This window comes from Natrix helvetica, assembly GCF_964273705.1.
Source record: "Natrix helvetica genome assembly, chromosome: 5".
In the NCBI taxonomy this organism is placed as follows: Eukaryota; Metazoa; Chordata; class Lepidosauria; order Squamata; family Natricidae; genus Natrix; species Natrix helvetica.
Window position 1 is genome coordinate 98,751,798 of NC_138551.1, and position 121,274 is coordinate 98,873,071.

General features: G+C 40.5%; 1 protein-coding gene across 1 annotated transcript; it reads left to right on the forward strand.

The window, feature by feature from the left end:
* Positions 1-2,249: 2,249 nt before the first annotated feature.
* LRRTM3 (leucine rich repeat transmembrane neuronal 3) lies at positions 2,250-119,063 on the forward strand. Its single transcript, XM_081956210.1, is given in 4 exon segments — positions 2,250-2,756; positions 3,128-4,659; positions 118,112-118,291; positions 118,293-119,063. Coding segments are annotated over 4 exon segments (1,785 nt in total). The 5' UTR covers positions 2,250-2,752; the 3' UTR covers positions 118,362-119,063.
* The last annotated feature ends 2,211 nt before the right edge of the window (positions 119,064-121,274 follow it).

A 121,274-nucleotide genomic window follows, 5' to 3' on the forward strand; every position in this document is an offset into this window, starting at 1 on the left:
CAGAAACTGAGCAGCTACAATTTCAGCTTTACCTCATGCCCTCCAGCCACAGTCAGATAATAGTGGAACAGGGCTCTGCAGCAAAATTTCAGAAGAAGATTAGATTAGATTAAATTAATTTCTAGGTTGAACCTCTTCTTGATCACTTTCTATCCATTATTCCTTGTCTGGCCTTCAGGTGCCTTGGAAAAGAGCTTCACCCCCTCCTCTCTGTGGCAGCCCCTCAAATATTGGAATACTGCTATCATGTCTCCCCTGGTCCTTCTCTTCACTAGACTAGCCATGCCCAGTTCCTGCAACCATTCTTCATATGTTTTAGTCTCCAGTCCCATCATCATCCTGGTTGCTCTTCTCTGAACTTTTTTCTAGAGTCTCAACATCTTTTTATAGTGTGGTGACCAAAACAGGATGCAGTATTCTAGGTGTGGTCTTACAAAGGCTTTATAGAGTGATATTAGTACCTCCCTTAATCTTAATTGTATCCCTCTGTTAATGCAATTTAGGATTGCATTGGCTTTTTTGGCTGCCACTGCACACTGTTGCCTCATATTTAATTGGTTGTCTACTAAGACTCCAAGATCCATCTTTATGCCTGGTTTCACCCAGTCTATATGTGTATTTTTGGTTTTTCTTGCCTAGGTGTAAGACTTTACTTTTCTCTACGGTCAATTTCATTTTGTTTGATAAGACCCAGTGTTCAGAATAGAATAGAATATATCTTTATTACGGTCATAGACCAGCAATAGACATCACTTTTTACAATATATTAAAAAAAACAGTACTGACATTAATAGTGGATAATAACATCTCTGTTAAGAAAATACATGTACTCTTCGCTTCTCAGCCTTTTGGCTAAAATCAAGTGTAAAGGACCCAGTGTTCAAGTCTGTCAAGATCCATCTGGATCTTGAGCCTGTCTTCTAGGGTGTTAGCTATTCCTGCCAGCTTAGTATCATCGGCAAATTTGGTAAGTTCCCCTTTTATTCCCTCATCTAAGTAGGCCTCAGATATTAGGGCAGATTTGTATGGGGCTGTTCTGACCTAGGCTTCCCAAGAGCATGAAGCAAACTCCTTGTCCTGACAAAAAACCATTTTATTAATTTACTGTAAATTCTGTTCATTCACATCCAGCAAAGTCTTTCAAGGGAGGATTTACAGTCACAGACCTTATCTGGATTGGAGAGCTGCCAGGCCAATATCTGCAAAAGTTGGCAAGGAGTCTCGGAGAGTCACAAACCAATTAAGTGAACTAATTGTCTCCTGCAAACTCCATTCCCCTTTCGCTCCTCTTTTGTTTCCTCTGGGAGTGGGCATTCATCATCCACCTGTGGCCTTACTCCCAAGTCGACCCCTGTTCTTTAGCTGTTCCCTTCGTCTGGCAACTCTGTGCATGCGCACACTGGGAACAGGCTCCAGTTGTTCGTCCGCCTCACGGATGTCTGACTCCAAAGGCAGCTGATAACTGGCATACGGCCCTTGCCCCATCTTTGCCTCTGACACAGGGGCCTCATCAGAGCCTTCCCCAGACTTCACAACTGCCCCATGTTCCTTCCCAACCTCCTCACTGTCCGAATCTGCTGCCAACCCTGCTGGCTGCTGGGGGCCCACAACAGGGGGTCCTGTAGCTTTCAGAGACATAGGTAAAACATTCAGAATGGCCCCTTCAGCACAGAGAGGTGTGTCTACAAACAAGCAAAAGTTATTACCCTGCTGCTCATCAAGCCTTAGTTTTTCATAATCCTCACCGATTTTACCAAATAACAAAGTAAATAATCTGTATGAGCGTGTTTCAAAATCACATTACACAGAGAGGTGCTCAATTGCATTCCTGGTTGAGGCACAGGATATGTATGTGTTACTTGTGCGCTGCTTTCAATGCCTAAATGAAAAGTGACAATTGTGCTTCATGCTCGCTAAAAGTCCCAGCAGCAGATGCTGAACACAAAAAGGAACGGCTAAATTATCTAAGATGTGGGGGGGAGGGTGCAGCCAAAACTACTGTTTCACTAGAGCACGGTGAGGTTGTCCAGTATGCTGCTATTTAGTGACCCCGAACAATCACTCATTTCCCAGCACGGAGCTAATTCATTTGCAAGATTGAAAAAAAGACCAGGGGGGGAGAAGGGGGAGGGAGAGAGAAAAGAAAGGAGGCATTTCTGCACATGCCCATAATATTCTTCACCACTGGGGGCAGCTTTACATAAGAACTGCATTTACCAAAACCAAAGCAACAGTCAGAGAAGCTTTCAGAGTGACAGGATGCAGAAGTGAACAGTGCTTGTTCATTGTACCGGGTCATCCTGGCTTCCCTGCTTCAACGCAGCAGCTTCCTCAGCCGGATTGAGGGTGCAAGGCTCTGAGAGCTGCTGCCCAGTGGAATACAGATGGGTGAATCCAGACAGCCGGGCGTCACTTGGAGGAACCTCTCAAGCTTTGCACGGGGTGGTTTTTAAAGAAGCCGAGTCTACCATGTAAAGCTTCCAGACCACATCACCCATGAAGACCCCGTCGGCTAGGAAGAGCTTGACTTTCTGCTGCAAATGCTGGATTGGGATTTATTTGCTCCTGGGATCTTCTGCATGCCTGGCAAAGGATAATGATCCAAAATCGGTCCATTTCCCAGGAGGTCCCATTTTGCTTCCTGGGTCTCCGCAACCCTTGACTCACCAAAGAACAGCTGGCAGGGGCTGTCATGTTTGTGGCCCCTAGGAAAAAGCAAAAGCGCTAAGGACGACCTTTGAAAAGACAAAGGATGGGTATGTTTCCATTTTATTCCTTTCTAGTAAGCCTACAGCAGTCCCTGCAATGCTTCTGTATTAATCACTCCGTAGATTGGCCTCTGTGCAAGCTACGACTGGAGATAACATTTCAGTGTGTGATTCGGTTTGGCCAGTCTGCCTGGCTTACGCCGGTCCTTTCCTTCTCTTTTATTAGATTTGTTGCCTTAAAATAGGATAGGGATGGGTGGGTTATGGGGGGGAGGGCGTAAAATAAAACTGCTTGCAAAGTACTTCTTCTGCAGGGGGGTTGTTCCTTTTTATTGTAGTAGCATTTCTGAGCATGACTGACAAATATTTGGACTGTTTTTTTTGGGGGGATAACTTTTCTAAGTTATTTCTATTTCCAGGTTTCCATGTATTCAGGCTACTGAGCGGATCAGCAGTAGCCCTGGTAATAGCTCCCACTGTGTTACTGACAATGCTTTCGTCTGCTGAGCGAGGATGCCCTAAGGGCTGTAGGTGTGAAGGCAAAATGGTATATTGTGAGTCCCAGAAATTGCAAGAGATACCCTCCAGTATATCAGCTGGTTGTTTAGGTTTGTCCTTGCGATATAACAGCCTTCAGAAACTAAAATACAACCAATTCAAAGGTCTTAATCAACTCACCTGGCTCTACTTAGACCACAATCATATCGGCAGCATCGATGAAAATGCTTTCAATGGAATACGCAGACTGAAAGAGTTGATTCTGAGTTCCAACAGAATTGCCTTTTTTCTTAACAACACCTTCAGACCGGTAACAAACCTCCGAAATTTGGATCTCTCCTATAATCAGCTGCATTCCCTGGGAGCAGAACAATTCAGAGGCTTAAGGAAGCTGCTGAGTTTACACCTGAGGTCCAATTCCTTGAGAACGATCCCCGTCCGGATTTTCCAGGACTGTAGGAACCTGGAACTCTTAGATCTGGGTTACAACAGGATCCGAAGCCTTGCAAGGAATGTCTTTGCTGGCATGATCAGACTGAAAGAGCTGCACCTGGAGCACAATCAATTTTCTAAGCTTAACTTGGCACTTTTTCCAAGGCTGGTCAGCCTACAGAACCTTTATTTACAGTGGAATAAAATCAGTGTTATAGGACAAACCATGTCTTGGACTTGGAGCTCGTTACAAAGGCTTGATTTATCGGGAAATGAAATAGAAGCTTTCAGTGGACCGAGCGTTTTCCAGTGTGTGCCCAATTTGCAACGCCTCAACCTGGATTCCAACAAGCTTACATTTATTGGCCAAGAGATTTTGGATTCCTGGATATCTCTGAACGACATCAGCCTCGCTGGGAATATATGGGAATGCAGCAGAAACATTTGTTCCCTGGTAAACTGGCTTAAAAGTTTCAAAGGGCTGAGGGAAAATACAATTATTTGCGCCAGCCCCAAAGAGCTGCAAGGGGTGAATGTTATAGATGCCGTGAAAAATTATAGCATCTGTGGCAAAAGTACTACAGAGAGGTTTGACATGCCACAGGCTCCCCCCAAGCCCACCTTTAAACCAAAGGTCATTCGGCCTAAGCATGACAGCCAGCCCCCCCTGCCTCCCACCACAGAAATCCCCGAGGCCAGCGCAGGGCCCGAGAACAGCACCGAGCAGATCTCCTTCCATAAAATTATTGCTGGGAGCGTGGCCCTCTTCTTGTCCGTGCTTGTGATTCTGCTGGTCATCTACGTGTCCTGGAAGCGCTACCCTGCCAGCATGAAGCAACTGCAGCAACGCTCGCTAATGCGACGGCACAGGAAAAAGAAACGACAGTCGCTGAAGCAGATGACTCCAACGACCCAGGAATTTTATGTTGATTATAAGCCCACCAACAGTGAGACCAGCGAGATGTTGCTGAATGGGACGGGACCTTGTACGTACAGCAAGGGAGGCTCCAGAGAATGCGAGGTAAGAACCACTCTTGTATTTTCAAATACTGTTTGGGTTGAACTTCTTTCACTTTTCAGCTACATACCTGTCATATCAGGTGTCCTCCAGTCAGTGCAGGCCAGTCTTCCCTTTATGCCTTAAAAAAAAAAGCTTTCCTCCTTTCACAAGGAACCATATGAAGTCTGAGTTCAGGTTTACCCAGCCTCTATTGTGCAGCCACTTTACTTTTTTTATCTGTTTGATTATTTTACCCACAGACAGAAAACTTTTCTTGCACATCCAAAACAGCTGCAGTGCTGGGTTTTTCCCATTCAAACATGGAAGGGTCTCTTCCCTAGGCAACATGTTTGCATGCAAAGAAGGAATGGGGAAGAACGGTGCAGAAGTAAACAGAATGCTGAAATTCACCACATGTTTCAAGGGCAATCTAAAATGCCAGGTGTGTTGTTAGCGTCATATACATTCCAGGACTTGCTTAGGCTTAGGATGGTGCAGGCAGAACCCTGGGAGAATGCTTGATTTCTATCTAGTGCATCTAAAGCATCTAAAAGCCTGGTGTTAAAGCAGCCTCCAGAGCTATCCAGGGTGGAGGAAAGCAAGGGGGGCTAAGTGAAGGGGTGGGTGGGAATCACACCTTCATAAGGAATCAAAGAAGGGGTGGAACAGGGTAAGATTCACTGTGCAGCTCTTATCACAGTACAGTTTGCAGAACTGATAACTTCTAATTGAAAACTATCTGTGTGGTTTTAAATCAAAAATGCTAGCTAGTGTGTCTCTCCTTTCAGAAAATAGTCAAAAGGCATTCATTAAACAAGGGCTCCAAAAATTCCTAAACTGATGCATTTAGAGGAGCTGAAAATGTACAGTTGCAAAGGCTAGAGCCACTTCCGGCATAGACTTGCTCAGTAGCTCATTAGATATTCTGCTTTCATCTGTGTCAAAGACATTAAGGTGATTGACGATGGAGTCCTTAAACCCGTCATTTTTCTTCCTTCAAAAAATGCAACATTGTCTTCAGTGGTTTCAATTATGCCATGTGCCGTTTTGGGCATTTTAGAAAGCTGAATGGGGCTACATTTTAAATACAGCACAGCAACAGGGAGAAGCTAGCAGGGAAACTGGGACGTTTGCCAATCTAAGGGAAAACACATCCGAAGGATTCTCTTTAGGAAAAGTCAATGGATCGATAGGCAAATCATGGGAGGAAAGGATAAATCAGTGCTGAATTGCGTTTTATAGACATGTTTTATTTATCTTTTAATGTATTGGTGATGGGAATCATGATGGGCACTGATAATTCAGGGCATCCACCTCAAATTGTTCTGAGAATTTTAAAATGGGCCCTGATGTCTCCTCTTGGTATTTACTTACAAATTACTGCCAATGAGTCCCTTGCAGAGATAGTTTTATTTGTTTATAATAGGTGGTGAAGAACTTTGCTACCTCTATTGCATAACTTGATTTAGCTTTGTACGCTGCCCATTTCTGACCACTTGGGAGAGAGAGGGGGGTGGGTTCTATAAAGCAGATGTACTGCAGCAATCTAGAAAAAAAGCATCCATATTCTCTCTCCATCCCTGATTTTCGGGGGGGGGGGGGAATAAATAAAATCACCCCAAAATGTTCCAGCAATGTGAGCACGTCTATCTTAATGTGACTTTCAGGTAATAAAATGGTTTTTTTTTAAATGAGAAAGAAGTGGAAAGGAAGCAAATCTGCTTCATAATATGAAACATACATTTGTTGAAAGCTGAGAATCAAATAATTCAGCCAAATTGACCAAATATGCATAGATTACTTTATACAATACATGTGATTTTCTAATACTTTATAGCCTTTCTGAAATAGATACTACATGACCATAAAGATGTATACCGTGTGCCATCAAAGAACTAACATGTAACTAAATGTATATATATACACCTTGGCTTGCTGAAAAAATCTTGAACACTAAAGATATCTATATACCCTGTATATGGTTATTGGTTATACCACTAGTTGTTTATATTCAAAATGTAAAATAATAATAATAATATTATCAAGAATGATGCACTAAAAATATTCGTCTAGCTTCTGACTCTTAATTTTAATTAATTGCATACTTCAGCATGCTTGGCAGAGACCATTTTGATATGAAAACATGGCAATATTTTTTCCAAGTCTTCAAGTTTTCCATTATGCTGAAAAGCAAATGCGGGGAGGGAATTTGAATATAGTATATTTTTGAAGGAAACGCCTTCAAAATAGGCCTGTAGTCTCCTATGCAGAAAACTCAAGAGTAGAATAATGTGCTATTTGAGAAGTTGTCGGAGGTGGGAGGGATTTTTTAAAAGAAAACTGATGAGAATATTGATGTTTGACAAATGTCAAAGAGTGGCATATTAATGTTAATGGCTCCTCATCCTAACAAGGCAGAATTAATATGGGAAAAATAATATCCGGGCATATAGAAAGTCAATTAACTGTATTTTCACTGGAAGGACCTCTTGTGTTTAGATATGCAGATGAGTGTATTATTATGGCTACAGTTTTCTGCTGGCTGATTGTGCAGCTTGCACCAAACTGTGCCAATAACCTCGATCTACAGAATTCTTAAAACAAGCAACATTTAATACAATTGGATCCAGGTGCTGAAAACTGAAAATAATGTTTTAATTCATTATTTTGTATAAAAAGGCAAAAGGTAGCCAATGGTTTTCCATACTGTGTCTTACCAAGATGAACACAGGTCCCTTTCACATAGCTTTCATGGTGGGCAGCAGAAGGGATTCTGGCAGGTAACAGCTTGACACAGGGAGAGGGAGAACTGCAGCTCCAATCCTCTTATGTCGAGCTAAGTAATACCTGGGAATCTTGAACTGTTTTGCACAATATCACCAGCGGTGGGTTTTACATTTTGGTACCACTGGTTCGCCCCATGTGCGCACCTTCTGTGCATACTCCTGGCCTTCCATGCATGCGCTTTGTTTGCACGTGTGCCTTCTGCGCATGCACCTGGCCTCAAAAACATCCCTAAATAGGGCAGGGGGGCAGGCCTACTGGCTATTTCCACTACCGGTTCAGGTGAACCAGTCTGAACCGGCTGAATACCACCTCTGAACATCAACCTATGTTTATTAAAATGGAATTAACGTTCTCCTGCCTCATTAATGGGGATGATGGACACACAGCTCTGCTATATCTTGGGGGATACAAACATTACTCCAAAGCCATTATTTCCTCATGGGAAAAACTGGCCCAGTAAAAGATTGCAAAATTACAAATACGGCAGCAAAGGTAAATGCATTTTTCTTGACATGCTAATGCAGTGATTTCTGCACATCTATGTATATTTATGAGGAAACACCTACACAAGGTATGTTATTATATATATTGTTAATGGGAGGAGAAAAGATTAAGATACAGCAATTTCCCAACCTTGTTGATTTTAATACTAGTAGAGTTCAACTCCCAGAATTCCCCAGCCAGGTTTTCTGGCTGAGGAATTCTGGGATTGAAGTCCACACATTTTAAAGTCACCAAGGTTGAGAAACACTAAAATAATTTTCATAACAAACTCTAGCTACTACATTCATTAAGATGAAGCAAATAAATGGAAAGTTTTTTAAGGAGAATAGAACTAATAAGATCAGAAGAAAAAGGAAATTATAACCAGATATAAATCTATTTCAAAGTCTTCAAGGTATATCAATTCCCAGGTAAAGACAAAACTTACACACAATTCATTATCAATCTAAAATTAATGCAGACCTGCCATTCATCCATCACCTTTGAAAATTAAAGGGTAATTGATTAGAGCCAATACTACTTGGACTAACAAAGTCTATTATGGGCTATACCGAGGGGTATTCCTCATCCAACTTACTGTATAAATTCAAAAATCCTTCATGAAGATAATTGGCCATTGCCCCAATCATTTATTTTCTCCTTTGTAATATAATAAAGCTAAAATGGGTAGGGAAATCACTTCCAAGTGGGCAAATCTACATAAATTGGAGTAAATAGTATTAGCAAGGAGAATTCATGGAAACACATCATATATGTTTGCCAAGAAGAAGAGAACTGGGAATGTGCTTGAGGAAAGACTATGAAAGCAGAGATATGGCATGAAAGACAGAAGTAGGAGACAGGACGCAAAGACCAAGTACTTAATAGAAAGCAAGAACATCATATTTTTAAAAATTACCTGTGTTAATACACATAAACATGGAATGCAACCTTAATCACATACAGTAGTTGCAGTTCCCATGTTGACTTTTTTATCCCCTCCCCTCTTCCCATATCCTTGACTTATCTATTTTAAACTAGAGCAGCTCGTAACTAATTCAAGGACAACATAATATAGAAAGTAAGGAAGATGGCCTTGGCAGAAATATGGAAGAATCATTCTTGTTTAGGTAAAAAGGGCTTATTTTTTTAAGTCCTGACAAACAAGTTAAAATTCAGAAGTGACATAGACAGACGTTTCTTTCACTAGGGTATAAGAAGGAGGAGGAGACATGGTACAATTAGATTTTCAAGATTCTGTTATTAATCTCAAGAAAAGTAGTTATAACCTTCCTGTGGAGTTGGTTTCTAGTCCAATGTACTGTGTCTGATTCTTAATTAGTAAGGACAAATATTTGAACAATTGATTAGCCAAACCTCCCAACTCTCTCAACACAAGTAAAATGTCAAGGAAGGTAGGTTCCAAAATATACCAAGAATATGATTTACAAACAGAGGAATCACAAAATATGGTTTTAAAAAAACCCAAGAAAGCAATTGTGATGATGCAACTGACACTATGTCCATTTTACCACCACCACCCCTTCAGCAATGGGAACTGAGGAAAAGGAGAGCAATTAAGTGCTGAACTTTGAAATGCCAAAGTTAGTCATTCCCCTTTTCCAACTTCTGATGCACCCTTTTTCTCACACACATTCTCTCTATCTCTCATCAGCAGGAAAGAGGGGCTAAGTCATACAAAGGATCTAAATTGCTTGGAGAGACCTCTTGAGCTAGGACAAAACACATACGTTGCATGGATTCAGGTTGCCCATCTTTTACTCCAAGAACCAAAACATCCTTCTTATTTGTAAATTAGGAAATCGATGGAGTCTCAATTGACTTCATGGAATGGTATAGAAATGCCTTCTTTTTCATGTGATTCTACATAGTTCTATTTTTAAGAGGAAGAATTGGCTCAAGTCTTATTCAACTAGAAGTCAAAGTTACTCCAGTGCTACTACATGTGAAATATGAACAAAGCTTCAGTCTTAAATGCCTCAGGATGTAAACTAGCTAGAAATCCCATTCCTTTAACTCTTTCATGAGCTCCCAACTTGTCTTTCAGCCCCTCAGCATTTTGTTCCTACTTGGAAAGGTGTTCATTGCCTCCCCATCCCCACCCCAATAGATTGGATCTGCAACCCCACAAGTGGTCTGCTCATGGAGGAGAAAATCTGATCTTGGAGATCCTGTGTCCAATTCTATAAAAAATTATCTTAGAATCTTGAACTCTCCAATATTATAATTTAACATTGAAGTAAAGGTTCCCCTCGCACAGATGGGCTAGTCATTCCTGACTCTAGGGGGGCGGTACTCATCTCTGTTTCAAAGCCAAAGAGCCACAGCTGTCCGAAGATGTCTCCATGGTCATGTGGCCCGCATGACTAAACTAAATTGCCTTCCCATCAAAGGTGGTTCCTATTTTTCTACTTGCATTTTTACATGCTTTCGAATTGCTAGGTTGGCAGAAGCTGGGACAAGTAACGGGAGCTTACTCTGTTACGTGGTGCTAGGGATTCGAACCGCTGAACTGCCGACCTTTCTGATCGATCTCAGCATCTTAGCCACTCAGCCATTGCATCCCTTAATTTAACATTACTAGTGAATTAATAAAAGGAAGGATTGGGAGGGACGTTATTGCCAGATTGTGACAGATTTTCAATTCGCAAATTGCAAATTGCCCCAGGCCAGGAAACAGAAATGAAAAATGAACAACGTTGCTCTTTCATTCCCTGTCCTGCTGAAACTAGATTGCCACAACATCTGCAAGCTGTTGTATGCCAATAGTAGAAGTCACTAGGATTTTAACAACTACCAAATCATTGAAAGATTGACTTAACTCATGGAGCACCAAAAGCACACATGTTTTTCTATTGCATACATATTCCTAAATGTCTTCCTTGAAGACATCAATTCAGTTTTCAGTGAAAAGGAAATGCTCCCTGGAAATTATTTCCACTTCTATACAAGTTTAGAGAGCCAGTGGATGACGTAATTAAAGAACCCATGTTAGAAACTGAGAGGAAATGAGTTCTAGTCCCATTTTATGCATGGTCAATTGAGTGACCTTGGCCAGTCACTTTCTCTCAGCCCTAAGAAGGAAGCAATGGCAAAACCACTTGGCAAAATATTGCCAATAAAACTGTGTGGATTAATCCATGCAATCTCCAGGCATCAACATTGATCCAATGGAAGAGAAGAAAAAGTTTAGAAAGTGTGAACTAAGTAGTACACGCTATACTGTAAATTAAAATAATTTCAGATATACCCCAGTACACAGCAGTCATATGAGTGAAACTATCAATGTGAGCATTGCTATTCCCAATTAGTTATTACAGACAGTTTTAATGAATTATTTTCACTTAGTAAACTAAACTAAAAACGAAAGGCAAATGTATATTCATAGAGACTCCAAAATGAGTGCTGGGGATAATTACTTTATACTAACCCTAATATAATTCACTAGTGATCTTTATGATAGGTACACATATTTAGATAAATATTCTAACAACCAAATTTTCACAGAAAAGTAGTGACATCCAGTGGCAATATTAAATAAAGCAGATGACACTGATAGCTCCTTATACTTTGGTTGCTGCTTTGCTCTCCTTCAGAAATTATAAATTTGAGTCATCTCATTTTCCTCCACCCCCTGCTTCAATCACACTAAAAGCACATGCTCTCCTGCATTAGAGATGTAAACTAAACTAGGGCACCAAAGAGGTAAAATCTTACTTAAAAACTGTAGACACAGAAGTGGTATTAACCTGTTTTTATTGGAGGCTTGATATTTTACAGAAACTGAAAATTACAACCCTCATTTGTTCAGATTTGTTTATCTTGTCTTCATATTTTTATAAATAACTTAAAATGATGAGAGTTGGGCTGAGAGAGAGGGACTGGCCCAGGGTCACCCAACCAGCTTCATGCCCATTGCTTAAGGAAGGACTAGAACTCACCATCTCCCAAGTTCTAGCCAGGTGCCTCCCAAGTTCTAGCCAGGTGCCTTAACCTTAGCTTATAATATATGAAGACTTGACATGCACTCCTATAAACAGATGGGAAAACTGGTGCATCTGAAAAAAACTTACCAATGTATAAAAAATGTAGTGCACATATACACATTAGGCCAAGATTTATTTACTGCTTTAACATGCCTTTACTTTTATATTGGACCAACAAAATAATAATCAGAAAAAGCATAGCATAGCATAGAATGACATAGCATTCAGAAACAAAATCAGAAATCAAAAAGCTGGACTCTTGTCAGCCAAATGTATGATATCTGAAATTCTCATATTTGTCTTTCAGATATAGTAAACATACACTAAACATTCTCCTTTTTTTCTGCAGTCATGGATCACTCAATATACCATAGGTACATTATAACTATAGACCAGTGAGCTTAACATGTGTAGTAGAGACTTCATTTCCTTAGTGTCCTGCAAAAAAATCAGGTGGAACAATGGCTGATGACCTCTTTCTATCGGTCCACCATAGAAAGTGTCCTCACATACTACATTACAGTATGGTATGCTGGTTTAACAGCTTGGACAGGAAGGTACTACAGAGAGTGATCAATTCAGCACTAGAAGCCATTGGTTGCCCTTTGACACCACTGGATGACATCCTCAGGTCTCGCTGCTTTAGCAGAGTAAGGAAGATACTCAGAGATGATTCACACCCTGGTCAGTGTCTCTTTGCACTTCTACCATCAGGCAGAAGACATCAAAGTATAGCCCGATGAACAAACAGGTTTAAAGATAGTATCTATCCTTGGGCTGTGAGACTTTTAAATACAACCACAATCACTCCATGCACATGCTATTTTTTTTCTTTTTCTTTCTTTTTTTTATTTGTTATGATTTTGCACCAGTGAGGTTAAAACCAATTTCGTTGTATTTAAGTACAATGACAATAAAGATTATACTTATACTTATACTTAGTGAAGTTAATAGAATTACTCCAGAAAAAAAGATTAACAAACATTTAAAAGCACACAACCTGATGGACCCAAAACAGCATGGCTTTACTGAGGGCAGATCAGGTCAAATTAATCTGATTGACTTTTTAAACTATATCACAATTTTTTGGGACAAAGGTTATGTTGTGGACAAAGCCTATCTTGATTTTAGCAAGCCATCTGATACAATTCCACATAATATACTCCTAAAAAAAGTTGTACTATACAGCCTAGGACTTAACCATTGGGCGTTTCAACATAGGCTCAGGGATAGGTCCCAGTGTGTGATTACTGATGGGGCACCATCTGAACACAAACTACTCACAAGCAGGGTATGATAAGGCTCAGTCCTAAGTCCTATTCTATTCCGTATGTTTGTAAGTGATATTACAGAAGGATTGCTTGGTGAGAGTTGTCTTTTTGTGGATGACACAAAGGTGTGTAATCAAGTCTGGACCGGTCTGATCTGGTTTGAACCGGTCTGAACCGGTCTGATCTGGTTTGAACCGGTCTGAACAGGTCTGAACCGGTCTGGGCCGGTTTGAAGCGGTCTGGGCCGGTCTGAAGCGGTCTGAACCGGTCTGATCCGGTCTGAACCGGTTAGAACCGGTTTGAACCGGTCTGATCCAGTTTGAACTGGTCTGATCTGGTCTGAACCGGTTTGAACCGGTCTGATCCGGTCTGAACCGGTCTGAACTGGTTTGAACCGGTCTGATCTGGTTTGAACCGGTTTGAAGCGGTCTGGGCCGGTTTGATCCGGTCTGAACCGGTTTGAACCGGTCTGGACCGGTTTGAACCGGTCTGGACCAGTCTGAACCGGTCTGATCCGGTTTGATCCGGTCTGAACCGGTTTGAACTGGTTTGAACCGGTCTGAACCAGTTAGAACCGGTCTGAACCGGTTTGAACTGGTCTGAACCGGTTTGAACCGGTTTGAACCGGTCTGATCCGATCTGAACCGGTTTGAACCGGTCTGATCCGGCTTGAACCGGTCTGATCCGGTCTGAACTGGTTTGAACCGGTCTGAACCGATTTGAACCGGTCTGAACCGGTTTGAACCGGTCATAACCGGTTTGAACCGGTCATAGCCGGTTTGAACCGGTTTGAACTGGTTGGGGCCGGTTTGATCCGGTCTGAACCGGTTTGAACCAGTTTGAACCGGTTTCAGCCGGTTTGATCCGGTCTGAACCGGTTTGAACCGGTCTAGGCCGGTTTGAACCGGTCTGGGCCGGTCTGAACCGGTCTGATCCGGTTTCAAGCGGTTTGAACCAGTATGAACCGGTTTGAACCGGTCTGATCCGTTTTGATCCAGTTTGAATCGGTCTGGACCGGTTTGAACCGGTCTGGACCAGTCTGGACCGGTCTGATCTCGTTTGATCCAGTCTGAACCGGTTTGAACCGGTCTGAACCGGTTTGAACCGGTCTGAACCAGTTTGAACCGGTCTGATCCGGTCTGAACTGGTTTGAACCGGTCTGAACCGGTTTGAACCGGTTTGAACTGGTCTGGGCCGGTTTGATCCGGTCTGATCCGGTCTGAACCGGTTTGAACCGGTCTGAACCGGTCTGATCCGGTCTGATCCGGTCTGAACCGGTTTGAACCGGTCTGATCCGGTCTGAACCGGTTTGAACCGGTCTGATCCAGTCTGAACCGGTTTGAACCGGTGTGAACCGGTTTGAACTGGTCTGGGCCGGTTTGAACAGGTCTGAACCGGTTTCAACTGGTCTGATCCGGTCTGAACCGGTTTGAACCGGTCTGAACCGGTCTGATCCGGTCTGAACCGGTTTGAACCGGTCTGATCCGGTCTGAACCGGTTTGAACCGGTCTGATCCGGTCTGAACCGGTTGGAACCGGTGTGAACCGGTTTGAACTGGTCTGGGCCGGTTTGAACAGGTCTGAACCGGTTTCAACTGGTCTGATCCGATCTGAACCGGTTTGAACCGGTCTGATCTGGTCTGAACCGGTTTGAACTGGTTTGAACCGGTCTGAACCAGTTTGAACCGGTCATAGCCGGTTTGAACCGGTTTGAACTGGTCTGGGCCGGATTGATCCGGCCTGAACCGGTTTGAACCGGTCTCGGCCGGTTTGATCCGGTCTGAACCGGTTTGAACCGGTCTGATCCGGTTTCAAGCGGTTTGAACCAGTCTGAACCGGTATGAACCGGTCTGATCCGGTTTGAACCGGTTTGAAGCGGTCTGGGCTGGTTTGATCCGGTCTCAACCGGTTTGATCCAGTTTGAACCGGTCTGATCCGGTCTGAACCGGTTTGAACTTGTCTGATCCGGTGTGAACCGGTTTGAACCGGTCTGGTCCGGTTTGAACCGGTCTGAACCGGTTTGAACTGGTCTGGGCCGGTTTGAACAGGTCTGAACCGGTATGAACCGGTCTGATCCGGTTTGAACCGGTTTGAAGCGGTCTGGGCCGGTTTGATCCGGTCTGAACCGGTTTGAACCGGTCTGACCGGTTTGAACCGGTCATAACCGGTTTGAACCGGTCATAACCGGTTTGAACCGGTCATAGCCGGTTTGAACCGGTTTGAACTGGTCTGGGCCGGATTGATCCGGCCTGAACCGGTTTGAACCGGTCTCGGCCGGTTTGATCCGGTCTGAACCGGTTTGAACCGGTCTGATCCGGTTTCAAGCGGTTTGAACCAGTCTGAACCGGTATGAACCGGTCTGATCCGGTTTGAACCGGTTTGAAGCGGTCTGGGCTGGTTTGATCCGGTCTCAACCGGTTTGATCCAGTTTGAACCGGTCTGATCCGGTCTGAACCGGTTTGAACTTGTCTGATCCGGTGTGAACCGGTTTGAACCGGTCTGGTCCGGTTTGAACCGGTCTGAACCGGTTTGAACTGGTCTGGGCCGGTTTGAACAGGTCTGAACCGGTTTGAACTGGTCTGATCTGGTCTGAACTGGTTTGAACAGGTCTGAACCGGTTTGAACCGGTCTGTGCCGGTTTGAACCGGTTTGAACCGGTCTGATCCGGTTTGAACCGGTCTGAACCGGTTTGAACCGGTCTGAACCGGTTTGAACCGGTCTGATCCGGTCTGAACCGGTCTGATCTGGTCTGAACCGGTTTGAACTGGTTTGAACCGGTCTGAACCGGTCTGATCCGGTCTGAACCGGTTTGAACCGGTCTGATGCGGTCTGAACCGGTTTGAACCGGATGGAACCGGTTTGAACCGGATTGAACTGGTCTGGGCTGGTTTGAACAGGTCTGATCCGGTTTGAACCGGTCTGATCCGGTCTGAACTGGTTTGAAGCGGTCTGATCCGGTTTGAACTGGTTTGAACCGGTCTGATCCGGTCTGAACCAGTTTGAACCGGTCTGAACTGGTTTGAACTGGTGTGATCTGGTCTGAACCGGTTTGAACTGGTTTGAACCGGTCTGATCTGGTTTGAACCGGTTTGAACCGGTTTGAACCGGTTTGAACCGGTGTGGGCCGGTTTGATCCGGTCTGAACCGGTTTGAACCAGTCTGGGCCGGTCTGAACTGGTCTGATCCGGTTTGAACCGGTCTGAACCGGTCTGAACCGGTCTGATACGGTTTGAACCGGTTTGAACCGGTTTGAACCAGTCTGGGCCGGTGTGATCCGGTCTGAACCGGTTTGAACCGGTCTGATCCGGTCTGAACCGGTTTGAACTGGTCTGAACCGGTTTGATCCGGTCTGAACCGGTTTGAACCGGTTTGAACCGGTCTCGGCCGGTTTGAACTGGTCTGGGCCGGTTTGAACAGGTCTGAACCGGTTTGAACTGGTCTGATCTGGTCTGAACTGGTTTGAACCGGTCTGATCCGGTTTGAACTGGTTTGAACCGGTCTGAACCGGTTTGAACCGGTCTGATCTGGTCTGAACCGGTTTGAACTAGTTTGAACCGGTCTGAACCGGTCTGATCCGGTCTGAACCGGTTTGAACCGGTCTGATGCGGTCTGAACCGGTTTGAACCGGATGGAACCGGTTTGAACCGGATTGAACTGGTCTGGGCTGGTTTGAACAGGTCTGATCCGGTTTGAACCGGTCTGATCCGGTCTGAACTGGTTTGAAGCGGTCTGATCCGGTTTGAACCGGTTTGAACCGGTCTGATCCGGTCTGAACCAGTTTGAACCGGTCTGAACTGGTTTGAACTGGTGTGATCTGGTCTGAACCGGTTTGAACTGGTTTGAACCGGTCTGATCTGGTTTGAACCGGTTTGAACCGGTTTGAACCGGTTTGAACCGGTGTGGGCCGGTTTGATCCGGTCTGAACCGGTTTGAACCAGTCTGGGCCGGTCTGAACTGGTCTGATCCGGTTTGAACCGGTCTGAACCGGTCTGAACCGGTCTGATACGGTTTGAACCGGTTTGAACCGGTTTGAACCAGTCTGGGCCGGTGTGATCCGGTCTGAACCGGTTTGAACCGGTTTGAACCGGTCTGGACCAGTCTGGACCGGTCTGATCCAGTTTGAACCGGTCTGATCCGGTTTGAACCGGTCTGAACCACACAATGACCTACGGTATTAAGAATTTTTGTCAATTGTTTACCTCTTTCTCATATGTGCATACAGTCTCTCCACCCAACTACATGTCACCACTTCTAGCTTCTAAAGTTCTTTACACCGCAGGTCCTCTATTCTATCATTTGAGAACCTCTTCAAGTCATAGAGAAGGATCCCTCGAGGTCAGGATTAGGTTTTTTTTTTTCAGGATTTAACTCTTCCTTTAATGAATAAACAAAGCTTTATTTAGCTACGTACAAATATGTCATTCAAACAGAGTGGAAAATAGATTTGTAAAGCAAGTAACATAGGAAATATTCTTTGAATATATTAATTTTAATAAATGTGATGTAAATGTTCTCGTTCTTTCTGATGTTATTCTAATGTAGCAACAACAAATCATCTACTATTGTGAGGATGTATGGCACTGAGTCTCAGCTAGTATGTTTCCCCTACTCACCTGATGATTTGCAACAAAATCTAGTTTTCTGTGTTCTCCAATAAAGAAAGTATAATTTACTGTACCTTGGCTATATCCCAGTTCGTTAAATCAAGGTGGTTAAGGTTATTTTTGCTATATCTAAAAAAAAAGTAAACTTTTTCTAAATGATTCTAGCTCTAGATGTGTGTGAATTTCAAATCCCAGAACTGGAATTGCTGGCTATTGGGATTGCTGGCTGGGGGATTTTGGGAGTTGAAATGCATACATTTTAACATTGCTAAAGTGGAGAATCTCTGCTGTAAATGGAGATCTGTTGCCAAAGTTAAGAATGTACTCAGACATTTTTCGTTTTGTTTTGCTGTTCATGTTTTACTCATTTATTTGAATTGTCTTTTTTATTAATCAATTATGTTTAAGTTTCCTCTCAGTGTTTTGGGAGAGTACTTTTATTGTACATTGTAATTAAGATTCTGTGAATTTTCATATGACTTGTGAACCTGATTAGCTCAAGGACGAATGGTTCAAAAAGGAAGAATTCCTTCCTCCTTGAGACTTTTCTTTTGATGTAAACATTACAGGTGTTTAGGTTGTGACTTCCAAAGATGAAGCAAACTAATCAACAATGTTCTGTGGCCTACCAGACGCTTCACACAGAGAGTTTTGCAACCTACAGACTTGGCTTTAAAATAAATAATATATAAAATTTGCCAACTCTCTCTTGTCAATGGGGTAGATCTGGCTGGCTGGCTGGCTGTATTAAATTTGTTGGATAGAGATGATCATGATATGTTTAAAGAATAAATTGACTAGTGTTCTTAATAATGCACTAAAATGAACATTTGAGAAGAGATAAAGTGACTTCTGTTCTCAACTCGTCAATTGCTAGACATACAGCCTTGATCTATATGTGCATAACAGAGCTTACTTAGTAACTGTGAGCCCAGATTGATCCTTATAATTAAAACAATCTTACAAAGGACAAGTTCATTTGATGTCCTCAGTTTTCTCTAAATATGCACCCTCACTCTTAAAAGTACAGTAGACATTTTGGGCAGGTCTTTTTATAATGTTCTTACTGAATGGGCAGATTCAACTTCGGCAAGGCAATACCTAATGTATCCTAGTGTTATGCCATATTGGACTTTGTAGGTCATCACCAGCACTATAGTGATAGCAATAGCACTTAAGATTTACAGTATATACCATCTCATAGAGCTTTACAGTACTCTCTGGGTGGTTTACAATGTCAGCATATTGCCCCCAATCATCACCAACCTTGGAAGGATGGAAGGCTGAATCAACCTTGAGCTGGTCAGCACTGAACTCCTGGCTAGGATCAGAGTTAGCCTGTAATACTAACTATTACATCACTGCCGCTCCTATGAATTGAGTCTAGAAGTCCTCTGGTAACCAATGCAGTAGTGATGTTATAAGATTGTCCCTCAACACTTTTGGGCCTACTACAGTTTGTAGGCTATGTCAAAAGCTGCCCCATGTAAAGCATAGAGTTTTTTTTTTAAATTTGCATAGTTTTAAAATTGTAACTGCTTTTCCATATATCTTTTTATGATCTGTAAGCCACCTAGAGTTGCCTTATTGAGGAGATGTGCAGCTTATAAATTTAATAAAATTAAAAAAAAATAATGCAATTCAACCAAATGGTGATTAAAGCATGAGTCAAGGGATTATCTAATTTCACAATGAGAACAGGAAGCAAAAAATGTTTTTATAGAAATGATTATATGCATTTTTACATTAATCTTTCAGTTAATGTTGCTTTATTTATTAATCTCTAGTCTAAGGAAGTTTACTCAAACACGAAATGAGACATAGCAGTCATTGGAGGTGGGCAGGATACAGGTCTTATTAATAGATGCGAATGAATAAGTAACTCTTGAGGGGGAGGTTTATTTTCCCCAAGGAGGAGAATATAAATTGATAAATGATTCATATTTTCACCTCTTAGAATGAATGAAATGGATATTACCAGGCCTATCAATAGAGTTTTAAAAATAAATGTGACACATTTGACAGTAATACAGAAGTTATTTTGCCACATACATTATTTGTCCTTGTGAAAGAATTTATCTGTGGTAAGGTAAGCCGTTTGTATTCCTAAGTAAATTGATTTTGGTTAATACTTCTATGAACTGTATTTCCAACTGTCATGGCTTTACTGTACAGGTTTGTATACTGCTACTTCTGCTTTTATTTTTTTAACTAAACCACAAATAATCCCATTCAATTACAATATTAGGCCCAATATTATGACAAATTACAACTATGTTCAGCAGGTTCTGACCAGTTCTGAAGAACTGGTTGCAGAAATTTTGAGTAGTTCGAAGAACCAGTAAATACCACCTCTGGCTGGCCCCGCCCCCATCTGGTTTCAATTGGGACTCAGGAGGGAATGGGGATTTTGCAGTAACCTTCCCCTGGAGTGGGGAGGGAATGGAGATTTTGCAGTATCCTTCCCCTGCCATGCCCACCAAGCCACGCCTGCCCACCAAGCCACGCCCACAGAACCAGTAGTAAAAAAAAATTGAATCCCACCACTGGTCCTGATGTAGCCCTATGGTACTAGTAGATTAAATTTAACATTCAGTTAAACCTAATTTTTTTTATTGTTGATGCTGGGAAGAAAAGGGTACCTTGATTTTGTTTAGTTGAGATTTGATTTCATCTGTGGTTCACTCATAATTTCATCTCCTTTTCTTTGAGGCATTAGCATTAAATATAGTTCACTATCGCGAGACATTGTTGTGTAGTGATTAAGGCTCCAATAACCCTAACCCTAACCCAAAACCAGGACATTGTGAGTTCTAGTGCCACCTTAGACACAAGGCCAGCAGGGTGGGTTGACATTGTCCCCTAAGGAGGGGACAATGTCAACCACTTCTGAAATCTTGCCAAGAAAACTACAGGGATTTGTCCAGGCAGTTGCCACTGTTTGAAGAAATGTCCTTTTGGGTTCCGTTCCAAGTGTGGAAAAAGACACTGGGTTCATGGAAGTTGCTTAGAAAGAAGATTTATTGATGATGGACAGGACCACATGGTTGAGGTCTGGGGAGGGGGAGGGAAGAGATGCTGAGAGTGCCTGAGTTGTATACCCTCTCTGGGCTTTTGAATTTGAGCTTGTATTCTGATTGGTTGTCAGACTCCCATGGGGCCATGCAGGGGCAACTCTGTAGACTGTCCTGAGTCTCAGGCTTGGTTAAGCCTTGCTGGATGATGATGTAATGAAAGGGCTTTGAGTGTCCTTTTATAGCTCTGCCTGAGGGAGGTAAATCTCGGTCATGTAGAATAGACTGACTCAGGCCTTAATGGCCCATTGACAAAGGTGGGGGGGCTGAGGTTCTGGCTCTCTTTTAGGGGAAATATTCTGTCCTTTTAATATTTCCTAGAATATTTCATTGTTCTAGGAGAGGGATGGGTGCTAACTTCCTACACCACATTACCAACTTGCAGCCACACACTTCAAGTTGATTTCACTCCTAACGGTATCACATACATGGAAATACCCACACAGGGTTTTCTTAGCAGCAGTGCGGAAATTGCTTGTCATTGTCTTGTTTTGGGGATGTCCATTCCACTTTACAATCAAGCTTGTGAACCTGGGAATTCCTCATGATCACCTTTGCCAAGCTAGGTGTGGCCATTACTAGACAAAGCCCTACAGATTCTCATTTTTAAGAGTCAAGATAATTGTGTTGCCTTAATAGATGTGAAAGCTTTGAAGGTGTATAATCAAATTCAAAAAAAAGTTCCCAATTTAGAGAAACTGACTTTTCCTTACTAAATCTTCAAGTTATCTACATGACTGAGACAAGGTGGGAATGATACATGATTCCTACAAACTCCAGGTCTTCATTAGTTTCAGATGCATGCCAAAGATTTGGAAGGGAGAGTTGGGGCAGGGACACTATTTGCAATTGCAACCAGTGAATAGGTCTCCATTATTATTGTGGTTGTTATTGTTATTGTCATTGTTATTATTATTTCATTTATAACAATTCTGGCTGTATATGCAGTTTTTGCAGTCCGGTGACAATAGCAAAATTTTGGTTGCTAATGTCATTCGCTTCTCTTCCTGGCAATACTTTAGAACAAAAGTGGAACTCTACAGCTGCTGTTATACTGACAAATTTAAGGAGGGAGAGAGACCACATCATTGACTTGATTACTACTGTAATATCCATGTTTGCTTATTTGTTTTTTTTGATTTTCCTCTCTGCATCTAGTTCCACCTCTATCCAAATTCTTTTAGACAGCAGCCTTGGTGATAAAACAAGAAGGCAACCCATTCTGGCCCAACTTTTTTTTTAAAACAAAGTTTTATTGGTTTTTTTAAAATTTACAAGGGAAAAGGTAGTGGAAAAAGTATACAAATTTTGGCAGTTGCAAAGTGTGGTAGGCGCCCCCTCCCTCCAAACTCATAGTATACATCTGGGTAAAAATCATTAATACATAGTCATATATAGTCAGCATATTAGTTCTGTTGGTACTTTCAATCAGTTTAATACATAGTAGTATATAGTCCACATGTTAATTCCATTGGTACTTTCGGTCAGTTTATGTCAAAAAGATTTTCTTATTCATTTTTGTGATCTGAGCTTTCTTGGTATTGCCCCATCTCCCCCCGCCGGCAGAGCTCCGGCCCCTCCCGTGTCCTGCATATCTGTTGTAGGATCTTCTGTTTTTTCTAGGTGTGTTTTGTTTTTTTCCATAAAGGCCTGTGCCTCTATGGGTGTGTTGATTCTAATTCTTGTCTCCTCCCAGCCATTCTGGCCCAACTTGTTGGGCTGAATAAAATTGGTTTTCTAAAAAGCAGTGGATTCTTTGAGGTCGATCTGGCTACTCCCAACAGTTAAAACAAACAATGAACATTCCAATAGTATTTAGCATCTTATGCGAAACAGTGGGGGAGGAAAAGGATGGAATAAGGACTCCTGCCTTGGACAGGGAGTTGGACTAGAAGATCTCCAAGATCTTTTCCAATGTTTTGATTCTATAATTCTAAGGGTTTAAAAACAAAGAATAAAATCAGTACCTACAATTAGATTTCCTCCTTCCATAAATGTTTTAATACCATTATTACTAGAATAGAATAGAATAGAATTCTTTATTGGCCAAGTGTGATTGGACACACAAGGAATTTGTCTTTGGTGCTCTCAGTGTACATAAGGAGAAAAAAATACATTCATCAAGAATAAAAGATAAAATACTTAGTGATAGTCAAGGTTACTAATAAGCTATCAAATCATACTAGGAAATAAATAAAAACAATATAAATTGAAAGATACAAGCAACATGGTTATAGTCATAAGTGGGGAGAGAGATACTAGAAAGGAAGAGAATAATAATAGTAATATAGTCTTAGTAAATTATTTGACAGTGTTGTGGGAATTAGTTATTAAGCAGAGCGATGGCATTCGGGGAAAAACTGTCCTTGTGTCTAGTTGTTCTGGTGTGCAGTGCCCTATAGTGTTGTTTTGAGGGTAGAAGTTAAAACAATTTATTTAATATATTGGTAATACTTTCAGAAAAACATGGATAGAAAGCAGATTTTTCAGGGGAAAATGCTATTTCAGAAGGCAGACGCGGTAGTAGAAATTCACATTTTACTGTATATTTCATATTACTTACCACCAATCTCCCTCAAAGAGAGGGGCTCTGGGTGGTATACAATATAATCAAAAAAATTAACATTAAAATCCAAATAATTTAAGATTAAAAATTTCAAAATTTTGCATTACAAAATTTCAAAAGATGAAAAAATTCCAAGACGGGATGGTTAGCAGTTGTTAATGTAGGTGTGTGTGTGGGGTGTTATCATGGGGACAGCCAGCCCATGGTTGTGTGGGCCTCTGTGTCCCCGTCCCCCGTCCCCCAATGCAAGGTTATACACCCAAGTTGGGACATCTTTGTGAAATACAATAATATAATAATACAATAGTAGAGTTGGAAGGGACCTTGGAGGCCTTCTAGTCCAACCCCCTGCCTAGGCAGGAAACCCTATACCGAGTGGAGGGTTTCCTGCCTAGGCAGGGGGTTGGACTAGAAGGCCTCCAAGGTTCCTTCCAACTCTATACCGTTTCAGACAGATGGCTATCCAACATCTTCTTAAAGATTTCCAGTGTTGGGGCATTCACAACGTCTGGAGGCAAGCTGTTCCATTGATTAATTGTTCTAATTGTCAGGAAATTTCTCCTCAGTTCTAAGTTGCTTCTCTCCTTGATTAGTTTCCACCCATTGCTTCTTGTTCTACCCTCAGGTGCCTTGGAGAATAGTTTGACTCCCTTTTCTTTGTGGCAACCCCTGAGATATGGGGCACAATATGGGGCACTGAGAAAGGGGCACAATATTCCACAATGCGAGGGAATGGCAGAGAATGTAGTTAAATAAGTTGTTAACATAATGCTATTTACCTATTTATTTGTATCCTGCCTTTATTACTTTTACAAATTACTCAAGGCTAAAAACATGCCCAACACACTTTCCCCCTCCTATTTTCCCCACAACAACAACCATGTGAGGTGGGTGGGCTGAGAGAGAGTGACTGGCCCAAAGCTGTATATATACACATACAGCTCTCACCAGAACTACCAGATATGGGTTACAAAGATATGGGTGATGGCAGCAAAAAAATTGGAGGCGTTGATATGGTCAAATGAGCAATATTTAGCAACAGTAACAATCATTGCGGGAACAGAAATGAACCTAGAATTTCCTATAGGCGCCAGACAAAGAGCCATGTTTTGTACAAACAATGGCTTTTATTTTTTAAACCTAAAATTAAATACTGCCTGTCAGTAACTGCATACCTTAATTTTCAAAAAATCCTTCCAATTTGTTTCCGTAAAGGTAATGATTTCCATGCATTGATTTTTATATAGAAACTCTTGACTACTTAAATATTTAAGAAACCTAGTTTCTTTGGGAAAAATACTTGCAATAATTATATCCGGGTGCAAAATATGTAAAAGAAAAGATGACCAGTTAAATGTTTATCCTATTTCAGCACTCTGAACTCTAAATTACTTCAACCTATTTTTGAGCTAGTAAACAGAATGCTCCTAAATGAATACATTGTGGAAGAAAAGAATTGTAAACATTCATTATTTTCCTGTATTCTAATGCATTTCATGCAATAACTCATTCCTCACCTATACATAGGGAAACAGAATCTTTTCAAAACAGCTTAAATTATATGTAATGATAACACAGACCTGACTAAGTACAGAAGTCTCTGGGAAAGGAAACAGTCAGTGGTCAAGATGGCGGCTGTGAGCAGAGAACCAATCATGTTGAGGCATATTAAAATAAAAAGGTGGAATTTGATGCACAGTTGAGAATGTCACCTTCATTTTTTCAGCACCCCAAATGACTACACCTAGCTTCTTTAAAATCCTAGATCTTTTTCTTCAAAATATAGATCATTACACACTTGGCCAATAAAGAATTCTATTCTAATTCTATTCTAGTTCTATTCTAGTTCTATTCTAATTCTATTCTATAATGTTGCTTTTGATGTTGATTAAAATGCTTACATGTTTGACGCATAAAAGCTCATTAAAGCATCCATCCAACATTATATATCCAGCAACTAATTTTTGAAATGCATTCAGCTCCCTTCTCAAGAAAGAAAGAAACAGAGAAACAATATATAGTAGGTAGTCCTTGTCTTATAACCACAAAGTAAACCCTGAATTTTGGTTATAAGTCATTGCAATTGTAACTCAAGACACCAGTATGACTGGCCTTGTTTTTACAACCATTTTTACAATGATCATTAAACAAGTCAGTGCAGTTGTTAAGCAAATCAGGTGGTCATAAGTCCAAATCCATCTTATCTAATGGGCATTTTTTTTGCCAGAAAATGGCAAAAAAAATCACAAAACATGCTTATGTAATTAGGGACACTGCAACCGGTTGTAAATGTGAGCTGGTTGCCAAGCACTTGATAGGTGGTCACAGAATTGTGGCGGGGGTGCAGTACTCGTAATTTTGTGGATACATTATAAGTAAAAAAAAATTTTTTAGTCTATTGTAACTTCAATCATTAAGTCATCGGCCATAAGCCAAGATCTATCTGTAATAGAGTAACATTCTCAGCCCCCAATACATGATTTATAATTACAACACTAAATATGAGCTGACAGGTAGCTTAATCACACCACTGGGAAATGTCAGATTCCTTACATCTTTAAACTTCCTTCCTTGTTTTTTTTTTAATGTTCTGGATCTCAGGTAGAACAAATGATAATATCCACTTAATCTTACAGAATGCTAAGAAAGATTCTGTTCATTAACTTAGCTACATTGAGTGATGTAGGATTACATGTAATCATGTAATGATTGTAACACATATGTAACACACAAGTGGGAATTCTATAAAATTATCCTATAATTCCTCCTTTAAAAAACTAAAAGGAAACAAAACTATTGTTGTCAATATATTCTGAATTTCAAACAGCACATACTTCTAGTTTTATTTGGTGGGGGGGTGGGAGGTTGAAGGGAAGGGAGGGGGAATTATTAAATGCCACTTGCTTTAATGCAGAACAGTAGTGGGTTCCTACCAGTTCGGCTGAACTGGTAGTAGTTTGGGGGGCTGGGTCACTGGAACCGGCAGCGACCCAGGCCTGCCACGCCCCCAAACTGGTTCTCCTGGCAGTACCAAAGGAGCCACCATCTTGTTTTTTGCTTCTGCGCATGCGCAGAGTGCATCAAGTGTGCACATGGGGCACACCCACGAGCGAACCTTCAGTAGTGACTGCCGGACTGCCTGATGCAGAGGAAGACAGTAACTAATCACTCTTGAGACAATCATGGGCAATCATATTTAGAGTGGAATAACATAAAGTGATAGAAAGGAGTGGAATTTCAAAAAAAAAAAAGAAGAAATATTTGTCTTCCCAAATTCTTTGTCTAATTATGCATATAGTAAGCTAAACACCTTCTCATTTAATGATCACACTCCATTGCAGTGGCTTTATCACTAAACAAACTGATCGCTAGGCGAACATGTGAGGCACAGAGAGAAACAGATGCTGCAGTCTCTTTCAGATAAATGTACAATGTCCTTTGATTGACACATTTCCTCCCCTCTTTTTCCCCCCCGTCTCAGGGCAGAGAGCATGCTTAAACAAGCAATCTCTTTCTGAACTGCTTTTCTTCACAGTGCAGCACTTCTTCACTGTATAGTGCTAACTGATAGTTAATAAGCTAAGCTCTGGGATCCTAATGAGTTTATTATAACTCTGCCTGGCTCTCCTTGCTGTCTAAAACTGACCAGATATTAGTTTCACACTGAAGGCTTTTCTTGTCAGGCACATGAAATTGGTCCTGAATGCCCACATTGGTTAGAAAATGAATTATTATTATCACAATTGTACTTGCGAATGATCGCTAACCAAGAGAGTTGCTAAACAAAGAATGGCTGTATAGCAGGCATTGGAGTAACTGCGCTACTCGGAACATCTTATATTTTAAGAAGGTACTTGATTGATACCTAGGACGCTTTCAGCAAACCGTATCAACCATTAGCACCAGTCACTGGCATTTGTAATGCATTTTTGAATGTTCAGTTGGCTGAGTTTCATGTTTAATGAATAAAGTATAATAATAATAATGATGATGATGATGATGATGATGATGATGATGATGATGATGGAACAATACCTGAAAACTACAGACCAATAACATGCTTGCCAACAACCTTCAAATTACTCACAGGCATTATTGCAGATAATATTATGGAATATTTGGAAATAAACAACATCTTGCCAGTAGAGCAAAAAGGCATTAAAAGAAGGAGCAGGGGCACAAAAGATCAGCTCCTGATTGATAAAATGATATTAGAAAATTGTAAGAAAAGAAAAACAAACTTGAATATGGTCTGGATTGATTATAAAAAGGCATTCGACTCATTGCCACATAGTTGGATCATAAAATGCTTAGAAACAACTGGCATTAGCAAAAATATTACATCCTTCACTGAAAAGGCGATGAAACAATGGAGAACTGAGTTGGCAGTAGGTAATGAGAACTACAGAATGGTTAATATCAAGCAAGGAATTTTCCAGGGTGATTCACTTTCACCTCTTCTCTTAATCATCGCGATGATCCCGCTATCAGTAATCTTAAAAACAAATGAAATTAGGCTACCAAACACCCAAAGAAGCTGAAAAAAATTCGCATTTATTATATATGGATGATTTGAAACTCTATGGTAAGTCAGAAATAGAAATCCAATCACTGACAAACACAGTCCGAGTATTCAGCACTGATATTTCAATGCAGTTTGGCATGGAAAAATGTGCCACTGCCATAAAAAGGGGCAAAATCACTGCGTGTGAGGGAATTGAAATGCCCAAAGGCCAACTAATTAAATGCAACGAAAATGAAGCCTACAAATACTTAGGCATTCTGCAGTTGGATAACATCAAACATGGAGAAGTAAAAACTATTGTCAGGAGAGAGTACACACTGGGTGCTATTCCAAAAGCACTGGAATTACATTTAAAACAGTTAAAACTTGGCAAAATCACCATCAGTCAAATCAGTCAAATGCAAAAAGCTGCACTGCTTGGATCTGCACCCCTAGGACATTGGTAGCAACCTGTATCAACCATTAGCACCTGTCAATGGTATTTGTGATGCATTTTTTGAATGTTCAGTCACTGAGTTTCATGTTTGGTGAATAAAAGATAACAACAACAACAACAACAATAACAACAACAACAACAACAACAACAACATGCACTATCCTATGATTTATTACATTTTATGTTTTGCCCAGAGATGAATGTGGATGCTAGGTTTTCTGTTATAGGCCTGCAAAATTCCTTCTTCCCCCAATTCTCTTTGGTAATAAAAAATATTCCAAGCATTATAATAGGAGATGCCTGTGATCTACAGCACGTAGGTGCAAGTCCTTTTGTTCCTTTACCCATTGCTATTCACATCCTTTCAGAACTGTACAAGCTTGTGCTAAAAGGTTACTTTCATTAAAGAAAACGAGTTTCTTTTCAGCTGAAATCTTTTGTTTCCAAGATTTAGCAAGTCCTCTATTGTCTGAGGAAGAAAAACTATATCTCTTAATCAAGCAACGCACTGTAAGCAAACGCTAATCAGCCCTACTAAAATCTACAGGCACATCAAGGCATGTGGATCACCAGGGTAAATTTGGTATAACGTATGTATGTGATTTTTCAAATAAATGGACAAGCTTGGTGATTAATGCCTGCGTTATTGAAGAGCCAGAAGACTCATGTACTAGTGTGCTGATTAGTTCTGAAGGCAGGATTAGATTTCTTAAACCATTTATATTTGGTCATAGTGCCAAAACTATAGTATAAGGTTCCATTAAATTGATTTGGGGGGGAAAAAAAGTAAGGTAATAATTTATTGTGACATTTCAGTCATGGACTTGACATACTTTCTTAAGTTGCTGCAGTCTTGCCTAGGGCTAATTTCACACTAGTTCAATTATTAAGAAACATCATCATTTCAAGTGTGGTTTTCCACGTTTATTCAAACGGGGCAGACTGAAATGGAAGCTTAGGATCCCTGTTAACCAACGGAGGAGTTTGTAGGCACACAATGTTACGGTGGAAGCACGTAGAACACAGGTCTTTGCTGAGTTTGTTCCTTAAAATGCAAGCTTACAGCAGACTCTGTCTAAGCTGCAGCTGAATCATAGGTGCCCCCACTCCTTGAAAACCACAGTGCACTTTGGGTAATTAGGACAGTTCTAGAACAGTTTAATCAGAGAGTTACAATCTGTAGAATGATACTCTCGTTCTCTCATTCACTCATTTGTTGGCAGGAGTTGGGGCACCACGCTAAGGCTTAATTTCTGAAATGACAGGCAAGATGCCAAGTTTTGAACTTCCCTGTAAAACCATCTTTATGGATATGCTAGATTATTAATTCTAAAGTACCTTTGCACTTAAACAATTGTAGTAGTCCCAAAGAAAGTCAAACTTGTGAAGTTTATTAGTGAGAACCAATAGTGGGATTCAGCCAGTTCGCACCTATTCGGGAGAACCAGTTGTTAACTTTCTAAGCAGTTCAGAGAACTGATTGTTGGAAGAAATCTCATTTTGTTTTTTCCCACTTTACAGGGCTAATCCTGTAAGGAAGGCAGGAAGGAAACATTCTGGTATTTTTTCTAGCCTAATCTTTATTGCCCTGCTTACAGAAACTGCCTCTCAGGTTAACCCTTATTACATTGTAACAGCTAAGGCGAAGTGCCCATCGACCTGAGTGATGTTGAGTTGGCCACGCCCACATGGTCACATGACCACCAAGCCACGCCTATCCAGCTGGTCATTAGGGCAGAGAACCGTTTGTTAAATTATTTGAATCCCACCACTATTTTATTTCTTATTCAATGTATATAGTAACTGTTATTTTTTTATTTTTATGAATTCAGATCATTTTAGATTGTTACTAATTTGTGATTTATTTCTTGGTTCAATATTATAATATATTTTGTTATAAGCCACCTTGATTCTAGATAACATAGGGCATACAAAAATTGATGACAGTAATCATCATCATCATATGTTATTTTCCTTAATTTCCTTTCTTTAAAGGCAAAATTGATGTTCCTTAGAGGAAGGAAGGAAGTTATATACTTAGTAGCACTGACATTTCTGATTTTCCTGATTTAAATCACTGAAGCAAAAATAGAGGTGAATAATCCATCTATGAGCCAGAAATGGTATAGAGTAGAGGTGTTAAACTCAAGGCTAGATTTGGCTCACAGGATGCTTAAACCTGGCCCGCAGGGCCGGCCTGGAAATATCAAAGGAGCGCCCCCAGTGTCTCTGCCGGTGAAAACAGGCAGCAGGGGGGCCTCCGCCCAATCCTTTTTTAGCCAGGAGAGTGCTGCAGGAGGCTATGAAGGCCAAAAATGAGGTAGGGGTGCACATGCTCCCCGTGCTCCATTTTGGTTGGCAAAGTGCTGCAGGAGGCCGTCTAGGCTGAAAACGGGGCATGTGGGGGCTGTGTCCCGTTTTGGCTGGGAGGGTGCTGCAGGAGGTATCTGCCCTGTCTCCTCCCCGCCCTACCCCCATCCCCAGTGGCCCATAGAGGAAAACTACAATGCTGATTCCGCCCTCAAAGAAATCCAGTTTGACGCCTCTGGTATAGAGTCTCCTGTTTGAGCAGTGGGTTGGACTAGAAGAGTGCCGAGGTCCCTTCCAACTCTGTTATTTTATGTTCTGTGTTCTAAGTTGCTCAAAGTCTGATGCAGCCTGAAGTATCTCCCTTCTGATATGCCAAAGAATTTCAGCCCAACTCACCCCACAGCATTGTTGTTGTGGGGAAAATAGGAGGATGAAGTTGTGTTGGATACGTTTGCTGCCTTGGGTTATTTGTAAAAATAATAAAGGTGGGATACAGATAAATAAATATAAATATCTCATGTATTCTTTGCTCACTCTGAGGAAAAAAATCAGCAAATAGCACAATTCTAGTTCAGAGCTAGAACAATCAGGCACAGAGGGAAGTTTTGTAGGTGAGCCCAAATACTTCTCATCAGTGCCACATTTTCTGAAACATTTATAGAAGCTTCACACATCTTTACATCTGGTACCAGAAGAACACTATTCATGCAGACATGCATTTCATTGTGCTCCTGGCTGTTAATTAGAAGGAACATTTCTGTCAGGGGAAAAACAGTGAAGAACCTAAACTACTGCAACCAGATTCAGTATAATCTTAATAGAAAGGATATTACGCTCTGTATTTTTCAGCTGTACCTTGCTATTGATGAGCACAGACGCATGTTCTTCATGAGATTGCAGTAATAAGGCCAGTCCAGGGGTGGGTTTCATTTAATTTTACCACTGGTTCATCGCACATCCAAAATGTGAGCTCGCATTTGGAGGACCTAAGATAGGGATATTTGTGACCCTACATAGGTAATTCGCTTTGCTCGCATGTGTGCCTTCTGCACATGCATACGGCCTCCTGTGCATGTGCTTTGCTTGCGTGTGTAGCTTGCACACATGCGTGTGGCTTAGAAAATGTGCTAAAGAGCACATACAGCATAGCACTGGGTTGCCACTACCGGTTCGCCTGAACTGGTTCAAACTGGTTGAATACCACCCCTGGGCTAGTCCCTCTCTCTCAGCCCAACTCACATGGTTTTTGTTGTGGGGAAAATAGGAAGAGAAATGTGTATTAGATATGTTCACCACCTTGAGTTATTTGTAAAAATAATAAAGGCAAGGTTCAAATAAATGAATAAAATAAGGAAAGGAAGAACAATAGTTTAGTTATTGCAATACAATAGGCTCTCCTGCCTGCTGACCATCCAAGGAACCAAATCTTATACACTGTAGGAACAGGGACAGTTAGAGTGTCTTTTGTGATGTTTCCTTCTACTTCAGTTCTAATGGTCTGTATGGTTTTAATATCTGAATTGTGCAGCTATGATTTGAAGAAAGCAAGAAGGTGCCACATGTGGTTGATCACATTGAAATAACAGTATCCATTTCATAGGTCCAAGTAAAGAGCTGGATGCTATCACATAATCAACTCTAACATGGTTGAAGCTATAGATTTTCTCTTACCCATTAATAGAAGATTTCTAAACACATAATTGTAAAGTTTAAAGGATTGGACTACATCCCATCAAATAACACAATCCTACTGAGCAAACAATGAGAAGCTTATCTGTAATCCTTTCTTTACCATTTCCACCCCCAAATGTAATTTAATAAAACATAAACACATCATATTTAGCATGCTTTCTAAACAGCAATGCATGGTTCATGAATATGTTAGTTAGCATCACAATTAAACTATGTCCTTTTTATTAAATTGAAAGTACTTTTTCACTTACACTATGATTGCATTGACAGAGTAACTCAGACTTAAATTGTTGGAATTAATTTATCCTGGGATGAAAGGGAAGTAAGGTATCTTTCATATATTAAAAAACAGTTGCAAACAGAGGATTATGCTGCAAGCTTCAGTCTACTACAATCTTTTTAAGTGATTACCTTTATATATAGTTTTCTTTTAAATCTGTCCCGGATAAGCTATTGTAGATTCAGTGATAGAAAAATCACTGATAGAAGCAAAGTAATATTAGCAAAGTTAAAAATGGGCCATTTGGTTAAGGGAGGAATATTAAAGATAAATATTGTATTTTCATTTGGACAGCAAAGGAGTCCGATATTTAAGGGAGATTAAATAAAAGTTAAAGGGAAATATCCTTTTCTTATAGTTATTGAAGTCTAGGGCTGGAAATAGTATGATGATAAACAGAGAAACCAAGATTAAAACATAGGACCTGACTTCTCACAGAGTGCCAAAATATGGACTTAATATTCTGCAAACCAACACTATAATTTGTAAAACATTGGCATAGGCCTTGTTATGTATTGAATGTATATAGTTGTGTTAACTCTGCTAAAGTGAAACTAACCTTTAGATGACCCAAACTGTTAACTGTGCTAAAGTGAAACTAACCTTTAGATGACCCCAACTCTTTTGGAGGGAAATGAGGAACCTTTATATTTGGGCGGGCTTTTTCTACTTCTATGATTGGTTAAGGTCCTGTGGGCCTAGAATATAAATCACAGGCATTTGCCTGCAGTTCCTCAGTTCCATTTTTGACTCAATAAACACTGTTGCAGCTCTGCTGGTCTGGTTCTTGCCTACTGAAGCACACTACACAATACTTAGTATTTTGTGTGACGCAAACCAGGAATATATTAACCATTGTTAAGCAAGACCTTAGTTTGCTAACCCAAACAGCATGAAGAAAGTATTTGTTACGTACTGGAGCCTATATGCAAATTTCTTTTGTGTGTGCAAAAATCAAATTGTGAACTGGAATAATTTCAAACAACATGTGAATTACAGGATGTGGATAAATATGCTCAAACAAGTGAAGACTTAAAATAAACCTGGTGTAAATTGGATTGTGATTATGGTTTGCTTTAATCAAAGTTAATCATAATTTCAGGATGATATATTTTATCCTTATCACTTTCCTGGGTTTCTTATTGTCTTGTATGAAAAAAGCTATAAAAACAATTTAAACATTAGTTACAGAATACTCCTACCAGAAGTCAACTTATAATTCCTTGATTACTGGTACCTGGCCTGTATATTATTATGGATTATTTCCTGTTTGTTTACAAATAAAACATTTAAAACATTGAAAAAGATATTTCAAATACTATTGAAGGATTTAGTGAAATACATAGAAATTGCTTGTAATTATAATTCATCACATACTAGAAATAAATATATTATCGGAATGATTTAAAACAGAATGAAAAACAGGTAGGATTCTCATTTTCCTAATAGTTTGTTAATTATGGTAGAAACAATGGCAATTTGTAAGCCACTTAGATTCTAAACAACAAACAATTTTGCCCACATTCAGTATGGATATGTTCTCTCTGCTAGTCAGCAAAGAAACCAGTGTCTCTCTCAAAGCAAAGTAACTGGATTAACACTCCCATGATCCCAAAAGAACCATTAAGGTCAGCAACATAAAACAGTAGTCAAAAGATCTAATTATAGGATTATCACCTTCCTCAACTGTGCATACACACATCCATTCTTCTGTGACAGATGATCTCTTGTCTAAATTCTCATTAGCAGGCTAAAGCCCTGACAAGAAAAAATAATACCTTAATTATATGATTAAGTTCAGGGTGGTCCAGAAAGCACATCCATTGCCTTCCTGCAGTGAATAATATACTTTTGTCTTCAACATGCCTCTTTACAAAAATAAAAGTTAGAGTAGCCTCGGCTGAGCAGGTGGGAATGATTCAGGTAACTCAAAGTATCTTTACTACCTTGCGTTCAATTTGAGTTGTGAGTTATTGTATTTTTGTTAATAAAATGAACTGAGTTGCATGACCAAAACCATGTCGCCTGGCACGTGAAGCGTCGCCTGTTCCTCTTCCAGGTTTTTGGCACGCATGCACGTGTGACGATCAGCTGGCCTTCATGCGTACGGCAGTGCCAGAAACTGGAAGAGCTGGTTTTCTGTTTTCCGGTGTGAGCATGTGCGCAAACCAGGTGATCATTGCTCACGCATGCGCACCAGTATGGAAGACTACCTGGCCATTGTGCATATGTGTGCCGGAAACCGGAAATTCATGACCGCCGTGCAGCTCCTCTTCCAGGTTGTGGGCCAGACGAGCACACGCACACTCCCTTTTTGGTACTCAGTGCCAAAAAGGTTCGCCATCACTGCCCTAGTTGAACCTAAAGTTTCAAATGCTCATGTGAAATCTTGCCTGACTACTTCTCAGAGATGTCACCACTCCTTTCTGCAGTTCTCAACTCACCTATCTTAATGACCATACTAGCTTGACTAATTTTTCTTATTTTGGTTATAAACAAGAGGGGCAGGGAGGTAATTTTCAATATGCAGCAGGGCTGTGCTGACTTTGAACATGATATGGAAGGAAGTCTTGGACAAGCACCTGGGTAACACCTCTCTGCAATTTGTTGCTGCCACATTTTTTTCAAGTATCCAGGTTTTAACACAGATACCTGAAAAAGTTGGACTATAAATAACAGAGAGGTGCTATCGTCCTATAAAAATTAACTATTTATTTATTAAATGTATATGATGTCCATCTCAACTGACAAGCAACTCTGGCTAGCTTACAACTTAATAAAAGAACAATATAAAACTTTGAAACCCGCACAGCTGTAATATACAATAGTGGTGTAATGTTCTATGTGCTAAACCTCCTTATTGCAGATACTGGAATGTTCTGAAAAGAGAATAAAAGTAACAAAGGAATTGGATCAGAATCAACAGCAGGTTTCCTTCCTATTAAGCTAAAATTGTGAACCCCAAAAGATTAAATTCTGGGAGCCCTGAAGTGTTCCATTCAGGAGTGAAATCTACTTACCTTCACTACTGGTTCACAAATGTGAGCACCCACACATGCACACACACTCTCTCCCTCATATGCACTACCTCCATGCATGTGCAAGATCTTTTGTACATGTGCAGAACATCAAAAATGGACATGGTGACATCAGAGCAGGTGTGGGCGGAGCCTGCTACCAAGTGCGCCTGCAAAGTTAAATAGAACAGCGAGAGGGGGAATCTGCTGTGCCACAGGATTTAGGTTAGCTAAAAAGCAGGAAATCCTGCTTTCCAGCTAATATAAATTGCGCGTCACAGCAGGTAGTCGGAAATACCAGGTCACCAGAACTGGTAGCATTTTTTAACTATTGGTTCAGGAGAACTGGTAACATTTTTTTACTACTGGTTCAAGCGAACCGGTCCAAACCGGTAGCATTTCACCCCTGGTTCCATTTAACAGGCATTGTCACTTGGCAATGCACAAAGGCACAATTATCACTTAATTCTACTGCATGAAAGTTAGCTAAAGATATATATTATTAAAATATAATTCTGAAGGTTGGCAGGGGGGAGAGGAGATGAAAATGTCAGCACGTCTTTAGCTTCCATTCTTCAGATCAATGAAATTGAGGCAATGAAGAGCTATTCTTTTAAAGGGGCAAAGACTGAGGTTATGATTCCATTCCAGTACTGAAAGATTCAAATTCTTTTAAACAACACAACAAAAAGTAAACTTCTGTTCCTCTGTGCTGTGCAAACAAAAGGATGAAAGAGACAAGCTAGCACATGTGTTGATAAGGCATAGCCAATGCAGAAATCGAAGCACATTTCTTTCTAGAAATGTCTATTATTTCAGCAATTCATGCATCAGGGAATCAATATTGAAGCTTTAAAATAAGAGAAGCAACCCTTTTTTTATCTTCAAACTGTAATATAGGACTACTATGCAGAGTGCAGATGAAAGATCCCATACCTCCGCCTTGTCTTTATTGGAAATATCTTCACAGAAAATTGCAATTTTCTACATTTTACTAGACAACAATGCAGATAAAATGTACGTGGCAAAAGGATAAGTAATAGCTGCTAATAGTTTGAATAAGCAGAATGTATTTTTTTAAAAACACACAGAATTCCTTGATTGGATGGAATATGCATGCTATAACTAGTGAATATTTTTAAAGACAAAAAATAGTTTCCTTAACACACTTACTATATTAAAATACTTAATCATTTTCCCTATCCATTATTATTTGGCAGGTAAGTATTAATGTCAAGAATCTCCCGCTCATGAATTTGAAGGCTAACTACAAAACGATGCTTAACTTGTCCAATTAATTTTATTTGCAGGAAGAAATAACAACCAGGGAGAGGAAAGATTTTTTTTTTACTTGCAACCTGTATAGCGTCTTACCATCATAGTAATTGTGGGGAATTTAATGGGGAAAGTTGAGAGAACAATTGCAAATTATTAAAAACTAGCCGATAACCCGGCATTGCCCAGGTATTTATTTATCCTCATTCTGTATTAGGTTGGAGTCCCCTTGTGGAGTACTGTGAAGCCATTACCATGGCAACTCCATTATGCTGTATAGAAGATGCCATCTTAAGGCACAACAGGCTGTATCTTAACACAACTTGAATCCAAAATGCACACTATCACTGTCAAAGGTATTGTGACTTGACACTACAGATATAATTCAATCCTTTCCATTTCAGCAGCCCAGGCGTTCCAGAGTTATGCTGGAACACACAGACACACACATTATATATATATATATATATATATATATATATATATATATATATATATATGTGTGTGTGTGTGTGTGTGTGTGTGTGTGTGTGTGTGTGTGTGTGTGTGTTACAACCCCTGGTATGCCCAAATATGGGAGGGAGCTTCTGTACTTTCGGCTCATCACACAAAACCATCCAGGCAGAAACCCATATTTTTATTTTTAATGTTGCCTTTTTTATATTTGTGTTGTATTTGTGCTGATAAAATAAAGGGAGACTAGTATAGATCCATTTCGAGCTATTTAGCTCTCATCAGCTAGCCATACCCTTACTGGGATTCGAATACAGCCCAGGTTCGAATCCCAGTAAGGGTATGGCTAGCTGATGAGAGCTAAATAGCTCGAAATGGATCTATACTAGTCTCCCTTTATTTTATCAGCACAAATACAACATATATATATATATATATATATATATATATATATATATATATATATATATATATATATATATATATATATATATATATATATATACACATACATACATACATACATACATACATACATACATACATACATATATATATATATATATATATATATATATATATATATATATATATATATATATATGCTGGTTTTGTTGTATTCGGGTGTAAAGTTGAGATTGTCTTTGCAACGTTTCGGCAGGATCTCACCTGCCATCTTCAAGCTGTGGGCTTAAAATTTGATCGGAGCTGCCATCTAAAGACGTGAAAATCTACGAAAACATATATATATATATATATATATATATATATATATATATATATATATATATATATATATATATATATATATATATATATATATATATATATATATATAATGAAAAGTTAGATAATTAGATTAATTTGTATACTTTGATAGAATGATTTCTTGAAGATGAGAAAATGGATGATGGTTTTATGAGAAAGCCAGTTTGGTGTAGTGGTTGAGACATTGAGCTAGAAATGAGGAGACCATGAGTTCTAGTCCTCCTTGGGCACAAAGGTCACAGCTGGGTGACCTCAGGCCAATCACTGCCTCACAGTCTTCAGAAGCAAGCAATGGTAAACCACTTCTGAAATCTTGCCCCCCAAAAACCTGCAGGGACTAGCCTAGGCAATTGCCAGGAGTTAACACTGCCTTGAAAGCACTAAAATAATAACAAAGTTTTAAGACACTCAAATGTTGGAAAAAGAGTTACCTAACCCTAGCCCTAACCCAGAAGAAGCCCAATGGTAAACTGAATTCAGTTGGAAATGGGGTGGTTAACTATCATAAAATAAGACTGAATATCAGGGATGGGATTCTAGCGGTTCGGATCGGTTGGGGCAAACCGATAGCTCTGAAGATCAGCTGGGAGCTACGCTTGCGCTCAGCGAATTGGTTGTTAAACTGGTACAATCACACCCCTGCTGAATATGGTGGTGATGGAAGCAGGGGTGAAATCCAGCAGGTTCTGACAGGTTCTGAAGAACTGGTAGCGGAAATTTTGAGTAGTTCGGAGAACCGGCAAATGCCACCTCTGGCTGGCTCCAGAATGGGATAGGAATGGAGATTTTGCAGTATCCTTCCCCTGGAGTGGGGTGGGGATGGAGATTTTGCAGTATCCTTCCCCTGTCACGCCCACCAAGCCACACCCACAGAACCAGTAGTTTAAAAAAATGAATTTCAGCATTGGATCAGTGGTGGGTTATGGCCGGTACACCCCAGTATGGGCATACCAGTGCCTGCTGGGAGCATCAGGTACCGTTCCGGTACGGTGCTCCGGAGGGCCCACCTGCCCGTCTACCCTCCTTACCTGTATTTGACCCAACTAGTGTAAGTAGTGTATGGTGGCTGTGCAATGCTCCGCTGAGCAGCTGGAGCATCACAGGTGGTGGATGTGCAGGCGTGAGCAGCGCACGTGCACGTGGTGGATGCCCAGCCCCATCGCAGCATACCGGTTGCGACAGGATCTGGAACCCACTACTGCACTGGATGGAAGAAGTTGTATTGAATACAAAGTGAGCAACCAGTGAAAAAGAAGTACGTGAAAATGTTTTTATCATGTAGAAATATCTGACAAGGATTGGCTTCCTGTGGATGGTTTGCTTTACAGTGGATTAGGACCCTTAGCTCTCTAGTAAAGCTCATCCTGCACTCCTCTCTTTTCTGAAGGAAACAACAGCAAAGACATTGTCTTTGTCAGATTTATTCATTTTTATCATTATTTCCTTTGTTTGCCAAATCCATTGAAAATATTGTCTTTCTGATTGTAGACCACAAATGGTGTTTTCACAGCTAAGCTAATTAAAACAATGCCAACTCACTATGGAAGTTTTTTTTTTTCTTTGGCAGCAATGCTTTATCTTCCTTCTGCATATAACAATCTTAATGATTTCTAACAGTTTGTGGCAGGACTTTACACTAGTGAAACAGCAGGCCAATCGCACTGAGCACCACAAAACCCTTTTGTCATGTTGAGCTTTGTGAGATTAGGACCAATGTTGCTGTCTATTTTGCTGGCTTTCTGCACATAATTTCAGATCCATAGCCCAAACAAAGGATGGTCCTGGCTGTCTTTGCTTTGTTGTTGTCCATAACTTATTATAATGAGATAAGCCAATTTTGACAGATGCCAAACAAAATTCAAGTAGCGCTAGACAAGTATGTGGGAGATTAGTTCCAGAACAGGATGAAAGCTTACAAATCTCATAGATGTGATTGGAAGGTCTTTACTTTTGCACCATTAGGCAATGTTCATCGCTAACAACCTCCAATTTTATGATTTGATGGAGTTAGCACAGATGGTTAAATGGACTGTTTTGATCAAAGAACAGAATATAAGCACTTTCTACTTGGAAACCACCTCTGGATTTTGTGCTTGAGGTGAAAAAAATAATAATTTTGACTTCAGGTTTTACTGATTAGATAGATTTGTTGTTATAGTTTATACTATTATGGAAAACTAAAAAGTTGAGGTTTGATGTTAATGCCTTATTCTACTGCACCAGAGTGAATTGGAAGTCAACATCTTATTTTTTCTTTTCCCCTTTTTTTCTACACTTCTCTCTTCCCCTTTCCCTCCCGTTTGTTTCCTAATATTTGCTTTTGTATTTTATATTATATACTAATACAAAACTGTAGACATCTGAACAGGATGAAAGCTTACTTAAATCTCCTAAGGCCTTACTTACACACCATTAGGCAGTGTTCACCTCTAACAACCCCCAATTTCATGATATGTTTCCTATGACACAGCAGCTACAATGATTCACCATGAATTACAGTATTAGTCTTAAAGGTCCACATGAGAAGGTCAATAGTGTCAAAGCCTTCAGAGCTATTGTAATCACTGATTCTGGAAAAATGACTGCCAGTTACAAAGATTTCAGAATGTGAAATTAAGACAACAAATTCAGTGGATATTCAAAATGCAAGGAAACCTTTATAAAAGCAACCCAAAACATTTTCATTAACAGTAATAAGTAGATGAAAAGGTGGAGAGAAACTGGAGGGAACAATGAATTGGTTTTGCAGATGCAGATCATATTTTGGAAATATTACAAGTAGCTTATTAATTACCAATTGTGTTAAAAACCCATTGTGTGTTGAGACCTTCTGATTGTCTGAAATCTTTGGATACATGTGAATTCAACAGTTCTTCACTCAGTAATGGTAAATATTTCTTCAATTTGAGGCCTATTATAGGACATACTAGGGAGGTTGAGCTGATCTGATGTGACTTTGTCCTTGTTTTGAGTTTTGATGTCAAACTTGTGTTCATTAATTCCTTTGCACAATGTTTGTTCCATTTAGCTTTTGTAGACTCCAGAGAGACATTGGTGGCAGATAATAGTATATATTAGACTGGAGGAACTTCTAATCCTTTGTATGTACTTGTTGAAGCCTTTGTCAGAGGTGGTATTCAGCCGGTTCGCACCGGTTCTGGCATACCAGTAGCGGAAATTTTGAGTAGTTCGGAGAAGCGGCAAATGCCAGCTCTGGCTGGCCCCGCCCTCCTGCCCCCGTCGTTTCCTGTCCTATATTCCCTTGTTTTTTAGCTCAGCTGATTTGCATGGTAGAGCGGGTTGCCTTGCTTCAGCTGAGCTAAAAAACAGCTCACCAGCACTGACACCAAGGGCGGTTTTGAATGCTGTGTGCACGCACAAAGTGTGCAATCATAGAACTGGTAGGAAAAGATTTGGAATCCCACCACTGCCTTTGGTGTGCTAGTAGTGTAAATTTTGGCAAAGCTGACATCTGGATTGGGGAATATCATTATTCTGTTGCTCCTTCATGCCTTTTAATAACATTTGTTAGTAGGAAAAGTTGCTAAAAGACTCAAGGTTTTGTTGCCACTGTAGACTAACACAGATATCTCCTATAATGCAAATAGTTTCTTATCTTTATAGGGCTTGCTGGTTGATGAATGATAAAGATTTCATTTGAGGGATTCAGTACAGAGCCAGTAAAAATGACTCTTAAAATCAAATCAATTTTCTTAAACGGTCAAATCTTTTACTTAAATCAATTACCTGCAAATCAAAATTTTAAAAATGAACTAACCCAATTCGACATTCCACATCAAACCATCCAATTAAATGGATTTTCCAAATGATTTCAAATTGCATATTCAGAATTTACTACTCAGAACCAATCCACTAACTCTTTCTGAAATATGCTGAAGAAGTTTAAATTAACGATCACTTTCCAAGAAGTGTCCCATTTACTGCAATGGGTCACTCCACTAGACAACAGACGACATTATAAGATTATGGAACTCTCCTAATGGCAATTATTATTTTAAAAAAACTGAAAATAAAAGTCGCTTTGCAATGGCAAACAGTTGCAATAAATAAAATAAAATAAAAATGACAGACATCATAATACCATTTTAGAAATCTATAATGTTGGATTGGGTAATGGTAACAACAGCTCTTTATTAAGTACAACAAGTGAGAACAATCCAGTGAAGGTTGAGTCTGACAGCAGCCCTTTTATAGGGAGCTGTCAGACCCTTCGACCAATAGGATTAAACCTCTGTTCAAGCCGGAACAGAAGACCTTGGTGGAAACCACTGCAGTTAGAACAAATATCTAACATATAATACTACACCTTTTTATATACAATGTACAATTTCAGTCACCGCATCTCAATGGGGATGTTGAAAAGCTTGAAACAAAGCTTCAAACAAAATTGTGTAGAGAATGAATAACTCCTTTGTGAGAAACAATTGCAAATTTACAAGCTCCTTAAAATAAAAAGAATGGGGAAGAATAAGTGGTACATACTTTCTGCAAAATAGAAAGAAATATTTTATCCTCCCTTGTAATATTAAATTTCATGATAATCCAATGAAATTTAATTGTGTAAGAGATTCAGAGATCATTACCAGATAAAATAATGAGCCCCAACCTGGCGTTAGTTAAAGGTAAAGGTTCCCCTTGCACATATGTGGTAGTTGTTCCCTACTCTAGGGGGCAGTGCTCATTTCAAAGCCAAAGAGCCAGGACTGTCCGAAGACATCTCTGTGGTCATGTGACCGGCATGACTAAATGCTGAAAGCTTACGAAACACTGTTACCTTCTCACCAAAGGTGGTTCCTATTTTTCTACTTGCATTTTTACATGCTTTTGAACTGCTAGGTTGGCAGAAGCTGGGGCAAGTAATGGGAGCTCACTCCGTTACGCGATGCTAGGGATGCGACCCACCGAACTGCCAGCCTTTCTGATCGACAAGCTCAGCATCTTAGCCGCTGAGCCACCTCATCCCTTGTGAGTCACCCGGTCCCTTGAACCTGGTGTTACAAGGTATTAAATACTTTCGTGAAAAATAAAAATGTCAATACCTTCATATTGTCTTCTTCAATAACATTTTTTCTTTAGATATCAATTCAAAAGGTATTGGGCTCATGTTTTGCTTATGGACTTCCCATAGATAAACAGTTAACTACTATAGCAACTGGACATTGGAACAAATTCAGTATGTTTTTCCTAAATTCTTGGCTTTGTCCCAAGAATTTTTATACCTTCGAAGTGTCTAAATATGGTCTCCATCTCTTTAGGTTTATGGCCTCTAATTTTTCACATGTTTTGTATTGAACAGATGGCTTTATATTTCATTTTGGCATTCTGTTCTGTGATGCTGATGGATCTAAAGGAGTGGGAACTAGATGTAGACATGCCAACATTTCATAATGGAAAATAGGCACATGTTTCTGTCACTCAAGGTTTTTTTCCCCTATCTTAATCCTTTTATTTTATCCATTGCTAAAGAGAAATAGCAGAAATATTTTTATTACACCTCATACAAGCTTACTGAGAAATGCATTGTTGTTCACCAGAATGGAGTTTAAAAGTAGAAATAGAAAATAGAGAATTTATATTAATGTAACCCTTAGTGAAAATGTCAACATAGCTTTTAAAAATACTAGACAAAACCACTGTTTTAGAGATATTTGCTTACCAAATTCCTTCATTCCTTATCCTTCATTCTTTCAACAGTGGGAGAGCTTTTAACGTACTGGAAAAATTCTTTAAAATTCAGGGATATATTCAAAGATGTAGCTGCTTTCAAATAGCCCATGTTGAACCATATGGCATAAACCTCAGCAGTTGACCACAGGACACGTGAGACATTTTGTATTATGTCATAATATGCTTTATGATAATTTCCAGTATCCTGAAATCAGGTTGTTCAAGGTTTTTAAAGTCAAGACCACTTGCTTCAGAAATGGTAGAGTATTTGTACTGCCATATTGTACCACTAAACAATCCGGCCAATGCATTTTGCACCAGAAATGGCTCCCACTAAGCACACTGGCAAACACAAGATAGCATATTACAATGTGTAATATGTAGTGTAGGGTTTCCTCCCTAAGCAGGGGGTTGGACCAGAAGACCTCCAAGATCCCTTCCAACTCTGTTATTCTAAATTCTAAATATGCTAAACCTGCAGTAACCAGCATAAAAATCATTGAGGACCAGCTGTTGCTAGGAAACAGCATAGGTCAGCGATGGAACACCTTTTTGGTTTGCGTGCCATGGAGACACTTTCGGACAGTGCTGGCTCTTTGGTTTTGAAACAGAGATGAGCATCGCCCTCTAGAGTCAGGAACGACTAGCACATATGAGCGGGGGGAACCTTTACCTTTACCTTTTATAATATTTATTATTTATTTATTTATTTATTTATTTATTTCTTAGCGCTTATAGACCGCCCCCTCTCCCAAAAGGGACTCGGGGCGGTGTACAGTCCATATCAAAACATCATAAATAACTATAAAATTTAAACAATTAAAATTATTAAGTGGATAGATACATAAATAAGAGGAGGATAAAAAATATACAGAACTGTAATTGCTAAGTAAATAATTTAAAATATACAGAATTTAAAACCCCAATGTCCTATAAAATTAAGTCCCCTAAAAAACCAGTAGGAAATATATATGCCAGGAGGTAGACGTTAAAAATTATGCCAGGCCAGCCAGTCGGAACAGGTGTGTCTTCAGTTTCTGCCGGAAGGAGCGGAAGTCAGTGGTGGTTCTAATGTCGGGGGGGAGGTCATTCCAGAGGGTTGGGCCCATCACAGAGAAGGCCCTACTCCTTGGTGTCGCCCGTTGGCATTGCCTAGTGGACGGCACCAGGAGAAGCCCCTCCCTGTGAGAGCGAATTGGCCGCAGGGATGTGTGTGGGAGGATGCGATCCCGCAGGTAACTAGGCCCTATGCCATGGAGCGCTTTAAAGATGGTGGTCATATATCTTGCCTGTCCCTCTTCCCCAGCATTTGTTACTGTGATAGTTGGCAAAATAACTTTTGATCGGGGAGGGCTTCTTCAGGAGTGAATTGACTGCTGCCTCCTTTAAAGACAGCATTACCATTCCAGCATGTAAAGTTGCTTTCACCCTGGATTGACCCAGTCAGTTATTTCATAGAGTCAAAGATGATGAATAGTCACAAGCATCATGTCCCATCTTCAGGCCTCATAAACTGAAAGCGATTTGTCACACTTTCAGGCCTCATAAACTTATCCCATACGATAGTATATACTGAATGAAAAGTCAATATGAAGTCAAGTAATTTTATTCTCTGTGTACTTTGCAGGACTCCAGCATTGGGCTTTCCATAACAGATGGCACTATGCTTGTAACTACCATAAAGAGTCTTGCCAGATATATATTTCATGATGCAGTAGAGTATTTATTTGTGGCCATGGTTTTCCCATTGCTCAAATCCAAGAGGTGTTAAGCAATCTAATGTTCTTATAGATCACAGCAACTTTTCCACCTGTGTTGTTGCTGAACTGAGAAGCCAAATGAGCAGAATTGGTCAAATCCACACCACCACCTTCTGAAATCCCAGCATTATGTGCCATGTTAGCTCATTCATTCCTGATCCTGTCATGCAAACTGATTTGACATTTAATTTAATTGCCATATCACCCAAGGGTGAAATGCTACCTGTTTGCCCGGACCAGTAGTAAAAAATGCTACCGTTCGCCTGGTACTTTTTTTCAAAAAAGTCAATTTAATTTTTAAAAATTAAAAAAAAGTTCTGATGATCAGTTGTGCAACAATCAGCTGTACTACGTGATCATTGGACCTTTTAAAAAAATTTTTTTAGCATTTTTACTACCTATTCACCTGAACCAGTAGTAAAAAAAAATGCTAAAAAAAGTTTTAAAAAAGTTCCGACAATCAGTTGTGTGACAATCAGCTGTGCCTGATTGTGAGGTTCCTGCTTGTTGCAGGGGTCATTTTGCGTGAAGTCCAGCTGCTTTTGCATTGTGTGTGAGTCAGTTGTGCAGCTACACCCACCCGGTCATACAACCACTAAGCCACACCCACCCGATCACATGACCACCGGCCACACCCACAGAATTGGTAGGGGAAATTTTGGAATTTCACCACTGATATCACCCTAGGAAGAACATCCAAAGACCTGTCACTAGGTGTCGGATGTGTTGGAGGTTCCAGAAAATAATGGCTTCAAACTGGGAAATGAAATTTGTAAATCAAATATAGCAGAGAGCAAGATTGGCTCATTCTCAAAATCAGAGAAAAAAAGTCCCTTAAGCTTCAAACAGATATCCCTGTTGCCCTCCCGCAGGTCTCCACCAAGGATTCGAGAGACCCTTTCGCAGAATAGCACAGGAGACAATATATAAAAGGGATATGCAAAAGAAAATAAGAAACATAAACAAGAACACATTCACTGATTTTAAAAAAAAGAATAGAGGGGGATGGAAACCAGCACTGGGAGCTACCTCAAATAACTTTACTGATTTTTATTTTGTATTCTGAATATAATAGAAAAATGGTGCTAAATGAAATTTGGGGTATATGATGTGATATGGAGTGGAGTGGAGTGGAATGGAATGGAATGGGATGGAATAGAATAGAATCTGGAAGGGATCTTGGAGGTCTTCTCGTCCAGCTCCCTGCTCAAGCAGGACCCCTATACCATTTCAGATAAGTGACTGTCTAGTCTCTTCTTAAAAATCTGCAGTGACGGAGCGCCAGTGACATGCAGTCAGGTGAGGCAAGTGAGGCACAGCCTCACCACTCTCATCATGAAAAGAAAAAAATGTAAAAGGAAAAAGCTGAGCTAGTTGCTGCCTCACCGTTGATGACTCTCCTTAACTGTTTAAAAAAAAGCCTCTAAAAAGTGCTCTCTACTATGAGGCAGGAGAACTGCATGCCTCATCTAGTCTGACTTTAGACGTTTTATTATCACTCGAGCAAAGTTAAGCAAGGGTTAAAAGCCTAAAAATTCCTGACGTAGGTGAGGCACGCTGTTCTCCTGCCTCATAGTAGAGGGCACTTTTTTAGAGGCTTTTTTTAACAGTTAAGCAAAGTCATCCATGGAAGCCAGGCAAAGAGCCATGCTGTAGCACACACACTTTCCCCCAGTCTCTTTCTTTTGGAAGGCTCGAATTGGCTCCCCTCCCGCTTCTCTGCGTCTCCTCTCACCCCAGCCTACCAGCAGGAGGTGAGTGGGTGGGCTTTATTGCGTTCCAGGCATTTTCCACCCATACAGCAGGCTGCATTTGCAATGGTGGAGGTGTTTGGGGATGGCAGCAGGGGAATGGGGGGGGGATGGCAGAGGAGCTGCTTTCAAGCCACTGGAAAAGATATCCAATCCAACTTTTGTGTGTGTGTGTGTTTGTTTGAGAGTGAGTGAGAGAGGGAAGGGAGTAGGACAGATAGTCCAATCCAACTTCTGTGTGTGTGTGTGTGTGTGTGTGTGTGTTTGAGAGATGGGGAGGAAGGGAGAGAGGGAGGAAGGAGGGGAAGGGAGAAGAAAATGAAAATGAAAAAAAGGAAACTTATTTCGCAAAGGAGAAAAACAAATGCTGTCATTTTAAATCAGAACTGAGCATGCCTGGCTGTGGAATCCTGGGAGTTGAAGTCCACAAGTCTAAAAATATTTGAAACCCACCACTGTGTCAGTGCCTCACCAGCCATAAACCTCACCGCACATCACTGCGGAGCACCCACAATTTCTGAAGGCAAACTGTTCCACTGATTAATTGTCCTCACTGTTAGAAAGTTTTCCTTAATTCCAGGTTGCTTCTCTCTTTGATTAGTTTCCAACCATTGTTTCTTGTCCTGAACTCTGGGTGCTTTGGAGAATAATTTAACCCACCCTTCTTTGTGGCAGCCCCTCAAATACTGGAATACTGCTATCATGTCACTCCTAATTCTTCTTTTCTTTAGACTAGCCAAACTCTAACACTTTCATTTATTTGGAGTTTATGAACTATAATATGCTACGGGTGAGTCCACTTCGAAAACAATTTTGAAGAAACGCTTTGAGTCTTCTCCAAGCACAGCACATCTTTATTACTCATGAAAGCAGCCTCCTTTTTGGCTTCTACAAACAACCAATTATATTATTGCTCCACTACTTCCAGGATAAAAAAGGATCAGAGTGGTCGGCAGTTCGGCAGTTTGAATGCCTAGCACCACGTAACGGGGTGAGCTTCTGTTACTTGTCCCAGCTTCTGCCAACCTAGCAGTTCGAAAGCATGTAAAAATGCAAGTAGAAAAATAGGAACCATCTTTGGTGGGAAGGTAACAGCGTTCTGTACACCTTCGGCATTTAGTCATGCCAGCCATATGACCATGGAGATGTCTTCAGACCACACTGGCTCTTTAGCTTTGAAACAGAGATGATCACCGCCCCCTAGAGTCGGGAACAACTAGCACATATGTACGAGGGGAACCTTTACCTTTACCTTACCCCCAGGATATGCCCAAATTATCCCCAGTTTAACATGTCTGATTCAGATATATCACATTTTCTAAATGACTTTCTTCAAAAACAAAAAAGGAAGAAAAGGGGGAGAATTTGATTATTCCCTAAACAATAGCTTGCCTGAACATATGAAATTATTTAAGAAGATTAGAAAGCAGATGCCCAACAAGCATTTCCACAAACTGTATAGTACATATTTGCAGATTTCTAAGAAATTGCCGAGTATCCAAGTTCTTTGTCCTCAACCATTATTACAGGCACTGAGTAAATGAAAGTCTACTTCAAAGCAAGCAGATAAGGAACAAAAAAAATCTCTTTTTTAATCGACCGATTCAGACAGAGACAATTGAGTTTTGTAGGTAGATCAATGTCAGGAAAACATCACACTGGATCCATATAGGATGCTATTGAGTGATTTGGTGGACTTGGGTTTAGTACAATAGAATTGTGAACCATGTTGGGGAGCTTTCTGTGATCTCTGAATCCAGACAAAAGTTGCTGATCTAAGACAGTAAGAAGAAAGATGTAGGACTCAATGCCAAGTGCTAGTATGAGATGTTCTCCCTGGGCAGTTAAGCATGAATGAGTCCTGAGTAACTCAGGGTGTTTGGTTACCAGGCAAGAGAATTCCAATGCATTCAATTAACTTTCAAGTTGAGACACTAATTTCTCTTTTTTAACACTGTACACTGCAATCATAATTAGAAGACATCTGCTGCAACAGTCTAATTTGCCCAAGTGTGTTCTACAGCAGTTAAGAAGACCTTAATGGAACAACAGCAGAAATAATACATTTTAAAATATCATTGAGTTAATAGAGATGTTCGCCCTGAACTATTCTATGAACAAGTTCATCTGCTGCCCCCTCAGGAAATAGACATTTTCCTGCTGTGAGCAATTAACCAGTTTCATTGTGGATTGCCTTCATGTGACAATAACCTTGGAAAGATGATAAAAGACACACTATTTTTCTTTCACTATAGAGCAAGGCAATTATCATTTGTCACACAAAAAATGACGACTTACAGCTGAAACCAAAGTTTATTATCATGATATTTCACGACAGTTTAGATCTTGAAAGGTCCTGATTTTTGTTTATGTGGTGTGAGTGATGATCAGAGGTGAGTTTCATGTAATTTTACCACCGGTTTGCTGCACACCAAAAATGTGAGCGTACGTGGCTTGCACGCATTCACGTGGCTTAGAAAACGTGGCTAAATAGGACAGCATAGCACCAGGGCGGCACCCACAGGTTGCCACTACCAGTTCACCCAAACCAGTCCAAACCAGCTGAATACCACCACTGATGATGAGCCAATGTTGTTTGCAACCACAATGCTAAGGAGCACCTTAAATGTTTTCACCGTCCAGCTAAATGTCTCCTCTTCACTGGAAATTTTAGAAAGTCTAAGAGAGCATTTCGATTTTCAGAAGCTTGAAGAACTACTAAAATTTAAAGATCTTAACCTATTTAATGGTATCTTAAAATGTGCAGAGTTCCTCATCAGTCATGCAAGCTTATTTTTTCATCCAAGGAACACAATTTATGCCTGTCACAGTTTAGTTGACGGCAGTTAAGGCTCGAGTACAATTACTATATAGGGCACAACTATATAACAGCACTACATTAGAGAGTTCAAACTAAAAATTTAAGAAATATCTTCCACGTTAGCTGTTGTCTCTCAAATGCTGTACCACTGCAGGAAATAAGTCAGTCAACTTGAATCTAGTTTTTGAATAAAATACTTTTCAGCAAGACCTCAGGTAGGGATAATTGTGACCCTACGTGGGTAATTATTTTGTTCTTGTTGGTTTTTTCCCTGATAAAGCAACGTAGTTGTTACCATTCTCTATTTGATTATTTTAATATGTTATATTAAATACCTAGTTATTTCAATGACTGAGTGCACTTTATTTATTTGTACCCAGCCTTTATTATTTTTATAAATAACTCAAGGTGGCAAACATACTAATCCTCCTATTTTCTCAACAACAACCCTGAGAAGTAGATTGGGCTGAGAGAGAGTTACTGGCCCACAGTCACCTAGGCTGCTGTCGTGCCTAAGAGGGGACTAGAACTCACAGTCTCCTGGTTTCTAGTATGATGCCTTAATCACTAGATCAAACTGACTAATAATATACAATAAATAAAATTATTTCTGGGAGTGGTTGTCTGTGACAATTCCAACCTTTTATGTAATAAGAATTCAAATTGATCCACATGACAAATTCCTCCCACCCAACAACAAATAAAACTGAAAAGACTAACAGAAAAAAAATCCATGTAATACATATGGAATAGTTACTGAACATTTACAGTAATAGCTATTAATAACATAGCTGCTGAAAGTTCAATAGCTGACAGTTATAGCAGAGAATAAATATAACAAATCAAATTGTTGATGTTTCTTAGTAGACTTGACCGCAATAGTTAATATTGAAATATTTAACCCAATGCTAATTAAAGTATTTATGAGAGCCAAAGACAACTTCACTTTCTGTATTAAAAATATTTTACATTATGCTAAGATAACACAGGAACAAACCAGATATTCTGTCCCTCTATTCAAACAACTTGTTGCATCTTATTTTCTGTATCTTAAGATCTCATTTTAAGAATAAAGTAATACAGTCTGTATTACTTAGAATGTCATTTTAAGAATTAATTAATACAGGACGCGGTGGCTCAGTGGTTAAGACACTGAGCTCGTCGATCATAAAGGTCGGCAGTTCGGTGGTTCAAATCCCTAGTGCCACATAACGGAGTTAGCTCTCGTTACTTGTCCCAGCTTCTGCCAACCTAGCAGTTCGAAAGCATGTAAAAAATACAAGTAGAAAAAATAGCAACCACAGCATTCTGTGCACCTTTAGTCATGCAGGCCATATGACCATGGAAACATCTTCGGACAACGCTGGCTCTTTGGCCTTGAAACGGAGATGAGCATGGCCCCTAGAGTCAGGAGCGACTAGCACATATATGTGAGGGGAACCTTTACCTTTAATGCAGGCTGAATACTTTGCTATCAATAGTCAAGAGAAATTCTGGATTTGATTTGTACCCAAACTGGCCTAGCATTTTTTTCTCCTCCTTTGGGTTTGTTGACTAGAGTACGGGGATGGCCACATATGATATATGGTATGCTGGTCTTGTTGTATTCGGGTCTTTTTCCATGTAAGATTGAGATTGTCTTGGCAAGACAATCTCAATCTTACATGGGAAAAGACTCGAATACAACAAGACCATATATATGTATGTTGCATTTGTGCTGATAAATAAATAAAGGGAGACTTTATCAGCACAAATGCAACACAAAATGTAACAAAGGCAACATAAAAGATGGTTTTCTGCCTGGATGGTCTCCTGGAGTGAGCTGAAAGACAGAAAAGGGAAGCAGTGTGCTCCCTCCCATATTTGGGCATACCAGGGGTTGTGACACAATACATACATACATACATACATACATACATACATACATACGTGTGTGTGTGTGTGTGTGTTTTATATATAGGGAGGGAGGGACAGCGAGAGGGGGAGGGGGAGGGAGAGAGAGAGGGAGAGGGAGAGAGAGAGAGACTCGGAGAGAAGTGTATAGTTCAACCAGACCCACCAAAAGGAAGAAAAGAAGAAAAGTGGCTGGCAGTTGCTGTCCTAGAAAGGTGGAAGGGCACAGCAGCAGGCAAATTGTCCAATAGAAAGATGTGATAGCTTACTGTACAGATTGAATACCTTGCAAGCTGTTACAATTTGGACAAGATTGGACAATTGAAGAAGATTGGACAAAAGATTTGGACAAAAGTGGATTAGAAACAAGCCAGGCTGAGTGCAGAACAAAAACTTAGAGCTGCAGTGCAGATATGCCTCTAATAGCTGGAAAGGCTGTTGTTAATTCTTGACCCAACCAGAAACAGTCAACTTCTTAATGGCACTATAATGTAGCTTTATATTTAAGGCAACTGGTTCTCCACTCTTGTACAACTGCTCACAACAGAGTCCTCTTATTTTTATTTTTACTTCTAATTCCTAGTCGCAAAAGTCAGTCTTATTTTCTTTTCTTCACTTCCTCCTTGATACAGGAAGAATCAGAACGTGCAAAATTTGGCAAAGTTGCACTACTTATTTTTACATCTCTTTCAAGGGTAACTTATTCTGAATATTAAACTGTAGCCTTTTCTTCTCTCTTCATTAAAATGCTTCTCGGAGTGAATGTTCAGCAAAAATGAAAGCTTTTTTTTTTCAATCGAAATGCTGAGCTTTTTTTAGATATTAAAGCCTGCAATAATGTGAATGTTTCCTTGTATTAATCTATTTGTATTTAATTCTGTCCATAAAACTAAAGCCACTTAAAAATGTTAAGTAACCATGGATATAAAATGCATATTGTTTTTTTTTTAAAAAATACATACAGTTACATGTTCCCACTGATGTATAAAGGTAAAGGTTTCCCTCACATATGTGCTAGTCGTTTCTACTCTACAGGGTGGTGCTCATCTCTGTTTCAAAGCTGAAGAGCCAGCGCTGTCCGAAGACGTCTCTGTGGTCATGTGGCCAGCATGACTAAATGCCGAAGGCTAACAGAATACTGTTACCTTCCCACCAAAGGTGGCCCCTATTTTTCTACTTGCATTTTTACATGCTTTAGAACTGCTAGGTTGGCAGAAGCTGGGACAAGTAACGGAGCTCACTCCGTTACGTGGCGCTAGGGATTTGAACTGCTGGCCTTTCTGATCGACAAGCTCAGGGTCTTAGCCACTGAGCCACTGCGTCCCTACCTGATGTATATTTGGCATCAAATCTGAAAAAGACTATCTTTGCTCTTACTAAATACAGATAGTCTAAGTGATCTGCCTGCAAAGTATGAAATTGGGCACAAGGGGAAAAAATGTAGAAAGACAAATATGTAATTCATTGGACTTGCCTAGAGGGGTTTACTGGAGAGTTACACAGAAGTGGAAAAAGAGCTTTATATAAAGTGAAGAAGCAATTTAATTCAGATGGTCTGAAATATTTTGGCTGGCTTATAAAACATGTGTCTCATACTTACCTACCTGCCTGTCCGGAGATGAAGGAGGGAATAATACATTGTTCACAGTCCACAACATACTTACTAGATAGAAATTAATTTCAATCATGATAAATAAAGGCAATTCATTTTTAAATGAATCAGACTTTCAATCTTTCAATCAAAAAGCCAAAGTACATCCCAAGGCTAAAGAACATTTGAAGCATCTGTGTTTCCTCTTTCAATTTAGTTCAGGAGGGTCCAACCTTGACAATTTTAAGACTTGAACTTCAACTCCCAAAATTCCTCCCGGCCAGTCAGGTTTGTTGGGAATTCTGGGAAATGCCATATTGTGCCATATCAAAGTGCAGACACAAATTATTACTAAAATCTGATAAAAATAATTTAAAACGAAACTGGATAAAAGACAATTTAAAATGACATTGGAATAGAATACAGTTTAAAATGAAATTGGAATAACACACGATTTAAAATGAAATTGGAATAAAATACAATAATTTAACATACGGATAAATAAAATATGATAAAATTATATTTCTTTTTCACCCCTACAATCTATCCCAATTAGTACCACATATGCCGATCTCAACCAAACTATTTTGTTTAAGTCCCGTGCTGTGTTCAATGTTATTTTCAGTTTCTGGTGGCACATAAGGTAAGTTGTATTGATATGGGGATCCCAATGGGTCATTTGTTTGATATATAGACCAAGGTACCTGTCTCTCACTCTCTTACATAGGCAACAGTCAAATAGGATGTGAGCAGGTCTTCTACCTCTGCTGCTCTGCAAATACAGAGGTGTCCACTGTAGAGTATAGAATGGAATGTTCCATATCTGACCATCGTGTCAAGCTGTTTGAATCTTTCTTGCTTAAATATCTCCCTAAGATGTTTTGTCAGTTGTAACTTTATTTAAGATATGAAATATGTCTTTTCTTTCTAGCTATTATATGAATATGAATTTCCAATATCTGTGCAGGGTGCAAAAAATGCATAGATCAATAGCCAACATTAATTATGCAACTAAGTTATTGGCATTTTTTCATTTACAATAACCAAACTCTCATTTTTGCTGTTGCACAACTTTTCCATTGGGGTTACTAAGCAAATTCAAATATTACTCTGAATAAGGTGGCAAAGCTGCATTTCTAGTTCAATGCTATTATACTCCATTTGCTATATAGAGTTGTATAGATTTGAGTGTTCTTTCTATTAACCCCTGAAGTAACAGTATCATGGAGAATTGGCTCTCTGTTCAAACTTGAGTTGAAAACCAGAAAGTAAAGAGGATTAACAGAATAATAACACAAATAATAATAAAGGATAAATTAAAAGATCAGTCAACTAGGTGTGAGCAATGAGGTCCTTTTGTAGATGACACAAATTTATTCAGAGACGTTAAAAAGAGTTCCAAATAGGTTTGTATCCTTTTTCCAAACTTCTACACCTTATGTCATTCATTGTGGATGAGAGACTCAGAGCACAGCGTGATCTGTAACAGAAGATGAAGAGATTTCCAATGATATGGACAGGTTTGAGACCTAGGACCTTCTGGATTAATATAGGATCATTTTTTTTCTTTCACAGGGCACACAAAGCTGCAATCTTTTATGCGTGTGCAAATTCACAATGCACAAAAGGGTGGCATTCAATGATACAGCTTTGACTCTACTGTATGTATGTATGTATGTATGTATGTATGTATGTACGTACGTACGTATGTATGCTGGTTTTTTGTATTCGGGTCTTTTCCCATGTAGGATTGAGATTGTCTTGGCAACGTTTCGGCAAGATCTCACTTGCCATCTTCAGGCTTGGGCTTAAAATGCGATCGGAGCTGCCGTCTTTCTGTAAATCTTGGTGGGAGGGGATGGGGTGCTGGCTTTGTTTCAGTAAGTGGAATGATTGGTTGTGTGGTTGTATCATGATTGGTAGATTGGTGCTGATTGGTGCTGGCTGTGTGTGCATTGTTGTTTTGTATTGCAACGGCCTGAGTGGTGGGTGGTGTTCGTTTGTTGACTAGGGCTGGTTTCCAGATGTTTAGTAGGCGGGAGGTATCATCACGTTTATTCATGTTGTGGGGGTGTTTCTCTATTTCAATAATTCCATAATTATTCTCTTGTTGAGGTGTTCTGTTTTGGAGATTAACCTGGCTCCTTCACAGTTGATTTCATGTCCTGTAGCTTTAAGGTGCTGGAAAAGGGAGGAAGTTTTTTTCTTTTTTTCTTACTGCGTTCTTGTGTTCTGTGATGCATGCATTTATTCTCCTGTTTGTTTGTCCTATATATGTTGCTGGGCAGATTTTGCATGGTATTTCATAGACTTCTTGGTTTTCTAGCTGGATTTTGTCTTTGGGGTTTCTTAAGATGTTGGCTATTTTTTGGTCAGTGGTGAAGGCTGTCTTGATATTGTGTTTGTGGAGAATTTTGCTGATTTTATCTGTGGTGCCTTTGATGTAAGAATAACCAACATCTTAAGAAACCCCAAAGACAAAATCCAGCTAGAAAGAGATATCTATCTATCTATCTATCTATCTATCTATCTATCTATCTATCTATCTATCTATCTATCTATCTATCTATCTATCTATCTTTCGTTGATTCCATGACTGTACAATTGATTCTGTACAATGCTTTTTCTTTAAGTTTTCAAGATATCTATCTATCTATCTATCTATCTATCTATCTATCTATCTATCTATCTATCATCATCTGTATCTAATCTGAAAAAAGATAGATACAGATGATAGATAGATAGATAGATAGATAGATAGATAGATAGATAGATAGATAGATAGATAGATAGATAGATATCTTGAAAACTTAAAGAAAAAGCATTGTACAGGATCCATTGTACAGTCATGGAATCAACGAAAGATTGAGAGAGAGAGAGAGATATCTTGAAAACTTAAAGAAAAAGCATTGTACAGACTCCATTGTACAGTCATGGAATCAATGAAAGATTGAAATATAGATAGATAGATAGATAGATAGATAGATAGATAGATAGATAGATAATGATAGATAGATATCTTGAAAACTTAAAGAAAAAGCATTGTACAGAATCCATTGTACAGTCATACAGACGGCACTTAGAGCCCTCTCTGTGGGCACGTGTGCTGTTGCCCCAGCCCAGCTCCATCGCATTTCTCCCACGGGAGGGAGGGAGGGAAAGGGAGAGAGAGGGAGGGAAAGGGAGAGAGAGAAAGAGAGAGGGAGAGGGAGGGAAAGGAAGTGAGAGGGAGAGAAAGAGAGGGGGGGAAAGGGAGGAAAAGGGAGAAATGATATTACAAAAGTTTTTTTTTCTTTTTTATTGTTGCTAAGTGTAATATTTCAAAAGCAGGGGAAAAAATGAAGGGGCATAAATGTCCATTTATCACGTTTTTCTTGGAACGATTAGCTGAACTCTGCCTTGTTTATCATTATTTTAGGTAGTAAAACCTCATTATTCAGCTTAAATTGCCATGTTGGCACTTTGCGATAAATAAGTGGGTTTTGAGTTACAGTTTGGGCACTCGGTCTCTAAAAGTTTCGCCATCACTGAACTATAGGGCTAGCTTATATCAAATATTATAAAATAATCAGGGAAGGTCTGTACTGGCCTAGCTCAAGGTTGTGGCGATCACAGATCTGAATATATTACAGACCAGCGCATATGCATTTCAGAAAGAATTCCCCTTGATTCCAAAATAAATCATATCTGTGCCATGTGTAAACAGAATGCAGCTGTAAATGCCAGCACATAAAACAGCAATTGACCAATTCAACAAATTAAAGGGTGAGTGAAGGAGTTGAAACTGCCAGGTTTGTTTATCCTGTAACTACTGCTTTAGATCACCAATATGTAGATTGCACAATTCTACAGCAATTACCCGAAACCTACTCATAGTGCTCTTTCATCCCACATGTGTAAATTATTCTGAAATGGCAATTTTGGAAAGGTTATAGTCCTCTATGTTTTTGCACTTAGATTCAGGTTATATTTGTAATGATTTAATGGAGTCACATTGCTGTTCCTTCCAAGGAATTGGAGGAAACATAATTGGAAATGAAAGAAACTACTGTAACCGATGGAAGATCAGCACGGTGAAAGAGACTGCCTCCTCAGAGATAATCCAGCAAGCTTCAGGACTGAATGTTGGTTTAAACCCAGGTTTATCCTGGTACAAATCCAAGGCTTTAACCAGTGCCCTGGGAACAAATCCAACAGTGACATGTACATACATGCAGGCATATTTGAACTGCAGATAAACTGTTATTCGATTATAACAATTTCTTCTCTAAGTTATCAAGAAATTATTACAGTTGCTGAGATCATCTTAGTATCTCTCCTCACTTGCAGAGGAAGGGAGGGACTAGCACTTCCTCCTACTTCGGAAAAATACTGTGGATTAAACATCCAGTTAATAGAAATGAAATTAATCCATACTACTGATAAACGCAGTCAAAAGTTCATGCAGTCCTGAAGAAGGTCATCACTGAAATATGCTAAATCAAATGTATGCCCAATTGTCAAATGTATTAGCTGTTGGAGGAAAAACAGATACAGTTTAAAACATGAAGATATTTTCTGAAAATTGCCTGGATATTTTCCAGTCGCTATTTTCCAGTCGCTGTTCTTATGTCTCCATAAGCTTATTGTTGCCAAACGAAGTACTGAAATTGAATTTATCCCCATTATTGCTATAGCTCTTTTAATTTGCAGGGCTGGCAATGCTGTTTTCAGCAAGGGGATTTTACGACAGAAAGCTTTATGTCACCACTACTAAGTCTTACAGGCCTTGATTCAGGGAATAAGACTCATTTGTTCTTAGGCAGAAGTGAGGAACATCTCAGAAACACAGGCAAGAAGGAGGCTGAAAGACAAATAAATAGCTTTTTTGTGATTGCAACAGCTGATATCTTCATCAGTGATGGTATTCAGCTGGTTCAGAGTGGTTCGGGCGAAATGGTAGTGGCAACCTACCGGGGTGGGTGGGTTTCACCCATCCACCTTGGCGCTATACCGTCCTATTTACCCACATTGTCTAAGCTGTGAGCATGTGTGCAAGCCGCACGTGCAAAGTGCATGCACGGAATGCACGCGTGCTCATGAAGCACGTGTGCATGCGTGCTCACAGTTTCGGTGCATGGCGAACCGGTGGTAAAACCATGTGAAACCCACCTCTGGTCTACATCCTGGGGAATTTATATCTTGCTTTTTTTACTTCAATTCTGTCAGAGGTTTTTTGTTTGTTTTTTTGTTCAATTTCTATGGCTACCCATCTCAATCGCTGTCCCTGGGTGGCTTAGCAAATAAACATTTCCTCCTAATTAAATAAAAACAGAAGCATCTCAGTTCTGTTGTCCTCATAATGTCATTTTAAAATCTTTACTGGGGGAAACAATTTTACATTAAGCATTTTCTAACAGGAAACAATTTAATAAACAATATTAATAAACAGCAATTATTCTCTCAGGATCCTCTATTTTCTCTCTAGGATATGTCAAGCAATTTCCAATCTATTCCTATATTCCTTGTCCTTGATTCCTTGTCAGGCAAGTTATCATCACTGTAGCACACATCTTAACATAAAGAGGAAGAAAAACCGAACCAAAATTTTAATCAAACTGCTTTAGTTTTGACAAAGGCAATGTGTAGCTCTGCCAACTTTGAGGGGAGTTATGATTGGTGTCCTTCTCACTACTAAGCTGACCTGCAAGCAATGAATCCATTTTCTCCCCATTGTTCCAATGGTGTGATATTTTCTTTGCCCCCATGCTCCCCCTGTCACTTTGTCTCCACCACCCTAAGCAGGAAGTACTCTGCTTCCTTTTAATATTTAAGAGGTCTTACTAGGCTTCACCTTTGTCCACTATCTCCATTTCTCTAAAGCAGGTGTGTCAAACTCAAGGCCTGGGGAGCAGATCTGGCCTGTGGGGTACTTACATCTGGCCCATGGGGCCACCCTGGAAACAGTGAAGGACTGGCTCGCAGTGCTTCTGCCAGCTCCTGAGCTCCGTTTTTGGCACGGCGCCCTCCCGAGCTCCGTTTTCACTGGCAGAGCATGGGCCACCACAGGCGCCCCCGACACAAGTGACGTTGAGTTGCCCACGCCCATCCTTGCCACGGCCACTCCAGTCCCCAGAGGTCAAACCCTCCAACCCTCTACCAGCAAAAATAGAGCTGGGAGGGGGGCATATGTGGTCCTACTGAGGTCCGTTTTCACTGGCAGGAGCACCATGGGCCAGATCCAGACCCCGGACCTTGAATATGAAACCTCTGCTCTAAAATATACAGTTGCAGTTTCTGAGGGAACATTTTAAGTGGAAGAGAGATTTTGACCTTGTCAAAAAGTTGGTTAAGTTGGTATTTTTTAAATTTAACTTTGGTTGAGTGCCTTGTTGATTAACGCGGCATTTTCATTTTTGAATTTTGTTATAGTTATATGATTTCTCTTTATTGGAAAAGTATGACATGGATATTTTAGCAAAGCAACAAACAGATTAATAGGTGGGCCAAGCAAAACTAAAAAAAATGGTTTAATGTGCCTCATGAGATGACATCTCTGTGAACTCAGAGCACCTCTGCTTCATCTTGTAGAACTAGTTTAGTCTGCAATTACTTAAGGAGAAGACCTTTTCCTATCATTTTACATCTGAGTGGGCAACCTGTGCAGCATGCAGATGCCCAGGACCTGTAGGGGAATGTGTGGATGACCTTGAGAAAAGAGGGGAAGAGAAACTGCCTAAGAAACCATCAGACAAGAGAGGCAGGAGCCCCCAGTGATTTAATCAAGGGTGGGCTGCTATGGGTTCGCCCAGGTTATGGCCAGTTCAGAGAGCCTCCAAATCCCACCCCTGGCTGTTCCTGCCCATCCTGCCCCCCCCCCCCCACGAGTCTCCATGCAGCTCATTTTGGATGTGAGGTAAGTCAGGGCCTATGTGGAGGCTTGGGGAGGGGAAAAAACAGGCCTCCTGGAGGTTCTGGAGGCCCGTTTCCTGCCTCCGGAAGGCCTCTGGAGCCTGGAGAAGGCAGTTTTTGGAGCCCGGGGGAAGAAGGTGAAAATGCCCCCCTGCCATGGTGCAGGAGGCCAACTGGCCACACCCACAATGGCCACGCCCAGCCAACAACCGGGCAGACAACCCATTGGGTTTAACAGTCAGAGGAAAAAAGTTAGGAAGGATCTGCCCGAATGGATTCAACAGCTGAAATTGGTGGAGGACATTTTGTGCCTTCAGACTGGCAACATTTTATTAATGTAGCCTTACAATGGAGTAAAATTAGTTCCTCTAGTCCTGTTTCCTGTCTAGTTACTTGGGAGGATTGACAGAATCTCACTGGAAGACCATTAACCAATTTGAGATTGTTCTGCAAAAACCTAGCAAAAAGGAGCAATTTTCCACAGACATTACTTTGTGCCATTCTAAAGACAGCTATGAGAATGCCGGACATAACATATGTCTGCAGCTAGCTAAATGAGACTTAACCTGCTTAGTATTTGGAGGAGAGAGCATCAAGGCATGTCATGATTATAAGCAAGACTGGGAAGGGAGGGGGGAAACCTGGAACAAGGCAACTGCAAATTACCTCCATACTCTTGCCCAGAAAGTGATATGGAGTGGCCTGTAATAATTAGGGATGACTCAAACAATTTCCACTTTTTCCTTATAGGCATGCAGCGCCTTCTTGAGGTGCTTGAAATACAATACAATACAATACAATACAATACAATACAATACAATACAATACAATACAATAGCATAGCAGATTTGGAAGGGACTTTGGAGGTCTTCTAGTCCAACCCCCTGCCTAGGCAGGAAACCCTATACCATTTCAGACAAATGGCTATCCAACATCTTCTTAAAGACTTCCATTGTTGGGGCATTCACAACTTCTGGAGGCAAGCTGTTCCACTGATTAATTGTTCTAACTGTCAGTAAATTTCTCCTCAGTTCGAAATTGCTTCTCTCCTTGATTAGTTTCCACCCATTGCTTCTTGTTCTACCCTCAGGTGCCTTGGAGAATAGTTTGACTCCCTCTTCTTTGTGGCAACCCCTGAGATATTGGAACACTGCTACCATGTCTCCCCTAGTCCTTTTTTTTATTAAACTAGACATACCCAGTTCTTGCAACCGTTCTTCATATGTTTTAGTCTCCAGTCCCCTAATCATCTTTGTTGCTCTTCTCTGCACTCTTTCTAGAGTCTCCACATCTTTTCTACATCGTGGCGACCAAAACTGAATGCTCCCATTTACTCTCTCATTCCCTCTCCAAAACACTTAATGAAGAATGGGTTGCATTATTTTAACCCACCCCTAGTGTTATTACTACTGCAATGTCAGAAGGACTTCTACATTCCACTGCTAGGGTGGGAGGCTAAGATGTGGCCCTCAAATCAAAAGAATTGGACTTTTTCCTGCTCATTTATATTTCATAGGGGATAATCCCTGTAAGGAGCATGCACAAAAGCTGTGTTTTTCTCTGAATATATTCCAAGGTCTTCGTCAAAAAGTATGTTGACTCATTTTATGAAATTTATCTACTAGAGACCAATTCAACAGAGTGCCCTGGGACATATTTTATGTTGGATAATGCCAAATCTTTGATATGATCAAAAAACAAGATGGAACTTATATAGATCATCTCATTTCTGAATCAATAATGCAGTGGTGGTATTCTACAGGTTCGCACTGGTTCTAGTAAACCAGTACTGGGGCCTTTCATGTCCTGTATTTCCCTGTTTTTTAGCTCAACTGATTCACATGGCACAGTGGATTGCCATGCATCAGCTGTTTTACTCACCAGCGCTGAGACAGGTTAATTTTAAAGTTTAAAATGGGCAGTTTTTTAACACTGTGCGCGTGCAAAGCACACATTAGGTGTGCATGCATACGAAGCGCAGTCTCACTGAACAGATTGTTAAACCGGTTGCATCCCATCACTGCAATAATGGTGTAACAAGGTGCTAATGAACTGTTGTGCCAAGATTTTCACCAAGAAAAGGGTGAGTGTGAACTAATATGGAATATTTCTTAGTCGTTTGATCTTTGAGTTTTAAAAAAAACTATTTACGCATCAATAGCCCCATTAGCTTATCTCTAAGAGCTTCCTCCCATCAGTAAAATTACATTATTTTCTTCCATATAATGTGCTTCCCAAATCTTGTGGGATTTTAGCTTGGCTGCACAAATGGAAGTTCACTCCCATACAGTAGTATTGAATTTGCTGCATTTATTTGATTTTTATAGCTGCCTATCTAAACAGGTTACTCAGGACTGCATACATCATAGAAGCAATTAAAACAATACCAAATATGTGTGGCACCAAGTAAATTTAGCTCATTGTTCTATTGAGCTTCCATCCAAATAAGCAAGAATATGATCTTATTCTTCATTTCTGATGAAGGAAGTTGGTTGGTTTGGATATTTGTGATGTGTGCTTTGATAGGAAAATATATAGCATCCTACTCATTCTATCATTCCAGCTCAACTCATGTTTTCTAGCTATAAGCTGATAGGCTTATGTACGGCGGATAGCCTTGTGAATTCTAAACGTTATGGACTTCAACTTATATCAATTCCAGCCAATTTTCCACGGAATTTGGCAGTTTTTTTCCAAGTCACCTGCAAGACACTCATTTTTTCTGTCCTTGATTTAAGTAACTGCCAGCTTCTGTTCCTTCAGGGTCAGTTTAATACTTCAGAGAGACACTTGGAAGAGGAGGTGTTTATTTTAATATTGATTCCCTTTGTTCTATAATAAAATCATGACAGCTGATAGGAAGTACTTCACAAAATAGAGGGCATGCTTTTGCAAATGGCATTACCTACAGAACCAGAAAAAGGTAATATTAAAGTGCGAACTATGTCTCTCACACAACTTTTGAACTTGATTTTTTTTCAAAATAAATGGTAGCATATATAATAGCATATACATACGTAATGTTGAGGATCCAGTCTCCTTTAATCTCATGCCCTGGGTACCCAGGATCTTAAATCAGGCAACTCGTCAGTTTTTAACCCATTGAATTGCAGTTTTGCTTGAACATAGTGGAGTAGCTAATTGAGAAGCTCCAGGTGCTGCACTTCAAATCCCTAGAAAAACCATAATATACTTTGCACATTCATGAGTCACACATCCTGTACGTCACATGCTGTTTCCTTGGCATGACATCCTAAGCAGCAAAGTTTGATTAAGGAATTTTCATCTTCACTGCATTTTAGTCAAAATTTAAAACTATTACGCCCTCCCGCAAACCCTGGTTACAAAGATTACTTTAAAGGTTCCCCTCGCACATATGTGCTAGTTGTTGCCGATTCTAGGGGGCGGGGCTCATCTCCGTTTCAAAGCCAAATTTATTTATTTATTTATTTATTTTACCGTGCTTCTAGACCGCCCCCTCTCCCAAAAGGGACTCGGGGCGGTGTACAGTCCATACAAAATGCATCAAAATACAATAAAAAGTTGAATATGTACAGTTGGAATGGAGGAGGTTAAAATGGAATTAAAAGAACTGTACAGAGCCAGTATATATAAATATAAATTTAAATTTTAAACCCCTAAAACACACACAATAAATTAAAAACAATACCCCTAAAATAACCAGTTAATAGTGCATTTGCCAGGAGGAACAGTTGTAATTATGCCAGGCCTGCTAATCGGAACAGGTGAGTCTTCAATTTTTGCCGGAAGGAGCGGAGGTCAGTAGTGGTTCTGATGTCGGGGGGGGAGGTCATTCCAGAGGGTTGGGCCCATCACAGAGAAGGCCCTACCCCTTGGTGTCGCCCGTTGGCATTGCCTAGTGGACGGCACCAGGAGAAGTCCCTCTCTGTGTGAGCGAATTGGCCGCAGGGATGTATGTGGGAGGATGCGATCCCGCAAGTAACTAGGTCCCGTGCCATGGAGCGCTTTAAAGATGGTAATCAGCACCTTGAAACGCACCCGAAAAACCACAGGTAGCCAGTGCAGCTCGCGCAGGAAAGGTGTTACGTGGGAGTACCTCGTACTCCCCATCACAGCCCGCGCGGCTGCGTTCTGAACTAACTGCAGTCTCCGGGCACGTCCCAAGGGCAGCCCCATGTAGAGAGCGTTGCAGTAATCCAGGCGGGACGTCACCAGCGCATGAGTGACCGTGCGTAGGGCATCCCGGTCCAGTAGGGGGCGCAATTGGCGCACCAGGCGAACCTGGTGGAACGCCCCCCTTGCCACGGCTGCCACATGGTCATCCATTGACAGCCGGGCATCAAGGAGGACACCCAAATTGCGCGCCCGTTCCACAGGGGGCAATTGTTCGCCCCCTATGGCCAGCGATGGAATCAGCTGACTGAACCGAGGTGCCGGTAGCCACAGCCACTCAGTCTTGGAGGGGTTGAGTTTAAGTCTGTTGTCCCCCCATCCTATCCCAAATCCTTGAAAAGGACTCGACAGGTGGATTAAAACACTGAAGGTGTGTGGAACGCTGTTACCTTCCCACCAAAGGTGGTCCCTACTTTTCTACTTGCATTTTTTACATGCTTTCAAACTGCTAGGTTGGCAGAAGCTGGGACAAGTAACGGTTGCTCACCCCGTTACGTGGCGCTAGGGATTCGAACCGCCAAACTGCCGACCTTTCAATTGACAAGCTCAGCATTTTAGCCACTGAGCCACCACATCCCTCAAGATTACTTTACACATATTCAAAATGATAACCATTGCAAGGTAACTCAATAAACTCCAACCTCAGGTCAAGGGCCTTATATGAATGGAGATTTGCACTTGTGTGAGAAGCACCAAGGCGCTTCCAGGTTGAAATGATTAGCCAGTGACATCACCATTACCCGGGGGGGTGACACAGTTGGGGGCTCCTCTCATGTCCCCATAAGGAGCTGGGGTGAAGGATGGGAGCTCAATCCCACCCCATGGTAGTACTCAAACATGGGTTTGCTAACCTCCATCCCAGCATCCTAACCTCTCAAGTCTGTGTGCTTCTATGGCTGGAGATAAGGTAGTGTTATGTGTGTACCCATTTATCAAGTATTTTGGTTTAGCATATTATGAGATCATAATCACTGCCATTTTATAGGCTATTTTGTCCTTCAAGGACTACCATAGAAGATAATAGGATTGGAAAGGACCTTGGATATCTTCTAGTCCAATCTTCTGCCTGTGGCAGGAGATAGAGAACATTAAATCGGCAGGAAAGATTCACAGCTTTTTTGCTGCCATCCAGTAATTGTCCAAATTTTTGAAGCCCAGGTATGGTGACCTTACATACATCAGGCTAACCACTGGTTTAGTTTCTTTTAAATCACTTGGGCATTCTCTTTATGTAAAGGCGCAGAACCAAAATAAATGATATTTTTTAAAGCCAAAATATTGCTAGACTGCCAAATCTCAATCAAGTTTGAGAATCTCACCTAAATCCATAAGGATTTGTACTCAACCAGTGAAATCCTGTCTGATTTGGTAGCCTTATGATAATTTAAAATTTGAAGTTTCAGAGATGGATGCTACTGTATGATGTCTGCAGAGATTATGTTATTAATCTCTGAAATAAACTCCAAACCACAATATCTGGAGGCATACATACTGAAACCAAAACCAAACCATATTTTGTGAAATGTGAACTCAGCTATGCTATTAACATGATTGCTGAAACTCCAGACTGAAATAAGATACTCTAACTGAGCTGTCTATGAAGAATTATTTAGGTTTTCATAGACGTCTCCGGCTTCAATTTTCTGAGCTATATCTTTGACAATATCTAATAAAGGTAAAAAGACAAAAAAGCTTATTAGTGTAATATTTTTCAGAACCCTGCTCATTTGCTGCTCAATACAAAATGGTTAAGAGCAAAAAGTAGATAATTTATTACATGGTGAATGAAAGTAGCAGTTTTTTATGTCAGACAATTGAGCACTTCTCTTTAACAAGAGTGTAAGATTATTATTTTTGAGACAGCCAAAGAAAGGAGTAAACATAAAAGAACTCAAATAACAGACCCTGACTAAAGGCATTGCTCTTGAGGTAAGAAAGTTAGCTCTGTGAATAAAATTTCCAACGTATCTGTAGAGAAAAAAAATGAGCAACTCATTCTAATTGCCATTCCCTTTGATGTGCACCAGTTTTCTGTTTAATGCGAACCATGGCACTTTTTTTCATTTTAAAAAGAATTCCACAAGGAAAATATTTTATTGCTAATAAAACACAACTATGCAAGAACCTTTTTGTTGGAACAGAACATTTTACAAAACTGTAAGCCTTCCTTTCTTCCATAAAGAGCTTTGTAGAAGTTTCCTCTTCACACGGGTTTTCGTTCATAGTATAGCTACTATGACTATACTATTCCAGGGGCTGAAAGGTGGTCTCCTTTGTATTATAGCAACACCACTTAGACTTATATTCTGCTTCACAGTGTTCCACAGGACTCATCATCATCCTTTAATGAGCAAATCCTTTTACTGACTTCAGAAAGGATGGAAGGCTGAGTCAACCTTGAGCCGGTCAGGATCGATGAAATCGAATTCCTGGCAACGTGAGCAGAATTAGTCTGCAAAACTGCAATCTCACCACTGTGCCTCCACGGCTCTTATTTTACACTCATGCCATTATGTGTTGCATATGACTCAAAAGAATCTGTTGCTGAGTTTAGTGGAGCACTCCATAGGTAAATAAACAAAACATTGCAGCTTTAAATTCCTCACATTATGTGCAGACGTTCATTTTAGGGAGATTCAAAAATCTGGTCTAGAAAAATATAAATAACTACTGTGTTGCTTTTCAGGTATTCAGTTACCTCCAATTCTATTGTAACCATAAACCAGGATTTTCTTTTAGTATCTTCTTGTAAGTTCTTGCAAGCTCCTGCTTGTGTCACCAGTGATAACATAAGCCCCTTTATGTTCTGTTAACCTCCTTTTTAATTCATTTTCCCCAGAGACAGTTTCTTCTCCAATGCCTCCTCCTTTTCCATTATGAGTCCAAAGTTTTGCCTTTATTTTAAAGTACATTTAGTGAGCAGTATGCTTTGACGTCATCCAGTATTGAATTATTGTTCTTCTTACCATCCAAGTATTCTCAAGGATGTTCTCCAGCATCAGTTTTTCTTTATTCAGTCTTTCTGATGAATTCAACGTTCGCAAACATCTATTACAACTGGGAAAATCAGGACTTTCACAATATGTCAATGTGAAGCGTCTGCAATATTTTGTTTGCATTTGTCATAGTCTTCCTTCCAAATAGCAGATGTTTCTTTATCTCATAGCAACAATCATTTTGAAATATTGTCCCTAAGAAGTCTGTTCATCTTACTACTTGGTCTTCTTTTCTGATTATTTATTTGGATTGCATTTGTTTGGATTTGGATTTGGATTTGGATTTGGCTCTTGATGCAAGCTTAGTTAGTTTGCTTGATTTGGTTTAGTTTTAATATTGAACAGCTTTTGCACTTTCTTCTTTCACTTTTAAGCAGCAAATTCCACAAGTCTTCCTTGCTCCCAGCTATTAAAGTAATGTCATCATCATGTAAGATTTGCTGTTATTTCTCTCAGCAATTTGAATTCCAATTTTCTCTTGTCTGGCATTTCTCTTATTCAGTACATATAGTGCATAGAGTAAAGAGTAATTAAATTAAAAAGTAATACTAGAATATTAATAAATGGTAGCACTTTATTATTATACTGGTCACCCATATTTTGCAACCTCAAGGTGATAAGAGAGTAGCAGAATAATCTGAAACTTCTGGAGAGATGCTTTGGAACTCTGTAGCCAACCACGATATACCTACAAAGGTTTCTGTCATGGAGCATGACATATCTACCCTGCATGCAATAAAGTGACCTTGACAAGTAATGTATTTTTCCACACTAACAATTTTGTTGCTGTTGTTTTATTAAATTTAGAAGCTTCTTGACTCCATATGATTCTGAATGGTTTACAGTTTAAGTATAAGTTACCTGAAATTTTTATTAAATGTTTAGCATTGACAGGAGGCCTCTCAGAAATTTTAAGTTGCTTGATTGATTCTAGCATAAAGAGAAATGGCTGGGATCATAATGGGAGTAGTTTAGTTTGGCTTGACTTACTGTATTATCCAAACTCAGCCATTCTGGTTAACGAAAAATAGGGTATGCTTTAGAATACTATGTGGACATGGTTCATTCCATTCAACAAATCATTGTTTGCTGTATTATGTAACACTAGTATTGATGATGATTGGGTAATGAAATGCCGGCAAGAAAACAAGGAAGCTGAGATTGCACAAGGACCCCCTAGGGGTGTCAAGCTCAATTTCATTAAGGGCCACATCAGGATTGTGTTTGACCTTGAGGGGGCGGGGGGCATGGTCAGTGGGGGCATGGCCAGCTCGACATCACTCATGTTGGGGGCACCTGTGGTGGCTCAATCTCTCTGCCAGTGAAAACAGGCTCTTGAGCCCCCTTTTTGGCTGCAACGGCCTCCTGCAACCCACTGCAACGAAAACAGAGCTCGGGGGAGGAGAGGTACTGTGGGCCAATCCTTTGCTGTTTCCAGGATGGCTCTTGAGCCAGATCTAAGCATACCGCAGGCCCGGCTGACCCCAAGGCCTTGAATTTGACACCCCTGCCTTATGTGAACGCAGTTAAAAAGAAGGCATTCTCCATAAAACCAGGTCTCGATAGCACAATTCTTGAAGCTTTTTATTCCAACTGACTGATTCTTATTCCAATCAATATATTGATGCTATTCTCTCCATGTTTTAGTATTGGTTGCTGCATGATCCAAGTCCTTACAATTACTTTATCATTCAGGGTCTTATGTGCACCCAGAAAATTAAATTCATTGTAAGAGCTGTGGTGGCACAGTGGTTAGGGTGCAGTACTGCAGGCTACTACTGCTGATTGCCAGCTGTTTGGCAGTTTAAGTCCCACCCGCTCAAGGTTGGCTCAGTCTTCCATCCTTCCGAGGTGGGTAAAATGAGGACCCAGGTTGTTTGGGGCAATAAGCTGACTCTGTAAACGCTTAGAAAGAGACTTAAAAGCACTGTGAAGTGGTATATATTTAAAACTTAAGACTTAAAAGCACTGTGAAGTGGTCTTATTGCTATTACCATAGCTGCGTGAATACAGACTTGAGCTAGTTTTAGGAAAAGAACTTGTCTGCTGCATTCCTTGCTGGTGGTTTCTCAGTACTCTTTTTAAAATTGGACAATTTCTTTTGGAATAAAGCAACAGCTTCTGTTATTTTCCGAAACATACCAGTTAGGGAAGGAGAGGACCACAAGACAGCAGTAACTCAGTTTAATCTGCACTACTGCAATAGACTGAGGCTAAGGTTCCCTACAGTCTATCAACAGTCTATTCAAGGTTCTTTTGAAATCGGGCCAGATGGAAGAGGATTTATGAGCTCAGTGTATGATAAACAATAAACATGGGACAGTGGGTAACTGAGCAGTTATTATTTCAACTAGGGGATTTGTGTCAGATTTAATAAATTCTCAGGCTGCTTTGAACAACCCAGCTGGATAACACTGTATCTGACAAAACAGTGGTAGACAAATATAAGAACATTTCACCAAGAAGCCATCTGTGCAAATCATCCCATCATCAGTGACTTATTGTTAACCTATAACATGTTATACAAGAAAGCAGAGAGACAAGAATTAGAGAGTCATATTGCTTCCTCAACACTATATGTAATATAACTACCCAGCAGCTGTTTCTTAAAACTTTTGCTAATGTTATTCTTTCTGAGAGAGTGTTTTTAAAGGGGTTATTTTGTCAGCCACTTCGACTGCCAAAATACCTAAAATAAGACTGACTGAAGTGTGTTTGGGTTTTTTTTTCCCTCAGCAAGCAACACATACACATAAACTTTCATAAAATGTATCATTCTACATTTCAATTCAGATAATTCAGGGGTATTAAACTCAGGGCCCGGGGGCCGAATCCGGCCCACAGGGTGCTTAGATCTGGACTGTGGGACCACCCTGGAAAAAGCAAAGGACCGGCCTGGGGTGCCTCTGCCAATGAAAATGCAGCTTGGGAGGGCACCATGTGGCCCTCCCAAGCTCCATTTTTACTGGCAGAGGGATGCAGGAGGCCATTGCATCTGAAAACGGAGCTCAGGAGCCCATTTTAGCTGGCAGAGCACTTGAGCTACCACAGGCGTCCCCAACGGGAGTGATGTCAAGCTGGCCATGCCCACCCCGGCCCCCGAGGTCAAACACAATCCTGATGCGGTCCTCAAGAAAATCGAGTTTGGCACCCCTAATATAATTCATGAACGCCAAATCCAGTTACTAAAGTACTGTATGGGGAGGATTTTTCAAAAGGATTTTACTTTGAGTTGAGCATTTTCACACTGGTTATAAAGTTTGTTTCCCATGGACTCAGAAAAGCTGATGGGAAACATTAGTTTTATCTCTTCCAAGCAAACCAATGGCTGCATTGCTAAACATGCAGCCAGTTCTGGCTCAAGCATAACCTATTCCCTGTTTCATGTGCCATGTCATATTTGTGGCAGTTCTGCATCAAGTTTTAAAAAGGATGCAAGGAGTCTCACAGCTATCAGACAGTACATTCGTGCTTTTTGCACACCATATCTAAAGGCGCTATTTTTGGCTTACACTAAGATACACTTCACACTGCTGTATAAGAGGGGAACAAATTTAGATAGTGGAGGAATATAATATAATATAATGTATTGTTATGGTTGGTAACAGAGCAGGGTTGGTATTGACTTAACTTCCCTACCAGTTTGCAAATGTGAGTACGTGCAGATGCACCTTTGGCAAAAAAAGGCCTAAATGGGATGCCATAGAGCAGGGGCAAGTGGGCAGGACCACCTGCGATTTCCACTACCGGTACGGGCGAACCGGTAGAATACCACCTCTGTAACATAGTCAGCCAGACTGTTTAGACTGGATTTGGCGTTTTAATCCACCTGTCGAGTCCTTTTCAAGGATCTGGGATAGGCATGTGCTGTTGTTTTGATGGTGTTACAGGTATTGTTAGAGGATACAAGCTTTTCCATGAAAAGCTGTCTTTTGCAATTGGCTGGTGATGATTTTGTCTATGCCAAGGGTGTCCAAATGATGCTCCAGATGTTTTAGGATCACACCCAAGGCACCATCTTTGCTTTCTTTGGGCACAATCATTCTATTTCTATTTGCAAGTCTTTGTTTTTCATGATGCTTGTGCAATCGTTTGGATGGCTGCTTTGCAGAGTGAGCTGATTGTCCAGAATGCTCAGTGCAGCTCTTTTGAAAGCTGTTGCTGTAGACATGTCCATACCCAGCTCTTTTGCTTGGTGTTCTCTCATCGGAAATATTGTTTGTATACGCAGACAATCTCTCAGAATAGCATTGGCTATACTGGGCCTCCAAGAGGAAATCTGACTCAATATCTGGGGCAAAAGAGGTTCACTCACATCATGGGTATGCCTAGTTTAATGAAAAGAGGGACTAGGGAGGACATGATAGCAGTGTTCCAATATCTCAGGGGTTGCCACAAAGAGGAGGAAGTCAAACTATTCTCCAAGGCACCTGAGAGTAGAACAAGAAACAATGGGTGGAAATGAGAGAAGCAATTTAGGACTAAGGAGAAATTGCCTGACAGTTAGAACAATTAATCAGTGGAACAGCTTGCCTCCAGAAGTTGTGAATGCTCCAACACAGGAAGTTTTTAAGAAGATGTTGGATAACCATTTGTTTGAAGTGATGTAGGGTTTCCTGCCTGAGCAGGGGGTTGGACTACAAGACCTCCAAAGTCCCTTCCAACTCTGTTATTCTAAGTTTTGAACACTTTGGATTCATTTCCAGTCTTTTGATCATCCCTGTTGCTCTTTTCAGAACCTGTAGTTGGAATCCTTGTTGCATTGTGATGCTCAGAACCCAGGCATCAGCAACTGACTTCAATGAGTAACAAAAAAATGCTATATGATGGCATCAAGATGGTAATTGCACCCTGGCATTGGAGGTGCAACTATGCATTGCACAGAGTTTTCAATATGACCTAGTACGTGTTTAGTTGGTTGTCTCCCCTTTGAACACTTGAACACTTCCACTTATGAACTGGAAACTAATCAAGGTGAGACCTGACCTGTGCCAGATGGAAAGTTATTCCTTTATAGTCATGGGACTATAAATCTGAGCAGCAGCAAGAGTGGACTTGTTAGATTTTTCCCCCATTACTTTTCTTTTGCTTCATTTTATTGTATTTTGTTTTGATTAGTGCTGACCATCAGAAAGTCAGCAGTTTGTAATAAAAGTTTATACTATGTACTTTCCCCACTGAGCGAAAAAATAGACACCATTTCCTAACCAGGAAATGATGCTGACTCCACAGAGAAAAGAAAACAGCTGTTATAGATTATTTCTTATGTACAAATGTACAAATTGTTGTTGTTCTCTTAAAACACAATAGCCTAACTATACCACAACTATGCAGTACTAAGCAAGATGAAAGAGAAGGTATTAGTTATTTAGCTGTAGCGATGAGTGATAATCCGAACCAACTCACTATGCTTTTTGGAACGATCTGGTTTTGGCAGGAATCTCACTTGGGTTTTGGCAGGAACCTCATTGCCCCGTGGTTGTGTCAGGGTTCCAAGTAATACACCCATAGCAAACAGAACTCCAAGGCAAGCAATTTCCTCAAAGAACACTTTTATTGGATGTATCATATTGACACTATTGATGGCGCCATAGGTACCACCATTTTGTTTTTTGCTTCTGCGCATGTGCAGAAGCAATTTTTTAAACTACTGTGCATGTACCCAAAGTGCATGCCTTAGCGAATTGGCAGTAAAAGAATCCGGAACCCATCCCTGGTCTATCCCCCCCCCCATCTCTCAGCACCACTGTGGCAGCACTCCAAGCCTCCAAGAGCACGACGCCTCCAAGATGGCGTCGGTCAGTTAGCTTCACAGATAGGTTTATAGCATGGGAGCCTCTTTGCTCTCTTTCAGATTCTTAAACCAAGCAGTAATATCACCAGTTGATTAGTTCCTCGGGTGGAGGAGGACCAGCCACTGATAAATAGATTTAAAAATTTGCCAAATGCAGAGATTAAGTTTATAAAATTTAATCTTACATGATTCTTGCAAACTGCTGAAATCTTTTCCAGTTCCAGTCCTTGATCTCTCTTGAATGGTTTATAGCAAAAAGGGAGCCTTCTTTAACCAACTCAGAAACTTTATTTCCATCACTGAGCAATAAAAGTATAATCAATAAAATGAACCACACAAAACTAACCCTTAGTCTGAAGTTTGAGTCTTCTATAACTGTGATTTGGCAGCAGTCAATGTGGCATCCATGGGTTGACAGCTGACTAGTCTTGGTGTCACATGAATCCCGAGCAGATTTCATACAAAAAGTAATCAGAGAAAATCAGGCTAATCAGAGAGCCCTACAAGTTAAATAAATCAAATGTAATGCCATCACCGTGGGGTAAACATAGCATGATTGGCAGTTGTCTTTGCAACAGACTGAATCAATAATGAAATTGGAAGGAAGATATAGCTGCAATTACTTCCATTGAACTGTTCTCCCAAGGGGATTCAGCAGGAACAGCAGCCCTTCTGGGGGAAAAAACCCCTCCTGTACTATTGATTCCCTCTGAAAGTAAAAAGCGTTCGTAACAGAAATACCCCAGTGAGCAGAACCCCCTTACTTCCCACTCATTGTTTGTCCATGGACAAGCAATGCATCAAAGGACTAACTTGTCCAAACAGATTCTTACCAAATGATATTTCATCGTATGTGCCAGTCCATATCTCAAATGCAAATTACAGCCGGGAGATCAACTTCATATCCTTTTGTTTATTCTGATTTCATGTCACACGCTGCTGTTGATTATTGTGAATAGCCAACTGTGTAGAATACGATATGAGCTTGGGTTCTTTGAATAATGATACTGATGTTCTGACTGAGGCTTCCCAAGAGCATAAAATAAACTCCTTGTCCTGGCAAAAACCCATTTTATTAATTTACAGTGAATTCTGCTCATTCACAGCTGGCAAAGTCTTTCAAAGGAGGTTTTACAGTCACAGATCTTATCTGGCTTGGAGAGCTGACAGGTTGATATCTGCAGAACTTGGCAAGGAGTCTCGGAGAGTCACTAAATAATTAACAAACTAATTGTCTCCTGCAAACTCCCCTTTCGCTCCTTTTTTATTTCCTCTGGGAGGGGCCATTCATCGTCCACCTGTGGCCTTACTCCCAAATCGACCCCTGCTTTTTAGTTGCTCCCTTCCTCTGGCAACTCTGCACTGTCAGGCCTGCAGCCATCTCCCTAACATGTGCATGCACATACTGGGAACAGTTTGTTGCCTCACTGCTGTCTGACTCTGACAACAGCTAATAACTGGCATACAGTTCTGGCCCCCTCTCTGCCTCTGACACAGAGCCCTCATCAGAGCCTTCCCCAGACTCCAGGACTGGCCCATGTTCCTCCCCAACCTCCTCACTGTCTGGATCTGTCTGAATCTGCTGGCGGGCCACAACAACTGAGACAGATTCACCATTCTACCAGGAAAGCACCCGTAATCAAGGTTATTAATGAAGAGAGAGAAACAAAAGGCCATCTGAATTTGCTGATGACAAAAGACAGTCAATGGGCTGAGGTGTAGTGAGACAAAGTTACATGAAATAATTTGGAAAGAAAACTGCACCAAGGAATCATGTTTGCAGCAGATGTAAACACAGCTTAACAAAAAAAAAATCTTTAACTTTAGGTGACACAAAGCACAAAAGATAGAGGAACAATTGGGCTGAGAAGTTTGGCAGACTGTGTGACAAATTATTTGATCGATGGACTATACTTGTACAGAAGGAACACCACTCCCCTGTTGCATCCAGGTAATAAAATTCAATATTTGGGAAGGAGAAAATTGAGCTCCACAAAGACTGAGCCACAAAACTAAAAAAGGCTGCAATTCCTGTCGCCTTTAGACTTCGTTTCTCAATGATGCAATCAGAGTCCAATCATTTCAATAAGAATAAGCATATATGTCCTGAGATTGCTAGGATGGTGCTACTAATGCTGCACTTGGATCCAAGGTTGCACCGAGAAACTTAACCACTACTCACTAAGAAATATATGTATTTTCAAACCAGGGTGAGATAGAAACAGGGAAGGCAGTTCAGATAAAATCAACAGTGGTAAACCATTGCAAAGTATCTGAGGAGGATGATAAGAGGAGGAGAAAAATCAATGAGAATTATACCATCCAGAATTTACAGACTGGTATGAGCCGAATGAATCACATAGCCCTAAATTCCTTAGGACCATGAAATATGTTGAATAGAATAACTGGTGAATCTCTTTTGATCATCCCTATCTTAATCAAAAAATGCTGTAACTAAATAAAAAAATACTTGCATTTTCTTATATTAGCTAATACAGGGGTCCCCAAACTTGGCAACTTTAAGACTTGTGGACTTCAATTCCCAAAATTCTGGGAGTTGAAATCTTAAAGTTGCCATGTTTGAAGATCTCTGAGCTAATACATTCCTAAATGTAACAAGTAGTTCTCCGCAATGGATCCAGATATCTTCTGGAATAAAAGGAACCCATATTAAAACCTCAGTTGACTTCCTGTAGAATTGTAGTATATATTTAATTGGGGGAGGGAAGAAAGTCTACAACTATTTTAAAACCCAATCCTGGTGCTCAGTGGTCCACAGAATGTTGAGATGCTGCAGCACGCCCCACCCAGAGGTGGTATTCAGCCAGTTCGGACTGGTTCGCCCAAACCGTTAGCGGAAATTGTGAAGTGAGCAGGGGCATGCACAGCAAACTGGTGATAACAAAATGTGAAACCCATTGTTGGCCCCACCCCCTAGTTCTTCTACATCCTGCCCCATTGGGTCAATACAGATACTGGACCACTGGCAGTCCCCAATAACCTTTCGGGGAGTCACAAAGTCAAGGAGATTAATATTTTAAAATTTCTTCATTTGAATTTCTAATACAGAAATGTCTATGTATATATCTGACATAAAACAAAGCTGTTTGGGGGCTTCTGTCATTTTTAACAATATTAAAGGGTCCTGAGGCCAAAATGCTTAAGAGCCTCAATCACAGACTAACACTTACTCCTAGGTCTAGAGGAACCAGGTATCTCCAATCACCTCTGAGAGGAATGCTGAGAGGACAGGGATCAAAATTCAAGATGCTCTAATAACGAAGTGGAAAATCAGATAATATGAAGACATTCATTGCTGAAAATCCAAAGGATGCATCATTTATATTGCATGTATATCACTCTGAATAAGGCTGTGAGTGTGTGATAAAGTGGTTGCAGTCAGATCCTTCACTTCAGTATCTGGGGAAATTAGCCTACAGAGAAGGAGTTTAGTCAAAGTCAGAAGATGTCATCCTGTAATACAAAGCAAGATCAAAGTTGCCTCCCACTGGCGTTCCTGAGGGGCTAACGCAGAAGGCAGCAACATCCTGAATTACAATCAGTACCACCCTCAGTGGGATTGTTTGTTGTCAAGGCAAGTAGAGACACCTGCCTGTACTATAGGCTTATATGCCCTTGAAACACAAGCAGACACAAGTGGAAAAGGGAGCTGGCAAGACAGTGTTGCAATTACCACTTTTTAAAAAAAGAGGCCATTATATTTCTGAATTATAATTTTCAACTGCAGTACCACCATTCTTGTAAATTGGGGCTTAATGCTTTGAAGTCCTCTTCTAAAGATACTAACCCGGTGAGAACATGCTGATAATCTGGTTTCTGGTTTTCTTAAAAGAAGTGCACATTTTCTATAGTTTTACCCACACCAAGAAGCCTTTGGCAAATGTGTAAAGTGAAACAGACCTTCCTTTCTCTGAATGTCTTTCAGGAAGCAATGGCTTTCCATCTTTTCTGCATTTGTTGAACTCCCAGCTTTTTGCTCATCTGGGCAAAGCTGACCAGGATATATGGGGAATCCTTGCCAAGACGTATTTGGAGGGCGAAAAGTTGCTTTAAGACAAAAGATGTCCAACCTTGGCAACTCGAAGATCTGTGGACTCTAACTCCAAGAATTCCCCAATCAGTCATTCTGGGATTTGAAGTCCACAGGTCTTAGAGTTGCCAAGGTTGGATACTCCCACTTTAAAAACATGTCCTATAATGATGAGTTTCTCACCGGTTTTAAGATGCTTTCAATGAAATATAAAATCATTCTTCAACTTGCTGATGGGATTGTTTTTTAGGGGGGAAACCTCATGTGCCTCTCTAGCCAATGCAAGGTCCTACCATAGAAGATTTAAATAAGGATTATTGATATCATGTGTACAAATCAATTTGACCATTCCGGATTACATACTGTGACAATTCCCATGCTGACTACTTCAATGGCTATTATACTTATTAAATCAGGAAGTTTAGCTGGTTATAGCACTTTTATCTCAATACTTCAAATGACGCCAGGCAATTATTTTTTTCTTGATGATTATTGTTACCTTATTTACGGCAGTCCTCAAAGTGACTTGCCTTGCTTTGCCTTCCTCCTCTCTTTATTCTCCATGCTGGATATTCTAGAGGTGGTATTCTGCTGGTTCACACAGGTTTCGGGCGAACCGGTAGTGGCAGTGGCGGGAGGCTCCGCCCACCCGCTCAGACATCATCACAGATGCTCTGTGCATGCCCACGCACGCACTCCCGGTTCCGAACCGCTAGCGAAGGTAAGAGGATGTCATGCCTGGGTTATTCCCCATACTATTCCACATAACAGCCAGCTTTTTCCTAGACTTCTGCTAGCAATCTTCAGAAAATATGCATTTTGAGCCCTTTGAGTCTGGGGCAAAGCCCGCTCATCCATCCCATCTGGTTTATTCATTCTGCAATGAATTTCAGGAACTTTAAAAAAAAAGGAAACTCAGCTGCAACATAATTTAATCTCATTGTACTAATTAACTAAAATATTAATTTCAAAAAACCTTTTTGGGCTTCCTCACTACTGTCAGTACTTCATTTTGGTAACAGTGGCATAATGCATTCCTATTTCTCATTAACCAGAGTTTTAAATAGTGCCAGGCTTTTCAAATTCTTATTTTAAAACGTGACATTATTTTAAATCAGTACAGTGTGTGTATATATGCACTCCGCATTCATATTATTTTGAGAAATACTATAATTCTGAATTATTTATTATGAATAAGAATTAGCTATAAAATGCCATTGGGCCTACTAATATAAGAAGAAATTTATTGTTCAATTAGCATTCACTATTGTTTTGTATGTATTGTATATCAGTAAAAAAAAACATCTGAGATGGATGGAGAGAGAGAGAGAGAGAGAGAGAGAGAGAGAGAGAGAGGAGAGAGAGATACAATTAAATTCTAACAGCGCATAATAAATATGAATATTTACATATAAGTTCAGAACTTGAGCTTGTTCACCCAACTATATATATAACTGAGAAAAGAAAAGAAAATGGGTCCAGATGGCAATTTTGAGAAATAGAACCGATTCATTTTGATACTTGAAATCTAGACCATTCTTTACAAGTGATTTATAGCACATGTTTAGGCATCACTGAGACAATATGAAGCAGCTCAATGACAATTGGATGCTTCTAGAAGACACCTTGAATCACTGGAAAGGACTTTAGCTCACTCCACAGAAGTTGGTTTGCTAAATCTTAATGGTGAAAGTGTAAGAACTATGGAGAGAAGGAGCATCAATATCCAGATAATATCCAGCACTATTGCTCCTTGCCAGCATAATTCCAACAAAGGAGATGATTCCAGTGAACACTGATCAAGTTTGATAAAGAGCTTCATAAATCGAATTTAAATCCAAGCAAAATAAAGATACAAAGACTGAGCAGGAAGTGGGATCAGGAGCATCCAAGATGGGCTACTTTTTACCCCTAAGGAGCAGATTGTCACCCAAACATGACTTTCTCAATCTCCCCTTTTCTTCCAAACCATTCACTCTACCTTAGTGAGTGGAAAAATATTATATTGTTCTGTGTCTACATGCAAAACCAATCCACTTTCTTAAATAAGAGCAATGAGAATCACATTCATGTATCATACCAATGGCCCTGGAAGGGAAAGGATAGATAACAGTAGTAACATTAACAAAGTGTGAAGTTGGACCTTGGAAGTCAGCTAGTCCAGCCCCCTGCAGGAGACTTATACTATTTCTGATAAATGGCTATCCAGTCTCTTAAAAGTCTTTAGTAATGGGGCACCCACAACTTCGGAAGGCAATTTGTTCCACTAGTCAATTGTTCTCACTGTTAGGAATTTTCTTCTTCATTCTAGGTTGGTTCTCTCCTGGAAAAGTTTCCATCCATTGTTTCTTGTCCTGCCTACAAGTTCTTCGGGAAATAAGTTGGCCCTCTTTCCCTTGTGGCAGCCCATAACATATTGGAAGACTGCCATCATGTCACGCCTGATCCTTCTTTTCATCAGACTAGGTATATCCAGTTCCTGCAATCATTTTTCATGTTTTAGATTCTAGGCCCCTAGTCATTTTTCTTATTGTTCTCTGAACTCTTTCCAAAGCCTCAAGATCTTTTTTTTTTTTGTATTTGGGGTGACCAAAACTGGATATGGTATTCTAAGTGTGGTCTTACCAAGGCTTTGTATAGCAGTACTAGTACTTCGTGTGATCTTGATCTGTTGCATTCTGTTAATGCAACCTAGGATTGCATTGGCTTTTTTGTCTGCTATTGGCTCATGTTTGAATGGTTATCTACTAGGACTTAAAGGTCCCTTTCACAGTTATTAGTGTTGAGGCAGGTTACACCTACTGTATTTTTCGGAGTATAAGATGCTCCGAAGTATAAGGTGCACCTAACTTTTGGGGAGGAAAAGGGGGGGGGGATCTGCCTCTGCCTCCCAGCAATTTGCCTCCTTACAGCAAACAGCAAACAGTACAGACAATATACACTGTTTGTGGTGTTACATTTCAGACTATACTTGTACAGATGCTGTTAAAATTGATGTGGCTTTCTGGAAGTATAAGTTATTCTCTGCTATTTAAAAGAAGAAATAATAACACTGGCCTCTTCAGATCAAGCATTTATTTTAAAAAGCTTCTTCATTTTGTTGTTGTCTAGAACACTAATAAAGCAGTCTTTAAAAAATAAGTCTTATAATTTGAACATTATATAGGCATTTATAATTATTGACTTACCTCCTAGCAGAAAACAGCAAACATCCTGTTTCAGTTTAGCCTGATTAGCACAAGACAAAAAATCTGCCTCTGCCTTCCAGCAATTTGCCTCCTTGCAGCAAACAGCAAACATCCTGTTTCACTTTCAATTTCAGTTTCAGCAGGAGCCTCCTGATGATCAGTTGTTTCAGGCTGCAGGGATTGCCATAGCCTATTGTGGCCTCCGCAAACCCCATTTTCCCTGTTTGCTGCTAGGAGGAAAATTGCTGGGAGACAGAAGCCAAAGGCTTGGGGCCGGTGGGTGGGCCTAAGTGTAAAACCTTGCATTTATCTACGATAAATTTTATTTTGTTGGATAGGGCACAGTGAACTAGTCCATCAAGATCCATATGGATCTTGAGTTTGTCTTCTGGATTTTATACCTGCTAGCTGTGACATTTGATCTATAAATAATGAATGTACCTCGTGCACAAGAAGTCTGTACAGAGTCTCTGCTGAAGTAATAGGCTTGTTTTACACTTGAGGTAACTTTCAAACATGTTTTCTCCAAATTCAATAAAAGTGTTTCCTCTTTCTAATAGAAAAAAAATATGGGTTGTTGTGGTAGGATTACTTTTATGTCCTGTACAATAGAATAGAAGTATTGCAATTTCAGCCAAAGGCAGAAGACAACTGTTCTCTTCAAAACCATCATTCATAAAATCAACCCAATACGAATGGATTCAAAACACACATTCAAAAATAACCATTTTTCTTGGAACCACTGATCCCTATCTTTTAAAGACCCTGGAGCACCAGGGAACTACCAGAGGACTGGAAAAGAACTGATGTAGTTTCCATTTTCAAAAAAGAGGGGGGGGGGAAATAGATAGAGAAGACTAGAGACCAATCAGCCTGATATCAATACCTAGGAAGATCCTGGAAAAAATAATCAAGCAGCATATCTGCAAAGACCTAGCAACAAGCAAACCTATTATCGGAAGGCAACACGACTTTGTCATGCCAAACAAATTGTACTGCATTCCTTTACAAAGTTACTAAATTAGTGGACCTTACTTCTTAATAAGGTAGAAAAGGTGGGGTAGTCAGCGTCACCACCAGATGGATTTGTAACTGGCTACGATACACACTCAACATACTACATCTACATGTAGGGAAGCATGCAGTGGGGTATCTCCAAAATTCTGTCTTGGGCCCAGTACTTTTCAACATCTTCATAAATGATTTAGATGAGGGTATAGAAGGGAAACTCATCAAAGTTTCAGACGACACTAAGCTGGCAGGAATAGCCAACACCCCAGATGATAGGCTAAGGATCCAGAAGGATCTCGGCAGACTCAAACACCGGGCACTATCCAACTAAATGCAATTCAGTGGTGAGAAATGTAAGATTTTACACTTAGGCAAGAAAAGCCAGGTTCAAAGATAAATAATAGTTGGTACCTTGCTCAACAGCAGTAACTGTGAAAGGGGTCTAGAAGCTATAGTGGACAACCACTTAAATATGAACCAGCAGTGTGCTGCAGCTGCCAAAAAAAGCCAATGCAGTTCTAAGCTGTATCAACAGAGGGATAGTATCAAGATTACATGAAGTATTAGTACTGCTGTACATTGCTTTGGTAAGACCACACTTGAAATACTGCAATACATCAGATTTTGGTCATCATAATAGAAAAACAATATTGAGACTCTAGAAATATCTTTTTTGTATGGTGGTGATCAAAATTGCAGAGTGCAGAAAGAGTGTAGAGAAGAGCAATAAAATTGATTAGAAGGCTAGAGGCTAAAACATATGATGAACGGTTGCAGGAACTGGTTATAACTAGCCTAACAAAGAAAAGGACTAGAGCTGACATGATAGCAGTCTTCCAATATTTGAAGGACTACCACACAAAAAAAGGGGACAACATATTCTCCAAAGCACTTGAGGACAAGACAAGAACCTCTAAAACCAATATCCTATTCTTTACTATAGTATAAATGGCATTAAATATTTAGTAAAAGATAAAGGTTCCCCTGACACATATGCGCTAGTCGTTCCCAACTTTAGGGGACAGTGCTCATCATTTCAAAGCCAAAGAGCCAGCGCTGTCCAAAGACGTCTCTGTGGTTATGTGGCCAGCATGACTAAATGCCGGAGGCACATGGAACAGTTTAACCTTCCTACCAAAGATGATTCCTATTTTTTCTACTATTTTTTTACATGCTTTTGAACTGTTAGGTTGGTAGAAGTTGGGACAAGTAACGTGAGCTCACTCTGTTATGCAGCGCTAGGGATTCGACCTGCCGACCTTTTTGATCGACAAGCTCAGCGTTTTAGCCACTGAGCCACCGCATCCCTAAACATTTAGTATACATGTATTATTGTTAATCCTATGTAACATTTTGAGTGATTACTGCAAAGCCAATTCCATTGATGTTCTGTGGGAAAAATCTTTCAAACGATAACAATATGTCAAGATGAGAAAGGCAAAATCATTCTGCAAACCTCTAATCAAAGGCACCGCTATGATTCCCAGACCACATTCTCTGGTGCTTTGCTTTTCCCTGTCGACCTTCTGAAAAGGTTGAGTTGACTGCTGGAGTGCAAAAGGCAGGGGAACACTGCCTTAACCAAAAATAGCACAATGAGATCCTGCTGAGACCCGTGGGGACCACTTTTACATTTCCTCTGTGCTATTTTGCCTGCTGAAAATTGACTTCTTTCTGCAGAGCTGAACCGAACCATTCCAAAATTGCTGATGCTACCGGTTTGGCAGCCGAATCCCTTCCCTCTCCCTAAATAAGCAAGTGTGATTTCGATCAGGCAGACAACATGATTGCGTGGTGGTTCAGGGGGAAGAGGCTATCAGAGCAACGTCGCTGCCGCTGATGCCTTTTCTTTTTCTTTGCTACTATAAAAGGAATTTTAGTTGCTGCTTAGCTTTAACAAAAAAAATAAAGAATACAAGGCATAATGAATGCTGGCGTATTTCTAAAGTCATCCTAGATAGAATAATTTTAGCTGATGCTGCAAGACCATTCTGCACAACAAAACTTAACATATCCCTAGAGTGAGGTTTCACTTTTAGTGACTTTTTATTAAGATGTTGTATTGTTTTGTTGACAACCATACTTTTCACTGTTCTTTTCTGGTTTTCTAATTTACTTCTTAGTCAAGCTCTCAGAGACTATCCACTTGCTGTCCAGGTTTGACCATGTACAGCTTTTGAGTCAAGGCCAACCAGATGCTGTCATCTATAAAAGGTAACGGTAAAGGTTCTCCTCGCACACATATGCTAGTCATTCCTGACTCTACGGGGTGGTGCTCATCTCTGTTTCAAAGCCGAAGAGCCAACGCTGTCTGAAGACGTCTCCTTGGTCATGTGGCTGGCATGAGTAAACGCCGAAGGTGCATGGAATGCTATTACCTTCTCACCAAAAGTGGTTCCTATTTTTCTACTACATTTCTTCTACATTTGTATGTGCTTTCGAACTGCTAGGTTGGCAGAAGCTGGGACAATTAACAGGAGCTCACTCTGTTACATGGTGCTAGGGATTCGAACCGCCGAACTGCCAACCTTTCTGATCAACAAGCTCAGCGTCTTAGCCACTGAGACACCGCTGTCATCTGAATAAACTATAATTATGTTTCTCCTGTATAATAAATAAAGAAAACAAAAAGGACAAATATAATAATAAAGTTTAACACTATTGTATTTAGCAAAGCATTCTTATCCTTTCTGTTCAAACATGGAATGATTGCCTCAACCATTTCGGACTCCACCTCAACATCAAGAAAACTGACTGTTACCACTCCTGGAATGCTTCAAATCAATGGAGAAAACCTAAAGAAGGTAGATATTTTTTGGTATCTGGGATCCCATCTCTAAGGCAATGGCGACATCAATGGTGAGGTGCAAGGGTGAATGCAACCTGGATGCGTTGGCGAGAGGTCAACGGTGTGTTATGTGACAGACAAATGCCAACCTATCTTAAATCTTAAGATTTACAAGACAACCATCCGCCCTGTCACAATGTATGGCATTGAATGTTGGGCAGCAAGAACAGGGACCGAAAGCTCTCTCTATGCCATGGAAAGGTGAGTGCTTTGCTGGGTATTGGGCATCTCCCATCTTGACCACAATACAAATGACACCATTCGACAGCCTTTTGGTGTGGCACCAATTAAAGAGAAGATGAGAGAAAGCCGGCTCCACTGGTATGGACATATCCTGAGAGCAGCACTTTCCACCATTGCCAAGACTGCCTCCCAATTAGAAGTCAATGGCCGGTGACCTCATGAGCATCCAAAACAAAGATGGCAAGACACGGTAAACAAAGATATGTAAGCTGTGGGCCTGCACCCTGAAGATGCAACTGACCATGCAAAGTGGCGTTCAATGAGCCAAAAAGCAGACCTTGCACCTGCAGGAATACACTAGGATGAAGAAGAAGGTTCTCATCCTTTTCCCAATTCCATCATCAGAGACCATAAAAAAGGGCTGCCTTCTTTTGTCACAATATATCGGGAGGACATTTTCATCCAGCCCTATATCCTTTATAGCCCTTAACCAGGGACGTGCGGTCAGGGGAGGCAGGGGAGGCAGAGCCTCACCGCTCTCATCATGAAAATAAAAAAAAGGGAAAAGGCGCTGAGGAGCCTTCTGCACACGTGGTCCGGGAATGGGACCACTTGTGCAGGAGGCTCCTCTAGCCTCAGCCCCTCTCTTGCACACATGATCCCATTCCCCACATTCCTGAGTCAACATGAAGGGGACTGCAGTTCGCGCTGATGACGTCACCAGCCTCACCAGCCATAAACCTCACCGCACGTCACTGCCCTTAACAGTATGATTTTCTTCATTGCAACCAATGCATAGTATTCAGTCAACGTAACCAGGAACCTACCAGTTTCATCTTGAGAAAAAAATATGAAATATAGAACGATGTGCATGCAAGCTCCTCTACACTTTGCTCTGACCTATTATTTCCAATTTATGCCACAAGAAGACTGAAATCATAATGTTAACCTGGGAATTATGAAATCATAGCTTATGGAAGATAGCAAACATTTTGCCTATTGTGATATTTTTGTTTTCATGCAGTACAACTGTGTTCAGAATAGCAAATCCTTAGCTGTTAAATAGTATTTCCAGTAGAAAACATGCAAAGACTGAGAGAAAAAGACAATTTCCCTAAAGCTTTGCATTTCTTGTGTAGCACATTGCCTGCAGCACGTACATGCAAGGACAGTTGTCGGATTTAACTGTGTAACATCAGCATCCTGATGACAAGCTAATCATGCAGCAGGCTCTCTGGATTGGAATTAAAACACAATCCATTCCTTTTCCAGAAAACCATCAAAAGCAAATGTGTTCAATAAATAGTAGTTGTATACCAGATTATCAGGGATGAGGTTTCTCAGTGGTTAAGACACTGAGCTTGTCAATCAGAAAGGTCAGCAGTTTGAATCCCTAGCGCCACGTAATGGCATAAGCTCCCATTACTTGTCCCAGCTTCTGCCTGTTAGGGTATGAATTCCGCCCTGTAAATCAACGATGTATGGACCGTGGAATTTCCTTGTAGTATACTTTTGAAATAAGCAAAATAAACCTGAGGCATAATCTAAGAAAAACTTTTTTTTTGTAAAGAAAGTAAAAATACAAACTTACTAAGCTAATAATTACATCTTGGCAGAGCCCCTGTCTGCCTTGGCATACAGACAAAGGAAGAAAGAAAAGAAGGTATGTGATGTAATGACATGCGCAGTAAATCATTACTGATAAGAGACAGTTCATGCTGCCGTATAACTCATAATGTAGGCACAGCTGGCAAACCAAATAAACGCAGTGACACTGCCAACCTAGCAGTTCGAAAGCATGTAAAAATGCAAGTAGAAAAATAGGAACCAACTTTGGTGAGAAGGTAACAGCGTTCTGTGCGCCTTTGGTGTTTAGTCATGCCGTCCACATGACCATGGAGACATCTTTGGACAGCGCTGGCTCTTCGGCTTTGAAACTAAGATGAACACTGCCTCCTAGAGTCGGGAACGACTATAGCACATATGTGCAAGGGGAACTTTTAGCTTTTCCTTTTACCAGACTATCACCTGAGAATATTGGCAGTACTTTCAGTCTTTCTGGAAAACTGAGGACTATTCTCAGCATGATCATCCTATTACTGTTAGTATTATTAGGCTTTCATAAAGGATGCAAATACTAATGCTACATTAAAAAAAAAATCTTGCCTGCCATCTTACAATGTAAAAGCCAAGGCTCATTTGTGAGAAAAAGATGGTAAAAACTGTTCGACACCCTCTTCTTGACCCAACTCTAAGATTTGCTGGGATCGGAAGGGAATGGGAAGCTGCCGTTTGAAGGGGAAATGTCATGAAACATCACGGGACAGCAACATGACGTGGCGAGTTTGGCACCCGTGCATAGAGGGAAATCAAAGGTGATATAATGAAAGGAGAAACGGGGACCATACTGGGAAAAAGAATGGGAGAAATATTGGAAAACCAGCAATAGTTGAGCACTGGGGGTGGGGAAGCAAACATTTGGGGAGATGTGGGGAGTCTCACCTAAGTCCCTGCTGGGTCACCATTCTGCTGCATTTCTGCACTGCAGTCTAAGCTCTGGTATGGAGGTATACCAATGGAAGGAAAAAAGTAACATAAATCACATCATCTCCTACACTAAGCAGGCTTCAATAATAACCCACTTAATGTACTCTAGTGAAATGCCTGACTGATATAGAGAATCTGCTTTGTATAATTGTTTTCTATTTTTCACTTTTCTAAGACGTTCCAGAAGCTATTCCACCCATTAAAAGTTCCATACACAGAAAAGTTAACTGAAGATCCATAATTATTTTTGTAACATGTGAGTGGGGGCTAGAGCAGAGATCCATTATCCCATATTCCCACAGAGATACGTATATCTAAATAAACAAGGTACCTTCTATACGGTCCAACCCCCTCGTGAAAGCCATCGTCTTAATTAACCACTCAATTAATGACTCCAATCAAGAAGAGTAGCACATTATATAAAGACTAGCTGATAACCCGGCATTGCCCAGGTATTTATTTATAGGGGGAAAATGCCCGGACCAAATGTAATTTCTAATGTTGCATTTTCCCCCTTACCAGAGGGAGCACCCTTGTGAAACCATTACCATGAAGGGGAAATGTCATGAAACATCATGGGACAGCAACATGACGTGGCGAGTTTGGCACCCGTGCATAGAGGGAAATCAAAGGTGATATAATCCACTGCACTGAGCCATTTTATGGCAGTATAGTAGAAGCCATTTGAAAGCACAACAGGCTGTATCGAAACAGAACACAGGGGTGTTAGGGGTGTCTTACCCCCACAGCATTTGTTTCCAGAGAGTAAGTCATCTAAGTTTGGTTGAAATTGCTCAAGGTGTTCCAGAGATATGCTGGAATACACACACACACACACAAGTAGGGAGGGAGGGAGAAATATAGAGCTTTCTTGTGAAGTATGTTTATTCTATTTCTAGTAGTGCATGTTGTGATTGAGACTTCGCCCTGAAATACACTTATTTGGAAGAAAGTCGCAGATAAGAATCCATGTGTGTATATAAAAGTAAAGCAAACCCATACATGAAAATACTTAGACAAAGTAAAACTGAAATCAGATAAAGGTTTTTTTCTCTCTCTCTCCGATTACCCAGAGTGGGTGCTAGTCCACTGGTGGAAGTGGAAAGCTGGAAAACATCTCTGCCAAATATTGCTTATAATCAATTAATGCAATATTCCACACAGGCCAGATGTAATAAAATATATATTTTAAAAAAATCATTTTTCCAAATCAGTACCATTTCTTCTGGTCTGGTTCCTTGAAATGTTATAGTAATACACTAAAATAAAGTTCCCCTAATAGTTGCAATAGTTGTTCAATATTAACACTTTCCTCAGTGCTATTTTGGCAAACGAATATGCATGAAAACCTAGCAGTGACAAATACAAAGAAAAGAAAGGGAGGAAAACATACAGTCAACAAGGTCAATGAATGTCAGTGATGATGACATGGAAACAAATCGGCAGGAGAAAAATGTCTGAACAGGACACCGTGACTACAGGTTTATATAACTGCCATGAAGTTGTAAGTGAAGTGCAGAGGAAATGTAATTGGACTGTTTGGTATCCAACTCAGTTACACATCCATAACTGTTTAGCCACTGATCCAATGTTGACTCAGTGTCATGCTTCACTGACCGCTACCAGAAACACAAGAGCAATCTTTTCAACACAGATGAAAATGCAGTAAAAGGTACCCAAAAAATTGTGAATGTTTTCCAAAATGTCCATGGTCTTCTTCTATAAAACAAGAAAAATATAAAACCTAAAATTTATTCTCTCTCGCACGGTGCAAAATATAATGGGCAACAACATATGCCAAAATAACTCAATAACTCAGAACTCCACCAATAGATCTCTGAATAGACCATTTCCTAACTATCATCTTCAGTCATCACCTAAACATAGTGAAGATACTATAAAGCCTTACTCTTCCTTAGCACAATTATAGTTCAGGAATTTAGATGACTACAGAAAATGCTATAGAGCAGAGGTATCAAACTCAAGGCCCGGGGTCAGATCTGGCCCACAGGGTGCTTAGATCTGGCCCACGGGCCACCCTGGAAACAATGAAGGACCGGCCCACAGTGCCTCTGCCAGCAAAAACTGAGTTCGGGAGGACCATAGTGGCCCTCGTGAGCTCTGTTTTCACTGGCAAAGGGTTGCAGGAGGCCGTCGCAGCCAAAAATGGAGCTCGGGAACCCGTTTTCACTGGCAGAGCACCTGGGCCCTCACAGGTGCCCCTGACACGAGTGACATCAAGCTGGCCATTCCCACTCCGGCCACACTCACCTGCCACCCCCCCCCCAAGGTCAAACACAACCCTGATCCAACCATCAATGAAATTGAGTTTGACACCCCTGCTATAGAGTAAATCTCAAATGGGAATTCTACCTTAGACTTTTGCATTTTTAAATAAACCAGCTGATAACATATTGTGTTATTGTTGCTTCTACATAAAACAGTTGTTTGGTCTACATATAAACAGTAGGCATATGCAAGTATATGAGCAGCTAACTATCACACCAAGACTAATCTTCTGTGGATTTGTGAAGAAAGAAAAGAGGGGAGTGATATAGATGAGGGTATAAAACTTGATTTTATTGAGGGCTGCATCAGGGTTGTGTTTGACCTTGGGGCCAAGGTGTGTGTGGCCAGCTCGACATCACTTGTATTAGGGGCTCCAGTGGAAGCGCGAGCACTCTGCCAGCGAAAACGGGTGCCCAAGCTCCGTTTTCAGCTGCGTCGGCCTCCTGCAACCCTCTGCCAGCGAAAATGGAGTTCCGGAGGGAGCACGCAGCCTTCCTGAGCTCCATATTGACTGGCAGAGGTACTGTGGGCCAGTCCTTTGCTGTTTCCAGGCCAGCCCCACGAGCCAGATCTAAGCACCCTGTGGGCCAGATCTGGCCCCCGGGCCTTGAGTTTGACACCCCTGTATAGATGATTGAGATTAGAGTTTGATGCACATTATTTTATATTGCTGATCTCTTAACCTAAAAAGTAAATTACATTCACTTTGAACCAATTATCATAAGCAGAGTTTCTCAGATCTCATACAGTCGAGTAGTATTTGTTACTGTCTAAAGTATTTAGTGGCGAGAAAGTAAAGCATTGGATATTATTTACCAGTCTAAGAAAAGGCACACAGTTCACTATAGACTCTCAATAATTGTTTGCTAATGATTTCCAATAGTCTTTCATTCTGATGACTGCATTGCCTGTAGCAAAATCACGATGTGCCAACTTAAAAAAAAAAAAAAGAAACAGACAAAACAGGCTTTGCTTCAGTGCTTTAGAAAAGCAATTTGATTTTCTTGCAGACATCAGAAAATGATAATGCTGATCTCAGTGCTAAACCAAGTTTCCCTTATTATTTTTGACAGATCAAGCTGGTATAGAAGCCACAGGGGAAGGGCACAATGATATAAAAGGCACACCCTGCCGTAAACAAGTTAAAGCTGTTGATTTCCAACGTGCTTTTTCTCTATGTGGGCAAATAACCTGGGTTTTATTTGGGATTTTATCCTTGGTTTTCTTGGTAGTTTTACTCCTGGAATTTATTTGCATTTAAAATTATTTGCTTTTTTTCTTATGTGAAGTTGTATGCCACCCAGAATGTCCTGGGGCTGGGACAAGTAATATATAGTGTCAAATAAATAAATAAACACATCTATTTACAAGATTGGCAGGATCCCTGGTAATGCAGCAGGGCAACAATGGAATCTGTGGTTCATTGTATGTCCCCATAAAGAAAGCTTAACCAAATATGAGAGAAAAAGATCCCGATGAAGAGGTTCCTTTTCCATCCCAAGAATCGCTGCCCTTTCTTTAGCTGTTGCTTGAAAAGGTTTCTATCAAAACATTTAAGAGTCAAGCCTTTTTTTTTTAAAGAGAAAACTCTCCAAGAGAGCTGGCTATATCTATTGTAAATGTTTGGATTAGTAATATGGGTTGTGTTACTAACTCACTGATTTTTATGTTTTTTCCTGTAATATTTTATATTTAAATGTTCTGTGGTGTACCTTTATAAACTTTTGGTAAGATTTTTATCCATGACTAGCTAATAACCTGGCATTGCCTATGTATTTATTTATCCTAATCCTGTATTAGACAAGATTTCTAAAGTTGGATTTTCCCGCTTGCCATAGGGAGCCCCCTTAGGGAGTACTGTGAAGCTGTTACCATGGCAACTCCACTGTGCTATACAGTAGAAGCCATTTTACGGCAGTACGGTAGAAGCCATTTTAAGACACAACAGAAAACACACACTGTACCTTACGCCCACAGTATTTGCTTCCAGAGGGTAAGTCATCTGTGTACCAAGTTTGATTGAAATTGCTTGAGGCATTCCAGAGTTATGCTGGAATACACACACACACACACACACACACACACGCACACACACACACACAGAACCATTTATAGATAGATAGATGATAGATAGATAGATAGATAGATAGATAGATAGATAGATAGATAGATGATAGATAGATGATAGATAGATAGATAGATAGATAGATAGATAGATAGATAGATAGATAGATAGATAGATAGATAGATAGATAGATAGATAGAAGTGGTGATCTACTTTGGATAAACAATAGGACTGCATAATGAATACTTAAAGCTGAATGCAACCACAATGATTCCTTTGTGATTGTCTGTCAGCTTAGTCTACTTCATAATATTTTGGGGAGGAGAGATAAAATATAAAATGAATGGAATGCAGGAGTTAGCAAAGGCTGTGGAAACTACTTATGAAAACAGATTCTCAAACATAGCCATTAGAGAGCTGGTGCTCTGTGGAGGCAGTCAAATTCCTGATGGCTCTGAACCTTTCCAGTTGCGGCATCCACTCGCGAGACAGCTTGGGGAAGGGAGGGGGCTTTGGATGCTGCTGCAGGAAAGGTGTCTCGTCTTTCTGGTGTGATGCTAGCTCACCCTTCTGTGGTGCACCTTGGGAAGTGCACAAGCATTTCCTATCACGGGGCTGGTGCCTTAGCAAACCAAACTACTATTCTGCAATAGCATTGTGCCATGCGCTTATAACAACAAGTTCAGAATCAGTAAAATCAAAGCACCACAGACTTTCTACTCAGCAAGTAAAGAATCAGATAAATCAAGAGCCAGCACTGGTCACCCATATGTTCCAAGCCTATGGCAGAACCTATCTTCCCAAAATAGAGAAATTGCCTAGATCAGATTCAGCAATTCAATATATATGCATTTGTAAGCATAAGTACACCTTGCAAATATGTATCAAAATCAAATCATGGGTTGATTTACTTAATTATTATCAGCATTTAATCTTTACTTCTTTGGACATGAGTTCTGAAATTTCTAACTGCTGCACGTAAATTTCTCACTTGGCATTTAAGCAATGTTTCTAATCAATGAGATGTACAGGTCTTTTAGCTATTAAAGAAGACTGAAAAGTATGAATAATTTTATCCATAGATCTTCAGATGGAGTTTGTTCATCAGTAACACTAGAGCTATACATTTTCTCCTCCCCGTCATCAAAACTGGTTTTAGAAGGTTGAAGAATCTTCCAGAACAGATTCTGATGAATATGGATTACCCGACCTCTGGCAGAAGAATATATCTTCAATTCCTCTATCTGACAGGCATAGTCTTAGTATCAAAATCTGGCCTTTTAGTATCTTTTTCTGAGCAGTTTCCTCATAAGTGCTAACCAAGGGTGGGTTCTGACTGCTGCTCCTGCCGGTTTCCTCAGGGATGCACCATGTGCACGCATGCACAATGCAACAAAAATGTTCTGTGAATGCGCAGAAGGCAAAAACAACACGGTGGGAACTGTAGAACCAGTTCAGGGGCATGGCAGGCCTGGGTTGCTGCTGGTTCCAGCGGCCCAGGCCCCCAAGTTACTACCGGTTCGGTCGAACTGGGCCGAACTGGCCAAACCGGTCCAAACCGATCAAACCAAGCAAACTGGGCTGAATCGGCTGAACCAGGACAAACCGGCCAAACCAATAGGAACCCACCTCTGATGCTAACCACAGATTAACAAACTCAGCCCTGTGACCTTAATTAGTTGATTAGGACTTTCCAGCCCTTTGCCTTGCTGCTTGAAGTTGACAAAACCTTAATCAACTACAATTGAAAGTTTTTGCACACTTCTGTTTAAAAAAAAAACATACTGGGAAAAGTAATTTCATACACATATAGATCTAAGTACTTTTTTTTTTTGCAGTTTTTCATTGTAATTTTTTTGTCATAGATGCTGAGAAACTTAATCAGCCTCCCAATTTTCCCCTTGTCTTCCTTTGACTCTTGGTTTATGTCTTCCTTTGACTCTTCAGATATCTTGCCTGGAACTTCAACTCCCAGAATTCCCCAATCAGCAGTTGAATGGAGAATTCTGGGAATTGAAGTCCACATATCTTTAAATTGCTATGATTGAAAAACATCTCTCTAGATCAGGGGTGTCAAACCCGCGACGACACATTGTCATCAGGTGTCGTATCACAACTTTTTTCCCCTTTGCTAAAAAGGGGGATGTGCAGTGTGTTACACATCCAGCCCACAGGCCACGAGTTTGACACCCCTGCTTAAGATGAAGATACAGGAGGTTGCAGAGGGGAAGACAGTAATAGAAAGCTCCACTATAAGAGCAAGACCCTGGGCTCTTGCCAGGGCTAAAAACTTTGGATATGCAATAGATTGAGATAAGAGGCAGAAACTGTAGGATAGAAATATTAAATCGACAATGTTGACTGCATATAAGGAAAATATGTATAAAATGTTTTATAGATGGCACGTCAACATTGCGCCGCTCTTATTGCGTCTGCAGATAACCGCCCTGCCGCCCTGTTTCGGGTGACCCGTTCCCTCTTGTTTGAGAGACCACGGGAAGCCCCTCTACAGGGCAGAGCAGAGGAGTTTGGGAATTATCTACAGGACAAAGTCGCTCAAATCCGGATGGGATGGACCCCTTTCAGTGGTCCAGTAGAGACGCCCGTTGCGAGTCTTGAGGGACCGCTTTGGGAGGAGTTTGACTCGGTTGCCATCGAGGATTTGGACAGGTTGCGTGGACGTCTGCGACCCACCACATGTTTATTGGACCCGTGTCCCTCCTGGCTTGTACTGGCATCCTGGGAGGTTACGCGCGACTGGCTCCTGGGCCTGGTGAACGCCTCGTTGGGTGAGGGGTCTCTACCGGCCGCCTTGAAAGAGGCGGTGGTGAGGCCCCTGCTCAAGAAGCCTTCCCTGGACCCAACGGACCTAGTCAATTATCGTCCAGTCTCCAACCTTCCTTTTTTAGCGAAGGTTGTAGAGAGTGTGGTAGCACAGCAGTTCCCACGTCACCTGGAGGAAAATGATTATCTAGACCCGCGCCAGTCCGGCTTCCGACCCGGGCACAGCACGGAGACGGCCTTGGTCGCATTGGTCGATGATCTCTGGAGGGCCAGAGATAGGGGTTGTTCCTCTATCCTGGTCCTATTAGATCTCTCGGCGGCGTTCGATACCATCGACCATGGTATCCTGTTGCACCGGCTAGAGGGGCTGGGAGTCAGAGGCACCGTTTTACGGTGGTTTGGCTCCTACCTCTCTGGTCGGACGCAACGTGTGTTGACAGGGGAGCAGAGTTCGACCCGGAGGCCACTCACATGTGGAGTGCCACAGGGATCGGTGCTCTCGCCCCTCCTGTTCAACACATATATGAAACCGCTGGGCGAGATCATCCGTGGTTTTGGAGTGGGATATCATCTGTATGCTGATGATACTCAGCTATACATTTCCACTCCGAACCACCCCAATGAGGCCGTCGAAATGATGTCCCGGTGCCTGGAGGCCGTACGGGTCTGGATGGATGGCAACCGACTAAAACTCAACCCTTCCAAGACGGAGTGGCTGTGGCTTCCGGCCTCCCGGTTCAACCAGGTGCTTCCATCTCTGGCCATCGGGGGCGTCCAACTAGCCCCCATGGAACAGGTGCGCAATTTGGGCGTCCTCCTGGATACCCGGCTGTCCATGGATAACCATGTAACAGCCGTGGCAAGGGGGGCGTTCCATCAGGTTCGCCTGATGCGCCAATTGCGCCCCTTATTGGACCGGGATGCCCTACGCACAGTCACCCATGCGCTAGTGACGTCTCGCCTGGATTACTGCAATGCTCTCTACATGGGGCTTCCCTTGAGATGCACTCGGAGACTACAGTTGGTCCAGAACGCGGCCGCGCGGGTGATTATGGGGAGGACCAGATACTCCCCTGTAACACCTCTCCTGCGCGAGCTGCACTGGCTGCCTGTGGTCTACCGAGTGCGTTTCAAGGTTTTGATTATGATCTTTAAAGCGCTCCATGGCACAGGGCCTAGTTATATGCAGGATCGCATCCTGCCCCACACATCCCTACGACCAATTCGCTCACACAGAGAGGGACTTCTCCGGGTGCCGTCCGCCAAACAGTGTCGGGGGGCGACACCCAGGAGCAGAGCCTTCTCTGTGATGGGCCCAGCCCTATGGAATGACCTCCCCCGTGACATCAGGATTACTTCCGATCTCCGCTCCTTCCGTGTACAGCTGAAGACCCACCTCTTTCAATTATCCGGCCTGGCTCAATCGCAATCGTAATTTTCCCATTCCTCCAAACTGTTTTTTAAATTGTTCTTAAATATTAATTTTATTGGGTTTTTACAATTGGGGTATTTTAAAGTAGATTTTTAACTGTCTATTGATGTAATTTGTTTCCTCCTCCGTGTATATGTATATGTGTTGTGTATGTATGTACGTTTGGTGTTGTTATGTATTTTATGTTATATGCTCCATTGTACGCCGCCCCGAGTCCTACTTGGAAAGGGAGCGGCTAATAAATCCAAATTTATTATTATTATTTATTATTACTTTGCACCGGCAAGACTGGCAAAAATGTATAAAGACAGATGGGCTAAATGTTGGAAGTGTAAGTAAGCATCTGGTTTATCTTATCATATGTGGTGGACATGCCCAAAAGCAAGAAAATGTTGGATGAAAAAACATCCATAGCTGGAAAAAATAAGAAAAAAACATATAGATCTGAAACCAGAGATATTTTTGTTGGGCATCCTACCAAAATGATAAAAAGACTACATACTTGATCCTGCATATTTTAATTGCAACTAGAATTGTATTTGCACAACAATGGAAAGAAAATGAGATCCCGTCTGAGGGGAATGTAATTAAGAAAATATTAAACTGCGCAGAGATGGACAGACTAACACTTGCTATTAAGGATAAAGAAGAAACCAAATGCTTTTTGGTATGGGACATATTCTATGAATGGTTAGATAATAGAAGCTAGAGAGGAGATACAATTGGAGGAAATGGTAAAGAGGAGAGTTGTTAAAAAATATGATGTCAAATCTTAAATATTAATGTCAACATGTTATTATGTTATTATATTATTAATATGATGATGAGGAATTATAACAACAAAGATGTATAATATTATTATTTAAGCATAATTGTACCCAGAATACACACTGTTTGATGAAAATTGGATGTTCTATAAATAAAACAAATAAAATATGGGGGGGAAAGAGCAAGACCCCAATGATATGTTTGTGTAGGAACACCATAAAGTAAAAACAAAAAATAGAAACAGGTCACAAGAAGTTTGAATTAGCAGATTATTTTGAATATATTTACCTCATTTCCACAAGTTCACGGCTGAACACTTCAAAACCAGATTTCGCATGTCAGATAAGTGCTAAATAACTACTGTTATTTCCCATTTTCTCACTGAGATGCTTTTTATGCAGCCTCTATTGGCAAAGAATTACGCCCTTGAAAGATTCAGCTGGCATGTTATATACTTCTGAATGTTTTTGCAAGTTTATCACATATTTAAAATAGGCAGGAATTGCCCTCCTTAACTACATTTATCAGTTCCTATGGGACCTAATGCTTTGCAGACATCAAACAGTCTCTTTCAGTTCAGAATTTCCCAGAGGCACCTGATCAGTCTTTTGTGTTCTATGACTATTATGCAAGAACTATGCTGTTTACTATTCCATTCAATTTCACACTCCAAATTTAACTTTCCGTATGATAAAGTTTGGAAATCAGCCAAATGTTTGCAGTTAATGTTGCCCTGTTTTGAGGGGGGGGGGTTTTCTCTTCTTTTTATAGAGCTTGTATGCATTTACCATGCTTCACTGGGATCAAGACTGTAAGCTTTGAGGCACCGGCTTGCAGTATCCATCAGGATTATGAACTAAGGCATTTTTATTGTCGTGCTGTGACAGAAATGAAAGGGACATGGTGGCTCAGTGGCTAAGATGCTGAGCTTGTCGTTCAGAAAGGTCGGCAGTTCAGCGGTTCGAATCCCTAGTGCTGCGTAATGGAGTGAGCTCATGTTACTTGTCCCAGCTTCTGCCAACCTAGCAGTTCCAAAGCATGTAAAAAATGCAAGTAGAAAAATACCATGTTTCCATGAAAATATGACATGTCCTGAAACTAAGGCCATGCCACATTTTTTGGGTGGGCAAAATATAACCCCCCAAATAAGCCCCCCGAACAATCCTCCCCCTCCAACTAGGCAGAGCACCACTCACCGACCTAGCAGTATCCCAAAGGCACCAAGCCGCGGGAACGAGGTCCCAAAGGCACCAAGCCACGGGAACGAGGTGGGGTGAAAAGGCGCTCGTGTTACTTGGTGCCTTCGGGATACCGCTAGGTCAGTCAGTGGCAATGTGCCCAGCTGGAGAGGGGGGTTGCCGGGCAACTGCTCTCTTGTGAGCGGGCTCCCGAAGAGCCGTGCACAGCCTCATGGTCGAACGGCTGTGTTGTGCTGTCGCAGCAGCAACACAGCAGCCATGAGGTGACCACACTCACGAGCAGCCACCTGGCAACCCCCATTTCCAGCCAGGTACAGCGCCATTCACTGACCTAGGGGTATCGCCAAGAGGCATTCCAAAGGCACCGAGCCATGGGAGCTGGAGGGCAGCAAACAGGCGCTCCCACGGCTTGGTCTTTACCCCTAGGTCAGTGAATGGCGCTGTGCCCAGCTGGAAAGGGGGGTTGCCGGGTGGCTGCTCGTGAGTGTGGTCACCTCATGGCTGCTGTGTTGCTGCTTCAACAGCACAACACAGCCGTTCGATCCTGAGGCTGTGCACGGCTCTTCGGGAGCCCGCTCGCAAGAGAGCAGCCTCCCAGCAACCCAAAACAATAAGCCCTCCCCTGATAATAAGGCCCAAGCTATATTTTGTGGGTCAAAAGAAAATAAGACCCTGTCTTATTTTCGGGGAAACACGGTAGGGACCACCTTTGATGGGAAGGTAACAGTGTTCTGTGCACCTTTGGCGTTTAGTTATGCCAGCCACATGACCATGGAGACATCTTTGGACAGCGCTGGCTCTTTGGCTTTGAAATGGAGATGAGCACCGCCCCCTAGAGTAGAGAATGACTACCAGATATGTGCGAGGGGAGTCTTTATCTTTATCTTTACCTATCCATTTACCATGCTTTACTGGGATCAAGCTTTGAGACATTGGCTCTCAGTATCCATCAGGATTATGAACTAAGGGATTTTTATTATCATGCTGTAACAGAACTGAAATTGTTTTTATTTCTTCTCCATGATAATTTACTCCTAGGAGTTCATGGGCATCCGTCCCACACATTTCTGCCAAGAAACAATGAACCATTTTCTATATAACATAATGCAATCTCTTTAAAAGGTTTCCTTGGCATATCATGTTGACAAGTCTTAGTGAGGGAAGGTAGGCATAATTTCCACTTACTTGAAGTAAATATAAATAATGTCTCTGTCTGTATATTTCATAAAAGTTTTGTGGTGAAGTCAAATGATTAAGCATAATATTGATCTGGAATTTTCTAAAATAACTTAACATAGCATTCGTTATAGATAATACAATACAATACAATAGTAGAGTTGGAAGGAACCTTGGAGGTCTTCTAGTCCAACCCCCTGCCTAGGCAGGAAACCCTATACCGTTTCAGACAGATGGCTATCCAACATCTACTTAAAGACTTCCAGTGTTGCGGCATTCACAACTTCTGGAGGCAAGCTGTTCCACTGATTAATTGTTCTAACTGTCAGGAAATTTCTCCTCAGTTCTAAATTGCTTCTCTCCTTGATTAGTTTCCACCCATTGCTTCTTGTTCTACCCTCAGGTGCCTTGGAGAATAGTTTGACTCCCTCTTCTTTGTGGCAACCCCTGTTATGTGATAGAGAATATGTAAAGGGGGAAAAGATCCATTTCTGCTTTAAAAAAGTGAGGTACTAAAACACCTTCCTGCAAGCATTCCCAATAAATAAATTAACTCTAAGTAATAAATATTTAAGTGAGGGAATCTTAAACGGCTTTTGTTTTATTATGGGAGATCTTTCCATTAGCTAGTAGGAATCTTTAGGCCCACATTTGTCCACTGATTATTGACATTTAGAAGCATTCATCTATTGAATTTCAGCTTCCACAAACGGGTTAAAATGACTGAAGCACTATAAAAATATTTAAAGGGAAAGAAAATGAGTCCCCATAGTCTTTCAATAATCCAAAAGTCAATAGATTAAATTATCCTGAGCACATTTCACTGAGAAGAGTCCAAGTTACCTAAGATCATTATCCCAATCATTGCTAAACAGTAACTTCTAATTCAACTTTTTTTGCGGGGGGGGGGGGCAGATTTCATTTGGCCTGAGGACTTGACTCCCCTGCTCAGCATGTCATATAGCAGGATGCAGCATAGTAGATACCCTATCTTGCTTTCAGGAGTGCCAAAGACACTTTCAACAAGATTGCTGCATCCTCCAGATCAGTGGTGGTATTCAGCCGTCTCGAACTGGTTCAAGTGAAACGGTAGTGGCAACCTACAGGTGGGCTCACCCTGCCATCCTGCCCTGGTTCTATGCCGTCCTATTTAGCCAAGTTTTCTAAGCCGCGTGAATGCATGCAAGCTGCGCGCATGAGCAAAGTGCATGCATGGAAGGTTGCACGCATGCGCAGAAGGCACATGAGCGAGTGAAGTGAACATGCGTACACGTGTGCTCACAGTTTTGGTGCATGGCGAACCAGCGGTAAAATTAGGTGCAATCCATCTCTGCTCCAGATTCTATGTAGGTCCAATAAATAGTCCATGGGTTCTGTGCTATCTTGTTTCAATGACTGGGTCCCAGGATTGCGCTCATTTGCATTGTGGCTCCATCTTTCTTTCAACAAGGCATATGCAATTTTTTCCACACCAAGAAGGGCTGGTAAAAGATACAACCAGCATTCCAGATGCATGGAAATCTATAACCTATGCACGATTGAACTTGCTTGTATAGTACCTTGAGATTTGGGGGCAGCATTTTTGCCAGGCTTCCTCATGGGCTTTAGGGATTGAGAGTATTGGGACCATCTAAAAATCAATGTAACATACTCACAAGAAAAAGATTGGGAAGTTAGCATTGGCTGATGGACACCACCAGAGTGTTTTGTTTCAATGGGCCAGCTTACTATGATCTTTTCTGGCTGAGCAACTCTCTTACACAATTCTTATTTATTGTGATTCTATGCTTGCATATAGCAGCAGTGGGACTCCCACCCTCTGAAACAGCATCTCCCATGAGACACAGAGGGTGCCCTCTCTCCTAGCATTCTAGAGAACCCTTAAGGTCTGGCTGGGTTCCCAGGGAATGGGGTGTTTGTGTTGATGGGGGCCCTGTCATATTGCTCTAGTTGTTTTAGTCCAGGCTGCCTGTTTATGTACGTTCAAACTAGGGGTGTCAAACTCAAGGCCCACAGGCCGAATCTGGCCTGTGGGGTGCTTAGATCTGGCCTGCAGGGCCACCCTGGAAACAGCAAAGGACTCGCCAGCAATGCCTCTGTCAGCAAAAATGGAGCTTGGGAGGGTTGTGCACAACCATTCCAGGCTTCGTTTTTAGCTGCGACGGCCTCCTGCAGCCCTCTGCCAGCGAAAATAGAGCTTGCGGGACGTGGCTCTCCTGAGCTCCATTTTCACTAGCAGAGGACTGCAGCAGGCCATCGCGGCCAAACACGGAGCTCAGGAGCCCATTTTAGCTGGCAGAGCCCTCGGGCCACCACAGGCTCTCCTGACATGAGTGACATCATGCTGGCCATGTCCCCTAGCCATGCACACCCCAGAAGCTTGAGGTCAAACACAACTTTGATGCGGCCTTCAATGAAATCAAGTTTTACATCCCTGGTTTGAACTATTTTTTTAAAATTTACTGGCTTCTTTTTTCTGGATTTTGTAAGCTGCGAAGAGTCTTCTGGAATGGATGGCCATAACAAATCTAATTGTTTTAAATGTAATTTAATACATGCAGCATAAAATCTGCAACAGTACAGCTACGCTGACTGTATTAGCATTAACACAGTATTACAAAATTCATGTTCATTTATTTGCATACTGCAAAAGATTTTCCTAGTTCTTAGCTTTCTAATGAAATCTAAACTATTAGATTTAAACCATTCTTAAGAACAACTGAGAAGAGATTTCATAGAATGATATCTGTCTATTTGTCTAGCCTTTTAATTTACTATCTATTGAATGGAGTGATGCTATTCAGGTACTCAGTAAATAGTCATTTCAGAGAAATTCATGATTTTAGAAGACAAAAAATGTAAATCAATTTTCCTTTTACCCCCCAAATTAAGACATCGAAACAAAAATAATAATAATACTAATTTAGCCGATGTCATTTTCTCATGATTCTGATCACAGAATGCTACAGGGGTACTATTAATTTGAAGACAAAAATGTCATTTTTAGTGTATAGAATCTTTAATATATTTGCTTGCATATAAATCCCATTTATCTTAATAAGTCTAAATTTTGACTTGATTGGAAATAGGTTGAAATTAAGATTTATGGCACCTCAAAGCATTTAGAAAGGAAAAAGTGATCATACTTCTTGAATTATTTAAAGGGGAAGGAAGGAAGGAAGGAAGGAAGGAAGGAAGGAAGGAAGGAAGGAAGGAAGGAAGGAAGGAAGGAAGGAAGGAAGGAAGACATGATATGACTGTTCAATTTATTTAGCTTGAGTGAAACACACACACACATTCATATTGTTAAAGTAGCCATGCCCTTTGGAAGTTTCAGAGATTTACCCTTCCTTCTACACTTCCCAAATCTGTTCCTTCCTCCTTCTGAAATATAACTAAGAGGATTACCTAATCGGGATCTAACCTGGATCTTGAAAATTGTTCAATCCAAATTTGTAAGAGAATCTTTGGGACACTATTACATATTTTTGTGCATATTGAATTAGGAATGTCATCTGTTGAGCTACCAGTCAACCCTATTATTTAACTTACTTTCTTAAACATTTTTCGGTGGATATCTGGCATTTCTAATCCTGCAGAATAGTTTGAATTCACCTAGAAAAACTAACTGAAGCAATTGAAGAGGAAAGCATCCGTTTTCTGATCTCAATAGGGTTGGAGAGGCTTCAAAATTCCGAATGTGGCTCCTTCTCTTCTTAGTCAGAATGAAGACAGGAAAGGTGTATTGCCAGCCAAGAATTTATTTAACTTTAATGTATAAAATTAAAATTAGTTTCCTAGGAATATTCAGTGACATGCCTTCACCTTTACTACTTGGGAAATATAAGAATATTTTTATTGAACAATATGGTTGCCCAAATATGGTTAGTCCAAGACTTTAGTACTCCTCTAGTTATACTTACAATAAAAACTTAAATGGTTCATTTATATCATGAAACTGAAATAATAAAAGATGGAAAACCACTAAGAGAATTAATAAAATTAGTCTATAGCAAATAGAGTTAAACCCTCTAGTTGAAAACCTAGAAGGTATTAATGTTGGTAATCCCATATTTAAATTCTTCCAGTGTCAAAGATTATATAAAATCTAACAGCTCTGGGGACACAAAATGAAAAGAATCATATTAAGGCAATTAACAATAAGTGAGTCAGCATGAAGGACATTTCCACAATAGTTTGTACTGCGTGATAATCAATTTTCTTTAATGTGTTTTGATTTACAATGCTTTGCTAGGAAAGGGATGACTAGCATCTCCAAGTATTGAGGGTGTGATAAATGCCATCCATTCTTTTCAGATTACTTGCAAACAAGTTTTGCCCTAAATTTAAATTTCCTCACAAAGAAATAAAGGGAGACTAGTATACCTATTTCAAGCGTTTTAGCTCTCATTAGCTAATCTTGATGTTGGCAACCTGCGGCTCCGGAGCCACATGCATCTCTTTCATCCCTCTACTGTGGCCCCCTGTTGGGTGATTCCCACCACTGGCTGGCCCCACCCCTCACCCTCCCCTCCCAGTCACTCCTCACCTGGCCTGAGAAAGGAAAGTGGATGACAGGGGATGGAGACTTGCTCCATATTCCAGAATCGGAGAAAAGAGCCCCTGTACTTGCCTCATCTCTTGCTGGGTCTCACAGCCACTTCTTCCAGCTCTTGTTGGTACTCTCCTGGCTCTGTCCCACCTCTCGTGATGCCCACCTCCACTCGGATGGCTGAGCCAGATGGCATGGCACCTGCCTTCCTTCCTGGAGCAGGTAGGGGTGGGCACCCACCCGCCAGCCTCTGCCCACTTCTTGCCACCGCAGGAGATGCTGCACTGCCACATTGATCACAGAGATCATTCATGGGTTCAGGGTAGATTACCATCTGTACGCGGATGACACCCAGCTGTACATCTCTACCCCAAACCACCCCAACGATGCTATTGAAGTGATGTCCCGATGTCTGGAAGCTGTACGGATCTGGATGGGAAGTAACAGACTCAAGCTCAACCCGTCCAAGACTGAGTGGCTGTGGCTACCGGCGCCTCGGTTCAATCACCTTACTCCATCACTGGCCATTGGGGGCGAACGTCTGGCCCCCGTGCATCGGGTACGCAATTTGGGCGTCCTTCTGGATACCCGGCTGTCCATGGATGACCATGTGACAGCCGTGGCCAAGGGGGCATTCCCCCAGGTCCGCCTGGTGCGCCAATTGCATCCCCTATTGGACCGGAGCGCCCTTCGCACAGTCACTCATGCGCTTGTGACGTCCCGGCTAGACTACTGCAACGCTCTCTACATGGGGCTCCCCTTGAGATGCACCCGAAGGCTGCAGCTGGTTCAGAATGCGGCCGCGCGGGCAGTCTCGGGAGTCTTTAGCTACTCCCACGTAACACCTCTCCTGAGCGGGCTACACTGGCTGCCTGTGGCTTTTCGGGTGCGTTTCAAGGTGTTGACCATCATCTTTAAGGCGCTCCATGGCACAGGACCTAGTTATTTGCGGGATCGTATCCTGCCCCATACATCCCTTCGGCCGATTCGCTCACACAGAGAGGGACTCCTCCGGGTGCCGTCCACTAGGCTGTGCCAGCGGCCGACGCCTAGGGGAAGGGCCTTCTCTGTGATGGGCCCGACCCTCTGGAATGACCTTCCCCCCGACATTAGAATGACTACAGATCTCCGCTCCTTCCGTCAGAAACTTAAAACCCACCTGTTCCAGCTAGCCGGCTTGGCCTAATTCCATCCTTCCCACCTCAGTTTTATTTCTAAATTTTATGATTGGTTTTATGGTCTGTTTTTAACTTGTATAAATTCGTACAGGGGTTGTTTAATCTGATTTTTAGCTATCTATATGACTGTTTATATGGTTTTTTAAATTTATTCCTGTACACCGCCCGAGTCCCTCCGGGGAGAGGGGGCGGTCTAGAAATCTAATATATTATTATTATTATTATTATTATTATTATTATTATTATTATTATTATTATTATTATTATTATTATTATTATTATTATTATTATTATTATTATTGCCAGCTGGCAGGGAACGTAGTGGTGCCAGCAGCTGAGCCGGCAGCGGAGCCTTCCCAGAGCTGAACAAGGAAATCCTGCCGGGGCTCCCCGCAAGGCGCAGAAGCCGCAAGAGCCCCTTGGTGGCACCTCTGCCTCCTACCTGCATATAGAGGTTGGCCAGTGCCATTGCTGCAACCTGCTCTGGTCTTGCTGGCCAAAGGTGGGGCTACACGCTGCCATCTCCCGGCCAAAGCACCATATTTGTTTGCTTGCTGGTGACGTCTGATGAGGGAGCTGCCCTTGGGCCACCCAGACCCCTGCCACAGGGGGATAGAGGGAGAGGGAAGGGGGAGGTGTCTCCCCAAACAGGATCTGGGTTGGAGTTGCCTTATTTTGCATGGATTTCCAATGTTTGGTTTTGCCTGCCAGTCTCCACTCCCCCTTCACAGCTCAAGTGGTTGGATTCACATGACACGTGAAGCTGGGCATGGATAGATAGATAGATAGATAGATAGATAGATAGATAGATAGATAGATAGATAGATAGATAGATAGATAGATAGATAGATAGATAGATAGATAAGAGAGAGAGAGAGAGAGAGAGAGAGAGAGAGAGAGACAGACAGACAGACAGACAGACAGACAGAGACAGAGACAGAGACAGAGACAGAGAGACAGAGACAGAGACAGAGACAGAGACAGAGACAGAGAGCCCAGGACTCCAGGACTGGCCCATGTTCTTCCCCAATCTCCTCACTGTCTGACTCTGCTGCCAGCTCTGCTGGCTGCTGGTGGGTGACAACAGGTTGACCTTGATAAAGTGAAGGAAGATGCCTATGTAATTTGCCTTGAATTTCTGGAGAGATATAAATTAAAATAAATAAAATACTGCCTCATACATGGAGATTGTATCATGATCCATATCTGCTTTCTTCAAGATAAGCACATTAGCCAATTCTCAATTTCATTCTAATTTAAGCCAAGAGTTTAGCTGGGGCAAATTTCATGTGTTTCATCAGAACAAGCAACTAATTTTCCTGACAATATTTATAATATTCAATGTAAGCCAGAGAGTGAGGGTGGGTAGAAGGAGAGAGACAACTTTCCCCCCCTAATCCTGTGAATTATTTACTTGTTTGGTATATATCCCTCCTTTATTATTTTTATAAACAACTCAAGGTGGAGAACGTATTCAATACTCCTCCTATTTTACCCATAATAATATCAACAACCCTGTGAGGTAGGTTAGGTTGAGACACAGGCCCAAAGTCACCCTCAATATATAGTACATATTATATGAATTTTTGAATCTTTCATGCATTAAATAATTATATAGAACACATTATATATTACACAAATCATCACAGTCTAATATTATTCTTGATATGCTGAAGCTGCTACTTACAAGTGGAAGAAAATGCTATTGGCTTTCATGAGTGAAGGAGCCCAATACATAAAAGTCAGAAGCATTCAAAAAGTTTTTCAGCTCATGGAATTTGTTTTGAACGCAAGCTACCTATTCTGCTGCTTCAGCAGTCGCTGCATTTTGTTTCTTGTAGTTTTCCTTCAGTAAAGGAAAATATTTAAGGAAAATCACCTGCAAAGCATTAACAGTAATGGTCCAAGAAAGCAATTATGCCCAATGACAAGAGGGAGATGCTTAGACAGATAATTAGGCAGATGCTTATAAACTTAATGAAATATCAGACAAGGCAATAGCTCTGCTGAAGGCAGAGTGTGTGGGAGTTGACTTCTGCCTGCATTGCTCTGCCTGGACAAAGTTGTGCGTGAATGTGATTTCCCAGCTTAAGTCAACAGCTGGTGATGTGAATAACCTTAGAAAAAGAAAACAAACCTTGCAGATTAGCTATCGATGTTCCAGTCAAAAGACACCAGCAGATTTTGATATGTTGAAAAGCTGATTTACACACATCCCTACATTGGGACAGAAATGTACTAAGAATGTACCCTAATAAATAAATAAATGCTTTTGCAATTAGCAACGCAGGAGGAGGTCTAGTGGGATGGTAGTTACTGAAAAGAATGAGGAAAGACAACCATCTATTGCCCTGTAATTAAAAAAAGATTAGCTCTCTGTAAAAGCCAGTTTGTGTAGTTAGTTGAGGCATCAGTCTAGACACTGGGAGACTGTGAGTTCTAGTCCTGCCTTAGGCATGAAGCCAGCTGGGTGACCTTGAAACAGTGCCTTTCTCTCTGCCGTAGGAACAATGCAATGGCAAACCACTTCCTTCAAAACCTTGCCAAGAAAACCGCAGACTTGTTCAAGCAATTGCCAGGAGTCTGACACAAAAGTACAAAGACAAAAAAATCTCTACATACAAAGGAAAATTGCTAAACAAAATTCTTCATTCAATCAATCAATCTGAGTGCTGATGATCTACCCTGTAGATGTTGGCATTAGGTACGAGATAATTAGGATGTTCTCATATTAAAAATAATCTCTCGTACGAAGAATATCATGTTGCCTCATACAGAGGGATAACAAACGAAAAAGGAAATGTCTCAAGAGCATATTGACTCTATCCAGCCCGACACACATAATCATCACAGCCTTTTCAAGATTGGTACTACAGCACACTGTAATATTCTTGATGAGCAGTGCTCGACGTGACCTTTTTAAAAAAGGAACGTTTCCCTTAGAAAATCAATATAGTGCCAAGAGTTCAGATCAAGTAAACTACATGACTGGATCCTGATTCTCTGCTCTGCTAAGGGATGGGTTCTTTTTAATCATCACAGGTTAACCACTGTGGTACGGTGGAAATAAAAATGATGCTTACCAACTCTCCTTCCCCTGAACCTCCTACTTTGTCTCACATGCTGCTTTGGATTGCTTCCTCAAGAATGGAGAAAGATTGTGGGGGGGGAACAGTTTTGAAACAAATTTATCCAGTTTCCCAATGCTGCATTAGAAAAACATTGCATTTTCATCCAAATACACACACACACACACCAGCATTACCTGATGCCATTTATTTTATAAAAGTGCACATTAGAGAAAAAGAGAAATATTGTGCATTAGAAAAAAAATCTATAAATTAAAGCAATGCACATCTTCAAATTAGGTATTGTACTAGAATTAAATTTGTTAAATATTAAATAGCTATAGTGTTGTGGCCCGCCAGCCGCCAGCTGAACTGGTGGCCGACTCGGACAATGAGGAGGTTGGGGAGGAACTTGGGCCAGTCCTGGAGGCTATGATGGATGCTCAGCATTGGAAGCAGAAATAGAGCCAGGGCCATCCGACATTCCCCAGTTGCCTTCAGAGTCAGAGATAAGTGGGGAAGAAGAACAGCTGGGGCCTGTTCCAGATGCGCGTATGGGCCGAGCTGTCAGGAGGGGAGAACAACTGAGGACCAGGAGCCAACTCAGGAAGAAAGGCACATGGGGACACTGAATGACCCTTCCCTAGCTGGGGAATAAATAGGAGGAAAGGAGATGGGTGGTTGCAGGAGACAACTGTTTGGATTTCTTTCAGAAGATTTGTTCATCGTGGTTCATGCCTCAGAAGCTGCTTGCCAGAGTTTAATTTACAGCTTGCGATTGGAAGCTTCCAGACTGGCAATTATCCAAGGACCTGATAAGGTCTGCACTGCAGTTAGCCCTTTGAAGGATTATTGCCTGGACTTTTCTGTGTGTGGATGCCATGAATTCACAGTAACTAAATAAAGAGGGGTTTTTCAGGAAAAGGAGTCTGTTTCTTGGTTCTGCTAAGGCTGGGTCACAACATATATTTACATAGTTTTCTATACTTTGGCTTTTTACAAAACAAATGTTCAAGGAGCTGTTCCACTGACCTCACTTTTCCAGAGGAAAGTGCATGGATTTATCCTAACAATTTGTAGGAATTATTGGTTTTACTTTCATAAGCCTCCCAATGGACCAAGCTAGCTTTATTTTTAACCATTAGATCCAATGTCCTTTAAATCTTGGGCATCCCAATAAGATACATCTATGAATGAAGTACAATTATTCAGCCCGAGCCATATTCTGTTTCTTCTTCATGCACCTAATGGTAACTGCTTTAGGAAGAAAACAGATAACCTAAAGTTGATGAGCTTTGTATATTAAGTGTTTATATGTAGAAACTGAGAACCAGCTTGGTGTAGTGGTTAGGTGTAGTGTATGTTAGAAACCAAGAGACCATGAGTTCTAATACTGCCTGAGGCACAAAGCCAGCTGGCTGACCTTGGGCCAGTCACTTTCTCTCAACCCTAAGGAGGAGGTAATGGCAAACCACTTCTGAAGGAAGGAAAAAATGTAGAAATAACTTTCTGTGGAATGTATTAATCAACATTGTAAAGTGTGAATAGAATAGAATAAAATTCTTTATTGGCCATGTGTGATTGAACACACAAGGAATTTGTCTTTGGTGCATGTGCTCTCAGTGTACATAAAAGAAAAGATACATTAATCACGAATCATAAGGTACAACACTTAATGATAGTCATAGGGTACAAATAAGCAATCAAACAATCAAATCATGCTAGGAAACAATCAAGTTACAGTTATACAGTCATAAGTGGGAGGAGATAGGTGATAGGAACAATGAGAAGATTAATAACAATAGTAATGCAGACTTAGTAATAAGTTGACAGTGTTGAGGGAATTATTTGTTTAGCAGAGTGATGGAGTTCGGGGGGAAACTGTCCTTGTGTCTAGTTGTACTGGTGTGTAGTGCTCTATTGCATTATTTTGAGGGTAGGATTTATGTCCAGGATGTGAGGGGTCTGTAAATATTTTCACAGCCCTTTTTTTGACTCGTGCAATATACAGGTCCTCAATGGAAGGCAGGTTGGTAGTAATTGTTTTTTTCTGCAGTTCTAGTTATCCTCTAAAGTCTGTGTCTGTCTTTTGGGTTGCAGAACCAAACCAGACAGTTATAGAGGTACAGATGACAGACTCAATAATTCCTCTGTAGAACTGGATCAGCAGCTCCTTGGGCAGTTTGAACTTTCTGAGTTGGTACAGAAAGAACATTCTTTGTTGTGCTTTTTTGATGACGTTTTTGATGTAAGGTATCCATTTTAGATCTTGAGATATGATAAGAAATACCTAGAAATATGAAGGGTAGTTCAAGAATAACTTCAAAAAGGGGACCAAGAATTAGCAGTTTTGTAACAATGTAATGTGGGTAAAGGGTAGGAAGAAGAAGCATCTGACCAGTAGCAAGTTAGATGAACTCAGTTACAGTGCGGATGGGTGGATTATTGGAAGATCTGAAATATCAGGTTATGGTCAGATTGTCATGAAGAAAGTCTATCTAAGTGGTCACTAGTGTAAGAATCAACACCAACTTAATCAATAATTATAAGTAACAGTGTATATAAATAACAAATAACTAACAGTGGGTACATTGTTCCTATGATATATTGCTTAAGGCTATTCATTTCAACTTCTTAATTATTTAGTACTAACAGTCTTAGCGCTCTCGCTCTGTTTCTATTGTATCACAGGACAAAATGGCTTTAATCAATAGGAAAACACTCTCTGCAGAAAATAATAATGAAGCCAAACCAGACAATAAGAAATTGGGAATTGGGGGGGAAACCCTCCAGAAAAATGGAGACCAAGAAAACAGATCTAACTGGGATTCTTAGATTTTCTTTGGCATTAACACCTACAAAAACCAAGAATACCAACATCATCTACGGAAACATTTACATTCTATGTGTCTATCAGTATCAGCTGCATGTAATACCTTGTTTTGGGCAGAAGGTTTTTAGAGTAGGTATCCTAGCTCGCAGAGAATAGTCAACCTGGGATACAACTGGGCTTTCTGTTAGCAAAAAAAGATTTAAGAGCTGACCGGCTGCTACAATGATATAATGCTAGGAATGAGTCAGCAAAGTTTTGGGGCTGCATTCACTTTAAGAGCCTGTAATAAGAAGAGGCCCTGTTGGGGGGTACCTCTCTCTCCATGTGTGCTTCCATGCTGTAATTGCTGATTGCTGTTTGTTTGAGGTCTGACTAAAGTATGTGTATGTATATATACTTTGTAGATAAAAACCATTATTTAAATACAAGCCCCTGTTTACTGTGTTTGCTCTTGGGTTGTTTCACATAGTCACACTGTGCGCACATACATTATGTGAGTGTATGTGAAAGCCTTGGTTGATCAAAGTCAATGACTGTGAGCCCATTGGGTGGCAGCCAGGGTGAATGAAAGAGTCTGACAGAAAAAGGAAAGTTGTGTATTTGTGAAATTGAATGTTTAGCTGAGCTACCCAATTTCCAGAACAGACTAGCAATCATTTTGGGAGGGCAGGAATCGATCATATTTACCAAAAGGTCTCAGTCTGGACATTCAGACTGAAAATCCAGTCTGGATTTTCCCAAGCCAGCTACAGTCAAGCTAGTTTGAGCGCATCTTAAGAGCATAATGCAGATATGCCCTTTAAAAAGGAAGAAGAATGGAATAGATTTAAATGAAGGTAGTCTGATTTTGTGGAGTGAAACTATCAATACATGCAAAGAAGGGAAGATATAGGAGTCTTTTCATGAAGATTCACAATTTCTCTTCCTGAAGTTATTCTTTCATTCTTGTTTCTTTATTTTTCTCCCACATCTATTTTCTCTCAAAATCTACCCTTGACATTATCAAAAGTGGTCTCTTTATTATTCAGAGCCTCTCATCCTCCTTGTATCCTTCACTAATTCAAACTTTTATCATATACAATCATGCTTTTAGATCTATATTCATTCATTTGCAGCATATGTACAGTGTATGAATACACATATTTAAACTCCTATTCAAACAGAGTTTTTTTTGTAAACAGATGCTTATTCAACTGTCATCTTGCTTATTCGTTCTTATGTTTTAAATGCTCAATTGCTTTTTTTTTGTATTTGCTTGTCTTGCACTGCCTCTACCCAATGATTCATGTCTCCTAGCAATATACCTTTCTTCACAATCACATTCATTTTGAATATTATACAATTTCCCTTCAAACTCCTTAGCTCTTCCTTTGACATCATTTATTGGACCACAGCATGCAGAAGTACCAGATATAATGATTTTTAACCTAGTAGGTACAGCAGTGGAAATCCAAAACTGTCTTCTACATAACATCAACATCAGACGTATTAATAAGAAAAGCCAAAAAGACCCTGGTGAAAAGAAGGGGATATCATGCCATTTGTAGGTTTTAGAGAAAAAGAACTCGTAGGACTGGCAATGTTCATTGAGTTATCTGCCTTGTGCTTGCAAAGCCTTTAGCCAATCCTCAAAGGCTAAAATATTAAATCATTTCATATGCAACAGAAGTTTCTCAATAGGCCCTTGATAGCTCAATAGGCCCTCATCGCTATCCAAGATATAAATTAAAAGCTTTCACTCGGTTGAACTGTGTCGTTTTTTTAAAAAAAAAAAAAGCTTCAAAGGTCACAGTTAACTAACTAAAACTGCATTTCTGTAATTTGTTTTTCTATAGTGCCACATAAAATGTCAGGATTTTGGAAATAAATTGCTAGTATTTCGAAAATTATGTTTAAGAGTGTCAAGAGCTCCAGTCTGGATACAGCAATTAATTTTTGCCTAGGAATGCAGGCACTCACTCAAGCTTAGCCCAAGAATCAAGGGGCAAGTCTTGGCTTATATAAGTAATGAAGAAATGTAATCATGATGAAAATCAGCCTCTATAGCTGGATTCTAGACAGAATCCAGCTTTCTGTCTAGGTGTTGCTCTAGGTTCAATCCTGAGTTTCTTTCTCCTGCCTCTTTATTATAATGGGCCAGTTGACATAAGCCACTTTGACTTGTTGAGGGCATCTGGACTTGCTTTACAAATAGTCCCATTGTTCCAAGAACTCCTTTGTATTCTTCCTAGGAAAGATTTTTTATAACTGTTTAAATTCCTAGTATTTTGGAAAAAAAGAAGAAGTTCTACTTATATAAAGAAGAAATCGGTTGCCGATTTGCTTCCAAGTGCAATTCAAAGTGCTGGTTGTCACCTTTAAAGCCCTTCATGGTTTGGGACCAGGTTATCTCTTGCCGGCCACATCTACCCGACCCATCAGAGTGGGGAGGTAGGGAATGTTGCGGGTTCCATCCCCCAAGGGAGATATACCTGGTGGGACCCAGAAGAAGGGCCTTCTCCATGGTGGATTCCTCTCTCTGGAACATCATTCCCCTGGAGATTAGAATGGCCCCCACTCTAATACTCTTCCAGAAGGCGCTGAAGACATGGTTCTGCCAGCGGGCTTGGGGAACTTAGGATGGAGCCCATTAAATGGCTCGTGTGATTGGCTGTCACTGGGGCGGGAGGTGGGGGATGATTTTATTATATTAATTTAGGCGACAATATAAATTGAATAAATTGAATGGAATGGAATTCACCAAAGCAAACCCTAATCCATTAACAAATAAAGACATCAAAATCAACTGTGCCTCAGATATTACTGGAAGCTATGAAACCTAAAGATGAAAGAGAGATTTCAAATTTTAGGATCTGTCACCTTTATCCTGCTTCCATTCTCTCCAGTGTGGAACAGGGAATTGCAGTGACTGAAAATGATGGGCAGATACTATTTCCTTTTAAATGCCCATTCCACATTGTTTCAGGATCTTCCATCATTTGAAGAGAATAGTTAATTGATTTCTCAATTAAAAGTGTAATAACAACATGAGTTAGAACATTCACTAACCAGCCTGTTGTGCAATCATCTTATATACCTTGAAAACTAGCAACTTATTTTCTCCCATCATTGATCTACTCACCTTATAGATTGGAATTCATAATTCTTTAAGGTCACAAAATCTAGATAATTTAGGAAATTTGTTTGAAATATTTAGTTTTCAATTTCTTATTACTTCTCTTTGTTCTTTAATTCAAACTTTGTTCTGTTTTAAATTCTGTTGAAAAACTTCAATAAAAATTATTTTTAAAACAGAAGAAATTTGTTTGAAACCAGTAGTATTTTTATCATGCCAACATAAATATGACCAGAATTTATCCCAAAAATACACACGTTCTAATTAACACTTCCTCTAATAACTAATGCAAGAGGCTTTCAGCCAACAAGCTGTGCCTCTAGTTTTGTATTCATTGTTTGGCATAAGGACAATTTCTTGGTGGTTTATAACACCAAGAAATGTATTATTGGAGTTACTTGCATTCCATGAATATCTGTGTTATTAGAATGTGAAAAATACTTTATTTAAAATGGGATTCAATTTGGATTAATTTTTTTTTTACATCACACTTTCATACAAATAACTCTGTGGTTTCACTATTTTTGGAACAGAAGAAGCTTAGAGAATGACTCAGAATGTTTTTATTCCATCCATCTCTCCTGTTTTCCTGTTATATATTTATAGTACATAGGCAGAACTATAATTGATCTTTTTATCTTGGAGTTTTAGTACTGGCTTGGCCTATTGAATGTTAAGAAACAAACTGCTCTGTTGCAAACGAAAGTTATGTAATAATAAGGAAGGAAGGAAGGAAGGAAGGAAGGAAGGAAGGAAGGAAGGAAGGAAGGAAGGGACGATAATCAATGGAAGTGTATATGGACATTGATGCTATGTATAAGTATTTTCCATTCAGTGTAGGTTTGTTTACATGATAGCATTCTGGGCATCTGAAGGGACTCTTAACTATTCCTTCCTCAAAGTGCTCAATGCTACCATTTTGGAACAAGGATCCCAACCTTAGGGAAATTGACAATGCTTCGATTTTCAAGGAAAGTCATGAGTGGCACCCATCTTGTTATTTGGAGCACTGATGACAGTTATTAGAACAAAATTGGTGAGGTTGGAAAAATTATAACAGCTGCAGCAAACTTTCAAACAAGCTAATAATTTTGAAAATAGTTCTGTTTCAAAAGGCCGTGCATTTCAGGGCAGAATTTTGACTCAAACATAAAAATAACTAAAATGATTTTCATTCTTCCAGGCTAGAAGGGTGTCAGTATAGGTCAATGATGGCTAATCTTTTCTGGACCGAGTGCCTGAAGCGTGCGTGAACCCCAAAAACGCAATGCACGCATAGCCCCTCGCATGCATCATGCCCCTATGCATGCATGCACTCTGCCCATATCATGTATATGTGTGCGGTCCCCCGCATGTGCCTCCCACGTATGCATGTGCCTCCCACACACACCTCACCCCTGCGCATGCATGGCAGAGACCTGACGATCAGCTGGCTGGCGGGATGCACATGCGTGTGCAGGGTGGAGCTGAACTAGGGTGACAGTTCACATGTCCACAACGTTACTTGCTCCATTTGCCCTGCAAGAATAATACTCATAATCATCACCATCATTATTATCCTCCTCCTTGTATCTCATTAAAGTAGGGTCTAGTACAAAAGACTTACTAGGAAAAAATCAGACAACTAGAAACTGTTATATGGGGAAATATAAAGCTAAGATAAGGGCTTTATTCCTAAATATGACAATAAAATGGAGTTGTTAACTGGTTGAATATAATAATGGAAAGATAGCTAAACAAAGGTTAAAATATATGGAATATGGATAAATATGAAACTGATTTAGGGAGGTTGTAAAGCAGAGGTTTGTGATTCACTTTTATACATGATAATTAAACTCACTTGTGAATTGATTGAATATGACAATAGAAGGACAACTAAGCATGGGTTAAAATATATGAAACATGGACATATATAGAACTATTAAGATGATGAATAAAGTGAGATGTTTACCGCTTGTTATTCTATATAATAGATTAAGGGAATTGTAATGAACATTGAACAGCGAGGATTGCCATTTATAGACAATTAAGGGTAATCTAATCCAAGATATGGCAAAACGGAGAGGGAACATGAAATACACCTACAATGGGAAACTATTGAGATTTAAAGACAGAATCACAAATTGGGGGCATGTAAGGATGTATAATTATATAAAGATAATGATAAGAATAGCTGGGAATTGTAACCAGGTCTACATCTTGGCCAAAATTTGTGTGTGTGTGTGTGTGTGTGTGTGAAAAGCACAATGACTATATCTGTATACTTTTTTGTTCTTTTTTTAAAAAAAGGAGGAGAATACATGTTAAAATTAAATATGTATATTTAAAAGGAATTGTAAATACCAGCAACATAAAATGGAGCTTGCTCAGAAGCTGAAATACACCAAGCAAATGAGATGAAGAGTGGGAAGTAGACGAGAGAGGTAAGGGAAGAACAGAGGGATAGGAGAGAGGGCAAGTGGGGGGGGGAGGAGGAGAGAAATGAGGAGTGGAAAGGGGAGAGAGGAGAAGGAGGGAGGAAGTAGAGAAGGGAAGGGTGACAGAGGGAAGAAAGGAGGTAGGGAGGGGGAGGAGAGAGGGAGAATAAAGTGATGGATAAGGTACAAATATGGTGTATGGAGTGTGGAAGAACCAATAATTGTTTTTGGGAGTTGATGGTAAGATGAATTGATGTAAACATTTAATACAATATGATGTTGACTATGTAATAGTATACATGTGACTATATGTTATGAAAATGAAAAAATAAAAAACTTTATTAAAAAAGTAGGTTCTAGTAAAAATTCAGAATCAAGACACTCTTCTAACTGTCTTGATGATAGGGAAATCCAGAAAAAGCACTCCCAAACCTATTACTATCTTCTTAAATGTACTAATCTGAATTGGGAAAAAGGAGCAAAGATGAGCCTCCCATGTTGCCTGCAATTTGGACATTCTTTTGGTACAGTTTATTGGTGCAGAAGAGAGGGAAATGGAGAACTACTATGAACACACCTGGTTAATTTCACTTATGCATGAACAGCATATTTCTTGCTAAAAATGAACAGGTTTATGTCAGGCACGAGGCTCTGAGGCAGGGCAGTTCAAAGGTATACAGGTTTATTGTACGCTAATTCTTTCTACAAGAACCTGAATGGCTAACGGTCAAAGAAAATTGGCGATAGATAAGAGTGAATGGAATTCAAGGAGAGCTGGAGCTAGATCTCTTGGGGGCGTTAAGGGACTCAAATCTGATGGCACGCTTGATCCCTCCCTCAGGCTCAGCTTGATCGTCTCCTACAGTGTGTCTGGTAATTAGAAAACAAGATAAGGGATTGCAACAGGCCCCAGCAAAGCCAGTTGATGTCTCCTTGTCCACTTGCCTGTGGACTTCCTCCCTGCAGTCTCAAGGTATAACTGATCACTGCCCTGAAACTTCCCCAAATGGATTTGGGGGAGAGAGGAGTCAACAGCAGTTCCAGCCTCAGTACTGGGACCAGTAAAAGACAGGCTATGGAGGCAGCACTTTATTCCCAGCTGAGCTTGAAAAGAAAATGTGTTAACCTGGCTGTGTGCTTTGCCTAGAAATTTCCTGGCTGAAATTGGGATTTACTCAAGTGCACCACTTGGCAAGATTTACTCTTTAAAAATTTGCACTATAAAGCCAGATACAGCGTATCATTCTTTGAGAGAAATTGCCACATGAGAATTCTCATAGCCAAATTAAAAACCAGATTTTCAGAATTTGATCCACCTCACAGAGTCATTTGCAATCACTGTTCCAAAGTCACCACCCCCCCCCTCACCAGTTTCTAAATTTAGGTTTGGTTCCATTTTTTGAAAGTTGCCATAAGCTAAACATGATTTTTCTTAGAGGTTTAATAGCAGGTACATAAATGTAGGAAGAGAATCTGCTCAGGACTGTGAAACTGTAGAGAAGGGGGTTGCCACTATGGCTTGCCTAATTTGTTCTCATGAAAAATGTTATGCTCTACGGGACAAATAAAAAATTTGGAAATAAAATAACTGCATAATGAATATACCCCTCACTCAAGCATTGCAGAGTAATCCAATTTCCTATTTCCCATGCTGTTGCAAACACCCTAAAGTAGGGATGGGTGACTATGGCAACCTTTATGAACTGTAGACTTCAATTCCCAGAATTCCTGAGCCAGCCATGAGCCACAGATTGTGAACTTGCCATAATTGCCCACCCCTGCAGAAAGGTAGGAGACGTAGTCATGGTCACCTGACTTTAAATCTAGTTTCATCCTCAAATGCTTCTCTACTAATTATTTTTCATCTCTATTTCCTTTCCAGATACCTTTATCTATGAATATGTCTACATTTCTTGCATACGATCAGCCTACAATAAGTTACTGTGGTGTACATCATGAACTTCTTGGTCATAAGTCCTATGACTCAAGTGCACAGGAAGAAACAATGGAAACACCATTAGAGACTGACCTGGATCTGAGCACAATCACAAGAGCAGCACGAAATCAGTGATCACACTCAGCTGACTTATGTGGTCAGAAAGATAACCCAAAATCATCACCTTTTTTTTTAATTTGTCATGAAGAATTAAATCAGTATTTCTCCAGGGATGGATTGAAAAGTCCCCATTCTGTTTAAAAAGTTACCTTTCAAATACAGATTGTTTCAAGTCTACAATTTGTAATTAGCTAAGTTGTGCAGTCTTTTTTTTTTTTTACTTAAAAATGAAGTATGATCCTTAAAATAAATCTTGGTTTGTTTTTTTCAAAACTCATCCTACCTATCTGTAAAAAGGAGAAAAAAAACTGTACAGAGCTGATGTATTTTTTCATATTGTAAAGTTTCAATATACTGAAATGTACCGGAATGTACAGGACCATGCTTTATTTTATTTTACAATTTTCAGTCTTTAAAATTTTAAATTAACAAAGCTTGTGTTATATTTAGAGTTTCTCAGATTTGCAGAAACTGGTTCCTTCTGCATCCATGCCCTGAAAACAAAAGCACCCTAAAATTCTGCATTGTGCAAATTAGGCACGGACACTCTCATACAACACAATTCTTTCAACATGTTTTGGAAATAATTATTAACCAAATTAGAGTTGGATTATTCAAACACTTGTAGACATGGTCTTTGGAAGGGGAAGGCAAGGGGAAGGGAGCTACTAAAAGAAAATATTTTTAACAGTTCTCCAAATTAACTCTAGCCTTGGATTACATGTTGCTTTCTCAAAGCAAATGAAATGTAATGATAAAGAGGGATATTTTAACAACACTTTTCTGAATGAATGGCTTGTTCTTTTATTCTTTCACAACACCAATACCATAATGGAATGGACTAAAGGAAGGGGTGGGGTGGGGGAAACCTCCGCTGAAGACAAAGACAGTAACCATAGCAATGAAGTTTCATTAACTGGAAAAAACAAAAACATTTGGAAGGGTTGACCTGGATATGGTTTTCTTTAGTCACATTATAAAGCAAAGTGAAAGACACAGCAGGTAAATAACATGACAATCAGCCATTATGATTAAACATGCTGTAGTAACATATATTGTCTGCAGGTATGTTTTAGGGTTGTTTTAGCATTGCCTAAAATAGGCATACACCAATATGCACATGTCCAAGGTTTTCCCAAAAAAAGGAAGGAGGGAGGGAGGGAAAGAAGGGAGGGAGGGAGGGAGGGATATTTCAATATATAATATATGAAAAACTGATTTCTAAGAGATGAACTCCAAAGAGACTGACATACGTGCCTTGCACAAGAGGGATAAAGTGTAGAACTAACCACACATTTCAGGTTTGTTTTGCACTTACACTGACATGCTCATTACCTGAAAGGTAAGGAAGCCATTTTCTAAGAGTTCCACGGTGGGAATAGATCATAATTTATTTTTACACAAATACCCCAAAACATCATTTCCAGGGTCATTCTAAAGCTCACTTAGCCAGAGCACCTCTGCCATAATACAGGCACATGTTCCTTTAGATCTGCAAAGGGTGAGCATAAACATTTCCCCCTTTAAATGGAAAGCGTCATTTTAATTGGAGACTTCAGGTTTAGTGTGTAGTCCCCAAATCATTTCATTAACTTTAAATAATTTTATCATCTATTGTTTCACACAATGTGTCCAGAAGACCCCACCCCCACCCCACCCCACCCCAAATTAGGATCTTTTTTTGGTATTATTTTGTTATCCCATCTCCATTTTTGGTCAAAGCTGATGGAGTAAAGTCAAAGAATATCCTCTTTGTATCTATCTATTACTATTTTAAGAAGAAAGTAGTATAGGGAGTCTTCAACCTATCACCAGTGGTGGTATTCAGCCGGTTCAGACTGATTCAGGAGAACCAGAAGTGACGACCTGCGGGTGGGTGGGGTGGCCACCCACCCACCCCGACTCTATGCCATCCTATTTAGCCATGTTTTCTAAGCTGTGCTCATGTGAACAAGCCCCGCGCGTGAGCGTGAAAGGCGCACATGCTCACAGTTTCGGTGCACAGAAAACCAATGGTAAACTTATGTAAAACCCACCTCTACTGATCACCATTCGTTTAAAAGTCGTTCAAAGTTATATCAGCACTGGAAAATGTGACTTGCAACTGGTCCTGGTACTTACAACCCTTGCGGCATCTCTGCAGTCACAAGATCAAAATCTGGGCATGTGACAACTGGCATATTTTTATAATGGTTGCAGTGTCCTGAGGTCACATGATCACCACTTGCAATGTTCCCAGGGGCCTTCTGACAAGTCAGGGAGGAAAGCCAGACACACTTAACAATCACAATTCCCTTAATGATCGCAGTGATTTGATGGCTCTGGCGAAAAAGGTCATTAAAAATGGGCCCAACTTAACAACCGCATTACTTCGCGACAAACGTTCTGGTCCCAATTGTGGTCATAAATCAAAGATTATCTATGCTGAATGTCAATCTTATATTCATGAATTTATGTGCAGAATTAAAATATTTTCCTATGTAGGAATAATGAAAACGTTCAAAATTAGTAGTTGTAGACACCAATGAATTATTTTAAAAAATCATTTTTGCAGAGCAGATCAAATAGGAGAGGTATAAAGTGTCTACCCCCAAAAAAATATTCATGAATTCCAGTGGATCTCACATGCAATTTGATTAGTTGCGAGTGCTTAAAAAGCTTTAAAACTATTAATAATACTGTTTATTGAAACACGTATTACAGCACTATCACTTTACATCATAAATCAGAAGATGTATCTTATGGTGATCTTATTAAGGAAAAAAGATTCAAGGATTCTTGAGTTTTCCAAACAAGAGGGACAAAATTTCACATAATAGTAAGAATCTTTTTTTTTTATAAATAAAGATAAATTTAACCACAAATCTATTTTTCTCAATATTTCTTCCAAGTATTTTACAATGGCTTCATCAATAAAATTAAGAAACATGCATTCAATCCTTTGTACAAAGCAACTCTTATGGGGGGGGGGGGATCTTCAGAATATTGT